This window comes from Gopherus flavomarginatus, chromosome 1 (assembly GCF_025201925.1).
Source record: "Gopherus flavomarginatus isolate rGopFla2 chromosome 1, rGopFla2.mat.asm, whole genome shotgun sequence".
NCBI lineage: Eukaryota > Metazoa > Chordata > Testudines > Testudinidae > Gopherus > Gopherus flavomarginatus.
The window spans coordinates 51,490,498-51,634,676 of NC_066617.1; the positions used below are offsets into that span (position 1 = coordinate 51,490,498).

At 41.5% G+C, this 144,179-nt stretch overlaps 1 protein-coding gene and 1 long non-coding RNA gene across 7 annotated transcripts; one reads left to right on the forward strand and one right to left on the reverse strand.

Moving 5' to 3' along the window:
- Positions 1-19,646: 19,646 nt before the first annotated feature.
- On the reverse strand, positions 19,647-99,262 carry MDFIC (MyoD family inhibitor domain containing). 6 transcript variants are annotated; one of them, XM_050936356.1, is made up of 5 exons: positions 99,062-99,262; positions 98,562-98,716; positions 88,117-88,248; positions 45,899-46,174; positions 19,647-23,403 (listed from the first exon to the last, which is right to left on the reverse strand). In XM_050936356.1, exons 2-5 carry the CDS (start codon positions 98,653-98,655, stop codon positions 23,156-23,158), a joined length of 750 nt encoding a protein of 249 aa, XP_050792313.1. In that variant the 5' UTR covers positions 98,656-98,716; positions 99,062-99,262; the 3' UTR covers positions 19,647-23,155. The 6 variants fall into 6 exon arrangements, with proteins under 6 accessions (XP_050792313.1, XP_050792314.1, XP_050792316.1 ...); XM_050936359.1 differs by lacking the exon at positions 19,647-23,403 and adding an exon at positions 31,900-32,352 and having other exon boundaries at positions 99,062-99,259; XM_050936361.1 differs by lacking the exon at positions 19,647-23,403 and adding an exon at positions 32,462-33,165 and having other exon boundaries at positions 99,062-99,254.
- On the forward strand, positions 72,102-73,001 carry LOC127042915 (uncharacterized). The gene is made up of 3 exons (XR_007772102.1): positions 72,102-72,172; positions 72,229-72,384; positions 72,541-73,001. It is a non-coding gene; the product is annotated as an uncharacterized LOC127042915 (long non-coding RNA).
- Positions 99,263-144,179: the final 44,917 nt, after the last annotated feature.

The following is a 144,179-nucleotide window of genomic DNA, read 5'->3' on the forward strand; positions in this document are numbered from 1 at the left end:
GCAGCATACGTGGTGCTGGCGGCACTGGTAGAGGTCTCTGATTTCTAGACACTGGGAAAGCCTGGGAAGGCATTGGCCCTGCCACAAGTCTGAGTCCCCTAGTGCTTCCGGGAGTGGGTGGCAGATCCCTTGGGGATTAGAGGCCCGGACTGGGGACACAGGTCCATGTGGCTCTGGTGGTGGAGGGGGTGGCCTGAACTGGGTCCTTTGCCTGAAACCTCATGGCCTTTCTTCCATGGTGCCAGGGAGCCATGCTTCTTGGCCTTCTTTTTGGGCACCAGTGACAGAGAGCGGTGCTGGGCAGAGCCCAGTAGCAGGGTTGCGCTACGCACTGAGGCTGAGGTACTAGGTAGAGTCCAGCCGGGAAAGCTTGGAAACCGGGTGGAGAGCAGCCTCCATGAGGAGGGCCCTCAGATGGATGTCATGCTCTTTCTACGTTCCGAGTTGAAAGTTTTTGCAAATGCAAAACTTCTCCTTCACATGTGACTCCTCCAAGCACTTCAGGCAGCTGCTATGGGGGTCACTAACAGGTATAGCCCTATTTTAGTCAGAGCAGGGCTTAAACCCTGGAGAAAAGGGCATGCCCCGCCTGGGGCAAAGTCCCCGTTGGGATTCTAACTTCTAACTATACTTAACAACACCAATTACTAACTACTGTAAACAAACTATTCACAAGGCTCCAAGGCTCAAAGTCAGAAGAGACAAAAACTGCTAGTAAGGAAAAGCACTTGACTAACCACCACGGGCGGTAAGAAGGAACTGAGAGGGCATAGGGCTGGAGGTGCCTAATATACCAACACATGAGCGCGGCATTCCAGAGGGTATCGCAGCCAACTCTATGGATACTGGTAAGGAAAAAATCTCCAACAGCCACACAAGTGAGCACACAACCACCTAGAATGGAATCGACATGAGCAAGCACTTGAAGAAGAACTCATATTCCCTGTGCCCTTATCATTTACTGTTAGAATGGAAACAGGAAAGTACAAAGACATTGTAGAAACCATTAGAGTAAATCAGGTAAGAAATAATTCACATTTTGGACATAATCTATCTCTAGACCTTGATATTGTAGCACCCTTGTATTCAGCCCAATAACTTGTGTTTCACTAAAGCAGGGGTAGACAACTTGCGGCACGCGAGATGATTTTCAGTGGCACTCACACTGCCCGGGTCCTGGCCACCAGTCTGGGGGGCTCTGCGTTTTAATTAAATTTTAAATGAAGCTTCTTAAACATTTTAAAAACCTTATTTACTTTACATACAACAATAGTTTAATTATATATTATAGACTTATAGAAAGAGATCTTCTAAAAACGTTAAAATGTATTACTGGATGCAAAACCTTAAATTAGAGGGAATAAATGAAGACTTGGCACACCACTTCTGAAAGGTTGCCGACCCCTGCACTAAAGCATAATGTGTGTATGGCGAAAACATGGGAGAAACATACTTCCTTTGAATGAGCCCAGCTTAACTGACCTCCCTCATAATAAATTATCAGTGTTCCAATCTTTTTGTCATCCACAGATTTTTATCACATCTTTAATAATGATCTAGATCAGGGGTCGGCAACCTTTCAGCAGTGGTGTGCCGAGTCTTCATTTATACACTCTAATTTAAGACTTCGTGTGCCAGTAATACATTTTAATGTTTTTTAGAAGGTCTCTCTATGTCTATATTATATAACCAAACTACTATTATATGTAAAGTAAACAAGGTTTTCAAAATATTTCAGAAGCTTTATTTAAAATTAAATTAAAATGCAGATCTTATCAGTTTAGTGTGATCCTTGCCCTTTTCCTTGCTGAGTTTTCCAATGTCTGGCAAGTATTTGGATACTTTAAGCTGCACACAGGCTTCTGAGTGATCAGTTATTAACCGGCTCCAAGAGGGACAGAGGACAGATTTCACACGTGAAAATACCTGTTCACACAGGTATGTAGATCCAAACGCTGAAAGCATTGCAAATGCAATTTTCTTTAAAACAGTTAAATTTCACTGGCAGGGACATTCAGCAGATCAGAATAAAGGCCCCATGATCTCTCTTGGTAGCTTCAAGTGCGCTCCACAGATCCACAAACTTTGAGGTCCACAATTCTGAACTTTTTAACTGAATGAGTTGCATTTCAAAATCTTCAATACCCATCCACTGAAATACAGACAAATCCAAGTCGCTTTCATTGAACTTTTCAGGTTTAATTAGAAAAGAAAAAGCATTGGGCCAAATTGCTGGAAATCTTGAAATCTGTCAGAAAATTCTGATTCCTGTTCTTGCATGTACTTTCCAATCTCATCGACATTGACAGTGCAACGTGTCAATAGCTCTTTCATGAGTTGGAAGTAGCGGAAAGTAGAAGTCTGAATATCCCTGGAAAAAACTGCTAATTTCACAACAAATGCTTTCCAGGCTTCATAAAGATCCAGAACTGTTTGCCCTGCACCCTGGAGACAGAGGTTGAGTTCATTTAGGTGAGCGGTGATATCAGATAGAAACACGAGCTTACACAGCCATTTGTCATCATCCAGTTCGGGGTAGTTTTGTTCTTTTTCTGACAAAAAGGCCTTGATTGCATCAAAACAGTTTACAAAGCGCACCAAAACCTTGCCACGACTTAGCCACCGAATGTTACTGTGAAGTGAGATGTCATTATAAGCACTGTCCATCTCTTCTAGCAATGCTTGAAATTGTCTGTGAGTCAAAGCAGATCGAGCAACAAGGACATTCACAATTTGCACCACTGTATTCATCATATTATTAAGCTCTGCATTAGAAATTTTGGCAAACAAGTTTTCTTGTTGGATGATACAGTGAAATTTGACTGTCAGATGGCCAATTTGATCTTCAAGTAATTTTACAAATCCCTTCTGTTTTCTGACCATGGCAGGAGCACCATCTGTTGCAGCACAAAATATTTTTCTGATGTCAACTCCTCGTTCTTCAAAATGGTTTACAAAACTTTCCAGTATATATTCCCCCTTTGTTGTGCCATGCAGGGGTTTTAAGCAATAAAGTTCCTCTTGGATTTCATCGGAAGCACAATATCTTGCAACAACTGCCAAACGTGGAACATTGTTTATATCTATGCTCTAATCAACTGCAACACTAAACACTGCTGTGTCTTTCAATGCAGTCATCTGCTTTTCCTTAATGTTTTCTGCCATTTCACTTATGCGTCTCTCAACTGTTCTGGCAGCGATGGGCAGTTCTTTTATTCTAGATATGATTGTATCTTTATTTGGCAAATCATTGAACAAAATTTCCGAACTGCTCAGAAAAACTTCTTTTATATATTCCCCATCTGTAAACGGTTTTCCGGTTTTTACATTGCACAGTGCAATCTTGTAACTTCCTTCTGTAACTTGATTTTTACTTACTCTTAAGCTTTTTAAAAACACTGCTTTGCTTCTCATAGGCTGCTACTGCCTTTTTGATTGATTCAGTCTTGTCTCCTTCATCAAGAAAGGTTTTCTCGTGCTTCATTTCAAAATGTCGAACACTTGGTGTGCGACAAACAACACTTTCATAACAGAAAGCACAACTTCTTTTCAATAACTCCAAGTGCATCTGTCCAAGCAGGCTGAAATGATTGGACATCTAGCTTCACTTTCTTAGGAACTGCCATTTTGTCAAATGTTCCCTTCAACTCTCAGTGGGAAAAAAAAACGGCGATAGAAGGCAGGCACAAAGTCAAACGCAATGTGGTCTGATATAAGCAATTTTAAGATGGGGGTGCTGAGCTGCACCCCCTCTTGCCTTGTGTGCAACTCTCACTGTCCCAGGCTCGGAACAGTGGGCCACAGCAGGGAGGCTGCAAAGCGGTGATCCAAGGCCAGGAGCAGAGCCCAGGGTGGCCTGCTGAGACTTCAGGCCAGAAAGCAGACTGAGCAAGGCCAGAGATCCAGACTGCAGCTGGCAGGAGGTCAGCGACTGGAACCCCAGATCAGAAGCTGAGGTGAGTGGAGCTGGCGGCTGGTAGGGCTGAGAAGGGCTGGAGGCCTGGACCCTGTCTGGCAGGGGCCCTGCGCAAGGTGAGTGGGGCTGTTGTGGGGGGGGACCCCAGCTGGCAAGGGGCCAGCAGCCGGAACCCCAGAGCAGCAACTGAGCAGCTCACCCTGCCCCGCTCTGGGGTTTTGGCCACTGGCTCCTGCCAGCCAGGGTCTCAGCCCCATGCCAGCCTGGGGTTCCTTCACCCAGGCCGACAGTGGGTGCTGAGTGGGACTGACGGTGGGACCCCGGCTGGCAGGAGCTGGCGGCGGAAAGCCCCAGAGTGATGGGGGGCTGAGCGGCTCAGCCTGCCCCATGTGCCATCAAAAAATTGGCTCACGTGTCACCTTTGGCATGCATGCCATAGATTGCTGACCCCTAATCTAGATGATGGCATGGATTACACCCTCAGCAAGTTCACGGATGACACTAAGCTAGAGGGAGAGGTAGATATGCTGGAGGATAGGGACAGGATCCAGAGTGACCTAGACAAATTGGAGGATTGGGCCCAAAAAATCTGATGAGGTTCAATAAAGAGAAGTGCAGAGTCCTGCTCTTAGGACCAAAGAATTGCATGCACCACTACAGTTTGGGGACTGACTGGCTAAGCAGCAGTTCTGCAGAAAAGGACCTGGAGTTTACAGTGGATGAGAAGCTGGATATGAGTCAGCAGTGTGCCCTTGTTGCCAAGAAGGCTAATGGGATTTTGGGCTGCATTAGTAGGAGCACTGCCAGCAGACTGAGGGAAGTGATTATTCCCCTCTATTCAGCACTGGTGAGGCCAAATCTGGAGTACTGCGTCCAGTTTTGGGCCCCCCACTACAGAAAGGATGTGGACAAATTGGAGAGAGTCCAGCGGAGGGCAACAAAGATGATTAGGGGTCTGGGGCACATGACTTACAAAAAGAGGCTAAGGGAACTGGGTTTGTTTAATCTGCAGAAGAAGAGTGAAGGTGGATTTGATAGTAGCCTTCAACTACCTGAAGGGGGGTTCCAAAGAGGATGGAGCTAGGCTGTTCTCAGTGGTGGCAGATGACAGAAGAAGCAGCAACGGTTTCAAGTTGCAGTGGGGGAAGTCTAGGTTGGATATTAGGAAACACTATTTCATTAGGAGGGTGGTGAAGCACTGGAATGGGTTACCTAGGGAAGTGGTGGAATCTCCATCCTTAGAAGTTTTTAATGCCCAACTTGGCAAAGCCCTGGCTGGGATGATTTAGATGGTGTTGGTCCTGCTTTGAACAGAGAGTTGGACTAGATGACCTCCTGAGGTCTTGTCCAACCCTAATCTTCTATGATTCTATGATCAACAGTGATTTCATATTTGCTTCCAGATCTGTCATGAATATATATGTTGACTAGCAAACAGCTTAAAACGATGCCTGCAGAACCCCACTAGAAACACACCTTGCCATGATGATTCTCCATTGACAGCTACTTTTTGAGATCTGTGAATTATCCAGTAACTTAATCCATTTAATGTGTGCTTAATTGATATTATATAGTGCTAACATATTAATCTGAAAGTCATGCAGAAAGTCATGCACTAAGTCAAATGCCTTACAAAAGTCTAAGAATATATCATCTGCAGTTACCTTTATCAACCAAATTTGTAGTCTCACCAAAGAATGGAATCAAGTTTGTTTGACAAGACCTATTGTTTATAAAACCATAATGATTTTTAAAATTAATTACATTCCTATCCTTTAATTCTTCATCAATCTCATATCAGATTTTCCATTATTTCGCCCAAAATTGATGTCAGGCTCACCTGAAGCATTCCACTTGCCCTTTTTGAATATTGGCACAATACTGGCACTCTAATCTTTTTGGAACATTAAGTTCTACAATAGAAACATACCTCACAATCGTAAATTTAATTATCAAATTGGCCAAACTGTTGCAGCCACATCATAAGGCTGAAATTTATACTGGCACACTTACTTAGCAATTATATTTATGCACAAATGGGTATAAGGCAGTAGAAAACAATGCAATAAAAAAAAGGGTAAAGACATTTGGAGAATAGGTGAAGGTTGGTCTGTAAGGAAGAAAATATAGAAGAGGTAAAAACAGTGAGAAGCTTAAGGGCTGGGCAGGAATAGAAAAACGGGAATGGGCCAAAAAAAATGTTGTGTACATACACTTTCTGTCCCTACTCCCATTAGATAATATAGGTCTCCACCCGCAGAAAGCCTGCAGTGTGATTCGTGTTTGAGAGCTGTATACATAAATCAGTAATAAGGTGGAGTCTTCGGACTACTTCCAGCCCTTTCAAAAGTAAGAGTGCAACAGAATTACTGTTTTAGTTTCATTGCAATAAAGGCCTATTCAGTTTTCCAAATGAGTGTTCCTGTACCTGTATACTTTGCCCTGCCCTCTCTTCCATTCAAAATGCAACAGTTCCAAATCCCAACACCAAGCATGTCCTCTCCACGAGGTCTATTTACTTCAGCTTTGTTCCAATAGACCAAGTTTTGACACTTAGGATGGTGGAACATTTATGACTCACGGTACGTTACATCTACGGTATGTGTTTATTTTCATACCATTGTATATTATTTTTACAGTATTTGGGGATTTAATCTTTTCTATTCTAACCTCATTTAAGCTTACTCTTCTGCTCCATATAGTAATAAAAGTAATAAATAATGCTACTTAGAAATGTAGCATGTTTAAGCACGTACCAAACAATTTGTGTAATGTTTTGATACATACCCGATAGTACAATTTGTCCTTATTTTTATGTTTCTATTTTAGAAACTTGAGTAGTTCTGGTTTTACATACTGTATTAAAAAAATTGATACAACTCTTAAAGGATAGTAAAATAAAAACATTATTTCAACAAACAAAAAAATACATATTTACCAAAGGCCTCGTCTAACAAGTCTTGAAATTTAAAAATCATGTTGATGCATTATAAATCACCTGTAAATAAATAAATAAATAAGTGAAGACATTCTAGATTTTAGTAAATATTTATAGAGCCAAACAATATGAAGTATACGTAACAATCACATTTCTAGTGAAAATGTGTGCAAGTGGGTTTATTTTGAAAGGAAAATTCCTACTCCCAGTGTCATACCCAATTAAATTCTCCAGGTAATGACCCCATTTGCATAGAGAGCTGAACCCACAAGTGGGAATTTTAATGGGCACACCACCTGAGTACATTAATTGAGAGTGACACTACTTGAACTAGTTTTGTGCTTACCCCACTGAAAATTCTACTCATATTATTTTTAATGTCAAGCTACAAGTCAAATTTCAAGATGATGGATTTGTTCTTTTTTAAGCATTGAATTTGAATAAAAGAATGCTTTAAATCTGTTATGTATTGCATAGCTTTGCTTTAACTAATCTGTAGTTCTGATTCTCACAATTGCTTCACTTTTTCAGTGATTGGAATTTAATTTTCTTCATTAATTTGTGAATAATTAGATACAAAATAATGCCTTCAGCAGCTAAATTGCTTTTGGATTGCTGTTTAATGTACTTTTACTGGAATATGTGCTACAGTTAAGCTGGCATAATAGTTTACTAAAATGTAATTGGGTAAATATGTCTAATTATTCTTTCTGATGTAACAAGATTGAATATAAAAATTTCAGTCAGAGATGACGTCCCTTTTCTCAAACGTAACTTCACCAAAGCATAGCTGCCAAAAAGTGATCACTGATGCAAAGATATTAGTTGTCATTTATGGTGGTTTCTTTGCATGGTGGTTCTCTTTATCCTTCAGACAATGTTCATAATGACCTTGAAGTTATTGTGGATTCTAAGCCATCACTTAAAGCCTTCATTAATTATGTAATCAAGGTGTCTTACCACCACATCAAGAAACAGACAAATGGAGAGTTATGTTTTCTAGGCAGGCTAGCAAAACCTTGTCGTTTAACCATATCTCACCTCTTACAGTTCTGCTTGCAGGTCTTCCACTTACCAGTCCTAAACAGTTGTAATCGTTACAGAATTCAGCAGCTAGACTACATCATTCCACTGTATTATCTACCAAGTTTAGAAAAATGTGCAGGCCATACAGTAGAAACAACTGTTTCAAGACTGTCAACTTTATATTATAAATTATATAAAAATTATATAGAGCTTGGCTCAGATTATGAGATCTGTTGGTTCTTTAAGTGAAAATATATTGATCAAGCAGAGATTAACCAGGATTTTTATAAAGTACTATTTATTATTTGGCACTTATGTGAAGTAATTTATATGAAAAATATCAATGATAATGATGGAATAGCATATTTTGAATTCAAATACACTATTACAGTTGAAACCTCTTAAATGAAGTAATTTTTTCCCTTCCATGTGACAACTTCACTATGGCCCAGATTCAGGAAGCAGTAGTCCATTATTCCATGGTTAATCCCACTGATTTCAAAGAAACCACTCATGCAGTGGGATACTACTCAGCAGGAGTAAGAGAGGCCAAATGCGGTCGTAGAAAGAACTCCATTACAGATCCAATGCTGCAATTCTACTCAAGTGAGTGTAGTTATTCAAGTGCATATATTTTTAGAGTCCTATGCATTGGTAGCATTATCTATTACTGTATATGGGTGATACATTTTCTCCTTTACATGTTCTACATGTAAAAATAGCTGAGTTACAGTTGCTGTAGGAAACCCAATAATAACTGGAGATCTCCAAATATATTACCTTCAGAAGTCTATTTTCTTGTAATTGGATATAGTACAAATATGGACAATATAAGAATGTAATCTACCATAGGACAAATACCTTGACATGTCAAAAGGGTCCAAGACATCTACAAAGGAAGAATGTGTCCTTACCTGTTCTCTTCTTTGGAATAAAAATATTTAAAATAGACGGAGATCAGGTTAAACAAACAAAGGCAGGCATTGGGGAATATTTGATGTATGAAATCATGCTATTTTTGTTTCGTTTTGTGTATGGTTGATTACAGCATTTTTAAATATAGTTTTAATATGCAGTGAAACACTTTATAATTAGGTAGTGTCAAAAGTTTGCTAAACATTTGAAAAAGACCCACAGAAGGAACTGTGCACTGCATTTATCATTTAAATAGAATACATACGGATGAAGAATGGGAAATATCAAAACCCAGGAAGATGAGTTGGAATGTTTAGCACATATTTTGTTCTATGTATTTAAGCTTGCTTTTGTTTTGTTATATTTAAAGTTGCATTGGTTTGCTTTAACTAAAGTTGCATATATATTTTCATTTTTATCCACTGTTTTTAATCATTTTACTCTGAAAATTTGATCATTTGGACTACAATTTTACAGACTTGGTCTCTGCTCAAAGGTAAGTTTCTTTGGAAAGTTTAATCTTTCTTTGGAAAGTTCAGACATTTTGGAGTACACACAAGTTCCTTTTTTTTTTTTTTTTTTAAATCCAGTTCTAACACCAAAACACACAAGGGTACAAAGTTGAAATGTGGCCTTCCTTAATGAGTTTTCTGGTGGAAACTCCTTAATGAATTTGTCTAAGTTAGTAGGTGTTGAAAATTACACTCTCTGCAACCTCAGTACATTTTGCCCAGTCTCTCATTTGGGGCCTGATCTAAAACTCAATGAAGTAAAGAAAAATCTTTGGATCAGGTCATAAATTCTCTAACGGTGCAACTGAAAAGACCATAGTGTATTTGAATGCATGGCTGATAGAGCATGGCTAACTTAGCTACACAATGAAAACTTTAATGGAGGTGCATAACGAGGGAGTCAAAGACTTCACAGAAATGCCATACACTCTGAAGTAGTGCAGGAGAGGGGCTCTAAAAAGATTTGCTAAGGTTAATAGGATGCTCCTGGAAACCTAATAAGATGCCTGGGCATCTATTTTCTATATTTTCTTTTGAAAAAAGAAGGGTGGAATGAGAATGGTAAAGTTGCATGGTTAAGCACTCAAAAGTCAGAAAATGCCAAAGTCTGGCTGCACAATAAAACTTCACTCTGCTTCTTTCTACATATAAATATAATCTCATTACGTGATCACATGCTATTTCTCAACTAATATACATTTTTCCTCAATAATTTAAGTTCCAATCTGAACGTTTATTCTGCCTATGCTGGACAAACAGTCCATTAAATTGTTTTTTTCACTCAGCATACTACAGACTAAATAATCACATACAGAAAAGAAACGGTTACCTACCTTATGTAACTGTTGTTGTTCGAGATGTATTGCTCAGGTCCATTCCATTCTAGGTATGCGCGCGCCCATATGCACAGTGAGAGATTTTTGCCTTAGCAGTATCTGTAGGGTCAGCTGAGGCGCTCCCTTGAGTGCCGTGCCCATGCACTGGTATGTTAGACGCAGCTGACCCTATACCCTCTCAGTTCCTTTTTGCCAGCAACTTGGACAGAGGGGTAATGGAATGGACATGAGCAACACATCTCAAAGAACAAGTTACGAAAGGTAGGTAACTGTTTTCTTCTTCGAGTGCTTCCTCATGTTGACTTCATTCTAGGTGACTCACAAGCAGTATCCTCGGAGATGGGCTCAAAAGTTCAGAATCTAGAGACTTGCAGTTTTGCTCTACCGAAGCCAGCATCATCCAGATCCTTCTGGGTAAGTGCGTAATGGAATGTGAACGTATTGACGGACAACCAGGTGGCCACCCTACAGATATCCTGGATAGGCACTTAGGCTAGGAAAGCTGCCGAAGTGGCTTGCACCTGGTTGAGTGGGCGGTGACAATCGCTGGAGGTGGCATCTTCGCTTGATCACAGCAGCAGCAGATGCAAGCAGTGATCCAAGAAAAGTTATTTGAGCGGACATTGGATGACCTTTCATCCTATCAGCCATTGCAATGAACAATTGTGTCGACTTGTGAAATGACTTGGTCCTTTCAATGTAGAAGTCTAGCACCCTCCTGACATCTACGAAATGCAACCTACACTCCTTCTCTGACTTATGCGGCTTTGAAAAAAAGACAGGTAAGTACACGTCCTGGCCCATATGAAACTGTGAGACTACCTTGGGTAGGAAAGCTGGGTGAGGCCGCAGCTGGACCTTGTCTTTGTATATGGACCATATAGGGTGGTTCCGCAGTAAGCACCCTAATCTCAGAGATACGGCGAGATGTTGTTATTGCAACCAAGAATGTGACCTTCCAGGAAAGAAGAAGGAGAGAGCAGGAAACCAGAGGCTTGAAGCGGGGCCCTGTGAGCTGTGACAGCACAAGACTCCCATGGAGGGACAAGTTCCCTGATGTGTGGGTAGAGGTGCTCGAGGTCCTTGAGGAACCTGGCAGTCATGTCCTGGGTGAACACCGACCTACCCTTGAGCGGCAGATGGAAGGCCAAGATCGTGGCCAAGTAGATCTTGGTAGATGAAAGGGATAGGCCTTAGAGCTTGAGATGCAGAAGGTAGTTCAGGATTAACTGCAGCGAGGCCCACTCAGGTCGAATGCCTTTATCCGGGGTCCAACAAGCAAACCATTTCAATTTGGCCAGGTAGGTCACTCTGGTGGGCAGCAGAAAGCCTCCCAACAGGACCTGTTGGACACTAACTGAGCACTCCTGCTTCTCTGCATTTAACTATGCAGCAGCCAAGCAGCTAGGTGCAGCACCACCAGATTCGGATGCAGAAGACTGCTGTGGTTTGGGGGCAGCAGGTCTGGCCTGAGTGGTAGCTGTAATGCAGCAGACACCGAGAGGTCCAGCAGCATGCTGAACCAGTGCTGGTGCAGCCAAACTGGCACTATGAGGATCACCTTCACCTGTCCTGCTTGATCTTCATGAGGACCCTGTGAATTAACGGCACTGGGGGGGGAGGCGTAAAACAGAGCCCCTAACCACAGGAGTAGAAAAGCATCCAACAGGGAGCCTCTGTCGATCCCCTGAATCGAGCAGAAAATGTGGCATTTCCTGTTCTGCCTGGGTGTGAACAGGTCCACCTGGGGAGTCTCTCACCTCTGGAAGATGATGCTGATCACTTCCAGATGAAGAGACCACTCATGGAGAGATGAGAAGGTCCTGCTGAGGCGATCTGCTAAAGCGTTCCTGGCCCCAGTGGGTGGCTACGAGATGAATGTCATGTTGTACACAGAAGTCCCAGAGCCTGATGGCTTCTTGGCAAAGGGCAGACGATCTGGCTCTGCCTTGCTTGTTGATATAGAATATAGCTGCTGTATTGTCTGTCAGGACCTGGACCACCCTGCTTTCTATGTGAGGTAGGAAGGCTTGGCAGGCCAGGTGAACTGCTCTGAGCTTCCTGACGTTGATGTATAGGAAGCGATTGTGACATAACCAACGGCCTTGCATGCTGAGATCGCCCAGGTGTGCTTCCCACTCCGGGTCTGCGGCATTGGCGACAAGGGTCACCTACGGAGACGGAGCCGCGAAGGAACTCCCTCCAACACCAACGCAGGATTCTACCATCAGGTGAGTGATGATAGTATGTGGTTCAGAACCCTGACCATCTGGTCCATGCTGTGTCTGTGGGGGATGTAGACTGGCGCCAGCCACACCTGCAGGGGTTTGAGACAGAGCTGTGTGTGTCAGACCATTGGGCTGCCATGAGGCCCAATAATCACAGGCACATGTGAGCGGTGGTGAGAAAGTGATCTTGTATGCATGAGATGAGGTCCATCATGGTTTGGAACTGAGCCTCTGGGAGAGGCTCTGGCCTGAGTAGAGTCAAGGATCACTCCAATGAACTCTGTGTTGCATTGGACTTAAGGTCGACTTTTTCTTATTTGTTAATAGCTCCAAGTCGCAACAGGTGGAGCAAACTCTTGGGGCTAACAAGAGACCAAATGGCAGTTCTATGAATTGGAAGTGGTGCTGGCCCAGCACAAAACGGAGGAAGCTCCTATGCCCTGGGAAAATTGAAATATGGAAGTATGTGTCCTTCAAGTTGTAGCTGTATCGGCTCAAGAGGTCCTGTTGGTTCGCCACACGGAGCTGAAGGCCTCCCGCAGAGTAAATCTTGTGGCCCAGCAAGTCCATGCGCCTGGCTTCTCTGGATTTTGGCGCCGGAGCTTGCTGGCCGTGGTGCTCCCGTTAGTTGACTGATTGTACCACCAACGAGCAGGGGACGGGGTGTACGTAGAGGTACTCATACCCCTTGGATGGCACCATATATTTTCTTTCCACTCCACGGGCTGTGGGTGGGATGGAGGATGGGGACTGCCATATGGTGTCTGCCTTTGCCTGGATGGATTTGATGAAGGGGAGGGCCACCTTGGTCGGTGCTTCTGCAGAGAGTATGCTGACCACTGGGTCCTCCACTTCAGGAACTTCCTCTACAGGAAGGTTTATATTTTGGGCAATGCGCCGCAGAAGGTCCTGATGTGCCCGGAGATCAATCGGCGGGGGCCCCGATGATGATGTGCCCGCTACCGCCTCATCTGGGTAAGAGGAAGAAGATAACCCAGGGAGGAGTGGTTCTTGTACGGAAGCCTCGTCCTGAGGGACCTCTGTCTCTGGGACATCCTGCTGTGCCAGGGGATGTGCAGGGTCTTCCTCCGTACCTGAGGGGGAAGGCCGGCTGACTGTGGCCTCTGGTGCACGGTGCTCCGAACGGTTGGAGCGTGCTGGGCCCAATGGCTTGCCCTGGGCTTGGTGGTAGGCCCAAGGCGTCCAAAAGGACCATTGCAGTGGTCCATGGTCCAGGTGGGTCTGTGCATCAGAACCCCCGTAGGAGGCGCTGTCCGCGTGTGGAGAGGCAGACGAGTGACGTGAAGGCCATGGAGGAGTTGACGATGACTGTGCCAGGCCTCTGCGCCCATAGATCTCACCTCTGCGCGGTGCCGGTGAGCGGTACCGGGAGTCGTGGTGGTATTTCGATCGGGACCGGGACCTGCTACCAGCTCGGTGCTGGGAGATCGACCGGTGCCATGTGCTGTCGTGCTGGGAACGGCTGCGGTAGGAGCGTCGGTGCCGCGATCTGAACCGGTGCCGAGAGTAGCACGATGGCGACCAGGTTCTTGAGCAGTGCCGCGAGTACGACCGGTGCCGGGGGGAACGGTACCGGGACTGCGAGCGGTGCCGGGATCTTGAGCGACGACGCTGAGAGTAGTCTCTAGATCTGGAGCGAGACCAACGGTGCTCGGTAGTGCCAGGCGAACGCAGTCGCACCATGGTGGGCTTGCCCATCGACTGAATAACCCGCACTGGCGGTGCCGGGGGTTGGGGCAATTCGGGCTCTGTGAGAGCGATGAGGTCGTGTGCCACGGAGAAGGTCTCCGGTGTAGAGGGCGCGACGAGCTCAACCGCAGGTCGTGCTGGGGAGCTGAGAGGCACTGGACTCAACGGCTCCTGAGGAGCTGGAATCGACGGTGCGGAGATACTTGGTGCCGCAGCAGATGACAGTGCCAGGCGGTCCGGTTTCGAAGTATGCTCCAACTGTGGTGCAGTTGCAGGTGCCGCAGGAGCCTTGCGCTTCTTGCTCCTTAAGGAGGAGGAGCGGTGCTGGCTGGGGTGTTGGGCCGGTGAAGGGCGGGGAAGCAAAGCCCTTGTCGGTGCCGGGCGGTCCGGAGCAGAGGAAACGCTTGGTCCCAGTGCCGGAGTCGGTGCCGACGATGGAGGAGTCAGCGCTGCCTCCATCAAGAGCTGCTTTAAGCGACTGTCCCGCTCTTTCTTTGTCCGGGGTTTAAACGCCTTGCAGATCCGGCACTTGTCTGCAAGGTGGGACTCGCCTAGACACGTCAGACAGGAGTCGTGCGGATCTCCTGTGGGCATCGGCCGATGACAGGCCACACAAGGTTTGAAGCCCGGTGAACCGGGCATGGGCCCCAGTACCGGGGGGAGGAAAAGGGGCGAACCCCCGATCCTCTATAACTATATACAGAACTATAAATTACTAATTTTAAACACTAACTAAAACTACAATAAAAGAACTATATACACGATACTACACAGGAGTAAAACGCTAGGGAAGTGGAGAACAGTTAGCCGTGCTCCACAGTTCCAACAACCGACACAGGCGGTAAGAAGGAACTGAGGAGTGGGCGGGCCAGCAGGGGTATATATCAGGCGCCATACCGGCGCCACTCCAGGGGGCGACCTGCCGGCCCACCGAGTGTTGCTAGGGTAAAAAGTCTCCGACGAACGTGCATGTGGCGCGCCCACACCTAATTGGAATGGATATGAGCAAGCACTCGAAGAAGAACATAGTACTTCTTTTTCGTTGTCTTAGAAATAGGCAGCATAGAAGAGGGGGTCTTAGCGATTTGCCAATCTTAAGGACCTCTGGGTGGATGGGCACTAGAGGAGGATATAATATTAGAGAGATTGTTGGATTCCTCCACGAACTCTTCAATTTTTAAGTTAAAATTGGAAGCCACCCTTTAAAGGAGGGCCTGGTGCTCCTGGAAGTTGTCTGGGGGTACTCCCACCGCTTCGTCTGAAGGTGATGATGATTGCACCGCTGCAGAAGGAGCAGGTTCACCTTGCCTCTCTGGGGATGGCTCCTTGGGTGTTGGAGCCTGCTGTGCTGTCCCCGCATTGTATTTGGTGCCATGATCTGACAGTGGTGCCAGAGGCAGTTTGTTCGAGGCAGCCAAGGAGGAATGGTGGGAATATGGGACTAGCATTATGGGCACACCCCACAGGATCCAGCATGGCCATTGAGTGGGCCACTGTCCCTGCTGACATGCTGCAGCTGCAGATGCTGCACTGGTCTCGCGGATCGGCAGTGAATCACCCCTCCTCAGTGAGGGGCTGAACTCTGGGTCCGACTTCAACCACTGCCGTTCCAGTGACCAGGGTGGGGCTATCAAGACCTCAGATTGCCAGCTGACCCTGGTCGGCGATCAGTGAGATGAGGGCAAGGATCGGTGCCTACCAGGGAGGGGAGACTGGTGTCGTGATGGGGAGCAATCCTGCCCCGGTGCGGGACTGATTTCTGAGAGACCGTCTAGGCGAACATGACCGGCACCGCAGCAATCTTTGGTGTACTATGGGTACCGCATGGGCAGTTGGCTTCCCCTGCTGCTGCCGTGGCCATCAGACCCCCAATTGTGGGGTTTTGAGGGGAAGTTTTTGCTTTATTATGCCCCATGCAGGATCTGGGGCAGCTGAGGAGACAGTATGTGCTATCGCCTCCTCAGCCGCCCCGGAACCTGCATGGGACATAGCAAAAGCTTTGTCTGGAGAAGAGAAACACATGCTTTTCTCCAGGCGGCTTGGGGTCTGTGGAGGTGATAGGAGTGAAGTGGAGATGAAGCTGCAGCTGGCCCTGGAGGATTCCTCCAGGCAGGTGGGTGCAGAGGTGCCCGTCAGCTTACTTGTTCCTTAGCTGCTGGGTCCACTTCAGGCAACAAGTGCCCTAGGAGAAGCCAGGATCCCCTGCTGCTCCCAGGAGTTGGAGCTGAATCCCTGGCCAGGCTGGGGGGGTCTAACCACATCAGCACCCCCAGGAAGCCCTGAGGCAGGCCACATAGCTTAACATAGGTCCTTTGCCTGAAGCCCTTTTCTCCTCTGGTGCTGGAGGGCTCTTCTTCTTGTGCTGCTTCTTAGACACTGGCAAGGAGGAACGGTGCTGAGAAGAGCATGCCACACTGATGCTGAGGTACTCGGTATGGGGTACGAGTGGGAGGGCTCTAACACAGGACGAAGTGCAGCCTCCATGTGGAGGGCCCTCAAGAGGATGTCCTGCTCCTTTTGGGGTCTACGGCAAAATTTTTTGCAGATTCAGCACTTGTCCTTTCTATGGGACTCTCCCAAGCACTTCAAAAAGCTGTCGTGGGGGTCACTAATAGACATCAGCCTGTTGCACGATGATCATGGTTTGAAGCTGGGGTAACAGGGCATGCCCCACTCTGAGGTGAAGTCCCAGCAGGGACCCAACTATCAAAACAAATCTGACCCTTAACTTAATGGCTAAGTACCTACAAACTATATACAAAGAAGAGAGACAATGGGCTAAAGAACCACTAATGCGCTCGCAATGCAAGACGAGGCGCTCCGACCAACCGTCACAGGCGGTAATAAGAAACTGAGAGGGCACAGGGTCAGCGGTACCTAATATACCAGGGCGTGGACTCAAGGGGGTGCCACAGCTGACTCTATGGATATTGCTAAGGTAAAAATATCTGACGACTGTGAACGTGGATGTGCACACACCTAGAATGGAATCTACATGACTCAAAGAATAATGATATTTGCTAACATATATAGGCCACCTGAGGTCTAGACTTTTCAAACATTTAAGCAGGTGTGCAACACCACTGATATCAGAAGGCAGAGCCTCAACTGTATAAATGGTCATAGTTCCAGTGCTATAACAATTTACGCCAGCCTGTTCCCAGAAGTCTATGCAGTAACTATCCTATCTTCTGCAATGTACCTCCATTAGGTATGTAACTTAGATATGCTGTCTGTTTAGTGCACATAAAGTAGCTTTTTAGTTAGGTGAAACTCAAGGATGAAGTAGCTGAGGAAGACTGCATTGTTGGTTGAAAACAAATTGTAATAGTATTTGGCTGCTGACTACACGCTTCAGAGGGTCATGTAAAAAAGATGCCCAATTATCCCAGACTATTACAGTAATGAAATCAGTGAATGCATTCCAGAATAAAAATAAATAAAATGCTACATGTGTACTAAAAGTTATAGAAAAATATTGTGTACTATTTTGTATTTCAGTAAAGCGATAATTAATTTTAGACTGTACTGTAATGCATAGGCACAAGGGGACAAAATTAGTTTGCCTGCAGATAATTTAAACACAAAGGTAATCATCATACTAAAAAGACAGCCCATATACAGGCTCTGATCCTGTAATCAAATCCTACATCTGCCCCTATCTTGCAGAGCGGAGATGGTACTCCTCTCAAACTGTGGTGGAAATAGTTCACCATGGCAAAATCTCTCAGCTAGTCAGTGCCAAATATCACTGTCAAAGATTTGGTGAATGCTCATGACAAAGCTCCTAGATGAATGGGTAGATCTCTGTAGTCAACTTCATCTTCTAGAAAGCTGAGTGCTCTGAACAAGTCCAAGTTGGTGCAGGAGAACTTCTATGGCTACTTTAAGGAAACTTTTCCATTTCCTAATGTCCAGATTGGGCCAAAATCATCCTGCTACCTTTGGAATTGGAAAGTATTTGCAGCATACAAATACCAGGCGGCTTAGTTAGGAGGGGATAATGATTACTCTCTACATAGTGAATCCTCATTTTTTTTGTAGGGCCCCTCAGGTCACTATTTTCTTGAGTCAAGCTGAACTCAGCTGCTCTGAAGAGTATTCCAAATGCCTGTGTCACTGTTGGTTCGGAGATAGAATTCTCTGATTTGCCTTCTCTCACTCCTAACAAGAACATATGATGACAATTTTGACAGGGTTTTCCAAATGTCTAAACAAGTTCTAAGCACAGGCAGAGAGCTCTTTGCCATCTTTGGGACTGAGAGAAGCAAGAAATTTCAGATTAATAGAAGTTTTGCAGAAAGTTGTAAGGTATCTGATAAGAGCTTGTAATGGATTTGCCTCAGTGTAACCATAGTGTTCGTCTCCGAACACACACACACACAATCTCTCTCTCTCTCTATTGTTGTGAATATTATTTGGGCAACACATAATAAAATAGTTAGATCTACAATGAAAAAGCTTTTCCCTTTAGAAATGTATTCTTTTCTTAAAAGATGGCTATTCCCTTTGAGTTTAACTAACCGTTCTTACTATAAATTACTAGTGTTAAAATACAGTTATTATGCACACTGAAGTTCTTAAATGTGCATCAGGTCTCCTCTTGACTGAAGAAATTGTTCTCTAGATGTTATTGTTTATAGCCATCTACTATTATATATGAATAGCTGGAGTAAACCTCAAGCAGCTGCTATTTGTAAAGGTTTTTATTAGTGTTTTTATATGAACAACTATTTTCTACTAGAAATTTAGCTATTGTCCCAAATGCAAAATTTCATTCATTGCAACTAAAATATTAGTAACATTTGGTAGAGAGTCTTTAGAATTATTTTTGATTTTCTAAGGCCTCATGTATACAGGAGGTTGTATCACTTTTAAAAAAATGATTTAGTAAAACCATTGTAAAAGGCCATGTGTACACTCTTCATTCAGTTTGAGAGGCTTATTTAGCTTAACCCTGTTCCACTCAATTTGAGCGAAACTGAAATAACCTTAGTTTAAACCACAGTAGGTGCCACGCAGCCTTTCACACTGGTTTAGTTAAACTGGTTTAAAAAAAAATCACACCTTAAATTAAAGCGATGCTTCTTTCTTGAGTGGATGAACCCTAAGCTTTTGCACTCTTGTGAGTCCATTAATCTTACTGCCACTTAAATAATATTGTGAACCAACTACTCCATGTTTAGTGTAGCTTTTTCGTAATTTGAAAGGGATATGTCAGTGAATATATTAAAAATACAATAAGTCATCCTTAGTGTAATCAATGGAGTTACACCAGGGATAAATTTGTCCCACTAGAGTTTAACTTACACAAAATGTATTTTAAATATATTCCATATTACGAAGTCCCAAGTTATTTCTTCGGAAATTTTAAAGTCTAAATCTGCTATGTTGTGCAAAACTGAACATAGTGATACAGGTTCACTCACACTGAGAGTCACCCAAAGATCACAAGCTGTAGCAGGAACTCTGGCATAAAGCAATGTCTGTATGCAGAAACTTCCACATGATGTTAAAATGCAAAACAGTAATATGACAGTAACATAATAACAAAGTAGTCCAAAGTTTTAAAATAAAGTTCTTTTATTTCAAAATAGTGTTTCACAATTACACAGATCCAGTTAATATAAAATACAAATAGTAACTTACCAATTTGTAAAAAACAGGGCCAGTTTGCAGAATTATAAACTATAAAACTGAAACACTGTGAATGTCCACCAGAAATTTTACAAACTTGACAAGTACTGATTTTTTATTTAAACTACATTTTCACATTGTCTACTTTTAGTTCTGCTTGTTTTTATTACACAAGATGCTCATAAGAATGCCTACAGAGCGGACATAACAAAAGAGAATTTTAAGAATATAAATATAAAAAAGAAGTTATTTAAACTACTCACTAATATTCTCTGCTGCAGAGATAAATATTACAAAAGTGCTAATATTTCTATGACAGAGTAGCAGAATAGATTTAAATGTTAAATCATACAGTTAAAATTTTCAGAATTAAATCTGCAATAATCTGATGATAGTTCCAAGTCATTGGCAGGCTTTATATGTCCTATAACCTGCCAGTATTTCCACTTCCCAATATTTCACAAATCAAGTGGGCACAAGAGAAGTATTAAAATTAGGTATATATAAATATCCAGATTCTGATTATATATAAATTATAAACAGAGCTCTTCTTGGTTTTGGTTTAACAATATGGGAACTATACTCTTCAGAAAAAAGAATGAAAAGTAAAGTATCCTACAAGCAGAAACATTTGTGTGTATAACAATTTAAGTGAACAAACAAACCTTAAACTATGAAAAAGTAGTTTGCATAGACCATAATTGTTTGCCCATCTATAGCAGCCTGTGGCATAGTAATTTATTTTCAAGAGCAATACTAAACAATTCTTAAAATTTAATATTTACTAAAAGCTTAATAATGCAGATGTTCAGTTTTCCAGAAACCTATAAACCAAAATGTGACTCCTCTGGCACAAGGAGAAGACATAGGAAGCCCTTCTCCCCTGACTCACAAGCGCATTCAAAACAAGGGACAGCCATAGCTTATTTGGCTCTGCTAAGCAACACGGGACGGGACAGCTAACACAGTCTTCAGTGGAATGTGGTCCCAGAGAACATTTCCCCAACACCACTGTGGTGACATCCACCAACGTTGTGCTGGGGGAAGGTGCAGCAAGTCCCACTGCTCACTGTGATGCCCCCAGTTTCCCCAGAGGCGTTATATCTTACAAAGGCAAAACACCTCCAGGCACTGCCACTCAGCCAGCATGCCTCTTCCCCCCGTCCCAGTGTGGTTCACACTCTAAGGAGTCATAAATAAGCCCCATAGGCCTGATTCTAAGCTCAGTGATTTTATCAATTTAACTATATAGTTTTTTAGTATAGTGTCCATTACCATAATAGCTGAGCACTTCCTTAATGAAGTTACACCACTGGAAAATGCTGACAGTGGAGAAACACCTGGTTCACCTTAATGTGAGATCAGAATCTGGATTTATCTATGCAGCAAAAACAGATGGGAATAGTTACTGTAGTTACTGTCAAAAATGGATAAAGATACCTGCTGAATAAATTTGCATTGAACTGGAATATACCACAATCCTGGAGAGGTCAAGGCAGAAGGAAACACCTCCCTGGTTCAACAGAATTGTGAAAGATACAGCTATTTTAAGGTTATCATTTTCCATAGAATCATAGATTATTAGGGTTGGAAGGGACCTCAGAAGATCATCTAGTCCAACCCCCTCTTCAAAGCAGGACCAATTCCCAATTAAATCCCCAAATGGCCCCCTGAAGGACTGAACTCACAACCCTGGGTTTAGCAGGCCAATGCTCAAACCACTGAGCTCTCTCTCCCTACCCCCTGTGGGGAGAACTCACAATAGTAAGCACTACTAGTCAGTGTTCGCAGAACCAGGCCCTAGGTAAGAACAATGTGTTGACAGCGAATTTCACATTTCCATGCTCTTTCAGGTTTGTCACATTTGCATAAATTGAAAAGAACTGTTTTAGGGTCAATTCACTTTAAGGAAATGTGATATTACCCATCAAGGACTGTTGTAGTGAGACCTAAATCAACTAGGACCAACAAACTACAAACAGGAAATATGGAGTCTAGATAGCAAAGTTAAACATGTGAGATCAAGACGTACAGGTAGTTTACATAACAGAACAAATGAGGCAGAGGTATTGAGGGGAGGAACTAGCAGATGGTAAGGTAAATGGGCACCATTATTTCCCAAAATCTGGAAATTGTGTAATCAAATTGGGCCAGAATCTGTTCTCAATTATACTGAGAAAATCTAGATTTACATGGTGTAATTAAGAGAAAAATTTGGCCCATTGAATCCTATGTGTTTTTAAAAGCCATTACTATAGTTCCTTCTGTTTTAAAGAGACACTGTTAGCTTAAAAGTAACTATTTGAAAATTCTTTACATACTGTTTATAAGTAACACTTAAAAGAACCAATATTTGAGAATAAGATATTTCATAAGTTTACTTTCTGCAAATGATAGTACTTCCCGCCTAGTTGGTTTCACTATTTTCTCTGACTGCTCATTCCCCCTATTTGTGTGGTCTTTCCTACAGCAGAGGAAGTGGGTGGCAGAGGAGGGGGGAGAAAATTAAATTAGGAAATATGGTTGTAAAGCCACAAAAACTGGTTGGTTTAGAATCTGAAATTATTTTTGATGATATTCCTTTAAAAAACTAGAGTGATTTTGACTATCTAGTCCAACTGAGAAATGGTATGTTTCATGTTTACCTAGGCTTTCAAAACCTTGTTCTAAAATTGATCATTTCAAGTAACATTAATACTGAAGGGAACTACAGGTCCCATATAAAAAGTTTCTTCTGGTTTGGAAGACAGTGGGTGAAATCCTGACCCTTTTAAAGTCAATGACAAAACTCTCACTGACTTAATATGCCTGGAATTTCACCTATTACCAGTATTCACCCTTATAAGTACAGGGAATCTCTCTCAAACCAATGGAATATTTCAAAAGAGAAGAAACATTTCAATGTGACCACTGCACCAAGACCAATTGTAGATTCCCATTGCATATTTTAAATTCACTTTAAAATATAATAGGCCAGGGTTACTTCAAACCATAAAAGGTTGAAATAAAGACATTTTGCTTTCAAGACTTCCTGCAAAAGTGTGTTAGGAATGGAAGACAATTAAAGCATTTAAGCATTAAAGTAGGTGAGGGGGAAATATTTAGGCTACTTTGCAGTCTTTTCTCTGGCCAAAACCTTTGCTATTTTAACCAAGAAAGGCCTGTTGCATCAGGCCTTTAAGTTGATTGCAGCCAACTGTCCCATTTGCAAAGCCAAAAGAGGGTTGGAAAGTAACCAGAATTTCACATACTAAACCATGAAACATTTGTTAGCGTACAGGTTTTTTGTTTTCTCTAAAGAATCTTTAAACACAGCAAGTTAACAGTGCAAATACTAGGTTACTGTGTGAGACTCTTACCTTATTTATCTTCAAAAGTATTTTAAAAAGCTCTCCAGTTTTTAAACAGAATTTAAAAAAAAAAGAGATACAAATATTTCATGTTGGGAAACAAATCCCACAGCATTCCATACAGATTTCCAAGCAGTCTGATGATTCGCAACAAGTGTCCATTATGCCACAATCCATGTCACATGGGCAGTTACAGTCATCCCCCATTTCATCCCCACAGCAACAACAGCAGGTCTCCGATGTACAGATGCCACAGGAAGCTTGTCCCAGAACAATATTACAGAGGGTGAGAAACTCACAAAACAAGCAAGCCAGGATACAGTGAACACAGCAATCTTCGGAAGTACCAGTTTTGTAGTGCGCCGCATATTAAAAAAAAAAAAAAAAAAAAAAAAAAAAAAAAAGGACAAATCAGTATTACATTTTATGTGCAAATATGTCACATAATAATTACTAGCACTGCTTTAAAATCGGCAAAGCTTCCCCTCCCTTACAACATAAAGTTCAAATTTTGTGTCCTCCTCTTCAAGGTCACAATACAGCCAGCTTAAATCTTGGATCTCATCTTCTACGTCTCCCTCCATTAGTCAATTATGCTAGCCTCAATGCCAGACTGCAAGTCCTTTCTCTACTCTTGATTTCACATTACCCTCTGCATCTCTCTATCATCTCCTCATTCAAATTTGTCTTCAGACTCACTTCTTCCACAACACCCATAAATTACCAGATTATGAAAGAAATATCCAGGTTATCTAAAGTGACTGCTTCCTTTTGGTCCACCTTTGCACCTGTCTTCTAGATTGTAAACTCACCATATTTTATATCTGTGCCCGATGTGGTACCAACCATAGAGCTGGCATATGAACATGTTAGTTTCTTGTTGCAGGATCAGTTTGTGTGGCAAAGGTACAATACAATTTCTGCATTGTTTACTTTTACTGTTCATACTATATTGGGAACCTTTGTTACTTGTAATTTATAGTTGTGTGACTAAGGACGGGAGAACTGGTGCTGGGGGAAAGAATGGAATTAAGAACCATACCTCAACCCACATTTCAAGTCAAATCAAACCCACCTATTTTGAGAATTACCTTCATGAGACATAATTCATAAGAGAAACAAAATCTCAGGAGACAAAATAAAAAACAGAACACTGAGACTTTATGAATTGAAAGTTGGTCACAGCTGCCTATAATTTATGCATAAATTATGTGCTTGCTTGTTTTGTTGATATTTATGGAAAAAAGTAGTTATAGCAAAGGAGATGCCATCACAGCATGAAGATCTTGTTTTCTCTGTGATATCAGGCTAATCTCAAAAACAGCCATATCAACATGCCATATATACATCTACATTTTCAACAATGAAAAAGAAATCTGTTCTGATCCCACATTTTAAATTATCCCTCTGCACAATTCTCTTATTAGTCTTAGATTTAATTAATTTTTAAAGCTAACTGGAAATTAGAACTAAACCTGAACTGAAATATCCTGCTGTCATAGGCACTGGTAACTCACACATGGTAAATGAGAAAGTGCACTCGAGTAGTACCCCACACATTATCAGTTGGAGAGATGGCACCCAAACAATGAATACATGAAATCACATCAAATAATTGTCATTGATATTTTGCTCTAATTCTATGATAAAGGATAGGGAAACACACAAAGATTGGAAGAATAGCAAAGCATTGAGCAATGAGAATAAAATTATAGTATTGAGGCATACATTTATCAGATTTTCATCAAAAACAATGCAAAGGAAACCCAGTTACATACAGTATGTTCTGAAATGCTCAGCAGAACCCCCTCCCCAGATATAGCTGCATATATCATGCACACAAGTTTAATTTTGTGTTCCTCATTCAGCAACAGATATTATTTGGGGAGGAGGATATTTAAATTGTGAGAGACAGGAATACTTAGAACACAAATGAAAATTTTAAAGTTGCAAGACTTTTTCCAGCAAAAGGTCACTATAGGGTAACATCTTTAAAGCTGTGGAATATTTGTTGTAAGGAACGAATGGTTCACTTGGACACAAAACAAATCTGATCAGAGTGGGTAATCAGTTTTGAAAATTAGACAGACTAAAATCTAAATTAGATTAACAATATTTATAACTCAATCGAGAAAATATAGTCCAAGTGGTTTTTCTACTGGTACACTTGTAAGTTAGTTTGTCCTTTCAAAAACATTTGATGCCAAACTGCTTAGCTACTGATAAATAGTTATTGCAAGGTGATTTTCATGCTAACCTACAAATGTAACCAGAGGCAATAGTGATGACAATATAGTGCTCAAGAATACAGTTACAATTTTAGATGCTTGCTTATAGGCCATGTCACATTTTTGAAAGGCTTTATGTAAAAACTTGACCAAACTATATCTGTGAAGTCCAGATGTGGTAAAATAAATGAGCTTACTAACTTATTTATAGTAGGCAACGTCCATACCGATGTACTAACTTTGGACGAAATCTTAAGTCAGTGTACGTACTAAAGATACATCTACACTGTAAGTAAAGGTGTGATTGTAAGCACATCCATGCTATCTTTAATTTAGCCCAACTCAGAAACCTGAGTACCTACTCAGAGTTCCTGGCGAGCTTGTACTGGCGCAGCTAACCCATGCCAAAGCCCATACTGCCAATCACATCTTCATTTGCAGCATAGATATACCCTGAGTGATTGTGATCAAGCAAGACTTATGGGTCTTTACACACATTTAATATCTGAGAAACTAAAATGATAAATGTATATTTTTGAAATTAAAGGCCAATCAGAATTTTTGGTAGGAAACAGCAAAGCTGCAGTTCTCATGTTTAAAAAATAAATGAATGAGGTGATTTTCATTGAGCCAGCTGACCCAGGAAAGCCAGGAAAGTGTTGACAAGAGGATTATCAGTTGCAGTAGGCAAGAACATTGTCATCTGCATACATAAATATCTTAGGTTAGGTGCAGTACTTAAGCCAAGAAATGAATTTATATAAATAATGAATAGAAGTGGCCCAGAATAAACCCTCAAGATGCAGTAAAGCCAGAGAGCAAGCGAGAAAAACAAAACAACTTTCTCAGAAATTCCTTATCATTGTGTGGGAAGGAGAACTGGAAGAGGCAAATGATGATAAGCTTCAGCAGTTTTTTTTTTTTAAACCAACAACAATGCTTATGTCTGTTAAAGTGGCTTCTTTATAAGAAAAAAACCCTATACCTATATCAGTGACCTTTCTCCAAAACTCAGCAGATATGTGAAATGAAGTTGGGAAATATTAGCTGAGTGAAGATGACCCAAAGCCACACTGATGGTGATTAATTAGCTTGTTGTCATGGAGATGTTAGATTTGTTCAGGTACAATTTCCTCTCTGATTTTTGATGTAAAGGAACTAGAGGTAGAAGACAACAGTCACAGGAGTCTAAGGAGTGTCCACATTTGAGAAACTGGAGTTATTTTTTACTATTCTCTACCCTCAAGACAGGCAGATAGACAGAGGTTAATAATGCAAGAAAACTGGTGTGTAGAACACAGAATTTGTTAACAAAGCATCAACAAAATCAAAATCTAATGATTTTGAGTAACTGCAGGACATTTCACAATTGTCACACAGAGAGATAAAGACCAAAATAAAGAAACACATACACTGATCTTCATCACTGCCTCCTTTTCCGACGATGTGTAAATCAGAGACAGAAGCAGGCAGACACACAAACTCATGATATAGCACAACATTGATATACTGGCTTTTAAAGCAAGAGGCAAAACTCACTAGAGTCTACTTTTCAGTTCTCAGTGTAGTGAAAGACAGTCCGTGGAATCTGCGAAGCTTTCCATTATGTAGATATTTACTGAAGCAGACCAATTGCGTTGGTCTAAATAAAGCTACTTCACTCTTGGCTAATTATCAAAGGCCAAAGCTATCCATGTATGCTCAATTACACAAAGAAATGATGCACTACTAATTTTGGCTGATGGTTCTATTATGGGTGTCACTATGGATGTTTTTTCTTTCATCTCTTCTTCACAGGAGTGAAGCAGAAACTTATGCACATACTGTTTATTCTGATTTACGCTGCCCTGATAGCAAACTCACACATTCTCCACTCAGAAGATATTTTGTTTCCTATGGGGTTTATTTAGCCTACATAAATTTCAGAGAATGAAAAGAAAAAAGGCATAACATCTGTGTTACTTTCCTTATCCTTTCAGTGACCAGTGACTCATCTGTATGATGAACAAAAATTTTGGGCCATGTTTCAAGGGCAAAGTTGAAACATTAATGAAACTTTTTTCCCTCTGTGCTACTGATTTTACATCTGGACTCTGAACAGCTGTTGGACTAGAAGATTACACAATATGTTGTGATGGGCAAGTTATCGTCACCACATCCACCCAACGTCAGATTTTGGGTGACTCTCAGTAGTTTCTCCAAAATCCCTACACTTTGGTTGGTGCCAAAGGTACTACAGACCTGGAGGTTATGTTGAACAGAACACACTAATAAGAGTGGGGTTCCAGTTGTATTAATTTAGATGGAATATATGGATCAGAGGTATTAACATAACCAAGTCACTGTCCAACATTAAACAACTTTAAACAAGGTTCAGGATTTGGTACACAGAGACCTCAGCCTGCTTAGTACCATGGCAAGCAAAGTATTAGAAATCCTTTCAACCTTTTATGAAAGATACAAAAAAGGAAGGAAAAGCAGTTAAAGCATTTGAATGTAAAGCATTGAATAAAGTTTTCATTTTAGCAACTTTCTTTGCTCCCTCTCCCTTTAGCTGGGGAGCATTTTTAGAAGGGAAAATTCTCTTGTCAGTCTCTTAGATGGCATTAAAGATAACCATACTTTGGGGGAAAAGAGAAGTTTGTAGAGATAGTTTGTAGCGAGCTGTTGTTAAAGTCTGATCTGTTTCATAGAAGACAAAAGACAAACACTTGCAAAAGGAGAGAGAAAAAACCCGGAAAGATAGAAATGCAGCTTCTGTCTCTGGTGTTGTCTCCCACGTGCAACCTCACTGTTGGAAAAAAGAGACAGATTGGAAAGAGAAGAAATAAAGTAGGGAATTAAAAAGGGGAGGCACAAGAAAGAGACAAGTCTCACATTCAAAGTGATATCTGGGATTTAGCCAAAGCCATTGGAGGCAGTGATGTCGCCTGGCTCCCCACTCTCTGGCCCAGTTTGGCAGGACAATTTTCAGAATCAGGATGACAAAGATTTGGGGCCCCAGAGACAGTAGAGTAGCAGCCATGATGGCGAAGCTCATTCCAATAGCCACATTTTTCCACCCAGTCTCTTTCTTTAAGGACCCACAATTTTGGTTCACTGATGTGACTCACACACAGTTCTTGTTTACCAGGCATGATCTTAACACAGTCCTTCAGTTATATCAGTAGGACTTTTTGTTGGGACTAATTCAGTCTGTCTCGCTTTTGTAGTTTTCTCATCAATGTTTGTTGTTATAGATTATTGTGACATCTTATGAATTTACATTCACTTCTTACAGCTGAGCTCATAATTAGGGTAAATTTGTAGGCACAATTATTGCGACATCCCATCTAAGCATGTCATTAGACAGTATTTCTTAGCTTCTTTAAAATGGAGACCGACAGAGAAGTAGAGGAGACATTTCATGTTGTATTTTCTAATGGCAATAAGAAACCTTGGGTTTATAAGCACGTGCAACAGATCAATGTGGTGCAGAAACCACACACATGCCCGACTGTGGTATTAGCAGATGTAGCCTAGTTTTTCATCTCCAAAACTATAAAGTATCTCTGTCACTTGGCCTAGATGAACTCTCTCTTAGCAGATAGTAGAGGGTCCCTTATCTTCTTTGGAAGCCAGTTACTTAAAGGCAACAGGAAACACACCACAGTATATTGCACAGGATTCAGTCATAAAGGTAATTTCAGGTTTTCCAATATCCCTTTGCAGACAGTTATGTTCCCACTCCTTTCATAAGATTCAGAAACTTTTTCCCAGGCTCCAAAACCAAGTCCTTATAGATTACTTAACTAGAACATCTTGGATAAGCACAAATATTTTTGATATTACTTGTATGAAAGATTGTTTCCAATGGAGTTTATTTCCACTTACATAAAAAAACACAGCAGGTGCTTCAGATGAGTCAGAAGTGGAACACATTAAGCCAACATCTGGAACATGAGTTTCATTTTATATTCCCAAAGATGAGTGAAGATTATGGAAAAAGAATAAAGTCACCCTCCACCTCCAGGTTGCTATCTTTTTGCAACTTTTTAAACACCTATTCTTTTCTGTTGCAGAGACAGACAGTCTTCTTCATACTGTAATACAAAGTAGGGCTGCTGGACCTAAAACTGTCTCCTAATAATCCACAGAAGCCAAAGGTTTGAACTAAAGCCACTGTTCACCTCAGTGACATGCTAACTTCAACAATCTATTTCTTTGGGCAGAAAAACTCTCCCTTCATTCATCCATTTTTAAAAATCGGACATTTCCTAACATAGTGTAGGCTGGAGAAACTGGGGTCTGCACTGTCACAATAGCATTACTTAGTTCTTCATCTTCCAGTTTCCCATCCCACATACCAGTGACCCTTTCCCATAAACCAAGATATATTTGCCTTAAAGTTAATAGTGAAGGATTTTTGGTAAAGGATTTTCCTCTATTTTTGATCAGGGTAGAAATTGCTCTATAACAGACTGTCAGAGAGCTGGGCAACAGCAACTCTACAGCACTCTGATCACTGTATCACCAATTAAATCACCCATAGTAAGCTGGGCAGGCAAAGATAGATTGGAATGGCCTGGAGAGAGTTAAAGTGCTTAAATTATCCCATTAGCCCAGGGAGTAGAAGAAGAAACAGAAAAGAAGTAGAAAGAGGGAGGGCAGGGCAGGCAACTTTGAGAGCCAGGGCCAAGACAGATCTCAGAGGGAGAGACTTCTCTCTCCTCTCTTCTCCTCAGGCTAAATGGCTGAGGAATTATATACTATTCTATATAAGGTGCTGCACAACATTGTAAAGTTGGGAGGGGGGGAGGATTGTAAATACTGCACGTGTTGCTTACTAGCGGAGAGTCTCCAAGTGGTTTGGGTGCACAGAGGCAGACAGGAGCAAAGAGAGAGCCTTGTTACATAGACCTTTTCTCTTTCACTTTCCTACCCACGAATCTAAAACAATTTCTAATGTCTCAACATCCTTTTTAAAAGTGTGGACACCAGAACTGGACAAAGTATTTCAGTAAAGATCTCATTAATGCAATATGCAGAAGAAACACCACCTCCTTCCTCTTACTCAATATTACCCTGATCATACATCCTAGGATTGCATTTACTTTCTTTGCCTCTGCACTGGACTGGGGGCTCTTGTTCTGTTGGTTACGCACTACAACTCTTAAGCCCTTTTGAGATTCATTATTTGCCAAGATACTGTCCCCATCCTGTAAGTGTGACCTACATTCATTGTCCCTAGATGTATGAACTTGCTTCTGGCTGTATTAAAACTTCCATTACTCAAATCAACCCAGTTCACGAAGTGATCCAGATTGCTTTGTGGAAGTGACCTGTCCTTACCATTATTTACTACATCTCTATCTCGATATAACGCTGCCCTCGGGAGCCAAAAAAATCTTACCGCATTATAGGCGAAACCGCATTATAGCGAACTTGATTTGATACGCCGGAGCGTGCATCCCCCCCTCTCCCCCCGGAGCGCTGCTTTACCATGTTATATCCGAATTTGTGCTATATCAGGGTAGAAGTGTACTTCATCAATGTTACTGTCTCTTGCAAACTAGCAATGATTTTGTGTTTTCCTCCATATTGTTGAAAAGAATATTGAAGAACATTGGGCCATCCAGTGGGATGCCACAACAAACACTGCTGCTGGACAACAATTCCTCATTTATAGTTACTTTTTGAGACATATCAGTTAGTCATGTGCTACATTGATTCTGAATAGTGCTGTTTTCGTAATCAGATTATTGTGTAGTGCAAAATCTTACAGAAGACTAAGAATGATGTAGTTCCTTTATGAACCAAACTTGTAATCTTATCAAAACACAATATCAAGTTCAACCAGACCTATTTTCTAAAGCCATGTCAATTGGCATTAATTATTATACCATTCTTTAATTATTTACTAATTACATCCCGAATTAGCCTTTCCATGATTTTGCCTGGTATCAACATTAGGCTAACCAGCCTGAAGTTACCCAGATCATTCCACTGAGCTTTTGTTAACTATTAGGACACTAGAAACTTTTTTTTCCCCTCAGTCCTCTGGAACATCCTCCTGTATTTTAAGATTTCTTGGACAGCGTTCTAAAAAATCCTTGTCAGTGTCAGAGCAAATAGGTAATAAATACCATAAGCTAGTCAAGGTTCTGCAGCTCAGACAGTGCATATGCACAAAAGTTACTTTCGGTAGATTTGGCAAGAGAAGGTTAACATATAAACGTTGTACCCAACCAATACATATTTTGTAGTAGCTTAATTTGCTTATAAATGATACCTTAGGCAAATGATACAGGTTTTAAGTGCCATAATCTGTTTAACAGCTGTTTCCTTGAGAGATTTAAGGCCCAAACGGCTTCTTCCTCCCTCCCTCCCAATTATAATATTTATGCTCATTTAGTCTGGGAACAGAAACAACAATAGCTTGAATTTTCTAGAGTAAAATTTTCACAGCAAACTATTCTAAAGCAAGTCACACTGTTAAAAAAATTGCAAAATGTTGCTGAAAACTTTTGAAAAATTAATGCATTTGAGGAAATCATGATCTCCTTATGGAACCCACTATAACACCTGATCTATAACACCACTCCCCTGTCCTTATGGAACCTGTGTAAGCAAAAGAAATTCCAAATTTGTGGAGAACATTATTCATGGGAAATTATTCATAAACTTCTATCATTCTTCCAGATGAGGATGTAGAAGACTTTCTTCAAAGCTCATCAATGCTTCTTAACTTGATTGAAAGAGTGTACGGTTGAATGGCAAAGATCCAAGCTAGGTTTGGATCTGGCAGTCTTAATTTCTTATTATTCTTTTTTTTCCCAAATGAGAGGTTCATCGCTCACAATTTAGGGAGCAAAAGACCCAAAAATGAATAAAACTCAACCAGGGCTCCCACAAAAATTATATTTAACAGCAAACTTTGGTTTAAAAACAACTCTTTCTCAATTTGAACTATACTTTCTGAAGACAAATGGTCCCTTTATCAATATTTCTTTTAAGAAAGTGTTCAGTATCTTAGTGGTTGCATACATGCAGCACATTGCTGCAACTGGGTAACTCCTTAAAAAAAAAAAAAGAAAAGTAACTTTAGCTACATACAAACAGCAAGGATCTAAGTTAGGGTAAAGCCTTGCAGCCTGAACTTAACTTTCCGTAACCAAAGTTTGTCAAATCATTCCTCATTTTTAGTTATATATTTTAATGTCATTTTGTTTTTAAAGGTCACAATAATTATTATAAATAGTAGTATTAGCACAACATTTTTCATCTTCCTTATACCCATTACTCCTTCCTTATACCCAATTACTCAGTATCCAAGTTAAATATTAAAGTTTGAAACAAGCATTTATTCAGGTTGGCTTCCCTTCTGCTATCTCCACCCACTTCTTTTATTTAAACTGGGTAGATCTGTATAACAAATAGATTTTAAGAGATCCATTACATGACCATCTAAATGGCACAAGATCAGCCAAAGTTAAATTGCAGCACGTAAAGAAAAAACACACATGAAGGCTGATCTTTGCTTCTTTTGTAATACTTGACACTAACCTGTCACAAACTGACCCAATAAGCTTTCATACCAAGCAGGCAGGTCACATATGATAGAAGGTTTTCATGTCTGTAATGGTAAATAAGCTCACTTACAGAATGCTGACCTTGGTCAGCTTTTTAGCTAACTATATTCAGAGTTCAGACAACTCAAAACAAATCTCCCAAGCACTCTGCTGTCTCGCAGCAAGAATCAAAAAGGGCAAAACCGCAATCAAAGTGGCAGTTGAGGTCCTCAGCAGGGGTTTGCTCAAGGCCCATACAGAGAGATGAACAGAAGTCTCAGCAGGTGTTACAGGTCTCATGCAGATAGGAGGAGCAGACCTGGGGAAAGCCAAGGATAAACACTAAGCACTGTCAGAAAAGACAGGCCACAACCAAAGCAGCACAGCAGTCTGAGACAAACAAGAGACAAGCTGAAGAGAAGCCAGCTGAGCAAAAGTAAAATAATGATGATAATAATAATTAAATTAAATAGAGATATGGTGTACGTTTACAGAGCAGTGTACAAGAGGTAACAGCATAAACCCTGTTATCTATGTGAACAAACTCCTCTGCAGCTGCTGTGCAAACCACCTTGAAAATATTCAATATTCCTAAGCAAAATACTGAACTAAAATTTTAAAAATACAAATGGGCCACATACACAGCACAGTTCTCCCTAGTTTGGGGAAAAAATATAAAAATGCAAAACATGAGAAGACACATGATAATATAAGCATTTTAAAGCTAACAAAAGTCATTTCTCTTCTTCAGGAAAATTAAAAAGCTACCTGAAACAAACAGGCATATAACCTTGCGCAACAAAAGAAAGCTTTCACGAGGGCCCAGAATATGAGCTCTTGAAACACATAATCTGATAAGGAAAATGATCCAATTTTTAAATATTGCCAGTTTAAAGTAGATAAGGATACCTTGGAATCTGCAGTATGCCCTCCCTCTGTTTATCCTACTACCAGTACTTAGAGCTACCAAAGCTACTGCAATTGGTAGGCCCTTATCTGTAATAGGTTAGTCTGAGCCAGCTGGCCTAGCAATGGCTCCAGAATTTTCCTCTGTCATAGGATATCATGATTGGAAGAGACTTCAGGAAGCCATCTAGTCCAACTCCCTGCTCAAAGCAGGACTAATTCCCAGACAGATTTTTGCCCCAGGTCCCTAAATGGCCCCCTTTAAGGATTGAATTTACAACCCTGGGTTTAGCAGGCCAATACGCAAACCATTGAGCTATCCCTCCCCTCCTCATTCTAGAATCTAGATCAGTGTTTCTCAAACTGAAGGCACCGCTGGTGTAGGGAAAACCCCTGGCGGGCCGGGCGGGTTTTTTTTACCTGCGCGTCTGCAGGTCCAGCTGATCACGGCTCTCACTGACTGCGATTCGCCGCTGCAGGCCAATGGGAGCTGCTGGAAGCGGCAAACTGTGGCCAATAGGAACCACGATTGGCCGGACCTGCGGACAGGGTAGCCCAGCCCACCAGGGGTTTTCCCTACACAAGCAGCGACCTCAGTTTGAGAAACATTGATCTAGAGGGAGTCCTGCCGGGTTGTATACAGCACACCTCTCCCTCCAGCGTATCCTCTCTCCTCCCCTTGGTATTCTGTCATGAATAGAGGGGGACCTGGGTCCCAACCCAGGGTCCTGAAGGGGAGTTCCAGTGTCCACACCACTTGTTGGTCCACCCCAAATTGCACACCCCTGTAGATCACTTCCTAATGGGCTGTGGCTCTTCTGTTTGGGGCACAGTCACAGGCTCAGCAATATCAGTGTAGTCTGCTGGGGGACAATGTCCTCTGCTTCAGGGCCTCTCTTGGGTTCCCAGGTCAAAAGGTGTATGTTAGAGTTACCACTTTTGAAAGGAAAAAAAAAAAAAAAAAGACACCCCTCCCCCCACAAGGCAAGCCTGCTGCAACTTAACCACAAGTCAACTCCACAACTCCCCTGCCCCCTCAACAGCCAGTTATAGTATCTAGAGAGAGAACACATCTAGATAAGACTGATAACTCTATTTTTTATTTTTACACTGTGATCCCATTAATCCAAACTGTCTTGTTTGTGTGCATCATCATTGAGATTATTTTTCCCAAACTGCATTGAGTTTATATTTTACCTATACACCTGAATGTGAACGTTCTGGAACTTTATACATAAAACAAATCCATTGAATTATTTCTTGAATTTGTATTTACCATTTCATTTTGCCATTTCCAGCCATTTCTTATTTTTAATGGCAGCATCGTAGAATTCCAGACAGAAATAGCAGAGGTTGCGTCTAATGCAAAGCTCACTTTTAACTACTTCAACACTGAGGTGATTCCACTCATCAGTCCAAAGGCTTGGTAGTGGGCAGACAGCTACTGTATTTTCAACAGTTTTGATCTGTCATCACTTAAACTGAGGAAGTGGGAACACTGCAGCATCTGTAGCTGGATACTAACTTTTAACATTAGATATCCCAGTGTATTGTGCTGATAATGCAAATCTTTGGACCCAGGTAAAAATAAAAACCTGGCAGATTAAATTATTTTTCTGACAACTGGCAAATCCATATAAAAAAAACCAGTCTGGTCAAATACCAGCCAGGTGGTAACCCTAGTGTGTGCGAGGTGGGAGAGAATATGGATCACAGTTTCCAGAGTGGCTGTGCCAATGCTGTATTCACTTTTCCCACTATAACACCTGATCTATAACACCACTCCCCTGTCCCTGGGCTACCAAAACCATTTTAAAAACCATTCCTCCACCTGCTGAGGGGCAGGCCTCCCTTGCTTAGTACTGTTCCCCATGCCTTGCTGTGATTTAGCATAATGTCTGTAAACCCCTTCATACACTCTTCCACTCAGCTCTGGATCCGCCAGGTGGACTTCTGTTGACAGACCACCATATCCTGTGAAAAGAGATCTCTGCCAACTCCAGGTAGCACTTTAAAGCAGTACATTTGCAGAGATGTACACCACCATAGGATTTCTGAGTTGTGGTTCTTCATAGACTGTTGCCATTGTAGGGGTGTACGATCGATCACCAGCTGGAATGGGTGACCCCACAGGCATACCTACAATCCACTTTAGCACAAGGTCCTCCTTCTCCATCACCAAATAGGCAACTTCCTGGAGAGGAGAGGGGAAAGACAACTTCCTGCTAAGATAAAGGATAGGATGTTCCACCTTTTCCCCCACTCCTTGTGACAGTAAGGCTCCAAGGGCAACGTCAGATGTATTTGCAAAATGCAAGGTTTTGAGAACTTGTGGTGAAACCAGACAGGTTCCTGGGTCAGTCATTTTAATACCTGGAAGGCTTTGCCGTTGCTTGAGTTCAGTAGATTTTTCTTAGTGAGGTAATCTTCCTTGGAGATTGTTAAGGGGGCCTAAACTGTGGCAAAGTAGGAGATGAACTACCTATGGTATTCCGCTAGCCTCAGGAAGCGACATACTTGTTTCTTTCTAAAAGGGATTGGGTATTCTGACAAGGCCTTCACCTTTCCCAATGGGAGTAACCACCTCCCACCTTCACCACCAATAGGAGTAACACCCTCTGCCCACAATATATCCCAGGAAGTTTAATCTATGGTTGGCCAATTGACATTTAGTGGCTGTCAGACTGGCTTCCTGGAGCGCCTGTAACATAAGTGTGAGGTGCTTCCTGTGATCGTTCCAGGTCTTGCTATAAATGGGTCTCTTCCCATTGTGTCCACAGACTCCCCACTTTCTTCCTCCAGGGCCTTCCTGGGGCCTACTTCTATCAATTCCCCAAAACTGTCAGTCCTGACTAATTATAACAGGGCAGGCTAGATTCGTGGTCACCCCCACACGGGCCATGTCTGTGTGGTTCTGAATTGTTAACTATACCCACCTTGTGGGATATGAGGCATATATCCCCCAGAATGCACAGTGGAAATGTGGCATCTAATGGTTCTCCCTTGATGCCAGCCTGGTATCCTCTTGACCATCATCTGATTACACTCAGTCTATTAAGCCTTGGAACTGATCTCATTAACTTGCACTGGACCACCATTTTTTCTGTTCTCTTCTTACAGGCGCTAGATTCTACCACACAGACCTACCCATATTTGCAATCCATATTTGGGAAAACCTGTCAGAAACTGCCTAGCTGCCCACACACAAAGCAGTTACCTGAGAGTGGAAGGGTCTCGGCTGCTTATGCTCTCAGATTCAACAGTGTTCCTGTGAAGGAGCCTCTTACCAGGCTGGAACCTCCTTCCTTACTCATCTCTCCAGGAGCATTAACTCCTGAAGGCGCTCTGCTCAGTTGGTCTTCCTCCCCTTGGATAGGGAGGTTTCTTTCACATCACCCCTCCTTGCCCTTCCTCCAGTCACCTGAGTTGCTTGTGGCTGGGCTGTGTACCCCTCCCCGCAGTGTTTCTTGGACAGGCCCAATGATCAGTATATAGCTCTTAATCAGTGTCACTGCTTCTCACAGTCTCTGATCAGTGTCTGGATACTCATTCATACACTCCGAGCAGGATAACGTAGAGGAACTGTTCTAACATGATCTTCTCAGCCACTTGTACTCCCATTCTTTCATCAGACCAGAGCCACCACCAACAGTGATCCTTTAAAGTCTGGGCTACCACCGTGGGTCAAGCTCCACCCACAAATTTCTCTGCCTGCAACCCTCCTATAACATCACTACTGTGACTATAACAATTGCTTCGACTGAAAAGCAATAGAAAATATTTTTAGTTATTGTCAGTATAATAAATGTCTTGCATCCTATCTATTCCATTTCTTTTTTCCCTTCACTCTTCTGCACATGGTTCTCTGCTGCCTGGTTGCCTGACATCACCCTACATATCCTTTCTTGCTACTTGATTCTCTTCTCCCTTGCTCCCCTGTACATGCTGATCTGCTCTCTGTTCCTCTTCACCACCTATTGCCTGGCAATGATGCAGCTGGGCAGTAATTCCAAGCTCTCCTGGACACTGTTCCTTCCTAGTCTACTCAGTGAATACTGATGTCTCCTTTACCTATGTAGCGAAAGGCCTTTAGAGGCACTGGCTATACTCCCACCTAGTTACTCATTTCAAGTTGTTTATACAGGCCTCAAAGTGTGTGTTTGTAAAGAAGAACCTATCCACATATAGTAGTAGCTGAAAACAATTAAGAGAGTCAGCGCTCCCAAGCAAGAGTTCTGCACAGCTCAATCTGGGAATATCAGTATACAGAACACTAAATACAATGTTAAATGCAGTACTACTCATCCACAAAAAGATTAGCAGAGGACCATACAGAATGGGCTACAACTGAGATGCTACTTTAAGAAGAAGAAATACAATGCTGCCAACAATCTGCACAAAAGACTATTTCTTTGAATCAACATAACAAAAGTTAACAGAGAAGTTACCATTTTTAGTTCCAATGTGGCTATTTCAATTAGTAAAAGCAAGTGTGTATTCATGCTTTTGGAAAAAATGAGCCAATCTAGCATGCAATGGTCACCACTGTGACATCCCACCTAATCATCACCCTCTTCAGCTAGGTAAGTTACTATATTTCCAACAAAAAAGCTTTCGTTCTGACCTGTAGCTCAAAAATTACATTTTCAAGAGATACAAAGTATTGTCTTACCCTTTGAGAGTTTCTACTGCATTTGCAGCGGATGCAGGGGTGGCTCCAGGCCCCAGCATGCCAAGTGCGTGCTTGGGGCGCTAAGCCGCGGGAGGCGCTCTGCCGGTCGCCAGTTGGGCAGCAGGCAGGGTGCCTTCGACGGCATGCCTGCGGAGGGTCTGCTGGTCCCACAGCTCCAGTGGACCTCCCGCAAGCACGCCTGCAGGAGGTCCACTGGATCCGCAAGACCGGCAGAGCGCCCCCACACAGCATGCTGCTGTGCTTGGGGCGGCGAAATGTCTAGAGCAGCCCCTGAGGGGATGGTATGGAGTAAAGCATGGTTGCTTCAGGGACAGCATGAATTAATAATGGATGCAAAGTAAGTACAGGAATAGTGAGTACATTTATGCCCTTATAAGTCTGGATGTGAAAGTATTTCTAAATTGCATATTCTAACAAGCTGTCCCAAAGATACGTTATCTAATTCTTTAAAATAGCAGAATTTAAAGGTTTCTACAATTTCTACTGAACTGCATGGTCACATTGTGTTGAGCAGGCTGAATAGCAACTCCTAAAATCACAGGGACAGACTCTGGCCTATTGCAGTATCAGTGCATTCAGAGGTGGAATGGTTAGTGAAAAGGACTATGAGATGTTTTCCCCTTTGCTGGCACCAGGGCAGGATCTCAATTTAGCACTTCAGAGAGCGCCAGCAGCAGTGTCAAACTTCTTTATGAGAAGATGTGGTCTGTTGGGTAGAGTGAGGTGCGGGAAGGTGTTGGCTTTAGCTTTCTACTGGATATACTGAGGTCTGGAGCACATGCTAGCAGGTGCTGCATGCTGCTTCTTTTCTAGTGATCAGTGAAGTATGCCCTGTAGTGGACACCTCCATCCCCTTCTTCCCTGACTGATGGACCTTGTTCTGGGTGAGTGGTCAATATGGGTCTTCACCCTTCTGTGCTGCTCCAAAGCACCATCATGTAAGTGTAAGGTTTTGTCCACAGATATTAGATTTGGTAGTGAACTGATGGACTACCTGGCATGAACAAATTAATGTACTCTGAAAGACATATTCAGCACATCATAAACCCATTAGCCCAGCTATAATTGTCTCCTGCCTTTATAGAAAAAGAATTCTTAAATAACACGGAGTGAGGGGAGAGTATACCACACCATCCAATTCCTTTCATCCTGTTGCTGTGGAAATATGGAATTTTACAAGGCTCAATCTATTGCGCTGTGATTTCTGTAAAACAATACTTTCCTCTTCCCCATGGCCCACGCCAATACCTTAAGATTTAAAATCTCCACTTAACTCCCACAAGAGAAACCCTGTCTCCAGTTCACTTCCTCCTTGGAAGTTGTACACCTTGTGAAAACTATTACTGTACTTTCATTAACAACTCATTTTCTGTATTACTATTATTTAAATTATCTTTGCATTCTTCCCAGTGCATGGTTCATTCGGAGTTTTATCTTCCTAAAGCTCACCGGGGCCTCTTCCTCTGCTCTTGGGGTTCCCTGGGCTCGTCTCTCTGACTCATTTTTACTCCCTTTCAACGAACTCCAACCTTGATCCCTTTTTGAGTTTCCTCCATTTATCCTTGCTAATGTGATATTTTCCCCCCTTTACATGAGCCCTTCTTATCAGCCACATCTGTCCTCTTCCCCCTGCCATTTCCACTGCTGCACATTATACCACTCCTGTGCCATCCCTGTCACTCATGCACACACTCTTTCTGCAGGCTAAGTAACTACAATTGATTAAACCAACATTTCCTGTATTAATGGTGTTGGCAAAGCCATCTCTGATAGATAGTTTTAGTGATATGATACGTTCTGATGCTGCAAGGGCACATTTGACTGTGGGTTCTAATGAGTTTTTGACTGCAACACCCATTCCATGTTCACAGTGATCTTGTTTGCTTTTTCCATGCCAGAAAAAGGTGTCATGCATCTTGTGTTAGCTAGTCTGATTTCAGAGAAAGCAGCTATGTTGATTCCAAGCTTCTCCAGCTCTCTGTCACAGCCCACGTCCAGACTAACCCGCGGCATCGGCGGGTTAAAATCGATTGCTCAGGGATCGATATATCGCGTCTAGTCTGGACGCGATGTATCGATCCCAGAGCGTGCTTACATCGATTTCGGAACTCCATCAACCCGAACGGAGTTCCGGAATCGACACGGAGAGCCGTGGACATCGATGCCGCGCCGTCTGGACGGGTGAGTATCTCGATCTTAGAAATTCGACTTCAGCTACGTTATTCACGTAGCTGAAGTTGCGTATCTAAAATCGATTTTAATACCCTAGTCTGGACGTGGCCAAAGACAGCATAATTTCCTAGAGTCAATAACCTCCTCTAGATTGTCTGATATGCCCATGCACATTGTCCTCACATTCCAACAAGCAAGTTTGAAGAGGGCATCCATTGAACCTTCAGTGTGTATGCCTAGGCAGAAATAAAATAAAGAAGACGACTAACACTTGGAACCAGAGCTCTCCTCTCCATAGTACTGACTAGGCCCAAGATGTTTCGAAGGCAGCACAGTTGCAGGAGATGCCAGAGGGCATGGCTGAGTACCAGCCTCTTGATGTTTTCTCCATAAGGGATTTGGTTCAGGCTTTGTTCAACCAAGAACTAGCTGCAAGACAGCAGCACTAGATGGACGTTTTTGGACATTGCTTTTCATTCCAATAGGTAGCTGGCATACTCCCACGCATCGCCAAGCACTCAAATGCATGGCAGGTTGTACTGGATATGTGATACCAGTAGCCGGGCCTTATATGCTTGACCTGACAAACATTTCCTAACGTTACTTTTCTATGTAAACGATTGCTATCATTGTGACATGATTGTCAACTGAGCAGAAGAGAGAAGGGGGTGTTCACAAGACAATATCTTTGTTAGGAAAGATATGGTTCACAATATGAAAAGGTTTTAGAAACTATGCTCAAAATTTGTGCACACCACTGCTAGGTGTATAAATGTACAATGTTAGTTACAGCACTGAGGAATGTGAACCTATATAATTGTATGTTTAACTATATTTGTTACTTTGAATATAGTTAAAGTAGATTGAACATGCATTTGATTAATCATAAGCAAACTAGCCTTCTATAAGAAGTTACGAAAGAGTAACATTTTCATAACTGCCTTCAGAGCTGGGCAGCTCAAAAGCAGCGGCTGCTGGATGGGCACCCAGCTCTGAAGGCACAGCAGAGGCTGTTGGCCTGGTGCTCAGCTCTGAAGGCAGTGCCACTGCCAGCCGCAGTGCTGAAATTGCTTTCCTTGCTACCCTTGCTTCTCCACTGCTGCTGGCTGGGGTGCTGCTTTCAGAGTTGAGTGCCCGGCCAGCAGCCACCACTCTCAGCTCTGCCTTCACACAGCAGGGGAGCATGATCAAATAAAGTTGAGAACCACTGCTCTCGATAAATGTTCTTTTCTGAAGTGGTGATTTATTCCCTGTGCATTATTTCAGATGACCAGTACCAGTGTGTCCACTTGCGGGTTTAATCAACAAAATGAGTGATGAGAGGGCAAGATGAATATTTCCTGCATAATAAGGACTTAATACAAACATCATCAACAGTGTCCAGAACTCCACCTCTACTTCCATCAGAATAAACTATTCAAGTGCTGAAAAAGTTGCCAGCAGGTTTATCCTATTTTTTGACACAGATGCAGAAGTGTCCACTATAGGATCACAATGCAGAATAAACCAAGTTATGGAAGAGAAAAGAAACATTTTTCACAGATGTGTATTCACCACCTGATACCTCCATACAGTTTAATTACAACACAATAAAGCTACGCTGCACTCAAACTGAAAACAGGTGAACCTGAGCAACAATTTCAGCAGCTGTCTTAGATCATACTATACAGAGCCAATACAAATGTTCCCACCTCCAAAAACCATAGTATTAAGCACCAAATTAAACATGTCTAATTTTAGCTGTTGGATAATTCTGTATCTAGAGATTATACATGATAGTATTATAAGTGACTATATAGGGAGTGTACTGTATTTTTAATTTACAGGACTTGAGTAAGAAATTACCTCAATTTATAAATGGTGACATGAAGTGAAGCAACAACTGTATCAAGCAGAATGACTCAAACAATGAAAACAGTAAAGTACCTGCTAACAGTTCCGCAGTAATTTTTATATATCATATAGATACATGTTTTCACATATGAACAATTACTTTATATTTTAAGCCCTGTCAGGTAGGGCTTAGCTCATTAGTTTAAGCCCAAAGTAACTTGGGAGATCCCTACAACTAAGAGGAGTAATAAATTAGCCCTCTCTGCCCCCCTTCTTTTTTTAAAGAACACTCGAAGTCCACCGAATGGATCATACAGAAGGGTCCTCCTGCTTGCCCCCTGCTCCCTCTGGGGAGTAAACAATAGAGGAAGCAAAGGGCAAGCGGGAGGACACTTCTATTTGATCTGTTCAGTTGACTTTGGGGTGTTTAGGGGAAAAAAAAAAAAAAAAAAAAAAAGGCTGACAGGACTTCCTTTACTCCTGATTTCCCCGGGACAGACTGTACATAGCTGAGGCAGGATCTCTTTGGTGCCCTAACTATACAGTGTCATTTCTAAGCATACACAGAACAGTATGTGTCATTATTGAAACTTTCCATGCTCTATGTGTTTACAGTGTATTCAGGGTCTATGTTGAACTATAAAGCAGCAAATCTACAGGGAATCCCCTGAAGTTTCATTTGGGCCAGGAAATGGGAGCACAATGACTGGAGGGAAAATAGGACTCAATTTAAACACACATCTGAAGGGTTTATTTTGCTTTGTAATTGATTTTGAAAAGAGAATTAAGTTACTGAGAAGTTGTGTCTGCACATAGGACTCTTGTTACAAGACAATGCTTCAAAAGAGATTTCAGGGCCTGAATTGCTGTTGTTTAGTGTTAAATTAAAAAAAAAGTAATACTTCTGCCCATTTTATTTTGAAGATTTACAATTAGCTGTTGAAGACAGAATTGAGAGAAAGGATTTCCTGGTTATGTTCTCAGCTATGCCAATGACTTCCTGCAAACGTGGGCAGTTAAAAGAACAACTGGATGCACGTTTTTATTTTTTTGCATATTAAATATCTACTAATTTGAGTGCCCAATTTAAGACACATTGAACCTGGTTTTCAGAGAGGATAAGTGCATTCACAATCTTAAATAGGTAAGTGGAGACTCAGGTCCGGTCCACACTACAGTGTTAAATCGATTTAAACAGCGTTAAATCGATTTAACGCTGTACCCGTCCACACTACAAGGCACTTAAAATCGATTTTAAGGGGTCTTAAAATCGATTTCTGTACTCCTGCTCAACGAGAGGAGTAACCCTAAAATCGATATTACTATATCGATTTAGGGTTAGTGTGGACGGAAATCGAAGTTATTGGTCCCATTCTTTTACTGAGCTACCCAGAGTGCACCGCTCTGGAAATCGATGGTAGCCTGGGACCATGGACGCACACCACCGAAGTAATGTGCCCTAGTGTGGACGCGTAAAATCGATTTTATAAAACCTTTTTTATAAAATCGATTTTATTAATTTCGATTTTACTCTGTAGTGTGGACGTGGCCTCAGGTGTTTAGCATCTCTGAAAAGCAACCTGGAGGTGTCAAACTGAACAAAAAATTGACACCCTCTATGTTTATAAGTGGTGAGTCAGTTTCTTCACTTGTATCAATGTGTTGACTTTCAAATAGTAGTAATTCTGGAATTATACAGCATAGGCAGAAGTAGAGCAAACTTCCTCATGTGCACTGTGAATGTGCCTCAACCTTGACTCAGGGTTACCACCGCCAGGGATAAGAGAATCTAACCTCATTCCATCTTTGCTGAGGTTGTCAATAAAGGGTACTTGTTATTGTGCTAATATGACTGTGGCTTTTAGTCCCACGATTGACATTAAATCTTGAATTGGAATTTTAGTTCTACCTGCCTCTCTTAGCAGTCAGTTTTCCCCTGAACACCAGTCATGATTCATTTTTTGCCAATAACGTGATTTACTTAAGTAGCAGTTACAGTCTTACAAATTCACACTGTACACTTTTCCCTACCCACCAACAGGAGCACCAGTTTTTAGGAATACTAAAACATCCTTTTAAGAGTCTGAATTTTCTAAACTCGGCAATGTTCAGTCCATGTGAGCCACACACAAAGACAATATGAAAAATGAGTATGAGGAAAATATTGGGTAGAGAGGTGAAGTGGATTTAAAATGAAATAAAGCAGTAGAGGAGTCTAGCAAAGCAAAAGACGGTGCATTTGGCAGTAAATTTGAAAAGAATGAGAGGGTAACCAGAGAATAGCAGCAGGTAGTTGAAAATATCATATGAAAATAAATTCACAGTAACCAGAATGAGCCCCACAGTACCAGTATAAGTGACTCTACCCCTGAAGTAATTACACATTTTCACTCAAAAGGAAAGGCCACTGAAGTCAAAGGGAATCATTCCACAGCTGTAACAGGCTTTGGTTTAGGCCTGATATGTACATATTTTCTGATCCTCTTCTCCTTAATCCTCCTTATGCCTCCTCTCCTCCCATCCAGAATGAGAGTCGCCATGTCTCTGAACAAAATTACCCCTCAGTTCCTGTCCCCTACGATTCTGTGTTTTTACCTGTGTTCCCAGACTGCTTAAGCCTGTTCCACCTTCCTCCCACAACAGTGCATGAAAGCCTGTTTCAACATCAATAAAACTAAGAGCTTTTAGCGTAGCTCCTGCTGTAACAGGCAGAAAAGCTTTGAGTATATTAATACTAATGGAAAGGCAGTGAATTGAAAATGGGCTCAGGAACTCTGGGGCCATTAGAGTAATTGTGAGCAGTGAAAAATAAACACAGCTAAACATAAGGAAAAAATTTACTTTTATTTATTTAAGCTGTGCATAGGGAAGAGAGGGTAAGAAGCAATTGTTCCATGCAAATTATTTACAGACAAAATATAGTGTGATGCATGATAAATAAATAAGTAAATCAAAATAAAACACTGGTCCAATTTTAACTTCTGATGTTCAGATCACACAGGAACTCAGGAAATCTGCTAACAGCACATTTTCAGCAACAAATCTTGCCCTGGGAAAATCTGCCATTACAGGAATTAAATGTTTACTAATCTCCCAAACCAATGCTTGTACACCATTTGTGGTGTATTTGTGAGGACATTGCCAATTTAGAATTGCAACTATTCAGTCTGAAATTATCATCCAGGTATGGTAGAGAAATGTTTGAAAGCAGGAAATCAACTATTACTTCAATTTCCTTCAAATACTTAATATTTTCGTTTGGGGAAGTAACTTCTGCTTTATCATAATTTTTTCTATTTGCTTCTCAAGCATGAGCCATGCTCTTCAATTATTTTTAGTTGATTGTGTAATTATGAGAGAAAATGGGTTTTGGTTAGTCTGTGTTTGATCTGGTCTGGGGTTTTTTTGTTTTTGTTTGTTTATTTTTATAATAAGAATTTCATCTTACCTTCAGGAGAAGAGCCAGGTTTTTGAGAATATGCAGAGCTTATTTTACTTTTCTTGCTGCTATCACTGTTGACGGACAAGCTGGACTGAATTTTTCTGTGCATTTTTTGTGAAACAGGAACTGAACATTTTCTGTTATCTGTAGCTACATGTTTGACCCCGTTGTGAATTCCATTTCCATTACTCAGACCTGCATGACCATTCTGTATCTTGCCAGTTTCTTCCTCGCTCTTTTCCAATGCTGAAGTATTTGGCTGAGGAAAGCGTTGAGGTTGTGCTTAAAACCAAAAAGAGAAAGAGTTAATACAATTGTCAACTGGTATCTGAAAAGACTGAGACCTGACTGGGGACATAGCTATTTATTGCCTTTATTCAGTGACCAGAGAGAAAGTGGAAAAGTAAGTTAATGAAAAAAAAATTTCTAGACTAAAAATTATGGAGATTAGTGCAATTTAAACATTCATATAATGCCATAAATATATGACACTTACAAAGTCAAAAATAAGACATGGTCCTTACCCTGAACAGTTTACAACTCAGCATGCGTTAGAGGGAAACAGCAGGAAGAACAGAGAAGAAAGGAGAGAAGACCTGGGCAGATGGAAAGAAATGGGAAGAGAGGGAGAACAGGAAGCTGAAAAAAGGGAAGGAAGATACAGGAATGGAGAGAAAAGGTGTTAAAATGTGGTAACAGTAAAAAGGATATTGGAAGATAATGGGGCAAATGAGACAGAAGAGGAAAGGAAGGAGAGCAGGGGAATGAATGAGAGTATACAAGCATGACAGTACAGAAGTGAAATAGGAGGAAGGCAGCTAGGCGGTCGAAATATCCCAGATGACAAGGAAAGGGAGGATAGATAGACAGCAAAATTCTGAGCTGAAACCCGTGAAGGCCAATGTTTCTTGGGAAGGACTAAAGCACAGACTTTGGGGAGTGGGGCAGTTGGTTCAACTTACAGGCGCAGCATTTTCAAAAGCAATATGCCAACTGATCTGTCTGACAATCAACAACCCATGCTAAAAACCAGATCCTCCCAATTCAAAGTCACAATTTAAAAAATGTTTGTAATGGATCAATTCAAATTCTAACTGATACAAATTTAAACCTTCAAAAGAACAGTTGCCTAAACTGTGTCTAGGACAAACTAACACAAATTCACAATGCTCTGGTTAAGATTATTCAAATACTTGTTATAAAGTCCTACTAATAGGATGTCTATCACCGATTAAAAATTCTCTCTGGTCTAAAACTTGACATACAATATCTCAAAGAAGCAGAAAATATTTGTGGACAATATCTATGCCATGGATTTTTAAGTTTATATGTAAGGAAAAGAGCAGTTAGGGTTTTTAAATATGCTTTTTATGCTCCTAATTTTAAAAATGTTTGTGTTTTTAAATAGAAATATTAGTCCCTAGTGTGGACTAGTCACATTACCTTAAAAAATTGATACCTATGGAGTTTTAAAATGGGTGAAGTAACATTACAGTGACATAATGAGGTTTGATCATGTACAAAGCACCAGCTCGAGGCCACAAATGCACATACATGAGCACTGCAGAATCTAAAAACACTTCTAAATTCCAATCTTGCATAACAAAGAGTGGGCAGGTTCCTTTTATCTAGTATAGGTCTTCTAGGTGCTTCCCCTATACTGACACTGACTCAGTCTTTTCCAGATTAAATCTCACTCAGGCACCAAATCAGCCATTTTGCATTTAATGAATCACAATATCAGATTTCTTATTAACAACATTTCATCTAATTGAAATTAGATTATACTAAAACATACAGATTGAGATCAGGGAATAATTTTAATGTGCCCCTGAACCAGATGTTGTTTTCTTCCATAGTAATCCCAAATGAAGCTACTATAGCTAAGTGAACATTGCTAGGGCGATTTAAAAAAAAAAAAAAAAAAAAGGAGGGGTAGTGGTTTACTTTCTCCCTTCTCTTTACAAATACATTTCCCATTTTTCAGAATGTTTCTGCCTATCTCCGACACATGCCTGCCTCACTATGCTGACTCAAGATCAAAGCTTCAATGATAGAAAACAGTGGAATTGTTCCTATTACTTAACTACCTCCCCTTTCTTGGTCCTTCAGATCATGACTTAAAAAATTTACCAGACACTAAAATACTACCTGGAGGTCTAACCCTACTAAGACTGAGCAGACCAAAAATTCAGAGGGTGACAGGTTCACATGCACACAGTGGAGAGCTCCAGGGACACTGCCAGGTGAGAAGATCAGCTCCCTGTCCTCTTTTCATTCAGGAGAGGAGCCACAAGGTTTTGTCCCCAGCTTGGAGTCTCCACTTTGTATCAGCCTTCATTTAGTATATCTAATACATCTGAGGCCCAATCACCCACACTGCTGTAAGGGAAAAGGTCTGCAGTGTTGTAGCCATGTTGGTTCAAGAATATTAGAAAGACAAGATGAGGTAGTACCTTTTTTCTGGACTAACTTCTGCTGGTGAGAGAGATAAGCTTTTGAGCTTACACAGAGCTCTTCTCCAGATAAGAGACAAGGAGCTTCTCTCTCTCTTTTCCCCCTCATCTCCAGAATCTGCCTGATGGTCGAGTTGGCAGGCCTTCATTACTCTACATGTTGCCTGCTTCCTGGTCGGTGCAGCAATGGAGAGAGAGTGGGGGTGGAGGCAAGGAAGGCTCTATTATTCTACCAATCACCCTGCCTTTGTTTATTGTTACTTCTTCCTCTAATAGCTTTGCCAAGTGCAGCAGCTTGAAACGGTCCTCATTCCTGACCATTTCACTGTTGCCTGCAGGTTTGGAATAAAAATACTGAAATTGACTCATGTTTTGAAACTTGGAAGATCTAGGAACAACAGCACAAGCACTTAGGCTGTCTTCTCTACAGACTCAGGAGAGTCTTGTTATACATTCTGTTAACACTGAAAACTTGTCTCCATAACCATAAAAAGGTCTAGAAACAATTTTTGGGGAAAGGAAAACTTGGAAAGAACCCATCTGAAACAGGATTAGACAGGGAATTACAAATATACTTTAGGGAACAATCTACATAAATTTCACCTACATAATAGTAAAACTGTACACATATATGGTTAAGTTCATCCAATGGTCTCAAACCACTATCCAATTATATTAGTTCTATTTTGAAAATGGGGAAACGGAAACACATGTTAAATGGCTTGCTCCTGGTCCCACAGCAAACTATTAGCAAAGTAAGAAATAGAATTCCTACTTCTCAATTTCTAGTTGCTCTAACTAGAAGCATTATGTCCCAATAGTTCTTTTCCATCTCTAATGTATATAATTAGGAAAACTGAAGTGATCCTTTCCAGATCTCAGAGGAAACTAAACTTGCTTTGCCCACTCAGATTTCTGCTGGCATTTTGCTTAGAATGCAATGCTACCAAGTATTACAGCAGCACACCAATAGCCTAAGGTTGCTGAGGGAGTAGGCAACCTTCCTCAATAGATGAAAACAAGAGAAGAGGGTAAGAATTCTGTGTGTCTAGACACAAAATTACTAAAATTGACAGTTATGACCTTTTCCAAGCCAGCTAAATTGGTGGTGGCTTACAATTGTTTGTGCATATTTGGAGCTTTAGTACAATACAATAACTTGACAAATTATCCAATCTTCAAAATTATGTCTGTTTCTGTCAATTTCTGGGTGAATGGGAAGTCTTGAGGTAACTAAGCTATACTCAGTTATTTGTTTTAGCTTTATTTTATTATTATTTTCACTAAGGTTTTTTTTAATAATTCTGTTCTCGAAGTACCCTTACTTCGGCCTTTTAACATTAACATACAATTTTTTAGCTGACTGGCTTTACAGTATTCACATATGATATGTAGGTCAAATCTGAATAAAACCCCCAAATGTATTAGTTATCTCAATTTAAATTTATTTTAACTTTATTGATAATTTTTCACCAGGGAGACTTGAATCTTATGGTTAAAATACACTTGAAACCAATTAGGAACCATAGGACTGCATTCCAGCATAAAGAACAAAAGCACTTGACAGTTCTAAGATTAAGCCACAATCATTTGGTTTAAAACAGAAATATTTTACCTTTTTTAAAAAAAAGATTGTGTATATCTTAAAAAAAAAAAAGTAATATGGGAAATGACACAATGCTTCTTAAAACACAGTGATACCCAGGGACCCTCACTCTCCCTTTAATGATCCACTGCTCTCATTCAGCTGTCTTTCTTTTTTCAAATCTTTACATATGTGACAGCTCTCAAAAGTAGACCATAGACCATCTGGCACTTTCAGAGGTGTAACTTGTGCAAATTCAGCTCTACTGGGAACACAATGCTATCTTCTGCCTGCGTTATAAAAGATACAATAGAATATAGAACTCATGAGTTGTTTTGAATTATTCATTTTTTGCCTGTATATTCAAGAAATTTTACAAACTCTGCATTTTGTACTACATAATCACATGCGTTAAAGGTACAAAGAAACTTTTTGACACCTCTTTTCTACAGAAAGATGGCATTTTGTTTGATATGTGAACATTCAGCGTCTGTTATATCATTCTAAACAGGCCGCATGCTGCTACAAAAGACCTCATTTTACACTCTATGTATGAGCAAAAATTTTATTCTTGATATTCAGTAACTAATGCAATACACATTAAAATTTCAAATACCAGGTGTATGAACATTCAGTATCTTAAAATCAGAATGGCACTGCACTGGTCACCTACTATATGTTAAAGGCATTGGGGCGGGGCGGGGGGGAGGGAAGAGAGGAAAAAACATTTCCTTGCACAACACAGAAATATTGTAATTTTAATTATCCACAATGAATAGTTTCAAATGTCCTAAGAAATACTATGCTTTTTAGGTTAAAATGTTTTCAATGTATAGCAAAACCAGTAAATTTAGATCAATATTTTATACAGTGCTAACGCTAGTGAATTTTCAATAAGAATGATAAATACTGGATTAATGATTCAATAGAGTGAATCTCTTGATAGAAAACTTGTAGATAATGTAGCTAGGAATAACTGTACATGAATCTGCTGTCTGTGGAAAAGCAATAAAAAAGGCAATATATTGCTATAACATATAATCTATTAGCGTGTTTCACTGCTGCCCTGTCAGGAGTCTCTTTACAAAGTGGGCCTTAATACAGTAACTGTGTTATTTAACCAACTTTATATAATAATTTAATTGTAAAGTGAGTAAATGGTAACAAAGTATTCCAGTATTTGACCATTTACTATGCTTTTGATAATTTTGAAGTGATTATTTGCGTTCTTATTCAGATTTTGAATGCAAGCCAGTTGTCAAGGTCACAAAAAAGGCTTACTTGAATATACCTATAAACACTTACCCCTATACACAAAGAATATGACTTTTGTAATGATTTGGATAGATTTAGAAAACTACAATATACATTTATTATACCTGTGACTAAACCTTTGTTCATCTAAAGAGAAAATATATGCAAACATGGTGAAATTCCCTTTTTTAGCATAAAAAGATCGTGTAAAGACATTTGGGATTCTACACAAACTTTTTTACTAATATATACGTAGATTACACAAAATTCCTCAGAGCTGACGGGAGTCAAATGACGACAAACATCAAGGGAAAGAAAACCTGAGACCATGCATTAGCAGCCTAATTACGTTTCAAAACAACTCCAAGGCTGGCAACACAATGTGGAGTTTACCAAGCAGCCCATCTAAGGAAAAGTGTCCTCCAATTTCTTAACTGAGTCATTGGATTATTATCCAGAAAGAAGATTCAACACTATGTGGTGGTTCAGGACATGGCATCACAATACTCATTAGAGCAACATTTTTTAAATACACCTCTACCCTGATATAACGCTGTCCTCGGGAGCCAAAAAAATCTTACCGCACTATAGGGGAAACTGCATTATATTGAACTTGCTTTGATCTGCCAGAGTGCGCAGCCCTGCCCCCCGGAGCGCTGCTTTACCGCGTTATATCCGAATTCGTGTTATATTAGGTCACGTTATATCGGGTATAGATGTACTGTAAAAAAAAGTAATGGGGATACACTAAGAGATCTGATTTCTGCAATGTATTCTTTAATGAAGAAAAAATGATATCTTCTGGAGGGTACTGAGAAAATATGAAGGACTATTGCAATTCAAAAATGTACTTGTCACTTGTTTTTCTCCCTACTTTAAATGCAGCAAGTGGGGAAATCATCTTTTTGGAGATAGGAAGGGCCTGCTTTGGTCCACTGGCTCTCCATTGCTTTGTATGGTAACTGTATACACCCACTGTGCACAGGCTGAAATGACAAGACAAACAGCAAAGCAGTGAAAAGTCAGACCCCTAGTTTCTAGCCTACTCATCTTCATGACACAAATCTGGTCTTGAGAAAAAACACATTGCAACTAACCATGGGTTATTAAAAAAAAAATCCCACAACTGTAATTGTCTCTATTTAAAGTAAAACTAAGATGACTGTACAACTGCTTCTAAGAAAATCTTGATGTAAAAGGCAACATTCCAAATGACTGTTGCACAAAAGCTTATATTTTAAAAATTACAAATTGACTGTGTTCATACCTTCCATGAGCATATCATTTTAGTAAAGCTTGTAGGACTCAAAGACCTCAGTAGTTTCCCCTCCTTCTCCCTTCAAACTAAAATCCGTACTAGCCTCTACATGAATCTTCAAACTACATCAATAGGTAGCTCTGCATAGCTATCTAGAATATTAATATTCAGATTACAAGATGAACCCTTTGAGTCAACCTGTGAAGTGGCTTTTGTCAGCAATTATTTTTGAATATTTTCTAGGAAATAAATAGCATATACTGCACCTTCTGTATCAAAGAAAGCATACGTTAACTAAATAATAAGGTACCATCAAGGTACAATCTATCTTTTAAAATCAATTTTTCACACTGAATTTTTTATACCATGCTGACTTTAGAAGGAAAACAAAGTACCAACTAACAGCATCAACCATTTTTTTTTTTTAGAAATGTCTTCATGTTTTACAAGAAGCATCTTCAAAATGAATACAATATATTACTATGAAACAGGATTTCTTTGTAAAGAAAATACTTTAGTGAAATTGCTGGTAGAAGTTTTACAAGACCCACATTGAGAACAGTTTGTTAGAATGTGTCAGAAAACACATCCACAGAACACCAAACATAATAGGAGTGGAAAAATAAATTTTATAAACATCAGTTTTCAACCTGGGGAGAGAGAGACCAGCCTTTGGCAGTTGTGTGCAAATCTGAGAGGTGAAAAGGAGTCACAAAGCTGTTCCCATCAGGCTGGATAAAATATTTTAAAAAATTATTTAAAAATCAAATTTTATTTACATTAAATACATTTTTCTTTTTAAAAATAAACCCACTTACAATTAAATCTGAAATTGACAACCTATGTTAAGACCTAAGCTCCTTATAATCTATTACAATAATTTAAAGTAAATATAAAAAACAATATCAAGCAGTACAAGTACTCGCTGGGTATTTGAAATTTTAAAGAATTTTAAAGAAAGTCAAACCATTGAACTGGTGGAAGTCACTGGCTAACCATCTGGAATCAGAGTCTGTTGAAGTGCTAAACTAGCTTTTGACAGAAGTATTCTCTTCTGTAGGTGCAGGGAGAACATTAACTGCAGTTCAGTTCATTCAGCTAGTCCAGTTCAATGACTAGCTCATTCAAAGTTGAGAAATCAACAGAGTTGGGGGGAAAGGGGGCGGGGAAAAGGCAGGAAATCTTGCTTTCCTCTTCCAATCTATGAATCAAAACTACGTGTGAGAGGATGAGATCTACTAAGTCTAAAGTCTGAATGGTCACCATGTCCATTAAATTCACTAACTAGAGATAATGTTTCCTTTGTTTAATAAATCAGGTTGTTTTATATGTAAAACATGTCTTCATAAAAACTTGATTTTCCCCTTATATATCTGGCACATTTAAAGGTAGTTTCATTTCGCTTATACAAACAAATTTAAAATACTGTTTTGCGTATTTTAATCGAATTCAAAATTTCTATCCAAATGCAGTCTGACCCAAATCATGAGTAAAAAACAAAAAAATCTAGTAAATAAGAAATGTGCTAGTCACCATTTCCTAACAATAAAAACCATAAAATTAAGAATCTGAATGTGTGTTAAGATATCGAATTTATTTAATCAATGTGTATTGATACAGGACAATACCAGATTATACCAATCATTATCTTTCTTAAGAGCTATAACTAAAAAGTACAAATGTAAAACAGGACTAAAATTGACACTTTAAATCTAGGTTTCCTGGTTAACGATTTAAATCATGATTAAAATCAGTTATTTAAATTACTTTTATTTAAATCCATCCACCCTGGTTCCCATTCCATTTTGAACCTTTTGTGGAACTTCATTTCCTCACTCACTTGGAACCAGTTCTTCAGATGCCAGAGGTATTCTCAAATATGTGTACGCATGCCTATAGCACTTCCTCTGGAAGTACTGCAGGATCCTGCACCTCCTTTGAAGGGTAGCAGGAACTTGTTCAAATGATTCTTTGATATATCCAAAAGAAAGCAGTTATAAGTTCCATGGAAAAGGTTGAGAATTACAAATTCATACAGCTGACCAGTATTCCCACTGAAATAATGTTAAATATTCCATTTATGAATCCTCTTTCTTCAAATGGAGTTTCAAATGTTGACGGAGTCACCATCTAAGAAATGCCTATTCAATTTTTTCATTAAAAACAGCAAGTTATGAACTTTTGCTGAATTATTCTATTCATTTTAATTGTCCATATCTTAATATTCTAACATTAGGATATTTTCCTGCCCTTTCCTTACCTTCAACTGTCCAAGAGGTTTTTCGTTCCTTCTCAAATGCTAATCATGCCACCATCATCCACATTTGTGTGTGTTTAGGCTAAATCACACTATGCTGCTACCTGGGATTAACTTTAAAGGCAACTTGGAAGCTCTCAACAGAGCACAAAGTAGCTAGCAACCTCCAGAGCAGGGAAGACCTTTGAAGACATAGTGAATCTCTGGTTTGCACACTGCAGCAACTGTCAATCCATTTATAGACACACACACACACACACACACACACACACACACACACACGGTTGCTACAAGGCCCTAAATGGCCAGGCCTCAAGTTACTTAGAGGGAAAGCCAGTTTCTTACTGTCTGAGCCACAATATGATAGCTTGTCAGGAAAATCAGACAAAGCAAGAACAGTCTAGATAGAAAGTGCTCACTTCTGGAATTTGCACTGAACCCCCTCCCGCCCTCTGATCCCCTCGATCCCAGCCCAGAATCCCCTTTTGATTCTCAAGCCCTTCATTCCCAGCCTGAGCCCGCACTTCCAGCCAAAGCCCTCATCCACCTCCCATGCCCCAACAGCCTGCCCCATCCATGATCCCTTCCACCCTTCGAACTCATTGGTCCCAGCCTGGAGTACCCTCCTGCACCCCAAACCCTTCATCCCCAGCCCAACTCCAGAGCCCTCACCCCCTGCACCCCAACCCAGAGCCCCCTCCTGCACCCTGAACTAATTTCTGGCCCCAACCCAGAGCCCACACCCCTTCCCACTCCTACCCCCAATTTTGTGAGCATTCATGGCCGGCCATACAATTTCTGTACCCCAATGTGGCCCTCAAGCCAAAAAGTTTGCCCGTCCCTGCGCTTGAGAGTACACAAATGATGGATCAAAATAATGCACTAATTAGAGGTCACAGAAATTAAGCTCTTCTTTGTGTTTTTGCACCACTGAAAATTCTCTACTACACTTACAGTTGTACAGCGCTGGGAGTTACAGCTGTCTTCGTACAGCTGTGTAGGGAAAGCGCTGCAGTGTGGCCACACTGACAGCTACCAGCGCTGCAGTGTGGCCACATTTGCAGCATTTGCAGCACTGTTGGGAGTGGTGCATTGTGGGCAGCTATCCCAGCATTCAAGTGGCTGCAACGTGCTTTTCAAATGAGGGGGGTGGCGTGGAGCATGACAGGGAGCGTGGGGAAGACAGAGAGAGTGGATTTTTGGAGGTAACACTGTGTCAGTTCCCTGTCTTGCAAGTTCTAAGGACAGGAAGATACACAGCACCAACCTGCAATCAATTTAAAAGTTTCGAGCCCTTCCCCCACCCCTCTTATTCACTAAATGCAAATTATGCACTCCTAAATAGCCTTCAGACCACATAAGCAGCTGCTCAACACAGACTCTCTCCGCCCCCTCTGCCATATGACCAGGACCGGTGCTAGGGTTTTGCGCGCCCTAGGCGGACGGCAATTTCGCCGCCCTGCGCGCTGATCCAGCGGCTCCGGTGGAGCTGCCGCAGTGGTGTCTGCGGGAGGTTCACTAGAGCCACGTGAGCAGCCGACCGTCTGCTGGCATGATGGTGGCAGCTCCATGGGAGCTGCCTGCCGCCCCCTCCGGACCCCCTGGGCTGCCAGCTGCCGCGGCGGCACCCTGACTCAGGGGACCCCCTGGGCTGCAGGATGCTGCCGGCAGCTGACTCCCTCTCCATCCCAGCAGCAGCGGCTGCTCAACCATTTTAAAAAAAATTGGGGGGCGCTTTTTGGCACCCTCAAATCTCGGCGCCCTAGGCAACCGCCTAGTCCGCCTAAATGGTTGCACCGGCCCTGTGTGTGACTTTTCTCTTCAAGCAAACAGCTGTGAACCTTCCAAAGCAATTCCCCTGCCTGCCTCTGCTGGATAGAGCAAACAGGAGCTGTGTTTGTTTTTTTAGATAAGCAACTCGGGGGAGCTCGGAATTCAGCCGTTCTTCCGGTTTGTTGTGAGCAGGCATTCTGGGATACCTCCTAATACCCTGGAGGCCAATAACAGCGCTTTTGGTGGCCACACTTGATGAGCAGCGCTGCATCACCAGCACTGCAATCGTTACACCCCAAGCAGACCAGGTGTACAGCCAGCGCTGCAGCCAGGGAGTTGCAGCGCTGGATGTGCCTTGCAGTTGTGGACAGTTACTAAGTTGCAGTGCTGTAAACCCACCATCAGTGCTGCAACTCTCCAGTGTAGCCAAGCCCTTAGTCAAGGGTTGTCAACCTTTTTCTTTCTGAGGCCTCCACAACATACTATAAAAACTCCATGGCCCACTTGTGCCACAACAACTAGTTTTCTGCTTATAAAACCCAGGGATGGCATTAAGAGGTAACAAGCAGGACAAGTGCCCAGGGCCCCATGCCACAGGGCCTCCCTTGAAGCTAAGTTGCTCAGGCTTCAGCTTCAGCCCCAGCCACGGGTGGCAGGGCTTAGGGACCTGGGCTTCAGCCCAGTGCGGTGGGGCTTTGGCTTTCTGCCCGGGACCCCAGCGAGTCTAATGCTGCCCCTGCTTGGCAGACTCCCTGCAACCTGCTCGCCCTCCCCTCCCCCAGGGGGCCTCAGACCCCTGGTTGAGAACCACTGCTCTAAGTCAAATATCGAGACTATATTTGTAATAGATTAAAAGAGACTTACCCAAAAAGTATACAGGAAAATTCTTGAATTTATGCTTAATAGAAGATCCTAACACACCAATATGATCAACTGTTTCACTGAGAAACAGAGCTTGCTTCTAGATTTATACTTTTATAAAGAAGACAAGCTAGGCACCAAAAAGTAAACTGCGCAATTGGAATGACAATTACAGCAATCATGTAATTAGTACATATTACAACACATGGTCATATCACTACAAAAACACACACTGGTGTCCAATGAGACTTAGATATACTAAACCAAGTAGTTAGAACAATGTTGATGCTGCCCACTATTCTACCTGGAGGCTCTCAAAGAGTGTTTAAACAGAGGACACCAAAGACAGGATACTGGCTGCTGGTTGTCACCTACTAAGAAGCACTACAGAATTGTACAAAACAGGACTAATTACCCTACCCAAAGAGAGAGTGGAGTTTCTCATTCTCATCAGTAATTCCATCAGCTAGACCCTGTGTGAAAGCCACCCTACACACAAACCAAACAAACAAAAAAATAAAAATAAATAAATACCACAGTTGAAAAATTAGTTGGAAAATAGCCATTTCCATCCTCTGTCAGGACTGACTGCGGAGACAGTAAAGGCAGGCTAATGCCATTCCATAGGGTTGTCAGTATTCTCCCCACTCTTGCCATTCACACCCCTCACCCCACAGAAATGATCATCAGGATTATTCACAGTGTGACTTGTGTATTTAACTTTCATACGACTGGGGCTTCACAAACACATACATGCACACACACGTTCAAAAAACAGTCAACAAAGCAAAAATTCAGGAGCTTCTTTAAAATTTATATCTCCCTTGATTGCTAGGATTCAATTGCCATTGCTACTCATACTAGACTTAGACCCCTAAAGTTGTTTCTCATGTCAGTAGTGGACTTCAACAGAGTCACACTTTGGGGGTGAATTTGGCCCCGTTTCCAATTTTAGTTTTCCTCATTTCGATCATGCTATATATTAACCAACACTGAATGTCTCAGAGCTAACAATAAGATTCAGAAAGAGCTAAGTAGTGCAAAAATAGAAAGAGTAAAGGCAGAGAAAAGGAAATATCTTCAAGAGCAGGGGAAATGGAAACAGAACATCAGTGAAAATTTTAAAAATGGGGAGGGGGTGCAGTAGATCCTCTGATGTGTGTTTCTGACACCTTTGCTGCACCAATTTTCTCCTTTTTTGTCTGTTATGTATCAGCGGACAGAGAAAGATGCAGCAAAATGTACAGTAGAAATGAAAATGAAACAAGAGGAAAGCAAAGGGGTCAGGAACCACAAGCAGCAGAAAGAGACTTGATTTTTTCATTATTCAAACAAGATACCGGAGTTGTGGAGGAGACAAGATAATGTGAGAAAATAGTGGCAGCCATCTGACAATTCAGGAGAAGACAGTATCAGAAGAGGAAGCGGGTAGAACGATTTTCTGGGTTTTTCTGGGGTAAAAAGAAGCACAACAATTGTAAGAAGCCCCTCAAAAGCAAAACAAAAATCCAAAAGATGTAAAAAGCTATATGGAGACAGCTAAACAATTTCCTGGAATTTTTAAATGCAATGGAAATACCAAAGATAAGTCAGCAGTCATCTTAACACTGTGAGAAACACAGATGATAATAAATAGGCATTACTTGTGTCATAACATATTCCCAGATTTGGACCTTAGCGTCCAAAATATGGGTGTTAGCATGAAAACCTCCAAGCTTAGTTACCAGCTTGGACCTGGTAAAGCTGCCACCACCCAAAAAATTAGAGTGTTTTGGGGCACTCTGGTCCCCCCGAAAACCTTCCCTGGGGACCCCAAAGACCCAAATTCCTTGAGTCTCACAACAAAGGGGAATAAACCATTTCCCTTCCCCCCTCCAGGTGTTCCCTCCCTGGGTTCCTGGAGAGATATACAGAAGCAAGCTCCGTGAACCTAAACAGAGGGATTCCACCCTCCCTATTTTCAGTCCTGGAAACACAAGTACTTCCCTCTTCACCCAGAGGGTATGCAAAGTCAGGCTTGTAAATCTAACACACCCAGATTTCCCCCTGACTTCCTCCTCCCACCAATTCCCTGGTGAGCTACAGACTCAATTCCCTGGAGTTCCCCACTAAAGAAAAACTCCAACAGGTCTTAAAAAGAAAGCTTTATGTAAAAAGAAAGAAAAATACATAAAAATGGTCTCTCTGTATTAAGGTGACAAATACAGGGTCAATTGCTTAAAAGAAATATGAATAAACAGCCTTATTCAAAAAGAACACACTTCAAAACACTCCAGCAAGTACACACATGTAAATACAAAATAAAAACCATATAAATCACTATCTTATCTTTTGTACTTACAACTGGGAAACAGAAGATTAGAAAAACAGGAGGCAGAAAAATCCTCTCATAGCCGAGAGAGTACAGGCAGAAGACCAAGAACAAAGGACTCACACACAAACTTCCCTCCACCCAGATTTGAAAAAGTCTTGTTTCCTGATTGGTCCTCTGGTCAGGTGTTTCAGGTTACTCCTTTCCAGGTAAAAGAACATTAACCCTTAGCTATCTGTTTATGACAACTTGGAACAGCACAGTGATCTAATAGCAGCACAACGCTTTCCTCTTATGCAGGGCCAGTGTTTAATTCCAGATCGTCAGGCTGGAAGTCAGCCACACTGTGTTCCAGTGGGGAGACATAAAATGGAGACCTGGGGAAGAGATACGAAAAGGAGGAGAGGGGGATACAAGGTGCAATTCATGATGCTTTAACATCCAGTCTTCCTCTTCTAGAGGACTAGCTCCAATTTTGAGAGATGGGAGGGGGTGACAGGGGAGGGACAGGGGAGGGAGGAGGAGGAGAACACTGGAAGGGGGAGGTGTCCTTAAGACTCCCAACTAGAGCATTTCCTAAGGTGAAGGATCAAGAGATGGGGAGGTAGAGAAGCAGCATGTTCTTGAACTTATTATGCTGACATATTGGAAGGAATTCTCCTCCATGACAGCCCCTGTACATTACTAGAGTCCCTTCACCAGGAACATTCCCCAGCGCAGGTACTGGATAAGGGACCTGGATTGCCCCCCTCAAGCTCCATTGCAGCAGATATGCCTGGGGCCACAGCAGGCGTAGGAGGGAGATCTCCATGGCAAAGAGCACTCTGGGGACTCCAGGGAACCTTTGGGTTTTGGAACTATGCACAGCAAGTCCAGGTAGGGATGTCATAATGCTGAGCAGCTCCCTCGGCTGTGTTATGTCAAGGGCTGCACCAGCTCGGCATCAGAATGGTAAAAAGGTGGCGGTCCCTGCTGCCCTTGGGCTGCAGCTGTTCGTGTGGTATGTTCTCGAGTTGCAGCACTGAAACTCACCCACTATATTTACTTTGTGTGCAAAAAGCACAAGTACGTGGGGGAAGATGAAAAATAGATAGAATCTTTGATCTTGTGTCCACACAGTTTTTGTACTGACTTAAACAACTGTTTCTAAACTGATGCAATTAAAATGAGTGCAAAAAATGCATGTAGATAAACTCTTGTTTCATGATGAGTTTCAAATGCTTTAAAATGTTATTTTTCAGCACTGAAAACAAACAGGAAAAATAAATTATCTGCCATGTCTCTGGACATTTAACTGCAGATACAAGTTTGATTTGATCAATCTGATATTCAGCACATCTGAAAGCAGGTTTTCTTACTTTTGATTTACTGTACTCTACCAGAGAAAAATATAATGATCTAGAAAGAATTCTTATTTGACTGCACTATTACAGTGCTCATCCATCCTGGCAATCCTTTCATACATGAGATTCATTGCATGGAAATGAAAGACAAAAACTGTTTTACTAATAAGTTAACATTAGTTTTTTGTCTATCAGCTGTAAACTGCCCTCTGTAAGACTGCAGAAAGTGGGATGACTGATCAGGTCCTGTGAAGACTGAACTTCCTGTAAAAGTGACGCACTCAGTTTCCTGAGAGGAAGTAAAGCACAAGATGCTAGAAACCAGTGCCAAACAATTTGGGAGCAGCACTGATATATGAATCAAATAACTGGCAGCAAGGATACAGTACCGGTTAAGATGTCACATCAGCGACGAGCAGAGGCAGCAAGGCACAAGAACTGGAGAGAAACAAAAATACAAATTCACAGGACAAGATGAGTAATAGAACATTCACTGAGGAGGTAGGGCAGACTGCCGTAATGGGATGAAATTACCAATACAACTTTTTTTTTCCAGCGAGTTAAAATTCTGATCCTCCTTGCAGTTCATGGAACAAGATATAAATCTCTATGAAATCATTATGCTCACACATTTTCAATACAGCTGAGGCCAGTAGCACTCACATGTCTTTATCTTGTGGAATTAACTGAGTGGCAGCAGAATACTGTTTTTTTATCTTTAACGTACTAACAGACTACAGTAGTCTTATTATAACATTATAAAAAGCATTTAGCAATAAAAATGAGAGTTTATTGTCATTATAAATTGAAGATTTTTCCATTAATTTGTAAAACTAATTTGGCCCTGCTTCAGCTTATTTAGTGGACCTCATGTTTAAAAATATTCCTAGCTAATGTTTGAAATCTGCTAATGTTCAGCTTTTGAATGATTCTCATTCAAGGGCTTCTTGTAACATGGATCTTTTTCTGAAAAATACCTCAGCTGGAGTGTGTTTAGAAGGCAGAAGCTGTAAGATTTGTACGAACTCTTTCCCATTTTCAAAAAACATCTGGTTTTCTTCTCTTCAACAGTGATTATTCTCTTAACACAAAGTGCAGACACATTAGTGAAACCTTTATTATAGTAGCATTATTTGTGATACTGTGGTAAGCATGTCAGAATTTCCATTACAAAACCCTTGCTTACAGGATTTTATAACTCAGCTGTAAGATTTCACAGCCAAGGAACACTGTTTTAAGTTGAAGTGCTAAACTCTCTAGTCAAACTCCTTTTTCTGTACCTGTCCAGTTCTGGAGCTAAAAAGACAGTTAAAAACACTGCCTCTGACTTACCTACCAGGACCAAGCTCCAGTGCAGACCCCTCTACCCACAGCAGAGAAAGCAGCTGCCTCCCATGCAGACAGCCTTCCTCCCTACAGAGGTTATAAAAGCCCCCACAATCTCCACAAAAACACTCTGATCATCACCAATAATAGTTGCTCAATCAGGCTCCTATTTAATAATTCAAATCTGGTGCCCTCCTTCCCATTGTCTCCAAAGGACTAAGCAGCTGCACCAGACATCTCAGCCCTCCTCTTTGCACTTCTTGGCCCCAATTATAAAAGCCCACAGCCCTGTACTGCAACTACTGCCAGAGGGACAGAGCTCCAGCTTCTTGCCACTTTCTCATCTGCAGCACTCAAGGTTCATATACTCTGCTATTTCGTTTACACTGCTGCCTTGTCAAGCCAGTTTTAATTAATTCCACCATCCTTTATTTTGCATTAAGCTATTTCATAGTAGCCAGTCCTCTGATTCTACCATACTGCCCCATGTCATCTCCCTTTGCCGCTGGAATCCTGTCATTTTACCAACCTTTGTTTTCTACCATGTCTTTGCTAACAAGTATCTTTTACCTTCACTTTTCCTACAACAACCTTCTGCAGGTCTCGCTTGAATTTTCACTTCCATCTGCTTTTCCATATCCATGCATCTGTCCCTGCTCTTCTTTCTTTCACCATTGTTCACTGTCCTCTCTTCTGTCTATCCCATGAGCTCCATTTTCAATTTCCCCCTTTAATGCCTTCTCTCACCACTCCATGCTGGCTAGACAGAGTTAGTGGGATGTATGAACTCCTATTCTCATTTATTTGCTCTTTTATTCACTCTATCCCCCCATCCCAACATCTATTCCATTTCAGGCCCAGAAGCACACCCTATCTTAAATTTCTACTCCTTCAACCTCTTCTCCTTCCAACTCACTATTATTGTTGCTTCCCCACCAATCTCTCTCTTCTTTAGCCTCATTCACTAAACCTTCACACATGCTCTCCAGTATCTCCTCTCCTAAACCCTCCCTCCTCTCCTTTCTAGATAGATTCTTATAACCAGGACTCCATGTGTTCTGTGGCCATGGATTTTGCCAGAGAATTGTACTGCATAATTTCAGCTTTTGTTTTTTTAACAAAGGATTGAGTTTCTAGTCCTTAACGTTTGCAGAGAAAACCTCAAAAATATGAACCAAATGTAAACAGATGTAGTGTCACAACCTGAATCTGCAGAGAGCCTGAATCTACAGCTATCAAAGGTGTGACTTGCTCCATTCACCTCACTCAGAGCCTCCTGGACTTCACAATTCTGCAGCTGCATAATTTGGCATTTTTCCAAGATGACAGAATTAATTTTGCTGAAGCCAGACATTCGACATTTTGTTTTCTGCCTCTTTCTTATGCCATGACCTACCTAAACTGCCTCTTGCTCAGCAGATTTCCCCACAGAAGAAGTTAATAGGATTATAATGCATACTCCCTGCACTGAACCACAGAAGTAGGCAGAAGAGGGTCAAGGAGCAACAACGGGAGTCCAGCTACCAGCCAAGGAGAGGGAGACACAAATGGCGTCTGGCAACTTAGGAGAACAGTGCAGCAGTTGAGGCCTGCGAGCTGGGGAATTAAGCAGTTGAAGTCTGCTACCGTTTCCCTCCTACCCTGGCACACATGAGGACAATGAAGTTCTAAGCTGGGCTGCCTGGACAACATAAAGGGAGCCAACCCCTGGGGAGTGGAGCCAACTGCCTGGGGACCATAATTAATCACCCATTCTTGAAAATCATCATCATCATAAACAGAATTTACATCAATGAACATTTTAAATTGTAAACTACCGCTGGGCATATTTTCATGGGGATTGAGGGATGGGAATGAAGGTTATTCTATAGCAAGAGAATAACGTAATGCTGCTGCAGAATTTCAGAGCTATTGCCACAATATCTGGTCCCACTATGCTGTGGCGTGCACAGGGCCCTGATTATAAACAGAATGAATAATCTTAGTACTAGAACAACTCCTTAGAAATAATTACCAAAATCTTTTGCTTCCAAGTTCCCCCAGGCATGCATTCTGCTCCTGCTGTATTAAATTTTCCAACACCAATTGGCCTCCACCCAGTATTTAGTCAGTGTTATACTAATTTCAACTGTGACTTTTCTGTGGACCAAGAACTGTTGCCATTTGCTATACTCTGCAGTATTACAAACCCCAAGCATAAAAAAAAAAAAAAAAAGAGTCAGTCCCATCCCCCACAAAATTACAAGACTGGCATAAAAAACAGTGGATTTAAAAAATAGATTTTTTTTCCCTTATTGTCTCGGTTTTGAGCCTTTAGGGTTCATGTTTTCAAGTTTTCTCAGCAACCATGGAGGACTAGAAATTTTTTTTCTAAATGAAAATTGAAATTCTCACGTAATTGATCACCTGATTCTGGGTAGGGATGCCAGGCATCTGGTTTTCGACCGGAATGCCCAGTCGAAAAGGGACCCTAATAGCTCCAGTCAGTACAGCTGACCAGACTGCTAAAAGTCCAGTTAGCCACAACTGGTCAGGCAGTCTCCATGTCCGGCTTCACAGGGTTCCCGGGAAATAGCTGGCATGTCCCTCTGGTTCCTAGGTGGAAGGGCGGCCGGGGGGCTCCGCGCACTGCCCCTGCCCACAGGCACCACCCTAAGCACCAGCTCCAAGAATCGTGGCCAAACAAGCTGCAGGGGCAGCACCAGCAGGCTGCGGGTGGCACACAGAGCCCCCTGGCTGCTCCTCCACCTAGGAGCCAGAAGGACATGTTGCCACTTCCTAGGAGCTGCCTGTGGTCAGTGTCGCCCAGAGCCTGCCCCCCAAACCCTTCCTGTGCCCCAACCCCCGCCCCCTCTCTGAGCTCCTCCCACACTCCAAACTCCTTGGCCCCACATCTCAGCCAGAAGCCCCTCCTGCACCCCAAGACCCTCATCTCCAGCCCCATCCCAGAGTCCACACCTGAACCCCCTGTCCCAGTCCCGGAGCCCCCTCCCATACTCTGAACCCCTCAGCCCATACCCCCAGCTGGAGTCCTCACCCCTTCCTGTACCCCAATCCCCTACCCCAGTCTGGTGAAAATGCACAAGTGAGGGAGGATGGGAAAAGGTGCAAGGGAGGGAGGGGGGATGGAGTGAGCAGGGGCAGGGCGTCAACAATAGAGAAGGGGATGAGGAAGAGAGGCAGAGGGAGGCACAAAAACTTTCCAGTGATCAACGGAGAGAGACCAGCAGGAGATAGTAGGGAGGAAACAAAAAGAAGTGTCCAGAAAAACTGAAGAAAAAAAAAAAAAGCTAGCAAATGAGGGGAAAGACGAAAGACTGGATGCAGTAATCGTAACAGTGCTGGAACCATGGCTAACCATGACTAAAGGAAACAAACTACTAAGAAAGATCAGTGAGATGACTGTGTGTACGGTGTGTGTGTCATGTATATGTGATTTTAAATTATCTATATCCACATGCGCGCGCACACCCACAAGGCTAAGTTGAGAGTAAAATAAAGGGGGAGCAAGAAGAATGCACTCATAGAAAAGGATTAAACACAAGCAGCTAGTTAAGGTATTTTTATAAAATAATTTACTGTGCATTTACGAATCATCAGCTATTTGGTATCAAGTATCAGAGGGGAAGCCGTGTTAGTCTGGATCTGTAAAAGCAGCAAAGAATCCTGTGGCACCTTATAGACTAACAGACGTTTTGGAGCATGAGCTTTCGTGGGTGAATACCCACTTCATCAGATGCATGTAGTGGAAATTTCCAGGGGCAGGTATATATATTGTGACAAAGTTCCTCCTTTACCTTGGTGGGTCCTGCGCTTATTGGAGGATTTGCTCACCTCAGTGATCTTCCCCTCTGATGGAACCCACAGTCTGGGTCAACTCCTCCTGTGTCTGATCAGGAGTTGCGAGGTTTGGGGGGAACCCGGGACAGCCCTCTACTCTGGGTTCCAGCCCAGGGCCCTGTGGATTGCAGCTGTCTATATTGCCTCCTGTAACAGCTGCATGACAGCTACAACTCCCTGGGCTACTTCCCCATGGCCTCCTCCAAACACCTTCTTTATCCTCACGACAGGACCTTCCTCCTAGTGTCTGATAATGCTTGATTGTCTGATAATTCCTCAGTCCTTCAGTAGCACACCCTCTCAGTCTCAGCTCCTTGCGCCTCTTGCTCCCAGCTCTCGCACGCACTTCCTCTCCTCTGGCTCCTCCCCACCTGACTGGAGTGAGCTCCTTTTTAAACCCAGGTGCCCTGATTAGCCTGCCTTGATTGGCTGCAGGTGTTCTAATCAATGTAGCTATCTCCACTGCCTTCTAGACAGATCTTAATTGGCCCCAGGTGCCTTGATTAACCTGGAGCAACTGCCATTTGGTTACCATGCTACTAGGGATTTGTTTAGCCTGGGGCTAACATACCTGTTCCTCAGTACTTTACTGTAGCCATCTGGCCTTGCCCCATCACAATATTCAAGAAAGCTAGAGATAACGAGGTTAGGGTCTCATCCTCCCAGATTGAACTGTTCTGGTAGTTGAGATGTGAAAACCAAGGGAGGAGAAACTGGTTTTGTAATTGGCAAGCCATGCACAATCTTTGTTTAATCCTGAGCTGATGGTGTCAAATTTGGAGATGAACTGAAGCTCAGCAGTTTCTCTTTGAAGTCTGGTCCTGAAGTTTTTTTGCTGCAGGGTGGCCACCTTAAGGTCGGCTATAGTGTGGCCAGGGAGGTTGAAGTGTTCTCCTACAGGTTTTTGTATATTGCCATTCCTGATATCTGATTTGTGTCCATTTATCCTTTTCCGTAGAGACTGTCCGGTTTGGCCGATGTACATAGCAGAGGGGCATTGCTGGCATATAATGGTGTATATTACATTGGTGGACGTGCAGGTGAATGAACCGGTGATGGTGTGGCTGATCTGTTTAAGTCCTGTGATGGTGTCGCTGGTGTAGATATGTGGGCAGAGTTGGCATCGAGGTCTGTTGCATGGATTGGTTCCTGAGCTAGAGTTACTATGGTGCGGTGTGCAGTTGCTGGTGAGAATATGTTTCAGGTTGGCAGGTTGTCTGTGGGCGAGGACTGGCCTGCCACCCAAGGCCTGTGAAAGTGTGGGATCATTGTCCAAGATGGGTTGTAGATCCCTGATGATGCGTTGGAGGAGTTTTAGCTGGGGACTGTATGTGATGGCCAGTGGAGTCCTGTTGGTTTCTTTCTTGGGTTTGTCTTGCAGTAGGAGGCTTCTGGGTACACGTCTGGCTCTGTTGATCTGTTTCCTTATTTCCTCGTGCGGGTATTGTAGTTTTGAGAATGCTTGGTGGAGATTTTGTAGGTGTTGGTCTCTGTCTGAGGGGTTAGAACAGATGCGGTTGTACCTCAGTGCTTGGCTGTAGACAATGGATCCTGTGATGTGCCTGGCATGGAAGCTGGAGGCATGAAGGTAGGCATAGCGGTTGGTAGGTTTTCGGTATAGGGTGGTGTTAATGTGACCATCACTTATTTGCACCGTGGTGTCTAGGAAGTGGACCTCCCATGTAGATTGGTCCACGCTGAGGTTGATAGTGGGGTGGAAGCTGTTGAAACCGTGGTGGAATTTTTCCAGAGTCTCCTTCCCATGGGTCCAGATGATGAAGATGATATAAATGTAGCGTAGGTAGAGAAGGGGCGTGAGTAGACGAGAGCTGAGGAAGCGTTGTTCCAGGTCAGCCATAAAAATATTGGCATATTGTGGGGCCATGTGGGTGCCCATAGAGGTGCCACTGATCTGGAGATAACTATTGCCATCAAATTTGAAAAGTTGTGCATCCACCAATGTAATATACACCATCATATGCCAGCAATGCCCCTCTGCTATGTACGTCGGCCAAACTGGACAGTCTCTGCGGAAAAGGATAAATGGACACAAATCAGATATCAGGAATGGCAATATACAAAAATCTGTAGGAGAACACTTCAACCTCCCTGGCCACACTATAGCCGACCTTAAGGTGGCCATCCTGCAGCAAAAAAACTTCAGGACCAGACTTCAAAGTGAAACTGCTGAGCTTCAGTTCATCTGCAAATTTGACACCATCAGCTCAGGATTAAACAAAGACTGTGCATGGCTTGCCAACTACAAAACCAGTTTCTCCTCCCTTGGTTTTCACACCTCAACTGCTAGAACAGGGTCTCATCCTCCCTGATTGAACTGACCTCGTTATCTCTAGCTTGCTTGCTAGCATATATATACCTGCCCCTGGAAAATTTCAACTACATGCATCTGAGGAAGTGGGTATTCACCCATGAAAGCTCATCGTCCAAAACGTCTGTTAGTCTATAAGGTGCCACAGGATTCTTTTTGCTGCTTTTACAGCTATTTGGTAGCATAGCTTCTATACCATTTCTTCATATGACAAATGTATCTGATTAATTTTAAATGGCAGAATATTACCAAAAATAAATAAATGAATAAATAAATAAGCTTAAAAACCATTTTAAAGCAATGTGATTGGTATAGAGTATTATTTCAGTTTCAAAATGCTGGAGGACCCAAATAAAGTGAGCTGTGGGAAGTAGAGGAAGGCTGGGATTGGGCATATAGCAAATGGAAGGATTGTAATTATGGAGAGAACTCTCTCTCCCCTCCACCCCCTCTTGCAACTATGGTAACCATTATTCTGCAACTACCTTGTTTATGCTCCGTATCCTATCCCCTATTTCTTCCAAAATTTGCATAAATGCTTTTTAAAGAAAATTATCTGTATAATCAAAACATTCAAATGCTGTTTTATATTACCAAGAATTTAGTTCTGACTCCTGGTCTGCATTTTATGAGGCAGAGCAGACTACTGTATTGGACCTTTGCCCATGTTATTGGAAGGGCTGTCCAAGCAACAGCTCCACCTTTTCAACATGTCTGATCTGTTCTATGACCATCTATCAGAGGATCAGGGAACAGAGCACCAATAATAAGGGCTGTAGATAAACAAACTGCAATGCTGGGCAACTCAGGTCTACAAGACTACTTTAGAATCACTCATAAAGCCTAAAACCTGCACCCCTGTCATCACCATCCAGTATATCTAACACATAATGAAACTTCTATGAGAGACTCAGTCTTACCATTCAGACCCACAATCCATAGCAAACTGGCCCCAAATCCTCTACTATCACTAACGACGTTCTTTGGAAATTCAAGCAAAATGAACATTGTCCATTAATTCAGACTACTAATATACATTATATATTTACAATATTTTCACGCATCACATTCTGGGTTTAAAATGTATTTAATGACAAATCATGCTTGACCTAAGGCTATTTTATATAGTTCAACTAGAAAAACATGGATTTTATTGATTAGAATTTACAGGTGACAGAATGCAGTAAAAAAGTTGGTAGGATCTGTAATTTTTTCCACTCACATTATCTTCTCTTGCTCCCAATAAGGTGGGGGAAGAGGGATTTTTAGTGGGTTATGTCAAGGATTTTTCATAGACATATATAAAACTATGTTATGCAACTTATCCCAGCAAAATCTGAGCAGAGAAAATATACATGTATGCTACAAATTGGGTAAAGATCATTAGGTTCCAGAAATTTTTTTAGCTATATCTTCAATATCTAAAGTCCATTATGATGTTAACCAAGACTGAGAAGCGATTTTACAGTCACGTATCAAAATCTAGACAATTCCTATCTCTCCTACCAAACTTGGTCAGAAACATATGAATGAAAATTTCGAAGGTCAGCCAATCTGAGTCATTTTTGTGAACAAATGATAATTTATTTTAAATATTGGAAGTATTTTGTCAGCCTCAAATAATTTAGAAATCACTCAGATTTTACTCTAACTTCCTAAAAAATTAACACTCACCCACTGAAGAGACACCCCCCACACATACATACACCCTTCCACAGGGACCAAGCATGGACATTTTTAAGATCCAATGGAGAATATTAAGGGATAACAAAAAAGTTTAGTTTAGACTAAGGGTCTCAAACTCAGTTGGCCTTAGGGCCAGTGCCAGTCCTCAAATCCTCCCAGTAGACCAATAATGTCACTGAAGATGGTGTTCAGAAAATAAAATGTTTATACTGTATTTTTTTTCCAAATTTCTTAAAGATAATAAAACTGTCATACAACTTTATACAATTCTTCACTTGCCAGACATCTGGCAATGCTTCATTTCTGTCAGTTTGTTGATGTTTGGCCTCAGTGACTGAGCAGTTGAAACCTTCAGGATTGCAGCAAGGTGTGCATCAGATAGTTGTGTTCGGTATTTTGACTTGTTTATATTCATTGTGAAAAAAAGTGATGCTGCCTCATGGCTGACTCTGCCCAGCAACTAATGATGCTTCCTCCATGGCTGCCTGGCAACTAGTGATGATATCTCTGTCCCTCTCCCCCAGCCAATGGGAGCTGCAGGGGGTGGTGCCTGCAGCAAACATTGCAGGCAGCAAGTCTGCATGCATCTCTCCTCTGCAGGCACAGTGGAGAGGTTCTCAGGCTGCAGCTGGCCCACGGGCTGGGACTTTGAGACCCCTGGTTTAGACTGTTTTGCAACCTGACGTATAGTGCCTATTATCAAGCAAACAATGAAATACTGCCACATACAGTCCTCCCAGAGAGTAATTTAGCAGCTTATGTGGAATGCCACATCTAACATATTTGCAAGTTGAGTAACACGTCAGGGAGAACAGCTCAAATTTTTCTGTTGTAGTAATGCACATTCTGAGTTAAAAGTAGTCCCAATGTTGGTTAACAGGCAAGCTGGAGTTAAAGCCCTATTCAAATATTATAGCTTTTTAATTTTTTTTTTAAATCTCATTATAGTCTTAACACCTTTTAAGGCTATATTTTCCTGAACGTGAAAATAACTTCTCATTTTTTTTAGTAATTATATTGATACTAATTTTAAAGAGAGATACGTTAACAGGTTAAGAATTATTCTTTAAAACTAAATTCTCTACTAATATTTTTTGAAGCAAATTCACTTATTAACCCTGAAAGAGCCTTTAATATCTAATTCACTTTTCACAATTTATGTTGAATACTTTTTGTAACTCAGTTGCCTTAGAAAATTAAAATGGAATAGTCAGTTTCCCTTTTGAGTATAGGCTGTTTCCAATCAATTTTACATTTGACTTCTCATGTATTAGCACAGTGCTGCAATGTCTGGGTTGCAAACACTGGAGAGGAATCGTAATTTGTTTTTGTTTTTTTTTAATTTATTAGATTTTATTATTTTATGCAAGCATTTTTATGGGACTTGGCCTTTAAAAAAGTTTATTTTTACAATAGGCTAAAGTTTGAGCTAAATTTGATATGAGAGTGTATCTCTAATGACAGTCAGATTTTATTTTAAATGTATTACTTGCACTGCAGATGACTACAGACATCATCACACTTTTACAAGCAAATAGATTAGTTGTCTATGGTCTGAGACAAATAGATATTTCAAGTCCGGTAGATATCTGAAAATACAAAAACAACAGCCTGCTCCTACTTGCCTACATATATCCACATAAATAGTGATCAACATTGGGCTACACCTCATATTTTGCTACTCTAAGCAGGCTGTTTCTAAAGTTAGTTTTATATAACTAAGACAACCTGCATCTTAATTGGAAATCACAAAAAACACACCACACCAGTACAGCCTTAATGAACATGAGCAATAATAACTGAGCGTATGTCTACATCTACAATTTTGCAGCACTGGTTGTTACAGCTGTATTAGTACAGCTGTATAGGGCCAGCGCTGCAGAGTGCTCACACTTACAGCAACCAGCGCTGCAAGTGGCTGTAGATGTGGCCACACTGCAGCGCTGTTGGGCGGCTTCAAGGGGGGTTAGGGGAACGCGAGAGCAAACCGCGGGGAAGCAGGTCTCCTTCCCCGCGGTTTGCTCCAGTGTTCCCCGAACACCCCTCCCCCCAAGCAGGTCTCCTTCCCCGCGGTGTGCTGTCGCGTTCCCCGAACCCCCGTGCAAGCAGGTCTCCTTCCCAGCGGTTTGCTCCGGTGTTCCCCGAACCCCCCTGCAAGTAGGTCTCCTTCCCAGCGGTTTGCTCCGGTGTTCCCCGAACCCCCGTGCAAGCAGGTCTCCTTCCCTGCGGTTTGCTCCGGTGTTTTTTGACCCCCCCTGCAAGCAGGTCTCCTTCCCAGCGGTTTGCTCTGGTGTTTTTTGAACCCCCGTGCAAGCAGATCTCCCTCCCCGCGGTGTGCTGTCGCGTTCCCCGAACCCCCGTGCAAGCAGGTCTCCTTCCCCGCGGTGTGCTGTCGCGTTCCCCGAACCCCCCTGCAAACCGCGGGGAAGGAGATCTGCTTGCACGGAGGTTAGGGGAACGCGAGAGCAAACCGCGGGGAAGGAGACCTGCTTCCCCGCGGTTTGCTCTCGCGTTCCCCGAACCCCCCTGCAAACCGCGGGGAAGGAGACCTGCTTGATTACCAGAGAGGCTTCCTCTGGTATGCTGGGATACCTGTTTATTCCACGGAGGTCAAGAAAAACGCTGGTGAGTGTTTACACCTGATGACCAGCGCTGGATCACCAGCGCTGGATCCTCTACACCCGAGTTTCAACGGGTGTACGGCCAGCGCTGCAAACAGGGAGTTGCAGCGCTGGTGATGCCCTGCAGATGTGTACACCTCCTAAGTTGCAGCGCTATAACTCCCTCACCAGCGCTGCAACTTTGTGGTGTAGACAAGGCCTGAGTAGTCAAAGACACAAAGGGGACCTGGGCACCCACAGACTTTCCTAGAAGACCAGAGGACATCCAGTCTTCATAGATCGCAAGCTCTTCAGGGTAGGCACCTTGTCTTCCTGCATGTGTAGGCAGTGCATCAGATATTGCGGACACTACCAGAATACAAAATAAATAATGTTCAGAGACCTTCTTTCCTCTGGACAGTTAGAATACAGATTAATATAATCACTCATTGACTTGCAGTGTGAGCTTGCAGTCAAAGCTGTATATAGCCCTACTCAATCTGCCTTGATACCACTAATAGAATCATAGAATATCAGGGTTGGAAGGGACCTCAGGAGGTCATCTAGTGCAACTCCCTGCTCAAAGCAGGACCAACACCAACTAAATCATCCCAGACAGGGTTTTGTCAAGCCTGACCTTATAAACCTCTAAGGAAGGAGATTCCACCACCTCCCTAGGTAACCCATTCCAGTGCTTCGCCACCCTTCTAATGAAAAAGTTTTTCCTAATATCCAGCCTAAATCTCCTCCACTGCAACTTGAGGCCATTACTGCTTGTTCTGTCATCTGCTATCACTGAGAACAGTCTAGATTCATTCTCTTTGGAACCCCCTTTCAGGTAGTGGAAAGCACGTATCATGCTTCTCTTCTGCAGACTAAATAAGCCCAGTTCCCTCAGCCTCTCCTCATAAGTCATGTGCTCCAGACCCCTAATCATTTTTGTTGCCCTCCCCTGGACTCTTTCCAATTTTTCCACATCCTTCTTGTAGTGGAGGGGGGGGGGCCCAAAACTGGACACAGTACTCCAGATGAGGCCTCACCAATGTCGAATAGAGGGGAATGATCAAGTCCCTTGATCTGCTGGCAATGATCCTACTTGTACAGCCCAAAATGCTGTTAACCTTCTTGGCAACAAGGGCACACTGTTGACTCATATCCAGCTTCTCATCCGCTGTAACCTCTAGGCCCTTTTCTGCAGAACTGCTGCCTAGCCATTCGGTCCCTAATCTGTAAGAGTGAATGGGATTCTTCCGTTCTAAGTGCAGAACTCTGCACTTGTCCTTGTTGAATCTCATCAGATTTCTTTTGGCCCAATCCTCCAATTTGTCTAGGTCCCTTTGTATCCTATCCCTACTCTCCAGCGTATCTCCAGTTCCTCTCAGTTTAGTGTCATCTGCAAACTCGCTGAGGGTGCAGTCCACACCATCCTCTAGATCATTAATGAAGATATTGAACAAAACCAGGACTGAACACATAACCAGGCACTCCACTTGATACCGGCTGCCAACTAGACCTGGAGCCATTGATCACTACCCGACAATCTAGCCAGCTTTCTATCCACCTTTAAGTCCATTTATCCAGCCCACACTTCTTTAACTTGCCGGCAAGAATACTGTGGGAGACCATATCAAAAGCTTTGCTAAAGTCAAGGAATAACACGTCCACTACTTTCCCCTTATCCACAGAGCCACTTATCTCCTCATAGAAGGAAACTGGGTTAGTCAGGCATGACTTGCCCTTGGTGAATCCATGCTGACTGTTCCTGATCACTTTCTTCTCCTCTAAGTGCTTCAGAATTGATTCCTTGAGGACCTGCTCCATGATTTTTCCAGGCATTGAGCTGAGGCTGACTGGCCTGTAGTTCCCTGGATCCTCCTCCTTCCCTTTTATAAAGATGGGCACTACATTAGCCTTTTTCCAGTCATTCGGGACCTTCCCTGATCGCCATACGTTTTCAAAGATAATGACCAATGGCTTTGCAATCACATCCACCAACTCCTTTAGCACCCTCGGATGCAGCGCATCCGGCCCCATGGACTTGTGCTCGTCCAGCTTTTCTAAATAGTCCTGAACCACTTCTTTCTCCACAGAGGGAGAGTCACCTCCTCTCCATGCTTTGCTGCCCAGTGCAGCAGTCTGGGAGCTGACCTTGCTCGTGAAGACAGAGGCAAAAAAAGCATTGGGTAAATTAGCTTTTTCCACATCCTCTGTCACTAGGTTGCCTCCCTCATTCAGTAAAGGGCCCACACTTTCCTTGACTTTCTTCTTGTTGCTAATATACTTGAAGAAACCTTTCTTGTTACTCTTAACATCTCTTGTTAGCTGCAACTCCAACTGTAATTTGGCCTTCCTGATTTCACTCCTGCATGCCTGAGCAATATTTTCATATTCCTCCCTGGTCATTTGTCTAAGCTTCCACTTCTTGTAAGCTTCTTTTTTGTGTTTAAGATCAGCAAGGATTTCACTGTTAAGCCAAGCTGGTTGCCTGCCATATTTACTATTCTTTCCACATATCTAATGCGTTTGCCAATCCATCCCCATGAGCTGAGGTGCTGAAGGCTGTCCAAGCAATTGAAAAACAGCAAATTTGTTCCTAATGCCATTCCAGCTGAAGTTTTCAAACATGGAAGAAATCTTCACATTGACAAACTTCACACATATCTAGCCTCAAGAAATCATACCATGACAACTGAAAAATGCCAACATTGTCATATCTATAAGCGCAAAGGCTTAAAGAGCAACTGTGATAACTATCATGGCATCTCCTTGCTCTCCATAGCGAGTAAGATTCTTGCATGAATCCTCTTTAACTAGCTCCTGGACCAAATTACCGATAAAATTCTATCTGAGTCACAGTGTAACTTTCATGTTCAGTAGTACTATTGACATGATTTGCATAATCCAACAATTACAGGAAAAATCTTTCAAACAGTATCAACCTTTGCACATTGTGTTTCTTGATCTAACCAAAGCTTTCAATATGGTCAAATACACAGTCCTCTGGCAACTGCTCTCTAAATCTGGATGTCCAGATAAAATTTTATGATCATTTGGCAATGTCACAAGCCACATTTAGAAGAGTTAATGTTGATAGTGATCTAACAAACCCATTTCCAATCACAAATGGGGCAAAGCAAGGATGTATCCTTGCTCCTAGTTTTTTGGTTTATTCTTCACTGTAATGCTAGAGGAACTCTCCAAGACTCTTCAAATGGAGTCTTTATCTACTTTCACACTGGCAAACTCTTTAATCTCTATCGTCTACATGTGAATACCAAGGTGAGAGAAGCATTGATCCAGAAACTACTCTACCCCAATAACTGACTTCGTAGCACATTCTGAAGCAGCACTACAAGACCTTACAAGCTGCTTTGCTGTGGCAGCTCAGAACTCTGGCCTTACCATCACTCAAATAAAAACTATGTACTAGCCAGCTCCTCAACGACCTTGTCAAGATCCACATACAAGTCTGGAAGGTACCATGCTCCAAGTCGTCAGACAGTTTAGTAATCTCAGCAGCATGTTAATCATTGATATGACGATCAATCACAAAGTGGATACACAAATACAGAAAGCCAGTGCCGCAATATGGTTTCCTTTGTCACTGAATCAGAAAGCAACATGGAATCTCTGTAAAAAAGACAAAAATCTTAACGTATAATGCTGTTGTCCTAATGACACTGCTCTACGGGATGAAACATGGATCTGTTATTAATGGCACATTAAAAATTTTGACAGTTTCCATTTACAACACTTATGATGACTGCTGGGCATCAAATGGTAGGACCAGCTGTCCAACAGGGAAGTCTTGGCAAAAGATAGTTTGGTTGGTACTGAGGCTCATTTGATTTGCACCCAACTCAGATGAAATAGTCATGTAATTTGTATGCCTGAGAATCATCTAGCAAAACAAATTTTACATTCTGAATTATGCTCCAGCAACCGTAACTATGAAGAGCAGATGAAACACTTCAAAGATACTTAGTCAAAATCTGCACAAGATGAATATTTCTGATTCGACCGTTGATAAACTGGCATCTGACCACATCAGATGGCACCACACTGTGTGAGTGTCCACAATGTTGAGGAGAACCACTTGGTGCAGCTAGAAGCATAGGGCCAGGCATGGAAACAACGTGCAACTCAATTAACCCTGGCAACCAAATGGTTCTGTGGTCAGTCCAGCAAATGTTGTTCTTCCCAAATTGGTTTACTGAGCCGTGCAAAGCCCCATTAGTACAAACTGATTGTTGATGTCACCCTTGAAATTGGGGTGACCAGTATTATTAAGTAGGCAGTGCCTCACACACTGCAGGGACTACCAGAATGCAAATAAATTAATAATGTTCAGAGATCCTTCTGTCCTCTGGACAGTTAGAATTCAGCTTCACATAATCACTCATTGACTTGCAGTGGGAATTGGGTACCTAAGTCCCCTTAGACGATTGCTAGTTTGTCACTCAGGACAGGTCACAAACACAGAAGTGTTTATAAAAGACTAGGGAGTAAACTACTATTCTGGCTCTCTCATTTTAAGAATTAAGAACATAAGATTGGACATACGAGGTCAGACCAATGGTCCATTTAGCTCAGAATGCTGCCTAGCAGATGGTGTGATATGCTTCATGGGAATGAACAGAATAGGGCAATTATCGAGTGATCCATCTCCTGATCATCCAGTCCTACCTTCTGGCAGTCAGAGGTTTAGGGACACACAGAGCATGGGGTTGGCTAATAGCCTTTGGGGGGATCTACTCTTCAGGGACTAATCTAATTCTTTTTCGACCCCAGTTATACTTTTGACCTTTGCAAAATCCCTTGGCAATGAGTTCCACAGGTTGACTGTGTGTGTTGTATGAAGCAGTACTTCCTTATATATGTTTTAAGCTTGCTGCCTACTAACTTCATTGGGTGACCCAGTTTCTCACTCCATGCCATCGTGATTGTATAGACCTCTATCATATCACCCTTTAGTTGACTCTTTTCTGAGCTGAACAGTCCCACTCATTTTAATCTCTCCTCACATGGAAGCTGTTCCATACCACTAATAACATTTGTTGCCTTTCATTGTACCTTTTCCAATTCAAATATATCTTTTTTGAGATGGGGCAACCAGAACTGCATGCAGTATTCAAGGTATGGGCATATCTCAGATTTACATAGTGACATATAATAAGACAGAAAATATCACTCTCTTACGTAATGGTTCCTAGCACTGTTTACTCAATGTTCAGCAAGAGTCTAAAAAGCTGATTTTTCAGAGAACTGTTCACAATGACTCCAAGGTCTCATTCTTGAATAGCAACAGCTAGTTTAGATCCCATCATTTTGTATGTATAGTTGAGATTATGTTTTCCAGAGTGCATTACTTTGCATTTATCAACACTTACTTTCATCTGCTATTTTGTTGCGTAGTCACCCAGTTTTCTGAGATCCTTTTTTTACTCTTCGCAATCAGCTTTGGATTTCATAAGAAATTCTGTATCGGCTGCGATCTCTGCCACCTCACTATTTACCCCCTTTTGCAGATCATTTATGAATATGCTGAACAGCACTGGTCCCAACACAGGTCCTGGGGAAACCCCAAAATTTATCTCTCCCCATTCTAAAAAAATGACCATTTATTCCTAACCTTTGTTTTCTATGTTTTAACCAGTTACTAATCCATGATCCCTCTTATCCCATGACTGCTCCCTCTGTTTAAGAGACTTTGTCAGACGCTTTCTGAAAATCCAAGTACACTATAAAACTGGATCATCATTGTTCATGTGCTTGTTGAGTCAACTCAAATAATTCTAATAGATTGGTGAGGCATTATTTCCTCTTGTCCAACATATCATGTTCATCTACATGTCTAATAATCCTGTTCTTTACTATAGTTTCAACCAATTTGCCTGGTAGTGAAGTTGGCTTGCCAGGCTATAATTGCTAGAATCGCCTTTGGAGGCTTTTTAAAAAAAAAATTGGCATTACATTTAGCTATCTGCCAGTCATCTGTATAGAGGCTGATTTAAGTGATAGAGAAAATTCACTGTGATATGTAACCTACATGTACATGCATGCACACACATATTATATGGAAGACGCATTAATACTCTTCAGCCATGCAGCCTACACCAAGTTGTGCTATAAAACACACCAAAAATACATAGAAATTAAAATGAGAAATGCTAACCATTTCTGCAATGGTTCACGTTCATGGGGGGGACGGGGTTGCGGGGGTGAAGGGGTTGGCAAAAATGTATTCTAAAGAAGTACAAACCATGTATGATCATGTTTTTGTACTGTATGTAATTTGTTGTTGCAATGCTAAATATGGCTAACTGAAACCAGTATTACTGAAAATAGCAGGGTGAAGCCACACTTACTCAGGGACTCCATAATATTTCACACTGAATTTGGTCACACTTATTCCTCTTTCACTTTAAAAGCACAACACAAATATACATGATATTTTCTAATTAAGAGAAGTAATAACAATTATAGTGAACTATTTTTAAAACCAATTCAGCATATAACAGTTTTGGATTAAGTTTATCTGACATGGTATCAACAACAACAGACACTATTCTGAAATGTAGCTAGAATTTATTTTATATTCAAAACATGGCTTCTTTAAATTTATCTGGAAATCACAAACTATATACAGAATTTATGATTGTCATCCTAGTAACCAAGTAAAGTGCTGTTGAGGCGGGAATGCAAATATACAGAAACAAAAGACCTCAAATAATCTTGGCCATTAGTATACGTAACATACGTGCATCAACACTGTGATCACCCAGCACAGCATCTAAGGTTCCTGTTGGAATCATGACTGCTGCTACATATGCAAGTAGTGGCCATAGCAAAAAACAAAAAAACACCTTCTTCCACATTCAGTCACCCGGGATGTTACACACTATGAAAAAGTAGCCATGGTGGTTAAACCACTGCAACTCATTCTATCTGGGGTTGTGGATTAAAAACCAAGACATTTTCAATTTATACAGAATGCAGCAGGCCCCCCCCCTTTTTTTTTTTAAGCAAAAAAGGCTACAAAGTGCACATCACTGGGACACCTAAGCTTCTAATATCAGGTTCAGTTCAAAGTCCTGGTTCTAACCTTCAAGGACCTTGACTGATAAGGGCCTGGTTATCTCAGATTCTGTCTTACCGAGTAAGGAGCAGAACATGCTCAGCTGAGGGACCTTGGAATATCTGACAGCAAAAAATAAGAATGATCCCCAAATGGACCCTTTCCAGGGACAATCTAAATCCTACCTTTTTGCAAAAGCACTCCTCCCAGTAGGAAAGACCAACTCATCCACATTTCTCATTAGAAGAATGGGGGATGGGGGAGAGAATCTAAACAATCAGAGCTCAATCATCAGGGAGTAGTGGTGAATAGTATCCATTATGGAGAAATATAACATGATTCGATTGGTTGTGCTACCTCAGAACTGTGATGAGCATATTAGGAATAGTCAAGATTGTTATTCTGTCTGTGTACTGCTAGTAATGGCTTACAGATTTCTCACTTGCATTTACCAGTTTACAGCAACTGCACATGTATTCAAATCTTCTAAATTCTCCTCCTCTAGGCTTGATGCACCTGAATCAGGACTAAACTCAAGTGCTATAGAAAGGACCAGTTAAGAACCCACTCTAGAATACAAGCAGCACATAATGCAGTGACCTGCCCCAAACTGACTAAGCCCTTAAACTTCTCATTCAAGATTAGAATTCCCACAACTAGCATACAATCTAAGACCAAGCTTATCAGAATAACTGTACATAGTACAAGATGCATAACTTGTCCTGTGTTGTCTTTTTAAAATAAGTTAAATAATCAAAATTAATGTTTTGGTACCTACTGGCTGAAAACTGTCACAACAGGTCACATTATTTATCCTTATTTAGTGCTGAAAGGATTAGCTTATGCTCAACATTTTGAAATACTTTTGAAATCACTGTATGCACTTTGTGAGCAATCTTAATATTTGGTAGGTTATCAGCCTTTTGGGTGCCAAACTCTTTTCTCCACTTCACTGTAATAGTTCACTTGAATAAACAATATACTAGATTTAGTTTCAGATAAGGAATTAAACAACCGGCTAGGAAGAACAAGTTAAAATACACATGGCATTAGGCCAGTCAGTATATACTGGAGGAGATCTGAGAGTTGAGAAAAAGGAAGCATATTAGAGGGAAAAGCAGAAGTTAGTAAAGGAGGCATATAGTAGATGGGTGAGAGGTTAGGGTGATCTGGCTGAAGGAGAAATTGCTTAGGTGTCCCAAAATGTGGCTACACATAAAGGTGCTCCTAGACACAACTACTAAATCTATTGTCTGGACACACTTCCTCTGAAAATGTGTTAAACGTCTCGAAGAGGATCAAACATTCAAGATCATATCCTAGATGCCTTTGTTTGAATGTCAGGGCATCGAAACAAACAAAGCTGCGCTGTTTATTTAGACACGCTTCTGGTCACATGTGTGCTTGTGCACTGCATTTATCCCATTTGGAATATTATGCAATTACGTCTTTAAAGGATGAGGATGGCCTATTTAGGATTAGTATGCTATTTTCATTCATTTCTATTAATCGAATTTTTAAAGCATTTTAGACTTACAAAGTAACTAGCCATCATAGAGGCTTTGCCAACTCTGAAGTTTGAAAACAGCCATTTGAGTTACTTCAAGCACTAAGACATTTTTTTAAACAGAAAAAATTTTTCATTCTCATAACTTTAAGACAGTTTAATACACTATACGATTTCTATGAAAAATTCATCCTTGGACTGAAATCAAGCAGAAGGGATCATTCTAAAATCAGATACTATAACAAGCTATAAAAATAACTTACCAAAAAACAAAAATACTGCAAATACCAAAACAGACCTTTTCCTATAGCAGTTGTTTTCATTAACTGTAGAAAATAAAATCTGTGTACACTTGAGTAACAGAGAAGATCATAAATCTCCTACAGTAATATAATCACAGCACCTTCTTTACCTCCTTTTCTTTAATTAAGATAGTGGGCACAATGTAAATGGTAGTTTATCCCCCCAGAGATGGATGAAGTATCCCTTTCCCAAGAGAAGAACCCTTATGCAGGATGCTGTTTAGTAGAGGAGAAAGAGGCAATTGAAGCAGAGAAATGATGGATAGCAATGACCTTTCTATCTGTAAAACATGGGCATATTTTAGGCTATTTAATTCTCAGAATTGGATTATTATTAATCAATTATTCATGACAATTTGAATCTATGGGAGATGATTTTTGTTTTCTTAAATATCACAAAGCTAAGGTCCTTCTTCAGAACGAGAACGGATATTAAATCCTCACAAGTAAATAGCGCTCAAGTCACTGAAACTCTCCCCCCATCACACACACACATTCTTTTTCCTACATAAAACATACATTAATGATGACTTTTCACTTTCTGTAAGACTTGTGTCTAAAATCTACCTACTTAATCCTTTTGAATGTTGTTTTGACTATAAAAAAAGGACGTTTTCTGTGCCAGTATAGTTCAAGTATTAAACTGCAGAAGCCACTGTAGTTTGGGATCGGTAAAAGAATGTACACCCCATCTCCAACTGGGGGAGAGAAGCACTGCTACAAGGAGTGGTGTTGCATCATAGCCTTTTCCACAGACACTAGTTAAAGCAAATGCGGTTAAACTTAAGCACCTTCTTTAATTTCAGCTTAACAGGGGAAAAAACATACAGAGCCTTTGAAAGGTGTGGTGCACAGCAACAGGCAAGGACAGAATGGGATTAATGGGCTCAGCATATACAGCTATGGGGTGGATGTGAAGGGGCGAGAGTGCTTGTGAAGGTGTCTTTTTTCCTGCCTGGCCCAGGCTATTTTCTGCATACCTGGATAGCGGAATTTCTGTTTCCAGAGCTCTCATGTTCCATCAGGCACCCTTCCCCCACGTATCAAAGAAGGCTTGCAGCAGAAGTAGAGTCTCCATACAGGATGCCTGACTGTACTAGGATGAGGGGGGAAAGAGCTATTTGCTGGTATTTAAACTCACAGCTAAGGAAGAAGGCAAACCCGGTAAGAGGCTGGCTTTAGAACAGCTTCATTAGAGGAATAGTATCCTGAATGCTTGCAGAATCCTGAAATAAGAAGGCCGAGGGTGATTCTCTGTGGAAGGAAAAAGGTTTATAATAGTTTCTGGGATTTTTGAAAGCTATAAAATCCTGGCTGATCAAAAACTTTAGTTGCTGCTAGTGCAGAGAGAATTGTCTTACAACAGGAGCCATACACAGCTACCAAATTGAAGGCTGGAGCAGGCTGATTACAGGAGATTACCATCTGAAGGATGAAGTCCAGAGAAGGGCCTCAAAACCAAACACTTGGTGTGAGAGGGTTGCAATATGGTAATACGGAGTCCTTGGCCTGCCTCAGAACAAGACAATGGTTCTTCCAGGTTCTGAGGCTAGGTTCAAACATTCTGATATCTGCCTAGCTAATTGTACTAGAAGAACTATAGCTATGTTTTGACCTACTGGGCAATGTGTTGCAGATGCAAATACTAACTATTGGGTGACTAACTACTTGATAAGCACCACATACTTGTGAGAACACACAACATGTGCGTGCAAAAAATGCACTCACAACAGAAATGGTGGGCTGATACTCTCTTCCAGACCACTCATGCTTGGATGCTTTCCTTCCCGCTACTGTTTGTATGTTTGTCTTCACAGAGACATTGAGCTTCTTCTGCAAGCTCTTTGGACCGGACCCTTTGGCCTCCTGCACACATGGGCAGTACCTAGCACACTATTGGCAGTATGGAATGCAAAAACAAACAAACAAGGTTGGGCTCCTTCCTTCCTCCAGGCAATTAAAGAATTCACACTAATCTCTCACTGCCTCTAATGATTACCAGTTAGATTAATTTGTATTATTCTCTTCCAGTGAGAATGAAACTGAAGAAACTAAAGAAAGAAAAAAAGTATGTCACAGCATACATTTCATAACCTTTCAGTGTTAGATAGCTAACTTCACACATAAGTGTTAATAGATTATGTAGCCAGAAGTGACCACTGTGATCATCTAGTTTGACATCCTGTACTACACAGGCCATAAAACTTCACTGAATTGATTCCTGTTGGAACTACAGCATATCTTTAAGGAAAGCATCCAAGCTTGATTTAAAAATTTCCAGTGATTGAGAATCCACCACAACCTTTGGTAAACTGTTCCTATGGTTAATTACTCTCACTCATAAAAAATATATGCCTTTCTTCTAATGTGAATTTGTCTAGCTTCAATTTTCATCCACTGGATCTTATTATACCTTCATCTGCCAGCTTGAAGAGCCCTCCATTACCAAATTTCTATTTCCCATGTAGGTATTTATAAACTGTGATCACATCACCCTTAACATTATCTTTGTTAAGATATATAGATTGAGCCCCTGGAGTTTCTCACTATAAGGCATATTTTCCAATCCTTTAATCTTTCTCATGGCTTTCCCCTGAACCCTCTCTAATTTATTAACATAACCTTGTGTGGACACCAAAACTGGACACAGTATGCAAGTACTGCCAAATACAGATGTAATAGGACCTCCCAACTCCTACCTAAGATTCTCCCACTCATGAATCCAAGGATTGCAATAACCCTTTTGGCCACAGCAGTGCAGTGGGAACTCATGGTCACCTGATTATCCATCATGACATCCAGGTCCTTTTAAGAGTCACTGCTTTCCACAATATAGTTCATTTTGTAAGTATGCCTACACTACGCCCTGAATGATCATCAACTGGGAGAAAGATGCATGCTGGGGGTAGGCCACTTGTCAGGGGTAGTATGATTGTGTTCATTACTGGTTTCTGAGACTTGGGTTTGAGGATTCTGGGGTGGGGGGGGCGGTCACAGAGGGATGTGTGGGAGTCCAAGCATGTAAAGGTGCAGCAAAACCAGTTAGGCAGCTGGTTTGGGGAACGGGCTGCAAGCTAAGGGATGTGAAGGGATTTGTATGAGACAGTGAGTGGATGAGATATTTCAACTATACATATAATATGATGGGGGCTAATTTAGCTACAACTACTCAGGAAAGAGATCTTGGAGTCATCGTGGATAGTTCTCTGAAGACGGCCACACGTGCAGCGGCAGTTAAAAAAGCAAACAGGATGTTAGGAATCATTCAAAAAGGGATAGAGAATAAGACAGAGAATGTCTTATTGCCCTTATATAAATCCATGGTATGCCCACATCTTGAATATTGCATACAGATGTGGTCTCCTCATCTCAAAAGAGATATACTGGCATTAGAAAAGGTACAGAGAAGGGCAACTAAAATGATTAGGGGTCTGGAACGGGTCCCATATGAGGAGAGATTAAAGAGGCTTGGAAAAGAGGAGACTAAGGGGGGATACGATAGAGGTGTATAAAAATCATGAGTGGTGCGGAGAAATTGAATAAGGAAAAGATATTTACTTGTTTCTATAATATAAGAAATAGGGGCCACCAAATTAAATTAATGGGCAGCAGGTTTAAAACAAATAAAAGGAAGTTCTTGTTCACACAGCGCACAGTCAACCTGTGGAACTTCTTGCCTGAGGAAGTGGCGAAGGCTAGGACTATAACAGGGTTTAAAAGAGAATTAAATAAATTCATGGAGGTTAAGTCCATTAATGGCTATTAGCCAGGATGGGTAAGGAATGGTGTCCCTAGCCTCTGTTTGTCAGAGGGTGGCGATGTATGGCAGAAGAGAGATCACTTGATCATTACCTGTTAGGTTCACTCCCTCTGGGGCACTTGGCATTGGTCACTGTCAATAGACAGGATACCGTGCTGGATGGACCTTTGGTCTGACCTAGTATGGCCATTCTTCTGTTCAGTTTATTAATTCTGCCAGGTAACGTGAATTTACAAATGCAAATGAACAATGATAAAAATAGTGAACTCGTTACACAGAGTCCCTAAAATTCGAATCTATTGTACTATATGTGGATCAGTAAAACTGACGGATGAATTTAGTTACATACAGCAGGATAACAAACATCTGTAAAAAAGAAAAACTTGGAAAATTAACAGATGGAAACATTTATAATATGAAAACTAAAAGGTTCTTATTACAAAAGGAGACACGTATCAACTGTGTGGGTGGACAAAACAATCCATATGGAAAAAGAGAAACTGAATCATTAGGACAGTGGTAAATAGATGGCAAGACTCTTGAACAAAAATTACAATGTGTCCTTTGTTTAAAATTAAATTAAAACACAAAAAGCTAATCATTTGACTAGGCAGTATAATGTAAATTTTCTTATTTAAAATATAACCATATGCCAAAACACTGTTTACTTCTAGTCCCAGACTTATTTTTATATACAATATTTCTTGAATTTACTTGAATACTACAGTATACTTGGCTGAATCATTGTTATGCTTAGCTGAAGTGCTTATTATTCAGATGATAAACAATGTTTTAGACACACAAGGTTCTCTTTATTGTACTTGGTCTGTTATTCAAGCTTCAGTTATCAAGAAGACCAATGTGTAAAACTTCTACAAATAGCACTTGCGGTATGTAATTGAGTCAAATACTGTTCATGCGATGTAAAAGCTACGTCTCTCCTCATGCCCACAACTGATGAACAGTGAGAAAATCTGCTTCAGTATTATGATTTTTACTACTTTTTCTTGGAGGATCACTTTGCTCTGCATTAAGAAAATTAAAGGAGAAAAACAATGGTGAAATAGAAAATGAGCATTCATTATCTCACAACAGTTATTCACACATGCTTCATCATAAGGCAGCACTTTACCGCTATATGAAACTCAAATAGAAAGGATGGGAGTTTTAGAGGTGTTCAACACTGACCTAACTCTGCTGTCACTGAAGTCAATGGTAAAACTGATATTGACTTCAATGGGAGCAATTAGGCCAATGCCAAACCCCTTTTGAAAATCCTAATAAATATTTTGGTGGATGTTTATCCTATTCCAGTCTCATCAATGATGAGATGATCCCTCCCATTACTCAGGCTTTCAATCATGGTGTCATTTTAGACTCCTTACTTCCACGCACTTGCTAATTCCTGCTGCTTCTTACTATACCATATCTAGAAAAAAAAAATCATCCTTCTGTCTCCAATCCAACTGCCAAGAACAGAATTCATGCACTAGTTTTTATATCTTGACTACTGCAACCTTCTGCTATACCATTCTCTCTCCACTGCAGTTCAGTCCATCTAAAATATTGCTACCAAGTGATTTTACTTTCCCAGAACTCTATGCCTTCCTCCCCAACCTCTTTTCTAATCCCACATAAAATTCAAACTACTTCTCTTAACCTACAAGGATCCTCATACCCCTCCTTCTGTGCACAATTCTACTCTCATCTCCTCCACTATACCCATCTCTCTCTTTGCTCACTCTCAACTCTGCATCTTCTTGCCTGTAGCCATTACATTTAGAACATCGCTTTCTTCCTTTCCAAAATCTTTTAACATCCACTTTTTCCAAAGAACTTTTTTCCAGTTATGGTTACCAGCTACTCTGCTTTTCTAAGGCCTCAAACTTAGGTCTACACCTAAAACTTAGGTCGACCTAGCTACATCACTGAAAGACGGAATTATGACGACCTCAGCCCCAATTTTCAGGATACATTGGGCAATGCATAAACACTGATTGATAAGAGAAAATGGAAATAGCCTTACGTTCTTTATTTAAAATAAATTATAGACTGGGGTGCACCTTGTAAAAGCTATCTAGTGTTAATCCCTTACCAATCATGCTTTAAGATATGTTTTACAACATTCTTTTAGTTCTGGGTCTGCCAAGGCTACATTTTGTTATGCAAGACCTTTCTGCAAGTGTGCTACTTTAGGACTTGAAATTTCTTATAAACTTGTAGAATGCTGTTGCTCAGTGTATCTGAATGGAAGCTCTAGCTTTACAGAAAGCTGCGCTGAGCCTAGTTTACTCTGCCACTTAAACATGTGGCTTGATAAACCTACGGTGATAGTACCTAGTAAAGTTGCACACTGCAACTAGTTTGTCTGCTACATAAACTCATCTTGTCATGAACTTATAGGCAAAGTACATCACATCACATAATATTATGTCTTAAAGAGGTAAACTGTACAGGAGTTTCTTATTATACTGTTATGCAGCAACACTCAAATCACCAAAACATCTTGTTTATGTCTTGGTTTCAACCTCTTGCTGATAATGCTGACAGGAATCATTTCAGGGAAGAAATTCTGTTGACATACATTATGGTTGCAACATAATTGATTTGACACACATTTAACTGAGTCAACAGTCAGTACCGCATTACACTAGTAAAGCAAGCCTAAACGACAGCAATTTGTTCTGGAAATACTTACTTCTGATGAGGTCACCATCAGTGCGATTTCCCCAGACGGACTGGTCTTGTATCTCTGGTTGTATGCTTTGGTTATTGGAAGGTGGTGTTATGTCTCTCTCTCCTGCAGCTGTATTCACTTTGTCACATTTTTCTAAATCAAAGAAAAACATATTGTAATTTCAAATCACTGATAACAATACTGTCTACTGTTATTTCCCCCTTTCAAATAATGCAAAATAATGTTAGTTTTCAACTAGTTTTCCCATCATTTTTGCTCATCTAATCAGATTAGTTCTTTAACAAAAGTCTTTCAGTGGGCTTGTAAAAGCAGCAAAGCAAAGCAGCATGCATCTGAGGAAGTGGGTATTCACCCACGAAAGCTCATGCTCCAAAACGTCTGTTAGTCTATAAGGTGCCACAGGATTCTTTGCTGCTTTTAAAGATCCAGACTAACACGGCTACCCCTCTGACACTTTCAGTGGGCTTGCATTTTACATGTTCACATGCAAACATTCCTTAAGAGGACAGTTTAACGGCAAACTGTGTTTTGAGTTTAACAAAATTTATTTACCTTCCAAAACAACATTTTCAGACAAAACCTCTAAATGACATGCAAAATCTGGTATTTTTGCCCATGCAGACATGCATCTCGTGTACAAACTACTTGCTACTTGGGAATTTCATAAAAGCTATAGGAACTGTGTCAAAGGTCTGAGATTCAACATATGACTAAGGACTTTTATTGACTAATAGCCAAAACTGATGGAGACAAAAATCCCATGGTAACAGAACTTTCAGTTGTTGTTTTTTTAAAGATATGAAAAGTCATTGTTGCATTAAAATGAATTCCTAATCAAATTTACAAAATGCTTTTCTTTTTGTAATAAACATACTCCAAACGTAAGGAAGCTTACTTCACAGTGTTGGCCAAGAGACTTTTAAGCCTTCTTTACAAGTACTGTGGAATTCAACATAATATGTTCACATGTAGTTTCCCATATAAAGTTTCTTCCTGCTGACAAGCACTGACCCATATTTTCACTCTCCAAAATAAATGAAAGCTTTCATAAGTATCTACCATAGGCAATTATTTTATTTACAACACGTCACTGACAGATCACCAGTTTAAAAATCTATACTCCATGTTAAAATAGTACATAAAATACTGCACTTGGATTTCAAGTTGAAATAATATTTCAAACTACATAACATTTTTAAATGAGTTTTATAATGTGTGCTATTTAAAGCTATTTTAAAATAAAGTGAACTACCACTTGTTGAATAGTGGGGGGGAAAGGGCATGAAATTCTTAATGTTACCTTTATTAATTTACTGTATCTCTAGCACACAGATAACAATTTAAATCATTTTAAAAGATTTTGCTCTTAAACTAATCAGAAGAACAAAATTAAGAAGATTATCATACCAATCCTAAATTGCTGGAAAACAATTGATGTTCCACTGTGCAGCGGTAACTCTTTTGTATAAGATGTGATGGTGCACAACCCTATTTAGAATCTTGATGTAGTAGATGATATTAAACAACAGTCCTAGTGAAAGAATAACTGTATTTTGGGGCAGTCAAAATTCCAAATTAAATTTTAATCAAGTGAACTAGAATTCTGAGTGTAGAAGCAACCATAAGAGTCAAATTTCCTTAGATGTCACCACACCAGAGCAGTTATCATTCGGTCTTAAGTAGACATCTTCCCAATATCTAAAGTCTGCTATAGTCAGTGAAATAGTTCATAATTCATAACCTTTAATTTTACTTTTCTATTAGTTTTATACTCATTTCCCAACTTCTTTTCATTACTGAGGATTAAACCATACTTGAATTCTCTCATTTTTGTTTCCTCTGTTTGAAAAACTATGACTGTATATACAGTACGCTGCTAGCCAGCACTACTTAATTGGCTATTCTGTGAACCAATCCTGAAATTGTGATAAAACTGTTAACATCAGGAGAATAAAGGTGCAACATTTAAGAAAGGAGTGTGGCAATTAACCATAATATAACTCTTGATTTGAGGATTATCCAAAAATGAATATCTTAAATTGCTGAAGGGATATCAAAGGACAGATGTGCAGCATAACACCATTAACTTCCAAGCAAGGATCTGCCCCCAAATGTCCATAGACAAAAGTCCATCTCAACATTTTTTCAGATTTTACAGTGAAAATAATAACCATTGACTTACCCTCTCATTTCCCTCTCCTTCCTACCCCATCCCCACTCCAGCAGAATATCTAAATTTATTTTTTTTAAATGGGAATTTTCCCCATAATTGACATTTTAGGCTTCTTGGATTTCATTATTAGACTTCAAATAATGGAGAAAAATTTTGGATTCTATATTAGACTAACACCTGTCAGGAATGGTCTAGATAATACTTAGTCCTATCATGAGTGCAGGGGACATGATTAGATCTCTCAAGGTCCCTTCCAGTCCTATGATTCTATGATTATTTTCTTGATTCCAGAAGTGCTGACACAATGTGCTAGTTGCTGTCCAAGCACCCATGAAGACGAACATTGCCTCCATTTGTAGGGGTTAAAAAAAATTGTATTTGTAGGTATTTTGTTATGAAACATGCCTGAAAGCAAGGTCAATAAATTAAAGCATTACAATGACTATTAACAACAATCCAAGCAATGCTTGAACCTTGGCTGATGTGTCATACCTGCTCAGAAAGTTTTCCCAACAGAGCCTAAAGATGATATGAGAGCAATGACATGCTCAGGCAGTAAACTCTTTTTCATGGGTTTTCTGTAGGAACATATAACACTTTTCTTGTTCAAAGAAGTTTGGTCTTTAGATATCTCTCTCTGTGTACTAGCTTTCTCTTCTCCATTACATCTTTCTGCCTATATGAAATTAACCCTCAAAATTGACAGTGAGTAGGAAAAAGAGACACAGTTCAACTCAGATTATTTCCAAACTCTGACATCCTAGATATTTTGTTTGATATTCATTAGAATGTGTTCATCCAAAAAACCAATCTCTCTTCAAAACTTCCATACGTTTTTTCAAATGATACAATAAAAGCATCATACCCTTTCCTTGGTTATTACTGTTATTCAATTGTATTACAGTACTGACTCAGGATCAAGTCCTTCTTGTACTAGGAACTGCTGCTCTTAAAAAAAACCAGTCCCTAGGAGCTCAGAACTAGACCCACAAAAGTACTTATCCATTACAACTTTTAGCTGACCCGCTTCTCAGTTGAATCCTTGGATTTAGGCAGTAAAACTGGCGTTCAGGTGCCTAAATCCCCTTGTTGATCTATCAGCTAACTACAGTCTAAGGCCCTGACAGAAGCATAGAAACAAAGGACTAGAAGGGATCTCGAGGTGTCATCTAGTCCAGTCTCCTGCACTCATGGCAGGACTAAGTATTATCTAGATCAGTGTTTCCCAAACTTGGGACGCCGCTTGTGTAGCAAAAGTCCCTGGAGGGCCAGGCCGGTTTGTTTATCTGCCCCGTCCATAGGTCCAGCTGATCGCAGCTCCCAGTGGCCGCAGTTCGCTGCTCGAGGCCAGTGGGAGCTGCTGGAAGTGACAGCCAGTACATCCCTCAGCCTACGCTGCTTCCAGCGGCTCCCATTGGCCTGCAGCAGTGAACCGTGGCCAGTGGGAGCCGCAATCGGCCAGACCTGCGGACGGGGCAGGTAAACAAACCGGCCTAGCCCGCCAGGGGCTTTCCCTACACAAGTGGCAACCCAAGTTTGGGAAATACTGATCTAGACCATCCCTGACAGATGTTTGTCTAACCTGCTCTTAAAAATCTCCAGTGATGGAGATTCCACAACCTCCCTAGGCAATTTATTTGAGTTTTTAACCACCCTGACAGTTAGGAGTTTTCTTCTAATGTCCCGCCCAAACCACCCTTGCTGCAATTTAAGCCCATTGCTTCTTGTTCTATCCTCAGAGGTTAAGGAGAACAATTTTTTCTCCCTCCTCCTTGTAACAACCTTTTATGTACTTGAAAACTATTAGCATGTCCCCTCTCAGTCTTCTCTTGTCCAGAGTAAACAAGCACATTTTTTTCAATCTTCCCTAACAGGTCATGTTTGCTAGACCTTTAATCATTTTTGTTGCTCTTCTCTTGACTTTTTCCCAATTTGTCCACATCTTTCCTGATTGTTCCTTCCTAAGTGGAGTACTTTGCATTTGTCCTTATTGAATTTCATCCTATTTACTTCAGACCATTTTCCAGTTTGTCCAGATCATTTTGAATTTTAATCTTATCTCTCATAAGCACTTGCAACCCCTCCCAGCTTGGTATCATCCGCAAAGCTTTATAAATGTATCCCAGCCCTGTGAGCATGAATCATTTCACTGGTACTATGCATACGAAACTGAAAGCTGAAGTAGGTTTACAGGAAAAGCTACAGTTAGGCATTTATGAATTTCTGCTTTTCATTTGGTGTTACTTTAGAACCAACGCTGACAACTATGAAGTAAACCAATTTCACAAAAATAATAAGCCAGATAATTTTATATCTGGAAACACAAAGTAAGTACTTAACTAGTTTGGGAAAAAATAACTAAAATTGCCCAACAGTTGAAAAAAAAAATCCCCATTACTCATAACATTCAGAAACTGCTGGTAAAGTGTAACTATTACGGCAACTGGAGCAGCTAGCTGTAAACCTTAAGAAATTCTAGGAGTACCAGTGAAGCAGGATTACTACAGTCCAAGTCCAATCTGGATGCAGTATTCTTTTATGGCCCCAGGATAGCATCCCTATTCACATTAAGGACTAAAGCATGCAAAGTCAATGGGACTTTGAGCACATGCTTGAAGTTGAGAATGTGCTTAAGTGCTTTCCCGAGGCACTGAACATTAATTCTTTTTTCAAATCCTAAATTAATTTCATACTTTGAATTTGGATGGAAGTATATTTTGCAGGGAAAGAGGAGGCTGCTGGATGTCATTTTCTGAATTTTTCTCTTTATTTCTTCTGTTTTTTTTTCAGCCGAAGTGTTTGAATCGGTTTCAACACTCTAAATCTTCTTTAGATATCTGTTACTCTCTGAAGTGCAGTTATTATTCTTCCTTTCATACTAACACTGGTTGTTTCTCTATTTTGCAAACATTTAGGCAATGTTCACTAATTGTTATTCTAGATTATTTTTAGTTAACAACAGGTCAAGGCAAAAGCTTATTCAGTACTCTTAGATGATACTCCAAAACAGTCGAAGACATGGCCTGATTATTCAGCTGGAATTCTGTGCAAGATCAACCTTTTAATAGTGTATAGTTTATTTAAATGCACAGGATTTAATATAAAAAGTCTATCCATGGGTAAACAGCACCAGGTCAGTGCTAACATTTTTAGACATTTTACTTCAAAGGGAGCTACTGGTGGTCAGAAATGCTGAGAGTCAGACTTCTTATTTAGGTGCATTAGGTGTCCTTCACAGTCCAATCTACATCCCACAGAACACAAATACAGGGGGCAGTCAGGCAGCTGGGGAGCACAGGAGGTGAGAGATGCTAATACTGCTCGTTCAACAATTACAAGGGACCTGTCCAGACAGGATCATGGCCCCACCCAAGCAGACCTAATCTTTATTGGGGGAGGAAATGCACAAGCACCTTCAAAGGTATATCAAAGGTGCATTCTTAGGGCTCTCCTCAGAGCCAGGTATACCTCATTGGTACCGATGAGGTACCTCACTGATGCCGATGAGGCTCTCAGGATTCAAAACTAAGCATTAAAATGACTCCATTTCAAAAGGGACGACACTACTAATTCATTTGCTACTGATGGTAAGTCCAGCAATATGAAGACCCAAATTCCAATTACCTTAATCACATAAATATTTACCAAATTAATTTTAAAATGGTCTAATAAGAAAGGTGATTGGAGAGATGCTCCGATGCCATGTTGGTGAGCATGGTGAAATTAATAAATAATATATGTGGTTCAGTATATACTTCACAACTTTTGCTGCCATCATCATCTTTCCTTCCCACAATTTGCATGGGTGTACCCAACTAGTTGCTGAAGCTATTTTCTTCCACTTGTTTTTTTATAGTCACATAACTGTGGCATTTTTCAGACATTTAAACCTTAAATAGTTCTTCCTTATAAAGAGTCTTGTTTTAACAGGGAAAGCACATTTAGTCTTCAGCTCTCTATCTAACAGTGCAACTGGAAATATAAGTAGTTGAGTGAGGAGAACACCATTGGAGAGTCTGTTTTCCTTGCAATGCATTGCAGAATTATGGAAGAGAAGAAGAAATGGACGTCCTCAAGAAGTGAGAGTCTCTGCAAATAGTTGGAAAACATTTTTGAAGGTTGTATTATAGATTTTCTGACTGAAGTGTACTTAATATTTTCTATTCTACACAAGCAGCCAGCTATATCTAATTGATGAAACTTTGTCAGTTTTCCCAGGCAAACAGAGATTCAGTTAATGCTCTTTATTGCAAATTTATGGAGTCCTATTTCAAAAATGAAGAAATTTCAACAAAATAGCTAGAACTGTGTAATTAATTACTCAAATTATCTCCATGAACCCCCTGACCTACCCCAAAAAACATTTTGATCTTTCAGTACACTAAACAAAAGCTTTTCAAGAAACCTACAACTTCCAGCAAAATCAGTGGACTCATAGGTGTTCAGCAGCACCTAACAGGGTCAGGCCACAAGGAAATCACTCTACAGAATATTGCACATATTCATTGCTATTTCCCCGCAAGTCTTGTTGCTCAAAATAAAATTCATACAAATTGATTTGCTAATATTCAGAGTTATTGGGAAAACTAGCACTCCACTTCCATGCATTCCTCTGTTTCCTAACAAAGCAAACAGTATTTTAGAGGTATTTCTTCTTAAGTACTGATTTAAAAAGCAACAACTTCCTCTATTTAAAACAAATGCTGTAAATATTTCACAAAGGTCTTGATCTGAACGTGAGGTGGATACTGTTTTCTTTACATTATATACAATATACCTTTAGACATCATAGAACTAATCTCTTTAATGAATCTACAAGATATACTTCCGCTGCTAGTTTGTAGACTTCATTTTTCTTCAGTTTTTAAATATTTACTACAGCACACACTGTACTGGGATCACATTTATAAAAGGCATAACATTAGTTTATGTACGCTTCCCCCAAAACAATGTTATTCATCTAAAAACAGCAGTTTTAACCTTTTTTTCATTTGCAGACCACGAAAAAAATTTAAATGGAGGTACAGACTCTTTTGGAAATCTTAGACATAGGCTGTGGACCACCAGGGGTTTGCAGACCACAGGTTGAAAACCACTGATCTAAAACCTAACAGTGAGTAAGAACTTACTAAGCAACAGGAGATTAATATGTGAAAGGCCTAAATATTTTCCTAAACTTTCAATTCTCTAATTCCTGAATTACCCTGGCTTTGTAACCATATACTGCTAAACTGACTGAAGCGCCGGAATAATGATTAACAATGATACAAACTCACCTCTTTCCTTTTCCCCTCCCCTCCAAAACAGATTTAGGCTAAAAGAAAGTAATAAATATCCACAAATACTACACAAGTTTAGGTTCATTATCAAAATAAATCACGTTTTAAAGTTGTAGCAAATAAGACCCCAATCCATCAATGGAACTTCTTACATGCTTAAAGTTGAGCATGTCCTTAAGAGTTTGCAGGGGCTGTAACACTGTTCTTGACAAGGTGTAGGTGTCAGCTGAGAATTGACAAATTCATAGCTGAAAACCAGACCACCTCACCTGTATGTTAGTATTGTTTAAGATAGATGTAAAACTTGTAAGGATGTGTTTAGACTCTATAAATTGGTTATAAATTGCCACATGCATTAATCTCATTGTAATCTCTGTATCTCATGCTATAAGGTCATCTTTTACCTTATAACTGTAAAAATGCCTGCTCTGAACTTGAGAACTCAGACAAGAGGAGTGGTTCCCCCACCCACCAAGGAGGACTATGAGACTAAATGTGCCATACAAAGACTTTGCTAATTACGCCAACAAAGGCTACATGCAGAAGGCCTTGTCCCATCACTTTGAATTTTGAAAGAGGGAAATAAAGATAGCTAACATGAAAATTTTTCATCTCTGGAGTCTGGACTCTCTCGGGGCCATAGATACTAAACTGAAGCAGAGATCTCCAGGGTTACCACTGGGTCCACCTTGAAAGACATTTTGAATTGACAGATTACAATAGGTCTGTCACTTTTTTGAAACCATAGATTCATTTTTGTATATGTCTGCTTGTTTTAACCTGTAAATAACTCTCTCATTTCTTTTCTTAGTTAATATAGCCTGAGTTATATCGGAGAGTGGTGAAGCACTGGAATGGGTTACCTAGGGAGGTGGTGGAATCTCTCTTCCTTAGAGGTTTTTAAGGTCAGACTTGACAAAGCCCTGGCTGGGATGATTTAGTTGGAATTGGTCCTGCTTTGAGCAGGGGGTTGGACTAGATGACCTCCTGAGGTCCCTTCCAACCCTGATATTCTATGAGTTAGTTCACTGTATGATTGGTTACCAGCATTGTCTTTGGTGTGAGATCTAAGGTATAAACTGATCTGGGGTGAGTGACTGGTCTCTTGGGACTGGGAACAACCTGAATATTTTGTGATCTTTGGTGTAAGTGACCATTTATCACTAAATCCAGCTCGCCTAGATGGCACGATAGACTGCAGTGCCCAAGGGGACTGTCTGGGAATTCTTGGTAAGACTGGTATAATGCTTCAGGACTGGGTTGGTGAAATCTAATTATAGAACATACAACCAGTTACAGGTGTCTGCCCTGAGGCTGGTATTTACAGTTGTGAACCACTTCAAAGTGTATGGCAGACCCCAACCAGGGAACAAATCTAAATCAAAGTACTTACAATGCTTGTGATTCATTGGCTCTTCAGAATACGAACATATAATCCTTTAAAATGATAGTTACACATGTAATAGATGTCATTCAAATTTCTTCCTACACATAGTTTGCCCATGGCAAAATTAGTGTCATATTTTGTCCCAGGTCATTAAATAAATAGCCTAATATTTTGGAAGCTAAATGATTTTATTTCATATTAATAAAATACAAAAACCCAATTCAAAGCCTCAAATCTTAAAAATAAAGTCATGTTCCTAAATCAATTACTTCACTGACCAAACTTCAATAATTTCTACATATGGCCTACATGTAAAGTTTAACCAGTATGGACATTTGATTACGAGACACAATAAAGGTGACACCTAATGCTCAAAAAAGTATGTTGACAATAAATAGGTATTACAGACATTGGTTCTTCTGGCAAAAACATGGTTCTAACAGTTCAGTTCTGCATTGTTGATCTTCTGTATCTAATTTAAAAAAAAAAAAAAGTTTGCTGTTTAGCAGTTATGAGTCACTCTCTAGGACAAGAAAACAATAAGATCAGTATAAGCCAATTTAACATTTCTACATGCCAGAACATTTTTATTTAGCTTTGGATACTTTCTGGTTTCTCAAATGAGACTTCAACTTCGATTCCATGTAGCTATTGATTTAAAGATGTTGCCAAAGAAGAGAGTGTGGCTTTATTATACACTTGTACAACTGTGTTATCATGCTGTGTAACTTTATACATAGCTGGTAAAGTGAAGCAATTTTAAATTAGATTCTTCCTTTCTATTCTTCAGAGACTTATTTTATATCACTATCAGAATTCTTTAAATCAAAACTGCCAGCTGTAAAAGAAAAAGATAAAGCCTGATTGCCACAGACCAAAAGTATGTACAGTAAATGACCACATCCTCCTGTATGTTATCTTCAGAAGATAAGTTGTCAAACTAATTTACATGCAGGTTTTCCAGAAATCAACTCATTTGGCTGCCAAACTAAAAATAAAAATCAGATTTAATTCTGAGAGTGTGCACTAAGATGAAAACGAATGATATGCATCCCTTTGAATAGTGGATTAAAAATAAGTTAATAAAGCACAGTATCTCAGGGTAGCCTCAAAGGGAAAACAAAGTGACCTCCAACCTGAGCAAGTCATGGTCACAGACCTGCTGCCTATCTCAGTTTGCTCGGAGCACACCTTGGGAATTTGAGAGGCATTATAGAGAAGAGTTTACAAACAAAACCACAAGACTGAGAAGTGAAAGAAAGGGAACGTTTAGGAACTTGGGTGGTGGGGGGTGAGACCCACCCACTTTTTTTCTGTTGGCTGCAAAGAGACTAGGATGACCAGACAGCAAATATGAAAAATCGGGACCGGGGTGCGGGAGGAGAGAGGAATAGGAGCCTATATAAGAAAAAGATGCAAACATCAGGACTGTCCCTATAAAATCGGGACATCTGGTCACCCTAACAGAGACACATTTTAAGTAACAAGCGGCGTCCAGAGGAACAGCAGAGATCAGGGCTGAGTACCCCAATCCCTACACACACCGAGTGAACCAGGGAACCTACCAGAGGCGCAACAATTGGAGAGAAACTTGAAAGCAACTCACCGCGAGGCAGCGAGACCAGAAGGCTGCGTTCAGTCGGAGCTGCAGGCGCCGGCCCGTCAGGCCCCGGGGGAAGAGGTTCCCTCGCTTGGGACATCTGCCAGCTCTCTCCTCCCGTCCTAGGAGCTTGCACCCCCCGACCAGCCTAAACCGTCACCCTGAAGGGACGAACACACGAGAGGCCTTTTGAGTGCATTGCTCCGCCGCACACACTGCTCCGGGGCGAGGGCTTGGGGAGGGGCCTGCCCCAAAGAAGCAACAACTTTGCAACTCCGCGGCAGACGCGTCCCTCCGCCCCTGCCCTCCCCGCTGCATGCGGAGGGCGCCTTTGAGTGCACGGGTACGGAGTGCTTGGAGCGGAGCCCCCGGGGCTCAACGCCCCATAGCCAGCAGAAGCCACCCGCCATACCTCGGCTTTGCCTTCTGCTCGGCTCTGCACGCGCCCCTCCGCCACCTCCTGTGGCGGGATGTCCCTTTCCTCCCCCCGGGCAGAGGAAACTTACCGGGGCTCCCAAAGCAGCAGCAGCAGCATCTCCCCGGCCGGTGCGGCCGTCTCTTCGCCTCCCCTCTCCAGCTGCGGCTGCTGCCTCCTCTCGCCTGTGCAGCCCCTAGCACCCCGCCCCGCCACCGCGCGGGCTCTCGCCCTCTCCAGCCAGCGCGTTGCACACACCAAACGGGGACTTATTTCGTCCTTCTCCCGCCCCCCAACGCTTCTTCTTTTTCATCATTTCCGGAGACTGAACACATCCAGCCATGGCAGCGATCGAGGCTCGGGGGCGGTGGCTCCCCAGGTCCCGCTGCCCGACCGGTTCTCCAGAGGCTGGGGCAGGGACGGTGGACCAGAAGGAGGCATGGGCCTCATGCCCAACCTGGGAGCATCCTCTTACCCATGTGGCTGCGACTGGGTATGGGCCATGCTGGGGTTGTAACCCTGCAAGTGCCCTGATTAAACCAGGTGGCAGCAGAGGGGGAGGGAGAGACCCCACTTCCAAAGAGGAGGCTTTCATACCTGAGCTGTGTTTGCAGCTGTAGCATAGGGCTGAGGAGAATAGCACTTTAACAGGGCTAACCTCTGACTTGGGCATTAGTCACTTTGGTTTGAAAAATTTAGGCTACTTTTCAGGTTCAACCAGTTTGCAAGTAGCAAGGTGGCTGAGGTGACTAATCTGCAAACTCAGAGACACAGTAGGCCCTAAAGCCCAAAGTCTTCCATCAACAGCAGAGATTTACTTTAAAAAAGGCACTGCAACATTTACATATTATTGCAAAGGTAAGATACGTATTATCTTTAGTGATTTTAAACACTTATACAAAACTATTCAAAAGGTCTGCACACAAGAAGAAACAAGCAAAAAATTTACAGAGCAGATACCTAGAAAGCTAAACCACTTCCTTCCACCCGCACCTCTTTAATAATCTAATGCACTTCTCACATGCAGGTCTATTTTCATCCATATAGAAAAGAAATTCTTGTCAGTCTTAGGGCTTGTACACACCAGCACTTACTTTGGTATAAGTCGCTCAGGGAAAAGTGGAAAAGCACGATCCTGGTGTGGATAGCACTATGTCAGCAGGAGAAGCAATCCCACCAATGTAGCTACCACTGCTTGGGCAGGTGGAGTAATTATTGCTGACACAAGAGCTCTCTCCCATTGGCACAGAGCATCTGCACTCAGGGCCAGCTCTAGGCACCACGGGGCTCGATTCGAAGGAGCTGCCGCCAAAGTCCCACCACTGTCTTCGGCGGCAGCTCAATCACTGCCACACAGGAAGGTCCCTCCACCGAAATGCCGCCGAAGACAGTGGCAACGATTGAGCTGCTGCTGCCAACAGTGACGGGACTTCGGCGGCAGCTCCTTTGGGACGTTGTGGGGCCCGATTCCAGGGAATCAGCTGAATCGCCCTAAAGCCGGCCCTGTCTGCAGTAGCAGCGCTACAGTGGTGCAGCTACATCAGTACAGCTGCCCCACAGTAGCATTTCTATAGCCCTTAGGCCCTGATTCTGCATGTGCTTAGCTTTATTACCATAAGCGTTCCATTGACTGCATTGGGACTGTACTTGATAGTAAAATGAAGCACATGTATTAAGTGCTTGCAGGATTGAGGGCCTTAATATGCTCCTAGAAAGCAATTCAAACTTCTAAAACAGAAGCAATTTGTATGATTTAAAAGAAATTACAATAAACTCACTAGCAGATCTTAAACCGTGGTTCAGTCCCCATATTTGAACTTTATCTTTCATCAAAGCATATTTTCACCTCTGTCTCTGAGAAACTGAAAAAGCACAAGTAAGTAGGAAATATGTAACGAAGGACAAAATAATCTAGTTAATAAAATTTTGAGAGCAGGTGAGAGGTGGATGCTAGTTTTGATACTGTAAGCACTAAAAGATGTGGCTCAAGTGTTCTAGACAGAAGTTTCATTTTAAGGAAACATTTCTCTGCAGTGTTTGCAAACCAACCATTATAGATTGTAAATTCCTGGGGTTAGAAGCCATCCTTATGTGCCTGCAAAGCACCATGCAGCTTTGGTGCCCAACCTTATTCCAACAGACATAAATGGAAGTTTTGCATTTGATTTCAATTAGAACAAAGTTGCAATCCTGTAATGCTATTGTATAATCATTCTCATCAATGAAAAGATTGCACATGCTATCAGTTGCCTCACACTGGTATCCAAGACATCACAGTTTCTCTCTGTCTTTGAATAGGAAATAACTTAATTGTAGTGTCTCCTGGAAAATACAGACGTAATGACAACTACTATAAGTAATAATTAATAGTGCTGGTGCATGAGAATTTGAAAGTGAAACTTACTAAAGAGAAATTGATCACTCTATTGTTTATTGACAAGATGAGGAATAAAAAGGAAAAAAAATACAGCTAGTGAAATTTAAATTCAATTTTATACAATTTTCTTTCAATTTTAATAATTTAAAGTAGATTTAACAACCCAACAATACATGTTTAAAGCTTTTCATAACAAAATGACTGAACTGAAAAGTATGAAGTATGTTGCCAGAAGCTCAGAATGAGCGACAGGGAATGGATCACTTGCTGATTACTTGTTCGTTCCCTCTGGGGCACCTGGCAGTGGCCACTGTCGGAAGACAGGATACTGGGCTAGATGGACCTTTGGTCTGACCCAGTAGGGCCATTTTTATGGTTTTTCTTTGTTTTTCTACAAAGATGTTATTTATATTTGCATTCTATTATTTGTATAACTTTATTAAATCAATCCAGATAATATTTTACATTTATTTGGAAAAATGTTTTATCCTGAATCATCCCAGAGCACTTCAGAAACTATATGTATAAAGTCACCTTTGGGATGGCGGGTGTGATGGGGTTCCCAGGGTGCAACCTTGACTGTGCCCTGGGAACCCCATCTAAACATGCCAACCTGGGCTGCCTCTCACGCTGTGATGCTAATGTCAAGCTTCAAGCCTCTGACTGGCACTCCACTTAAACAGCCATCCACAGGCAGGGACACGGCCAGTTGAGTTGATCTCTTGGCCACTCATGAACCATCAATAGAGAGGATTCAGCCAATTCCCCCTAGCTTCCCAATCTTGCACCCGAGAACTGTAGCATCTTGCACTGGTCAGAGGTGTGGCCCGTGTAAACTCATTACCTAGTTTGCCACTTATTCATAGGAAAGTGGATATTCACCAGCCTTTGTAATCTGAGCTGAGATTTCCCAAGATCGTTCACCAAAACACACAGTTTCAGATAAAATATGAAACAGATTTATTAACTACAGAAAGATAGATTTTAAGTGATTATAAGGAACAGGCATAGATCAAAGTTGGTTCCCCACGAAACTAAAATAGAGATGCAGCCTAAATTCTTACTTAAACAGACTAAGCAAGATTTGAATCAAGAAATGTCTCACCCTAACAGATAATACAAGCAGGTTCCAGTTCCTCAGTACACAGACTGGACCACTTTCCAGCCTGGGACCAAACTTCCCCAGTTCAAAACCTTTTTCTTACAGATGTTTTTCCAGGTAAGATGTGGAGGGGAGGGAGGTGTCCAAATGATGATGTCACTTCCCTCTTCTATACTTTTTTCCAGCTGCTAGAAAGTGGATACCAGCCAACTGGTGCATAGCATATAAAACTTCATCTCTATACAGCATCATGTAGAAATATTACTCAGAACACTCCTGTGAAGTAGATGTGAAAGTATCATTATCCTCATTTCACAGACAAGGAAATTGAGACAGAGAAGTAAAATAATTTAGCTAAGGCTATAAAGCAAATCAGTGGCAAAGCAGGGGTTAGAACTCAAAGCTTCTTGTCTCCTAGTTTATGCTAATTCTTCCAGTAGACACACTGCAAAATTTTAGCCAAGTACACTGTGACAAACTCCTACTTCTTCAAAACATGCCATTGGCTCATAAATGTCAATGTGGAGCAGACATATCAATTTTTCAAGTCTTACAATAAACTTGATGGATGACAGTACGAGTTTACTCTGCCAACTTTCAAGTTGCAGGGAGTCTACATGTTTTAGATTGAATCCATTACAACAGTTTGAAACAAATGAATAAAAGCAAGAAATATTCTCAGTTGAGACTGGCATATTGTAATTAATTGAGCTGTGATATAGCTTTAAGAAATTTGCCCGCTGAGAAAGATAACTTAAATTCAAGGGTGCAAAAAGTTCCTATTCAGCTCAGTGAGGTATTTACTAGAATGTGCATACCACGCTTCACATATGGTATGGGACACAGAGATATGACAAAGTCCTCCATCCCACTCCTGTTACCACAGCAACCTTAGCTCTGGGCTGTTGCACATATATATTTGAATGTGTTCTTTCATTATATGATAATAAAATCTCTGCATACTCTTGCAGGCCATAATGACAGTCTATGACATGGGTAGGAAGGGGAGTTTAAAATGTTCAAGAGATTAGATGGAAGGTGGGCATGATCATTGTTCAGATCTAGACAGCTGCTGGAGGGTGGGGATGGGGGGGACACTATTACAAGGATAGTGGTCTGTGTTTCATACAGAGCTGGTGTAAAAGATGTAGTCTACAACTGATATCAAGATGATGAATTTGGGAAATAAGGCAATTTTTCTGAGGCATTATATGAGTTTCATCAGTTTCCTTTTTCTGCAAAAACTGTAAAAAATACAAAATTCCTTTTTGTTATTCAACGACTTTAAAGCTAGAGTAGACTAATGATAATCAAGTCAGTCTCTCTTCCACAGGAAGTCAATCGAATCACCATTGAATCGAGCCCAAAAACATGTGGTCGTACTGGAGCATATCTTTTAGAAAGACATCCTGTGTTGATTTGAAGATTTCAGGCAAATCCACCATATCTCATATTAAGTTGTTCAAATAGTTGATCGCCCACACTGTTAAAAATTTTGCTTTATTCCTAGTTAGACTCTGTCAAGCTTCAGCTTCTAGCCACTGAACCTTATTGGATATTGGTTTGTTTGTTTTTTGAAAGGTAGATTTAGGTAGCAGTGAAACCATTTACTGCAGTGCTCTTAAGATGTTTATGCATAATCGTACCCTGGTTGGTTTCAAATTAGGGCTTTCAAGCGATTAAAAAATTGCTATTAATTGTACGATAAAAAGATGTGAATAATTGCACTGTTAAACAACAATAGAATACCATTTATATAAATATTTTTGGAAGTTTCCTACATTTTAAAATTTATTGATTTCAATTACAACACAAAATACAAAGTCTTTATATTTGTTTATTATAAATATTTGCACTGTAAAAACACAAATTGTATTTTTCAATTCACTTAATACAAGTACTGTAGTGCAATCCTTTATCGCGAAAGTAGAGCTTACAAATGTAGAATTATGTAAAAAAAAAGTGGCATTCAAAAATAAAACAACGTAAAACTTTAGGAGTTTACAAGTCCACTCAGTCCTATTTCCTGTTCAGGCAATCACTCAGACAAACAAGTTTGTTTACATTTGCAGAAAATAATGCTGTTCACAATGTTCCTCTTGTTCACACTGTCACCTGAAAGTGAGAACAGGCATTCTCATGACACTGTTGCAGCCAGCATCGCAAGATATTTACATGCCAGATGCACTTCATGCTTCATCCACCATTCAAGAGTATATGCATCCATGCTGATGACAGGTTCTGCTCAATAACGATTCAAAGCAGTATGGACCGACACATGTTCATTTTTATAATCTGACCCAGATGCCACCAGCAGAAGGTTGATTTTCTTTTTTGGTGGTTTGAGTTTTGTATTTTCTGCATCGGAGTGTTGCTCCTTTAAGACTTCTGAAAAGATGCTCCATGCCTCATCCCACTCAGATTTTGGAAGGCACTTCAGATTCTTAAACCTTGGGTCAACTGCTGTAGCTATCTTTAGAAATCTCATATTGGCACCTTCTTTGTGTTTTGTCAAATCTGCAGCAAAAGTGTTCTTAAAATGAACAACATATGCTGAGCCATCATCCAAGACTACTGTAAAGTAAAATATATGGCAGAATGCAGGTAAAACAGAGCCAGAGACATACAGTTCTCTCCCAAGGAGTTCGATCACAAATTAACACATTTTTTTAATGAGCACCCTCAGCATGGAAGCATGTCCTCTGGAATGGTGGCCAAAGCATGAAGGGGCATATGAATGTTTAGCATATCTGGCATGTAAATACCTTGCACTGCCAGCTACAAAAGTCCCAGGAGAACGCCTGTTCTCACTTTCTGGTGACATCGCAAATAAGAAGTAGGCAGCATTATCTCCCATAAATGTAAACAAACTTGTTTGTCTTAGCGATTGGCTAAACAAGCAGGAGGACTAAGTGGACTTGTATGGTCTAAAGTTTTGCATTGTTTTGTTTTTGACTACAGTTGTATAACAAAAAAAATCTACAGTTGTAAGTTGCACTTTCAGGATAAAGAGATTGCATTACAGTACTTGTATGAGGTGAATTGACAAATACTATTTATTTTGTGTATCATTTTTGCAGTGCAAATATTAGTAATAAAAATAATATAAAATGAGTAGTGTACACTTTGTGTTGTAATTGAAATCAATATTTGAAAATGTAGAAAAACATCCAAATATATTTAATACATTTAAAACAGTATTCTGTTGCTTAACAGTGCAATGAAAACTGATTAATCACAATTAATTTTTGAGTTAATTGCGTGAGTTAGCTGTAATTAATTGACAGCCCTATTTCAAACATAAGAAAACAAAATGTAAACAGAATAATGATGTAGTCTTCACCTTGGGAACTTTATAATGTACCAACAGCCAAATGTAGAAAAAGAACATCACAGATAAAAAAGGGGAGGTAAGGAAGAGAGAGACAGATGAAAGTTAAAGCAAAAACTGTTATTCTGTAAAAGAATATGAGGTTGCAAGTGAAGTTTACAATTTCTGATGTTGTATTCTTTTAAATTTAATATGAGATAGGGAGTATACAGCATATAAGTGGAGATCAGCAGTGAAAAAGCAAGGTAAAAAGTGAGTATTGAAAAGGAATTTGAAGGAGAATAAGGGTGCTTGGTACAGTGGGAGTGGATGCCATTGGCTCTTGGAATTCAAGGCCTACTTTCCACAACATAGCTTTTTGTTTTGGATTGTTTTTTTTTCCCCCCAAATGATCTGAAATTCTTGTAGGGCTTTTTTAAAAGGCTCCTTGCCCTAAATTGCCATACTTTAGAGTGAATCAAAATACAGCAAAGCCAGTTAACCCATATATTCCTGAAATTAAGTTTTACTGCTATAAGTTCAGTGCAATCATGTTCCATTTAAGTGAGGCAATTGATCTCTGCTGTACTCTTAATAAGGTCATGAGAATGTGTAGGCCTACTTGTGGTGGTACCCACATTTTTACTCAATTATGCCATCCACTAGACTTGACCAAGACAAATTAGTGTTGCCCTGTGGTTTCAGTTCCCCAATCTTCACCGCCATTGAGTTATTCAATGAGTTCATTCCTCACCAGCATTGAAATTACAATTGGTGCAGCTGTGAAGAATGGTGCAGGCCCTAAACTATCTTTCCTAGGCCTCTATACAGTTGAAATAACCAGGTGTGACCTAAGGCAGCATAAGGGCTGCTCTAAGTTATATTAGCTGAAATAGTCTCACAAAGGCCTACTGTACTGACTAATACTAGGCACCACGTGCCACCTTTCCCTGTCCCCATCATGGCCCCTTTGAGGGGAGGAGCAGGTAACATAGAGCAGACTATGATGGCTCTATGCCACCGGAGGATTGGTCTCTGAAGGAGGATTCCTTGGCTACCCATTTAAGGCAGTTTTCTGTATCCTTTTTGGTGTCTCAGGTCAGTAGTGGAGGATTGAACTCAATGTAAACAGCAATGGAAATCTGGGCCTTTTCAATAAGTTTTATTGAAAAGTAATTTTTTATCATTTCCTTTCCTGCATTTAATAAAATTATCTTTGTGTCTTCAGCGAAGATTAGTAATACTTTTAACATGTTCAGCAACATTATAATGTAATGAATGTAACTTACACTGTAAAGCAACATAAAATGAGACAAATTCATTCCAGATGCAATTCAAATGAAATCGAAGAATTTACACCAGAGATGAATTTGGCTCAAAAAACTTTATCCCACTTCTAGCAAAGTAGATCATATGGCATTGTTTGTGGTAGTTTCAGTTATTTCTGAGCAAGCTCAAGCAGGTAGTTCACTCGAGGTAATAGATCTCATGTAAAAAAGGAATAAATCATGTACTGAAGCATGCAAACTGACATTTCACCACAACAAATTGTCAACTAGCAATTCATTATATTCCCACAAATAAGTCAGAAGAATTATTCAAGAATCAAGCAAAAGTAAGGGAGCTGGGTTGCAGCAATTAATTTATTTGCAGCATATACTCAGCACTCAACTTTCCACACTATAATAAAACCTTAAAGAGAGCCTATCAATAAGGATTTTTAATTTCAATAAACATTCCGGTTTTTGAAAGAGCACCTTTCCCATACTGTATAATGATTTTTTATTAAATCCCTTAAGAACATTTTTAGAGGTTTTTCTGCTCCCCTGATGTTTATAAGGATCTTCTCAGAAAGAAGAGCAAATGGGCAACAACACAAAATTGCTAGTGAATGGGACAGGAAGTTCATAACAGTGCAGCTGACTGTACACAAAGCACCAAGTAAATAAACAATAAACAATTTTTTCCTCACATCTTCCAGTTATAGTAATCTTTGATGTTACTTTTATCTATAACATGTAAAAGAAAGTTGAGACAAATGTTTCTCAAGTTGACTGTAATCCTTTCTCTTTTGTAACTCATTAAATATTTGGATGCAGTGTCACTCACGATTTATATTTTACACACATACAATTGTAATTTTAATAAGTACTTATATTACAGTTTCGCAACAGTATCATACTAATAATTTGTCACCATCAAGTAAAGCTAGTGAAAATACAATACACAGAATTACACACACACCTCCAAACACAAAAAGATTTCCATGTAAAAAAGGCTCTAACCCTTTCAAAATATTAAAATGAAAAATATCAAAAATATGCCTATTATATAAATAGAATGAATAATGCATTGGAACAGAATATTGTACATTTTATTACTATGTTACATCAGGATATCACATCAAGGGATCCATAAAGATTTAGCCAAGTTTTTTGTGTGTAATTCTTAATATGCATTCATAACATACACCATAATGTCTCCTTCTGAGCTGTTATAGTGCATGGTATAAATGGATATTAACAATACTATGCATTCAGTATTATGGATTCATAATATAGAATAATCTTAGTTACATATTGTGTATTATTCCTAATACATATTCAGAGCATATCTTGTAACAGCTCCTTTGGAACTATTAATGTGTATGCTGTGAATACGTATTAACAGTAGAATGTATTTGCATATTATGAGTCCATAATATTGAATGCATAGTAAAATCTTTTATAAAAAGTAGTTACTATACATACACACAGAAGCTGTTCACTCATGTTTCTCACTCAGACACCTCTGCCATTTTGTAGAGTTGTTTCTCGCTTATGTCTGTGCAACTGTTGAGGAAAACCAGTTCTGAATTGTAAGAATTCAATGAACTATTTTCTTACTGCAAGATATTTCAGAAAGTCATTTCTCTCTCTCTCTCTCACCCTGGGATAACTATGACCAAGATTTAAAAAATGGGTGCCTCAATTGTGTTCCTGAATTTGTATTTCAGCACCTAAGTGTTCTGATTCTCAAAAGTGCAGAGCAGCCAGAAGCTCACATTAATTATATATAATTAATAATGAGGTCTCTCATTATATATATATATATATATATATATATATATATATATATATATATATATGAATGAGAGAGACCTCATCAAAATATTTTTGTCAAAAATAAAACAAACAAAAAAAACCAACTAACCAACAAAACCACCCAGATTTTCAACAGAATAAAAAAATTCTGGGGAAAATTTTGAATGTAATGATTGTTTATTTCAAAATTATTTGCAAAAACATACTGAACATTTTCCCACCCTCTCTCTCTGTACGCACACACTTACGCACACACACTCCCTCTCTTCTGGCATTCTTACCCCAGCTCTGCCATTGGGGTGAAATTCATCTCTTACAACACAAAACTATATGACACTAATACAATATTTTGGTCGATAAAGTGACAGTATTACTATACTGATAAAGAGCATGATGAACTTGTGCAAACAATGCATGATATTTGCATCACTGTCTCCATAAAAAATTTGGTATTAGATTGTGCCTTCATCTTACTTGCCCAAGCAGAGGAATAAAGGAGAATTATGTTCTGCCTAATTCACTTGCTCAGCTAAGACCTACCTGGATCTTGGGTCCAGATCTGGTGTAAAGCACAGCCCATGCTCTCTGGATACTCTCCCCAATTTTGCAAGTGGATAGGACAGGTAGCCTTGGTTCTTCATGCCAATGACTGGCCAGAGTAACAAGCCAGATATGACAGGGGAAATAAGCTGCACTCTTTCAAAGACAGCAGTCACTCACTGCCCCTCCAATCCCCAGAAACAAGAGAGGAGCAGGTGAGGAATTGTTGCTTGCTGAGCCTCAGTTCCTTCCCAGCATGGCTATGCACCACCCCTTACTCAGGGTTGAGCCTAAATGCTCAACCTAACTCCCATAAATGTGTCTATGTAATTAGAGAGAAAACTCACAAAATCTTTAGCTTCTTGTAGAGATAAGAGCAGTGTATATACTTAATGCCAGAATATGAACTCCTTTTCCCATTGTTGAGCATTTACTTGAACAAGAAGAGTCACCGGAACCAGTTAGAGTGGTGTGAGTGACACTTCTCTTGGGGTACTCAGAATTGTGAGTCACTGTTTCCCCTCTCAGCTTCAGCAAGTGAGAGCTTTGCTGCTGCTGGACTATGTGTCAGCTCTTCGACACACCAGCTTGTCTGCCTTGCCAGCAAACTACTGCCAGTCCAAACCTTGCCTTGCAGGTAATAACCAGTGAACCCCAATTCCCCAGAGATATGTCTCCACAGTGTCCTGTAATTCTCACTGCACAGTCACAGAAGTGATTATGTTCACTGCCTCCAGAGAGACAGTATATACATTTAGCAGAGAACTCACTTTCCACTTTAATATACAGAACTGAGATGGTTTTGTAATAAAACAAGAATAAGTTTATTAACAAAGAACAGAGATTTAAGTGATAATAAATAAGAATGAAACAGGTATAGTTACAAGTAAAATAAAACAAAATGCTTTCTAGCAACTAAAACTTAATTTCAGCAAGTTACAATCTTTGTCTAAGCAGATTTCTTGCTTGTAGTTGGTTTCCAGCTACTGACTCCATGAACTCAGAGGGTGCTGCTCCTCATTGTCCCTAGGTGATAGATGATGCAAATTTCTCTTTGCCCCCTTTACATTTCCCCAAAGTTAATTGTGTCTGTTTCAAGAGCTAGGAAAACTTCCTGGAGATGCAGACTCTATCGTCCCATTGTGATCATTAGCGGTCATCTCTCCCAATTGCTAGCTTGATGGCTTTATTTACCTAATATGTAAATATCCTTTTCACTGTGCACTGCAATGAAGCTGGTCAGAGAGGTAAATACACATTCCTTTGTCTAAGGCAGGCTCAGCTTTAGGCGCTGCCTGCCAAAAACATTTTAGAACATATTTTCAGCATACATTTTTATCTCTTTTTATACACTCTACATTCATCAGACAGTGTAACAAAGTGCTGTTTCTATATAATAATTTACACAACACCTTTACAATACAGACTGTGACAACAGTGAATTAGGGCAATGAATATGTCAGGCCTGATGTGAGTTGTAGTATGCTATGCCCTCTGCCAGTTGGCATTGAGGGATTCCAGGGTCACAAGTGTTCATGTGAGTAACTAGTCATGGGAGTAAAGGGTACCAGACCTGCTCTTAAAGCAATAAGACATAGAATATAGAGTTTTATTCTACCACCCTTACTACTGTACTACTTAAGCAGTCCCATTGAGTACACCAAGGATTGGGATGTGATGGCATGAATTGGATTCCCAGGAATTTCCCCATGCAAAAAGAATCCTCAGCTGTTCTATTAGGTTTATGCTGGTTTGCACTGCAGGAAGGCTGAGGAACTGGATGCTTTTACTCCAACTGTTTGATTTCAGAGGGATCAAGGAAAATACTCCTCAAGATAACTAAGGGTGACAGTATCTAGTCTTGAGTGACTCTGAGCAGCTGATATGTGCAATAATCATCAGAAATATATGGACTAGATTATCCTATTTCCATTCAACTGGGAATCACTTTACAGAATACCTTGCTAGGAACGCTTATAAGATTTAGTCATTTGTCGGATCACCTTTCTTAAAGAGTGGCAGCATTGCCATTCTCCACGTACTTCATCCTTCATCTAAATGAGATTAAATAGTTTGCAAAGGAGCATAACCATTCCTCTTCCACCATGTTTTAACACTTCAGGCAGTATGCTATCTGGACCAAGTGCATTGTTGTTTTTCAGGGACTTGATTGCAGTTTCAATTCCTACTTCTAGTATGTGTTGTTGTTCTTCATTGTTGCCTTTGCAGTTGATGGCCTCAAGGACAGCTGAGTTAAATTGACTATGCACGTTCAATAGCCAAGGAAACTATTCTTTCCATCTTTTGAACTTCTGATCCTTTTTCTGCTATATTATTCCCCTGAGTGTCTCATAGCTGACTTGATACAGGTGTTAATTTATTTGATAGTAATGAAGCTTTCTGAAAAAGCCTTCTGCACTGCTTTTTGGAAATTGTCTTTCAAACTTTTTGCCTTCTCTTTGAAGACAGTCTTTCTTAGCCTTTTTGACTCTTCATTTTAGTTCTTGAGCTGTATTTATTTGTTTTTCACCTCAGGACAGTCTTCGACTTTTCACGTGTTCTTGATACGCTTCCTTTTTTTCTTCTTAACAGATTTTCAATCTCTGGTGTCACCTAGTATCTCATTTTTGGATTCAACTCTATCATTAAAACCTCCTTACTCAGGATATGCACGATGCCTCTCTCCTCTGCCCAGAATTGTTCTACTATTGTGCCCTATAGGTCTAAAGAGGAGCAAAGTGTCCACCGATTGTATTCTAAAAAATCACCACAATGTCTGTATTTTTCAAAACTTCAAACTATAAAATCTCATGTTTTTATTGTTGTTTTTTAGCAAATGTTGAAGTATTAAGAGCAGAGGAAATCCTTTCTGAGTCACAAACTGGCTTTAGACCTGGATGTTCCACCATAGATCAGAAATATGCTTTTTGTCAAATCTTATTGTGACACAGAATTCAACAAACCCGTTTTGTAGATTCATTCACTTGAGGAAAGCATTTGACTCTATCAGCAGAGAAAATCTGTGGCAAGTCATCGAGTGGTATGGTTTTAGCAGCAAACTGATTCAAATACTGCGGTCTGTGTAGCAGTGTGGCATACAGTAAGAATCAATGGACAGATGACAGAGTGATTTGAAGTGAAAATTGGAGTCAAACAGGGATACATACTCAGTTCAGTACTTTTTGCTCTATATTTAGAAAACATCTTGTCCACCTTCCTTAGGAATATTGATGAAGACTGCATGATATCAGAGCAAATTATCAGTCACCTTGACTTTTCAGATCATATCCTAATGATAATGCCTATGGAGCGCTACAACCAAAAAGCAGCAATTAACCTGTACACTACAGCCAGAGAATGGGATTAAAATTGAATGAAAGAAACCACCAAACTAATAGTAACATCAAATATCAAGAAAGAGCAGGAGTGGCGCCAGGGTTTTTGGAGCTCTAGGCAGGGGTCCTTCTGCGCTCCTGGTCGTTGGTGGCAATTCTGTGGTGGGGGGGGTCCTTCCGCGCTCCCGGACTTTGGGGCACGTCGGCAGCGGGTCCCGGAGTGAGTGAAGGACTCGCCGCAGAATTGCCGACGATGACCCAGAGCGCGGAAGGACCCCCTGCCACCGAATTGCCGCCCTCCCAAATCCTGGTGCCCTAGCGGTCACCTAAATGGAAGTGCTGGCCCTGAGAAAGAGGCTAAAGTAGTCATGACCTGTATAGATATTGAACAAGCAGACAGCTTCTGCTACTTGGGCTCCATCATAACACATGGCAACTGCTATGAAGGTGACATTGGCAAGCAGATACTTGCTGCCAGCAGAACATTCCTGTACCCGAAGAAAAACATTTGGAACCTTAAACCAGATTGTATACAATGCAAAACATGCATTCTGACAAAGTGTGTGGAGCAAAAGGAGCATTTGAAATGAGGTGTTTGCATCATATCCTAAATTTCAGAAGGCTAAACAAACTAAGAAATGATGACATCCATGGAAGACTGAAAGTGCAGTGAATGCCTTCAGTCATCAAAAGGCACTACCTACAATGGTTCAACCACATAGCCAGACTGTCCCCACACCAACTGCCTAAAACTGTTCTCTGTGGAAGAGTGCATGGTGAGGCCATGAATGTCCAAGAAAACAGTGGTAGAATACAGTATACAAAACCATCTGGGCAACCCCTGCCCCAACAATTTCAACAGATGGATGAAAACAGATGTGAATGGAATCTGCCCAGCCCAACCCTAGTGTTGGAAAAAGGAAATGATTATGATGATTGCCCTATTAGTATTATTATTAGGCAATGCAATTTAATAATAAGGTAACAAACAATAACAATCAATCAATTAGAACTGTACATTTACTGAGCATGTTAACATGAGTGTGACCTCACTGACAGCCGGAAGTTTCAAAGTATGTTCTGATGTATTACTTTAATAAGCATTATTATTAACAAGTATTTCATACATAGTCTATAAGCTATTATAATCTTAATATTACTTTGGAGACAAGTATCAGAGGGGTAGCCGTGTTAGTCTGAATCTGTAAAAGCAGCAAAGAATCCTGTGGCACCTTATAGACTAACAGACATTTTGGAGCATGAGCTTTCGTGGGTGAATACCCACTTCGTCAGATAGTGGGTATTCACCCACGAAAGCTCATGCTCCAAAACGTCTGTTAGTCTATAAGGTGCCACAGGATTCTTTGCTGCTTTTACTTTGGAGACAGTATCTCCAATATGTTTTAATATTCTCTCAGGTAATTGATAGCAAGCATCAAATATCAACAACACAAGATGTTTATAAAACCACACATAAATGTAATAGTGCCTCAGCTGGAAAACTAAGAGCTCATAACATGGAAACTAGAACCAAGAAAGCCCCCAAATACAGCAGGAACAGTAAAATTAAGTTAATGTGGGGGAGGGTAATCCTGCATAGTAGAATGATCAAGTAAATGTCATGACATTATTATTTATCAAAGTTACAGCAGAGAAAAAAAACCCACTGAAATTTTAGTGTTTTCTAGTTTACAAAGTAAATGGTTACAATTATAGTTTAGTGAGTAAGGTTATTACTTTGTACAAATTCATTCATTTCTCTCTTCCTCTATATCTAATATATTTTATTCTTACCATTTTTGAAGTATTAATGAAAATGCTGTAAAAGTTGTAATGTTAAAGTATCATTTTATTTAACTTTATGTTATCAAGCCTTATAAAACAGCTTTATGTAAACTTACAAGCAGCTGCTTGGGGGTTTGAGGTGCGCTTTTTTTAAACGGGCAATACACTACAAATAAAAAAAGATAGTATATGAATACTTAGTAACAATCCAACACCACAGCTGTTGTGTCTCATTTTCTTGAAGAACATATATGCCTAGAATTCCAATAGTTTTCAAATTACCCTAATTATCAGCAATCAACAAAATAAAACACTCCCCTGTGGCCTTCCAGGATTGATCTAGCAGGGTTGGTCTTTAAAAATACATGCAAATTTATGCAAGATTATTTTGATTTTGAATTATTATTGATTATTTGATGTTAATAAAAATAAACGTAAGCTACATCCAAGAACAGAGCAGACAACTACAGTGCAACCTGATTATGCCAGTGGAAATGGCCTGGCCCCCAAAATGCTGTCATATATTGTCTATGGTCTGGTCTCCACTACTAAAAAAGGCCCTGACTTTGTGCACAGCCTACCTGACTGTATAGCTATGGGGGCAAAAAGTTTTAAAAGATCACTTGACCCAAAAAGCAGGTGGCTGAAAATCCCCTGACTCATGCTTCAGGCAATTCAGAAATTGGGGTTACAACAGGATTCCTATAGACAGACAGTCTTTTGGTTTAACTTCCTAACCTTGGCAGGTGCTCAGATAGCAGGTATGGAGTCAGACTAGAATAGATTTTGATACATTTAATTAGTTTACATAATAGAAAGGAAATCAATTGTAGATTTTTCTGTATAAGAGCTACAGGATTATATAGTCTACATTTTGTTAAAACCATTTGTGGCTCAATCCTACTCCCACTGGAATCAGGGAGACCAGCCTTTGGACTAAAAGTTGGGAAAGGATGATGGAGGTCCTCTCAAAAAGCAGAGCATGCTGGGATTGTATGTTCTGCAACAAAAGAGCCCATTTGTATCTAGAAACTTCACTCCAGGTGAAGCAGGTGTACCAATAAGAAATCTATGAATTGTGTCTTCCAGCAGTAGTGTTTCCATAGCTATTCAAAAGTCTGGGGTTCCAGGGTACTGTCAGAGTTCAGGCCAGAAATAAATGCATGATCTTCTTCCCACTGAAGCCAATGGGAGTTTAACCATTGACTTAAATGGGAGCAAAACTGGGCTCTAATTATGTAGGATAGGAGAGATACACTTTGACCCAAGAATGTGGTAACTACTGTGTTTTAACCAGCAGTAACCACTATTAATCAATTCACAGAGAAAAAACAGACTCACATAAAATAGCTTCTGTTTTCAACCTTCTGGTCCTAAAGAATTTGGGAAACTATCAGAAACTACTTGGAGGAAAAGTAGAGTACATTGATCACAAAATGTTGGTCACAGTGAGTGGTAGGTAGCAACCATTATGATGGCTCATTCCCCAATCTGTGATTTATCATGTATTTTCTATGTGAGCAATAAAAATAATACCAAGTATTTAAATAGTGTTTAAATTTTTAATGCACTGTACAAACATGGACTAATTAATCAACATCCTGTGCTTCACCACAAATATTCATAGTATATGTCCTTAATCAACAGCAAAGAAAAAACTGCCCTAAGAAACTGGGGAAAGGGGATAAAGAAACATGGGGTAAATCCATCGAGACAGTCTCTAAAAGCTATAATGTTTTTTGGTTGTTTTTTTTTTCATTTTATTTATATTTTCAGAATGCACATCAGTTTAAAATAAAAAATGAGTAATTGATACAAAACATCCACACAAAAATCAGACAATGATAAAATGAAACAAATTTAAATATTGTCTTAAGGAATGCAAAATTATCGCAGATAGGTTATAAAAAAAGTCAATGAAATTTAGGAAGAATTAGCACAAAAATCAAATCTTCAGAAATATCTAAATTATCATCCATCAGATTTTCCTTTTATACCTCTGTTGTTAAAAAGAAAAAGAATGAGCATATTATTTGTCCACATTAACTGAAAAACATTTTGATTGTACATCTGTCGAAAGTTTCTTTCTGTACAGATTTTGTAAGCATGAAAATTGTGAATTTCTGTATCAAAATATCTAAAGTCTCTTTCATGACTCCAGGTTACCTTTATTATATTTTCTTATCAATCACACAACCAAAGGAAATAAGAAGAGTCCTAAAAAGATGGAGAGAGTTAACTGAAGTGGTCTGAGTCAGTGATTTAAAAATTGTTCTAAAACACTTGAGAGCTCTTAAGGACTGTTCAAACTTCTGAACCAATATTTTTACAGACTAAAGAAAAAACTTTACACAAGTCAAGTTCTTTAGCATTTTCTGGAAATAATATTATCACATTATAAGACAATTTATATTGTAAAGGATTTTTATTTTACAATGATGTACGGTGGTGGCCCAGATTCTGTCCTGCATCACTCTCTCTCTCCTCTCCATAAAAATTCCAAAAATATGGCTTCCCCCAGGAAAGCAATGGCTTAAATTCCTCTTTCCTGTGACATCCGCTGATGCGTATCTGAACAATGGTCATCTGCAGAAGGTAGCAGCAGCAGCGGATGCTGTTTATTATTTTTTTAAATTATAGTAGAACAAATTCTGATCTCATTTATACCAGTCCTGAAATCAGAGTTATTTGGCTTTACAATGGAATAAATGAGATCAGAATCTTGAAGCATGTCCATAGCACTATTTGAAATGTTGTATTCCTTTGTACTGCAGTTTTGCAAAATTTTATATATGTGCATCCACACGCTCACAGAGTAATTTCTTGGAATCTGATACATTAAAGCAAAGGTTTTAGAAATATTCTATAGACTACCATACATGTACATAAATGTTTATCTAAGTATCTGTCTAGACATCCATTTTTAGATATACTCATACTCTGCAGTGTGAAGGATATGTTACAGAAGACCACGAGATTATACATTTATCCTCATTTTTGAAGGTGAATGCCTAGAACTCATGTGTGGCAAAGGATAATGTATTTTATCCTCATCAATATGAAGGGAGACAGGGTAGCAGTACTGACAGTACTAAAAAAGGGAAAGGCCTTTGAAAGGAAAAAAGTAAAGCTGAAGAGCTGAAGTTCTTATTACACAATAGTTGAGTTCTGTGAGAGGGGTACTTATTTCAACCCCAATGTAGCATCAAAGTATCAAAGAACTATAATTGTCATCTAACTTTACCAATGTGACAGATGACAGTTCTGATGATAGAAGCTAGAACCACTGTAAACATGTGAAAATGGCAAGCTAAGGTTGACAGAATGAAAATAATATGGTGGCACTATACACAGAGAATTGTTGATTGTTATTCAGTGCTGCAAAAAAAAATATTATTGATGAGGTAGAAAATAATGAAAGTAAATAATTTGTCACCACATTTTTTTCACTCTACTAATTAGAAAAAGTTGACTTATCCCTTCTTTGTTTTTTGGATACAGTTTAAAAATTTGCATATTATTTATATCTTCCAATATAAACTGATATAAAATTACTAATGTTTTTAACCATTGTTTTTTTGTGGGGCATGTGTGGCTTAGGGGATTGATAATCGGGAGGATTCAGGTAAAGGAACTTTGGTCATGTAGTAATGGTTGCATTGCTGCTGCTTCTGTTATATTCTGTGCAAAAACAGAAGACTTCAGTTCCCAGACAGTCTCTCCAGCACCTTTCACAAACACTGAATACACTTACAGAAAAAAGCTTTTAGTTTTCTGTTTGTAAGCAGTGTTGCACCAGTCATCAGTGTAAATTGGTATGACATGAGCCATACTGACACAGCTGTGATCAGCAGAAGCCCTTGATATACCTGGGTGCATATATAAGAGAAAGAGTCTCATAGGACATCTTCTCTTTGGGCTCATCAGCTTTGGAATTCAAATCCTGTTCCCCATCCATGTTGTTTCTGAATTGCCAAAGTCTGTGACCTTGCAGGCACACGTAGAACTTGTCTGCTCAGCAGGCATTTGGGGATGGCTCAGACAGTTAGGGTGGTGTACTTTGGAGAAGGTGAGGGTGGGTAATTTTGATTTGTAATACATTTCAGGACTGGTGCTATGCTGTATGGCAGGGAAGTGGGGAGAGGCTTGTGCTCCTGTTTGAGTTGTAATGATTTTTGTATTTAATTTGTTTTAATTAATAGCAAGGGCACCTACAGCCCAGTATAGGCATCTATTTGTGTTAGTTTATTTACACGAATAAATAAAATACACTGACAAAATTAATAGATTCATAAATGTGAAGGCCCAAAGGAACCACATGATCACGTAGTTGAACAACTGTATAACACAGATCATAGCATTTCACCACTGACTCCTACATTAAACCTATAACTTTTGGTCAGTCTAAATACTATTTTTGATAGACATCACAACTTGATGTAAAGTATAGATAACTATGATACAGTATCAAGAAAGTCCAAATTTAAAAACACTCAATTTTTCCACAGCTATTATTTGGGGCAAGAAATAACCTTAACTCTTGAATCAGAATAAATATATGGGGCCAAATTTAAATGGTGGTATAAGGTAAACATAGCTTGAACAATCTTGTTAATAGTTTTTCCTTCTACAGACATGTCTGTCTTTCCTCTCAGCATTCATAAGAGTTACAGCAACTTAACTGATGTCTAACTTATGCCACAATTTACATCACCACTACATCTGGCTCATCTCTCTCATGACCCACCAATGTTCATATGTAAATGTGTAACTTATTAATCCAGTTTGATTAAGGGATAACATTCATGGTGGTGGTGTATATGAGGCAATTTATGGAGTTTGAGGATGATTAAATACTGAAGTAGAGCTGAGGCATTGGTAAGTGCAAGAGCTATTTATTGCTAGAATATTTCAACCCCTTAAACATTATTCCTATGAACCAATAAGGCAGAAGTAGATTTAACAAACAACATAATGGAGGGAAAAGAATATTTTTCTAGCTATGTGAACATCTGAAAGTTTTGTGATGCAGTTGCTGCCTAAGATATGACACAGAGAGCAAGGTTTAAGTGAAGTACATGTGGTAATTCAAAAAGTGAATGCCATTCTCTTCAAGGCTTAGGCTAAAAAACAAATAATCATGGGGGGATTACCTGTGTAGAATTGGAGTGATGAGACTGAAGAGTGAACACACATACTGCAGCATATAATGTATGGTTTATATTCCTATTGCCATTGTAATTGGATAGCAGGGATCTTCTGTCAGCCCATCCTGTTAGGTGTTAAAAGCCTGTATAAAGTTGTTGAAATTCTGCTGTCTCATTGCGGCAAATGTAGCTCTTCAATTTCTTCAGGAATATAAAGGAGGTAGGGAGCTGACTTGTAGGAAAAGGAAATTGAGGAGTTAGGAGAAGGGAGGTCCTGGTGGGAAACCCCAGTAAAAGCCCAAAGAGGAAGCTTAGGCTAAGAGATATGTGTATATATATACTCTCTGTTATTGCTTTTGCGATACCAATATAGCCAAATACCAGGGACGCTACTCAGAGCCTATCTGCTCTGTGACTGCCAAAAAGGAACTCATCCCACTCACTGACCATACACTGTAACTTACGAAATAGAGAATATTCATATTTATTGCATAAAATACAAGATCTTGGTACAACTGTGAGAGCAATCCTGGTTGACATCTTGCAGTTGTGTGGCACACTCCTCTCTCCTCCATGATTGCACCACTTAGCACTGGTATATTGGTGTTCCTTTGTGCAAGACTGTACTGTGGTACGGGCTCTGTAATACCAGCACAGTTATGCCCAGCTGTTTAATGTGCCCTCCTCCATTATGATACATTGTTATCACACTGTTATTCAAGTCATTCTATATTACCTCCACTGGTGAAAAACTCCCATCATTCAGTCTACAATGTAAGGAATTAGCATAGAAGCACTTTAAATAAGGTTCTGTCAAGACTCAAATTTTGTTCCCATCAGCCTTGCAATCATTCTAGGGTATGTTTCAGCTCAGAAGTGCAAATCAAAACTCGCACAAGGTAACCAATTTATATGCCAGCCGCAAAGTAGTGGAGTCATTGGAACTGATTCTCCATGGGTTGTATCTTGTGCACTCGTTTACATCAGTGCAAATTCTGATTTGGTGTAAACAAAAATGCAAGTGCAAGCCAGGGGAAAAGCAACTGTGACTCCATCCACACAGTGACATTATGGAAAGCACTCAGCAACATCCTAGTGACAGGATAGTACTTCCCCAAATACCTGTCAGCCACCTGGAACAAAGATTTAAAAAAAGACTGGTTTCTGGTTAGAGACCTTCTCCCAGATGACAGCTGTGTTTTCCTGGCAGCTTAGGAGAAGAGGGGGGAAAAGGCCTCAGTCCTCATTTGCCCCAATATTTTTAATTCTTTGTACCCACAAATGGTGATCAGAGGAGAGGGAAGGGAAGAGACACAACATTTAGCTTTGCCTTTTTACCACAGTGATTTGGAATGCAAGCTGTCACCACTTCATAAACAGCTTATCATTGGTAGTAGCTGTCTCAACAGCTCCTTACCAGAGATGAGAATCAAACACCGCAACCCACCCTACAAACTGAATATTTTTATTTATGGTTTCTACAGCTCTAGGACTGTAGTTATTCCTACTCCCAAGATGGGTGAGGGAAAGGGGAAGGAATAGTAAGTAGTGCTGTTTAGCATACAGGGAGCTGATTGACGGGCATTTCTCATTATCTGTAGTTGTTCTGCTGTTCCAGTTTGCAGAGTGGGTGAAACATAGGAATTGCCAGACTAGATCAGGCCCAAAGGTCCATCTAGTTCAATATCCCATTTTAGACAGAAGCCAACACCAGGGGAAAGTCTGAGAACCTCACAGTAGGCAGATGTGGGATAATCTGCCCCTTGCATTTGGTCACACCCTAATCTGAAATAGTGAGTGTCTCTTTCTTTGCCTCGGACACCATGACTTTAGGCTCCCTGGTGCAAAAACGGCTTACATACCTCAGTCACTATATCTCATATAAAAATCTCTCTCACACCCTCAATCCTCAACCCAAGTGTAAATTCAGCAGAGCTGAGGATTGATTTCCAAGTATGCTTTTCTTTTTAAGGCAAATCTTCTATGTATCTCCATTGAGGTTTTTTTTTTTTAATTTTTTTTCTTCCAGGAAGCCTCTGTTCTGTTCTTGACTGTATCACAAGCTTCCTGAATAACTTTAAGTAATTCACTTAATTATGTGCCTCCTTTATCTAATATATAAAAGAGTGATAATATCTACCCCTCAGGAATGTCCTGTGCACTTCTATTTACAATATGCTCTGAGACCTTTGGACAGCAGGCACTACTGAACGGCAATGTATAATTATTTGTTAAAAATCCAAAGACGATAATTCAGGAAATTTGCTAATGCAATTCTCAGCCATCTCCAATGGGAAGAAGTTAGAAGACTCTGTCACTAGAATGGGCAGTCAAAAAAGAAAATGAAAACAATGTTAAAGTTTAGTCCACTCACCTGAGGTCAGACTTTAGATGCTCACCTGTCACAAAGAGTAAGGGAAGATGCATTAACTAAATAAGAGCTACCACTTGTCATGACTGAGATGAGGGCAGTCAGATCTAGTGGCTGGAGCAGGAGTCGGCAGTCAGGCCAAATCAAGTACCAGGAGGTCAGCGTCTGAGATAGGTCTGAAGTCAAACTGAGTGTCAAGCAAAAGGAGGTCAGGCACAGTCAGGTTACTAGGAGATCAGAGTTGGGAACCAGGTTACAGATAACTATCAAAGAGCAAAGTCAAGGACAAACCAGCACTGGAAGCCAGAGTCTAAGGTCTACTGCAAGCAGGGTCTGGTGCAGAGACAGGCAGGCAGTCTGTGTTGTTGCTCTGACAACTCCCCTTCCTAGCTTTTTGGTTTAAGTACTATACTAGTACCGAGCAATCAGTGGGCTGTGAGGGGCTGCCACTCAGGTCCTGTTGGGCAATACCTTCTGCTGAGCCTAGCTCCAAGGGCCCTCCTGCAGGAGACTTTCCTAAGCTTGAAGTGGGTGATGGAGAGGTGTCAGCTTCCTATGGTTTAAGGTTCCAGATAATGAACTGAGAGGGCAGGATAATTATCTCTGAAAGTATACTGGACCATATTTAAAGAACGAACACTCCTACAATATTATTTAGAAATCAACTGGCTTCTTGTTAATGACATGGGAAACCAGTTTGTCCCTTCTTTGGAAAGTATTGCCATTTCACAGATGTAAAAGGAACTGTGTTGTATGTTTTCTGTGTGCCACATAAATATACATAGCAGTGCTGTTGCACCTTCTGAAACAAATAACCGTTGAAGCAATAAACTTGTTAAAGGAAAAATGGTTTCAGAGCTCCAAGGCTATGTAGTTAAATAGTTGAACTTACTTATAGCCTAAAATCTGAAAAAAGTAAAAAAAAATAACACTCAATTAGAAAGATATGGAATTGCCCTGACAAGGGGAGGAAGGAGAGACCAAGGCCAATAACAAAAGATCTATTCATTTATGGAAGATCATCCATGGAACCATTCCAGCATCCTTAAAAATAAATTGTGTCTAATATTGTATCTATTGTATCATCTAGCCAGGAACTATTTTCTAAACCTGCTGCCCACATTTGACCATGGCCAGCTCCCTTTTCATACTGTTCATGTCAGTTTGTGTGGTCAAAAGCAGCTCACTGCCCCATGTGGAGGAAATGCAAGAGCATTGAAATATTAAGTAGAGGTGCTAAAATGTCTGACCTCCAGCATAGATAGAGGAGAATCAGAAGATTGGTCAGTTCGTCCCAAGAGGGAAAGGGGACAAATGAATAAAATATTTAGTCAGAGTTCCTGTCAAATGCAAAAGAGAAAAAACATTTTAGGTAACTCAAATATATTATTATAAAATAAGGTCATTTAATGGCCTCAATATTTTAAGCTCAGCAATAATATAACAACCCTTTGCATTTATAATTCAACGGCTTTATTTTAGTCTATGATAACACACCTGTAGGAAATTCACAATTATAAGACATGCAGGACAACAATGTTCTTGCATATGCGCGAACAGATAAACATTTTAATTAAAAATATTGCTATAATGAGTGGATACAGTCAGGCATGTTTTTATAAAATGATCATCTTTTTCCAAGAATGGTATTTGTCTCAGCAATAGCATGATGTAGTTGGTGCTATTAATATTTATGCTAGCGTCAGTGGATACAACCTCATAGAAGAGTCTCCTTTATCTAAAATGTAACTGTTACAAAGTTTGCTGTCATACTTTTTTCCCAGTATTTTGTTGAATGTGTTTTCAGTATTTAGAGTATTGATAAAATGCATGTCTGGTTTACTGAGTGTTTATTCCTCTTGACATACATTGCTTCTTTGAGGCATTACATGTTCGTTTGCATTAAGACTCTTGAGAAGAATGCTGCAAGTGTATTATGTGGTTGATTTTCTTCACATCAAAGTATCAGCTTTTCTAAATATGTATCAGGCTGCTTCGTCATAAAATACACTATCTCATTCATCTTCTAACGGGCAACTAACATCTACTCACATAGTAATAAGACCAGATGCTATAAAAATGTATAAGGATTTTATTTGTATCTACAATACTTTCATAAAGTAATAATTTAATGAGCATGTGTTAAGAAGTATTAAAACAAAATCTATATTTTTCATTTGGCTTAGATTTTAGCACCTGGCAGGACTATGCCATTTTTCTCTTTCTTCGTTCTTCTATTATTTATTTTAGTTTATTTTCAAGTTAAGTCAAAAAATGGGAAAGGAAAGGGATAGTATAAGTTAGAAACTTACATATGCACTGAACATGATTATATTGTACATTCCAGTGGGTAGACAGCCACCTTTTTAGTTTCCTCAGATATGATAGCCATTAACCCAGGTCTGCAGACACCTTGAAACATTTATGAATTATACAATGCAGATTTTAAAACATAATCTCCTTTTATGAATCTTGGCAAAAGATATAAGAAAAATGGCCGGGCAAGATCAAACATTTGTTTACATCTCATCTCCAGCAAAATATAATTTCATTTTTTGACTGATCTTTAAGTAGATGCAATAATTATGTAACTAAGTAAACTGAAAGATAAACAGAAAAGGACAGACAAGAGATTACAAAAACACAGAATGAACTAGAAACAAACCTACTGACCAACCTATGACTTTTACCACATTTAAGGGACCTTGTCAAAGATTTTATGCTTAGCACTGGACTCGCCTTAGATGTTCGTAATCTAGTGGGGAAGTTTGTGTAGGTTTTAAGTAATTAATAGCTCATTTCATACACTGAATCAGAGAGAGGGGTGACCTACACAAAAGACTGGGACCCAGTCTTCTACTTCCTCCTGTGACACCACCTCAATTAAATCACTCATTCACTTCTATCTCTGAACTGTTTTTAAAAAATGGAGATAATAACACTTACCTACATCACGGGAAAGTTGTGAAAAGTAACTAGCTTGCAAAGCATTTAAAGCATGACGAGGTGACTGCTAGGAACCATGTTTTCACCCCAGAAGCACAACAAACAGTGAAGCAGTTAGGATCTTACTGTATATTAGAGAGTGAAAAATGAAGAATTCTAAGAAGGAAAAGTAACAGAGTAGAGGTCTGAGCCTGTTAGTTGCTAGAGCACTCTCAACTCTATTGACTTAAATAGGAACGAAAGGCTCTCTGAACCTCACATCTCTTGCTTCACATTACCAGAGAGAAATAAGGTACAGAATGCACACAGAACAAGATACAGAACATCACCAGCAATGAAGTAGGATGGGACATTAAAGAGAGAGTTGGAACAACACTATGGGACAACATTATGATAAATAGGATAGCAGATATTCAGAAAGCTGTTAAGTATAATGATAAAAGAGGGGAAATACAACACTATAGTATGTTCAATAGTGGGGAATACGGTTGTATCCAAATATAGTAGTAACACTGTGTAGAGGTAGAGACACACAGGTATATATTTAATTGGGTAACACAAAGTCTGAAAGCGGAAGTTTGGATAATACCATGGCTTTAAGCACTCTCAGGAGTAATGGATCTTCATACTTAGGAGTACTGCCAGAGAGCAATTTAGTGTTAAGTCAGTCATTTAGAGTGTGTTTAACATTTGGCTTAGAATCTGAAGGATCCTAGCCAGACTTGCAATAGGATATTCTCAGTGGCTGATCCATGCTTCTGTAACCTGCAGCATTTGTAGTCTCAGTCAGCTACTTGTGCTTCTCTTGTAGGATTCCAAAAGAATTGTAACTACCCCAGACTACAAGGCACAAATGTCACTTAAACTTCACTGCCATTTCAAATGCTTTTCAGTGTCCCTGGGTATGTCTACACAAACCCCTACACCGGCACAGCTGCAGCGCTGCTGATGTAAGTTTCCAGCCCCCTTTGTAGAAACCAGATGATTGTCTTTGAACACCAGAACTCATCAAACAATTAGGATCCTCTGATTAATGTTATTTTATTATTCCTTATTTATTTAATAGCTCTCATCTCCCATCAAAGACAGTCATTGATATTCAAACAGTCAGAGGTCAGTAGCAATGCATATAGATGTGGTATTTCCTTGCCATGATTTCACAGAAAAAGAAAAAAAGCCTTTGAGAGTTCTCATAAGACATCAGTAATAGCTAGAGTATAGGCGACAGGAGTCTCTTGTAGTTAATGTGCTGGACTGGGCTTGGAGAGATCTGGGTTCAAGTCTCAGCTCTGTTTTAGGCCTATTGCGTGATCTTGGGCAAGTTTTTTATCCTCTCTGTGCCTCAGATCCACATTTGTGAACTGGGATGATCTACCTCTTTTCTCTCCAGTTACTATGTGCTTATGCAGCGCCTAGCACAGCAGTCTTCAATCTATGAGCTACTGTAACAAAATAAACAACAAACAGAAGACAGACACACCAAAACAACATACTATTGGCTTTGAAAGTTATTTGACTAATAAACAAGTCATTGAAGACCCACTGATTGTAAGCATACAAATACTGGATCCTGGATGGTACCTTTTTCATTTAGTCCCTAAAGATGCAAGACTGGCATAGACAGACCTGTAAATCTCTATGCTGAATAAAAATATATGCCCTTTTGTAGGAGATGACTAGTCCTGGGAGTTATAAAACAGGACGGGGAGTCAGGAGATCTGGGTTATATTCCTTGTTTGTTGTGATCTTGGGCAAAGTATTTAGCCTCTTTGCATACATCTACACTGGAATGTAAGCCTGGGTTCAGACTTAGATTTGAGCCCAAATCTGTCAAAACACAAGTTTGTCAGACTCAGGCCTTTAAGCCCTCAGAACTGGGCCCCTAGAATCTGGCCAAGAGTATACATCTGAAGCTGAGTGCCTCTGGGATTTGGATCCAAATTCCATCATTTTTCAGTGTGGACACAGCTTAGACCTGGGTCCCCAGACCTGGGTCCTAAAAGTCTGCCAACACTATCCCACAATCCCTGTGTTCCTTGGCCTTTCTGTCCCAAGACTAGCCAGTCAACTCCTAGGAAACACAAGCAACCCCTTGTTCATGTACAGCTGCTTGACATTAAACCCTTGCATTTTATTCTGACCCCAGAACTGCAGACAGAGTGAGACGTCTGCTGCATTAGCCGTGGCCAGCAACAAGAAGTCATCCTTTGCCAAGCACATTGCTACCTGGTCACAGGGCCACAGTCAGGTTCTGGTAAATCTCTGGTGCAAGGTGGGCAAGATGTTTGACTTTGGTGAGAGAACCAGAAATGACAGCATGTACTGAGAAATAGCAGAGAAGCTGTCCGTGTTGAGGATTCAACAGACTGGCAACCAATGCAGGTAGCAGCTCAAGAGCAAGTATCAGAAAGCTAGGGATGAGAACCACACCTCAGGGGACTCCCCATCATCTGGCCTCTTTTACAAGGATTTTGACAGTGTGCTGGGAATTGTGCAGAGTACTGAGCCCCCAGCTGTTCAGAATAACCTGATCAGCCAGGATAACGACTTTCTGAGCCCCAAATCTAATACAGCACCAGAGGGGAGCGGGCAGCAGCAGGATCAGAGTAGTGAAATGACTCTGGAGCTCATGCCAATCTCTGAAGAGGCATTGTCACCATAGCAGCTACAGGACATCTTGGATTCATAGTCAGAGGAGCTGTTTGATGACCCCACAGAGCAGCAGCCAGCCGCAGAACTGGCAGCAGAAACAGAGAAGCCAGAAGTAGTCCTGGAGCCTGGTAAGTTTCTGGCTCCATATTTGTTGTTATTACTATATGAATGGGAGGGATTTCTGGGTTATGACCCAATGTGATTATTATTACAAGCCCCAGCCAGCAGCGTCTCTCCACTAATGGTGGAATGCATGCCAGCACCTTGGCCTCTCTAACTTACCACCACCATCACCATGACGTGGAATTCAAAATGAATTCAGGGAAATGCAAAACACAGTTATAATGAATTTTTTACCAGATACTCTCACATAGGTACAAAGATATGCTTGGGTGTTGAAAGTAAGAGCTTTATATTGCCTTCCCTTGCAATGCACCACTCTGTACAAATCAGCCACACTAGAGTCTACTAAGCCTCCTGTAAACAGTGCTGAGAGGTGGGGGGAATGTAATGCACAGGTGACAAATTAACTCTCCAAAATACACCATGGGTTGTATGCAGTCCACAAATATGCCAGGGATGAGTGGGGCTTTGCAGTTCTTTGTTACCAACATATGCTGGGGGTCGGGTTGGGGGTTGGCAATGCATTCCCTATGATGGATCCCAGCAGTCCCTGTGGTAAGTATATAGCCCATGCTTACAGTATTAAGTGTGTGCAATGTTGGGTGTGTTTGCATGTAGTCCATGGATAGATATAGTTCAAACAGACTTTATTGTAAGCTGTAGCTGCACCGGGGTAACTGCACAAATGCAAAGAGCTTTCAGTAGCTTATAAGTAGGCAGTAATCTACATGGAAGCTAGTGGCACATGTTGATTCCCCCATGAATTTTGATTCAATTCTGGGTGCTGATAGCTGCAAACTTTTCCTGGAGTAGGAACTCCAGATAGGTAGTCACATTTCAGGTAAAGATGTACTTTCTGGGCCCTTTAGCAGACACGGCTTGCTTGCCCCTGATAGCTTCGAATAAAATATCTCTTTGCCATTTAGGAATGTCCAGAATTGTTAAGTCCTCCAGCCTGTTGAATGCCTGAAAGGATTGAGAAGCCATAGGTTGTAAACCACAGCAAGTGTCACCATCCTCCTTCCAACCCACCCACCCCAGGCAGGCTAAAATGGCCTGCAATTTTTAAATCTGTAAATTTCACCTTAACATTATGTGTGAAGGCATTACACACTTCTTAACACTCAGTTGTGTCCACAGACGTTCTGGGAACTTTACATCTCAGGTTCCTTGTCCATAAGATACGGTAATAATGACTCTCTCATACGGATATGCTAGGATTTTATATTCAATAAATATTTTGTAAAGTACTCAGATCCCTAGATGGAGGGTGGTATGGAAGTGTAAATTATTTATTATTTACATAATCAATACAAGAGGAAATATGGCTAACAGAATGTATTCTGTTGATCAACATTAACATTCTTTCACATTCCTGGAATGCCTGAATAAGATCTAAGGTGAATAATAGAAAAAACAGTCCTGATTTCAAATGTAGATAATATACCATGTTCCATAGCATAGCTAGAATAGATAGCAAGTGGAAGCTCCAGTTTTCTGTCTGTTTATTCACATGCAAAAATAGTAATAATAATAATCTTGACCATCTGAAAGAGTATTTACTGCTTGAAGAATTTTTGTATCTATAATCTGACATTGATAAAAATCTCTGGAAGAAATATATTTATTGTAACTAGGGACTAGGATAGAAAATCTATCCCTTATCCATAGTAATGATGAATGCCAAAAGGGAGGGAGTAGTGTCCATTAAAAATTGTACATAGCTGACACCATGTTCCAACCCATAATCTTTGCCACATACATACATGGTAATCAAAAGATTATAGAATGTAAGAGTGTTAATCAAAAATATAATAGCTCATGAGAAATGAATAAAATTTGTTAGGGATACAGAATTTTTTAAACACACGAATATGAGCTTCAAAAATGGACAATATCATGAACTTGTTAAGTCAAGGAGAACTGTGGAGTCATATTTAAATGCTTAAAAGACAGTCACATCCTTTGGCATTTCCACTGCTGTTGGCATTGGAATTTAAATAAAGTTCAAAGTGAAAGTGTACAAAAAATTGCTATTACAGAGCATGTTTGATTAAGTCAAAAGGTGAAACTGTAACCTCTAATATTTATTTGTTTATGGAATCAGTACTTTTCTGATATCTTAAAGAAAGGAGTTAACAGTCTAAAGGTGAAATCCTGACCCCACTGATGTGAATATGAGTTTTGCCAGTGACTTCAATGGGTTAGGATTTCACCCCAGGAATTTATCTGTACAAGTATAGTGATCATGAAAATGTTTACAGGGCGAAAGCCTTTGCAATAAATAAATGTAACCATGGAATTAGTTGGTGTTTTCTATTCTTAGTATGTGAAATACATCAGAAATAAATAGTATTAATTACTGATAAAAGCACTGGTAGATTGTAATGTTTGTGCCAGCAATTATTGTTACTGCTGGATTTGTCTTAGACACATTCTAAATGTCAGAGATTTTGCCGAAGGTACTTGACAATATTACCTAGATATGTAAAATGTAAGCACAGTCTATCACATCTGCAAAAGATATATCAGACAACAGTTATTTATTCTTTTAAAAATCCAAGTACCTTTGTTATAAAATAGATGATTACAATCCCAAAATAGTTACAAAAACAGAACTTCATCTCACAATGAAGACCCAGAGAAATTGTGTCAGTTATTATGACAGGCCTCTAAGAAGAAACACTTGACTAGAGATGAAAGAAACATAAATTGTGAAATCCATCCATGATTATGTCCAATGAGCATAGCAAATGTTTTTGAGGAAATCACCAAATCAAAATTAATAAGTTGGTTTTTTTAGTCTAAGAATCTCTATCGTATTACTGGATTCCTCAGAACTGATGCTGTCAAAACAGCAGTCTAAGGTTAAAGTAATTGGAACTGCTAGGTGAAAAGAGAACCTCAGTACACGTATTCCTGCCACTACAGTGTTTATGACAGAAAAGGTCTGGGAACTGCTGGTAGAGATTTAGAATGATGACTAGGGGCTACGTAGTCAGTGAGAAACCTTGGAAACTTACTTTTGTTTTATTTTCGGGAAAAAGAGGTAAAATATTATCAAAGAAAGTTTGGAGTATGTCCCCAGAAGTGACCCCTGTCAAACAATACATTTAGGATTTGGAGGGCTTACTTTGTTGCTTTTTGAAGAATTTGCATATATGTGGCGAGCCTAATGTGATGGTCTTATCTTTCAAAATTAAATTACATACTGCCCAGTGTTTCTCAATTGATTGTCACTTACATGTTTACAGGTCAATTCCCTTACTATATGTCCTTCTGTTTTACCTGATACTGAAGTAAATATTGATTAGTGTTTCTTGGGATTGTTCCTTTCACCCTTTTAATAAATATTGCCATATTCACTTTTCTCTGGTCTTCAAGTAATCTCCTGACCTTAATGAGAAGCTGTAAATAACTTGTCAGATGGCTGTTTCCTCTACTGTGTCATTCAGATTCATAGGATGTTCAGTTGAAGTAAACTGGGCTCTGCATGATTACTTCCATGTGGATCAGATTGCAGCATCAGGACTATAATGATCTTTCTGGAAAAAGTGGGTTCCTCAGACATTAAAACTTAATACTGATGAAAAATTCATTTGTGTTGAAAGAGCATCAGAACATATAGTGTCTGCTAGAAACTCAAATAAAACCCATGCTGCCTATAAGTGCTAAAACAATTTTATTTGATCAAATACTAAGATCACAACAAAACATTGCATGCAGTGATGCAGAACAAAAAATAAAAGCAATAATCTTCAAAGCCTACCTCCACACTGTTTTCTCACCCGATATGAGCCCTAAAATGCAAGGAAAAAGAACTTCATACTGCATAAAACAGCTTTCATAGAGACTGGAGCCAGAGCAGCTCTTATATCCTGCCAAAGGCTTTTTAAGACACAAGGATAGAGAAAATACTTTTTTTGGAGGGGGGTGGTGGAGACAGATGCTCTCCAGAATAGTTAATAAACAAAGCAAACAAAATGCTACAGTAGTAAATATGGAGTTAGTTACATATTTGTAATAGGATCTAGTCTTGAACTTACATTTTTTTCAAAATGCATTTATAAGAATGGAAACTGATTACTTCTTATAATCAAAGCACACTTCAAAGCTGTAAATGCACATACACACTGCTTTTAACATTAACTGAAATATAGACACTCTTATTTTATTTTTTTATTTGTTTGTCATTGAGAGATAATGTGAGGAAATCTCCCTTTTAACCATGTAGAAAGTTACAGTTTCCACATAATTGTTAAGGAGTTTGCAGACTCAAAGTAGTTAAAATATATTCAGTTTTCTCCTGTAATAGAAATCGCTGCTTCCCCGGACAATTGAAAAAATAGTATTTTTCCCTACAACGCCTGATCTGATATGTTTTGTACACTAACTTTTTGAAACTTTGGCCTCTAGTCAATAAGGCTCCTCCAAGCAGCACCAGGGTCTGCTCACACAGATCCAGTTGCAGGACTGAAACCTTTATATAGCTGTGTATTAGATGATCATATAGATATAGACATATGGATTGCATTTTACAGTCCAGACTGGGAACATCTCATATCACTGTACCTTCTATCTCTACATTTTGAAAAAAAAAAATCAATAAGGACCTGATCCAGACCCCACTGAATGTAGCGGAAAGACTCCCATTGATTTCAGTGTGCTTTGTATCAAATTCTAAAGAAATATTAAATACAAACATGTCTTTTAAATGCACTGTGTCTAAAAATCATTAGACACTGCAGTAGTGTAATGAATGCTGGGTGTTTCCTTTTGACTTGATAATAACTGTATCCTGGCCTACTTCCACCTCAGAAGTTTTCTACCTAGGCCAAAGTATGACCTCCAACAAAAAATGCCCTAAAATTATCTAATTTAACCTAATGTATTTATATTTCTTATAACTACAGTAGGTGCTTCATTGCACAATACTCTAAATATAGCCACATGCCAATGGTGCAAACTCTTGCTCATTATTAAAGCCGCACCTTATCCAAAACACCTAAACAAATGAATGCAAGAAGCTCCAGCCCCATGGCAAAGTTCAACCCCACCAGAAGCCAGAAGTCTCTCTCCCTTCCATTTGCCATTCTAAAGGGGGGAGGCAGGGTGGGCAGCTCTGTGAGAAAAATATAGGACAGTGCCTGTGTTCCTCCTCCCCACCTCACTGCACACCTGTCCTGAGAAGGGACACGGGGTGAAGAGTTCATGAAGCTGCCCCTCCTCAAGCATGGGAAGGAGAAGGGATCTATTGCAGCCCCCTAGCCCTGAGAGAGAGGAGGGAAGAACCCCAGGAGGAACAGAGGTGAGGCTAATGGGAGTTGGGGGGGGTGCAGAGCTGAGGGGGGTAGGGATTGAACTGCTGGGGTCCTAGGGGACAGGGCAGGTGATGGGCAGATGTAGGGGTGAGAGCTCCTGCAGCAGTGGCCAAAAATCACTTTTATCCACTATATTTGGAAGAGTGGGCAACACTAATTCTCTCTCACACACACACACACACACACAATGGACATGGGAAGTTCAAAAATCAAAAAGCCTAAAAAAAAAAAATTTTTTTTTGGCCAATCTCATGATTTTTGTGGGGTCCAACTCATGATTTTTGATGTCTTGAGGTTGGCAGTACTGCTGCAAGAGGCCAGGGTCAATTTTCTGGTACCTGGTTCCTGGTTCCTGCTTCCCTCTCTTTTCAGCAACTGTAAGTCTTTAACACTGGAGTGAAGCAATCCAGTCTCCCAATTAGTGCCAATTTAAGAGGGGCCCATACATAACGGCTTTCAAAGAAATACATTCAAATAATATTAACATTGCAAAGGCAAGTCCTCAAAAACTAGGACCTGCCAGAATTAAGACTAGCTAGCTAGCCTTTTTGCCTTTGGGTGTATGCATGTGTAGTCCTTAATTACTAGATCACATCCTAATTTTTCACCCCATGGGTCATCAACAGTGTTTTCATCCAGGGCCTTTCAGACACAGCAGCAAATGTCTTCAACTTGAGCTTAAGGGGTAAATGTTAGCAGAGGAAAGCTGCAGAGCAATCCCTAGAAGGGGCCATGCCACATATTTTGCCATTGGGTTACAAAAATATGCTGCTTGTATTCATTTTCAAGGCCCTTCACAGTCAATCCCCATACTATCCATCCTCTCTCATTCACTGTCAACACCCACCTCCAATCAGCCAGTGAGGCCAGCTTCCGTTGTCCACTTCTCAAAGTTTCAAACAAGCACCTTTGTGCTTTCTGCCAGGCTGCCCTTCCACGCTTGGGAGGAGCTCCCTGTAAATAGCCATAAAGCCACTCCATGGTTCTCCTTCAAATCCTTCATCAAAACTCTTGTTTGCCATGGTGCCTACGAAAAACTTGACAACAGCTAGGATGCTGATGTGCTGCTGAGAGCACTGACTATCCAATATTGTCTCATTGTTTGTAACTCCCCCATTCATCTTTATGCTTCTGTCTTTTGTCTTATATTGAAAGCTCCTTGAAACAGGGACCATATTTTTATTCTATTCGTACAGCACCTAGTACTATGATTTCCTGGGTAGGGCTTCTAGGCACAAGGGTAATACAAATAATAATATTTATGGGACAGCAGTGAAATGTTGGGGATCAGGAATTCTAAGTTCAGTTCCATGCTCTGAGAAGGGAATGTGTCTAGTGGTTACAGACAGAGCAGCCAAGTACGTAGATTTAGCACATTCACTTTGAAAGGCAGACTAGCTAAGTTTATGAGACTTGGCTCTGTCATATTAAAAACCTGGGTTCTATTTCCAGCTCTTTTTGAAGTGAGTTTTTGCTAGTTCTTAGTCACCTCATTTGTGAAATGGGTCAATGACACTGCCTGGTTGAGCAAGTATAATAAGGTTATGAATTGCACAGAAACATTAACAGCAGACAGTAAAGGCGATGAAACCAGAACCCTTGGTTTCCTGGCTCCCATTCCACAGTTCCTTATCCTAGGCCAAATGGTATTTGGAGTCTCTCACATATTTTCATATTCATATTTTTTTTAGATTTTTTTTTTACCTATGATGTGAGCAGGTGTGACAGGGCTGCCAAGCATATGAGAGTCATGTGAGATCTTCTGTCTCTTGGCAGGTCTCCACTCACTCCTCCCCTTACTTGCTCTTTGTACACACGGACCCTGGACTCCTCAGAAATCTCCCCCTATGATCCAGGGTGGTTGCAAGGAGACAGAGTGCCCCAGATGAACCTGAGCCACCTTTCAGTATGAAGGACTGGAGATCTACATGTAGAGAACCCCCTAGCTTGTGGACCACTCAAGGAAGAGATCTTGGAGTCATTGTAGATAGTTCTCTGAAAACATCCACTCAATGTGCAGCAGCAGTCAAAAAAGCGAACAGAATGTTGGGAATCATTAAGAAAGGGATAGATAATAGGACAGAAAATATCATATTGCCTCTATATAAATCTATGGTACACCCACATCTTGAATACTGTGTGCGGATGTGGTCGCCTCATCTCAAAAAAGCTATATTGGACTTGGAAAAGTTTCAGAAAAGGGCAACAAAAATGATTAGGGGTATGGAATGACTGCTGTATGAGAAGAGATTAATAAAACTGGGACTTTTCAGTTTGGAAAAGAGACAACTAAGGGTGGGGATATGATAGAGGTCTATAAAATCATGACTGGTGTGGAGAAAGTAAATAAGGAAGTGTTATTGAAATTAATAGGCAGCAGGTTTAAAACAAACAAAAGGAAGTATTTCTTCACACAATGCACAGTCAACATGTGAAATTCTTTCCCAGAGGATGTTGTGAAGCCCAAGAGTGTAACAGCATTCAGAAAAGAACTAGATAAATTAATGGAGGATAGATAGGTCCATTAATGGCTATTAGCCAGGATGGGCAGGGGTGATGTGCCTAGCCTCAGTTTGCCAGAAGCTGGGAATGGGTGACAAGGCATGGATCACTTGATGATTACATGTTCTGTTCATTCCCTCTGGGGCATCTGGCATTGGCCATTATCAGAAGATAGGATACTGGGCTAGATGGACCTTTGGTCTGACCCAGTATGGCCATTCTGATGTTCTTATGAGGGGTATAATCAGGTCCAAAAAAGCAGATGAGATTTTATATCATACCAGCACCACCATTTTTCACATACCAGTTATTAAACAGAATTTTATTACTCTTTTCCCCAAATCATCCTTGGACTGAGAACGGACTGAAATGTGGCAGCCAAAAGACAATATTTACAGAAGGATATAAGTGTCTTTCAGTTTTAATGAATGTGAATAATCAGATATAATTATCACCAATCATCACACTGTGGTGCTAGAATTCACCCACCATGGAATCCTTATTAAGCTGAGTGACTTGATCTACACCCAGGACATTTCTGTGAGTAGAGACCATGGATCTATACATGACTGCATAGAGCATATAATGCAAAAATGAAGAGAACCATTAAAAATATCACATACTGCATATGTTGTTCAGTTTTACACAGTTAAATGGAAGGAAATGAAATATTCATATGGCACGAAGGTTCTCAGCCTGGAAATTGGGTTTTTCTAGCCAAAGGAAGCAAGCAACATCTATAGAATATTTTGCTTGCCAGAAATATGGAATAAGCATTACCTGACTTTTAAAATCACTCTTTTATTTGATTTCTTACCAGGCTGGAGTGAAATGTGAACTGTAGCTTTAAGGCCTCTCCAGAATTAATAAGCTCCAGGTGTATTGCAACCAGTTAATTGCTTCTGAAGGGAGCTAAGGGAACACCGTTCCAAGAGACTGCAATTTCTAAGATACTAAGTTGAGATTTAGCTGCTTCAGTGAGTTCCTATGGTGAAAGCTATTCATGTTGTACTTTAACTATCAAGCTTGAAAGAAACAGCTTTTATGAAGAACTTTGTTGTGCAAGGATAAATGCACTAAAGATCCTCTAAAGAAAGCTGTTTGAATTACAAGCATCTTAAAACAGTGTACGTACAACTGCATTCAGAGATGGGCCCAAAGTGTGAAGTTGGGCTCAGGATACCAATTTCCTCCAAGCTGTGGAGGTTCAGATCCTGTTTTCTAACCTCAGGCCCATCTCCAATTTTATGCAGAGTAAAATCTAAATGGATCTTGAAAAATGAACTATAGTATCTTACTGTAACTTATTCTTCACAAAAATAAGAGCCTGATGATTATACAGCTCTGTTATGCACTAACAGCCTCTTTTTCTCCACCCCTGTATCATTAAAATGCAACTTATTTATGATTAGTTATAATAATGAAATAAGTGCAAAGAAATAAGTTATACAAACTCTCCTACATTACTTAACAGGATACAAATGACCAACTCTTGATGACGTGTGTGATGTAACCAGACCAGTGGGATACAGGAGTCTGGTCCTATTGGCATCCAGGAGGTGGGTGGGCAAAGCCCATCCACTTCTAAAGGACCTCCCCCCAGCCTAAGGGGAGGATCCACAGGTCTGTGACACCAAATGATTTTGTGGGACAACTAATGAAAAAACAGGATCGGGAGTGAGGTCATAGGGCTAAACAAAGGGAACCTAATGGGGACACCGAGCAGAGAACCCCAGACAACGCCCACTGCCCCTCGAAGGCATCAAGGGAGCCAGTGGACGCTGCCCAGAGGAACTCTGCCCGGATGCGTGAACAGACGGAGGAGCAGAAATAGGCCCCACAGTCGCAGGAAACCCCGTCGGCCAACCTCCTCTCCCTGGTGTTGTAGATGGCTAGTTTGGCCAGGGCCAAGAGGAGGTTGATAAGGAGATCCCGCGACTTTGTGGGGCCACGGATGGGGAGTGCATAGATAAAGAGGCGAGGGAAAAAGTGTAATCAAAAACACAATAAGATAGTCAAGAGGAGCCAGAAAAGGGGCTGCAATCTGGTGGACTCTAAATAAATGTGCACCAGGGTCTCCGTCATGCCGCAAAAGGGGCAGGTGTTGGGGACAGAGGTGAACCGCACCAAGTACACGCCTGTGCTCACGGCCCCGTGAAGGAGCCGCCAACTGACAGCCCCAGCAGGCCTCGGGACCAGGGCAGAGTATAAGCTGGCCCACCGGGGCTTCTCACCCTTGAGAGGTGACAGGAGGTCCTGCCATTTGGTATCGGGGCTGGACACGATGGTGAGGTAGTGAAGAGTGTGGAGCACGAACGTGTAGAGATGTTTCTGTGACGCGGTCTGGAACAGAACCGGCTGCAGATCGTGCAACCGGCTTGCAGTGAAAGGGCGGGGGGGCCAATTGGGTCCACAGGTCAGGGGCCTGATATAAATGTCCACGGGGCCAGGGGTGGAGGGTGGGCAGCGCATGCCCTCTCACAGGACCTGGTCGAGGTAGGCCTGAGCAGCGGGCTCTAAAGCGGCCTTCACCGCCTGAAGTATACGCCAGAGAGTACGAGGGCTGGAGAGCCCCATGCGCTAAGCAAGTGTCAGGGGATCCAGCCAGTCTCCCCGATCGTAGTCCAGGAGGTCTCCGACCCTGGTGACTCCTGCTAAGATCAGCCTCTGGCGCACCGCGGGCGACTCCGCCACCTGCACACGAAGCTGGAGGCTGTGTAGCAGGGGCTTCGCGAGGAGATCAACCCCCACAGTGGCCACCACGGATCTGGTCGTTGAAAAGAGCTTCTAGGTCCAGAGGAGGTCTTGGTAGAAGACCGGCAGCCCAGAGAGGTCTCACAGAAGACCTCTAGGATGGAGGTAAAAGAGCTGCCGGTCGTATCGGAGCCCTTGGAAGCGGCGGAGGAAGGCGTGCGCCAATACGCTCCACCATACAGGAGCCTCTGCAGGGCCTGGAGGCGGAAGACATGGACCTGAGTGCATAGGCACTTCAGGACCTGCCCCCTCTCCTCCAGGGGCAGGTGGAGGACCCCTGCGGAGACCAGTGCATTCCTGGCCAAAAGAACTCCAGAATCGCTGTCCGGAGGTTGGCCAGGAAATCCGGGGCCAGGACCAGGGTGTTGAGCCGGTACCAGAGCATGGACAGGACCAGTTGATTAAGCACCAGTGCCTTCCCCCAAAGGGAGAGGCATTGGAGTAGTCCTGTCCATTTCTGGAGCCGCTCTGTCACCCTGCCCTCCAAACCGTGCCAGTTATCTGGCGGAGACGGATGTGTGGCAGAAAGGTAAACGCCGAGATAGAGCAGTGGACCCAAGCTCCACCGGATGGCCTGAAGCGTGGGTGGGAGGGAGCTCGCCTTCCATCTGTCCCTGACCAGCAGGCCACAGCTCTTGACCCAGTTGACCCGGGCGGAGGAGGCCGCCAAGTACACAGCCTGGCAAGCCTCCACCTGCGCCAAGTCGCCCGGGTCCTGGACCACTAGGAGCACATCGTCAGTGTACGCCGACAAGACCAGCCGCAGCACCAGCTCCTGAAGCACCAGCCCCGTCAAACTCCTGCGGAGGAGACAGAGGAAGGGCTCGATCGCCAGAGCGTACAGCTGGCCTGAGAGGGGGCACCCCGCCGTACTCCCCGCCCGAAGCTGAGCGGCTCGGTCAGAGTCCAGTTGAGCCTGACCAGACACTCCGCAGAAGTGTACAGCACCTGGAGAAAACCCACAAACTGGGGTCCGAAGCCGAACGCTCGCAGAGTGCTCAGAAGATACCCGTGATCCACCCTGTTGAATGCCTTCTCCTGATCCAGGGACAAGAGGACGAACGATAGACAATCCCTACACCCTAATTCCAGAAGGTCCCGGACCAGATACAAGTTATCAAAGATCGTATGGCCCGGGATGGTGTAGGTCTGGTCTGGATGGACCACGTCTGCCAGCACAGACCCTAACCGCATCGAGATGGCCTTTGTAATGATTTTGTAGTCCGTGCTGAGGAGCGAGACGGGACACCAATTCCGTAAGTCGCGGAGGTCCCCCCTCTTCGGCAATAAGGCGAGCACGGCTCGCCTGCACGAGAGAGGGAGGAACCTGCTCTGCAAAGACTCGGCCCAAACAGTGACCAGGTCTGGGCTGAGGACGTCCCAGAACACGCGGTAGAACTCCGTGGTCAATCCGTCCATGCCCGGAGATTTATTGGTGGGCATGCGACGGAGGGCTTCCGAGAACTCGGCCAGAGAGAGAGGCAACTCTAGCCGGTCCCGGTCACCCATGCTGAACTTCAGGAGTCCGTCTCAACTCTCTGCAAGCGTTAGGATCGGTCGGATCCGGGGAGAAAAGAGTCGCGTAGAAGGCCCTGGCCCTCTCGCACATCTCCGCGAGATCTGTGAGGGGGGTGCCGTCCTCTGCCAGGAGGCAGGTGACATGCTTCTTGGCCCCCCTCCTTTTCTCCAGGGTGTAGAAGACGCAGGAGCCGCGATCCATCTCCCGAAGGAGGTGAATGTGGGATCGAACAAAAGCACCCCGGGCCCGATGGTCTTTGAGGGCCCGGAGCTCCTCCTGCTTCTCCCAGCACGCTCCGCAGAGGGATGGATCCTCGGGGCTGGTGGCCAGATGCCTCTCCAGCGCTAAGACCTCCCGTTCCAACTGCTCTATCGCCGCATCCCTCCATCTGCTGGCGCCCCGGGTGTAGTCACGGCAGAAGAGCCAGGCGTGCACCTTCCCCAGATCCCACAACCACCGCGCCGAGGGAAAGGACACCTCTGCCCTCGTCAGGCCAGCCAGAACTCCCAGAAGGATGCCACGAACCCCGCATCCTCTAGAAAACTATTATTAAAGTGCCAATAGGCCAGCCTCGGCCTCTCCACGCAGAAAGAGGCCGTCAAGGTGGCAAGGTGATGATCTGAAAATGGGGCTGGCCAAACACTGGAGGAGTGGGCTCATGAAAGGTGGAGATGTGACAGGCAAATGTGGTCCAGCCGGGAGTGGTGCGACTGATGGGCCTCCACCCGGATGAAGGTGAACATTGAGATGTTGTCCAGATGGTGGTCACGCCAGACGTCCACCAGAGAGTGGCGTTCGAAGATCTCCTGGAGGACGTCTGCAGCTGCCGGGCACTGCTCGGTCCCCGAGCGGTCCTGTTCCTCGAGGGTGGTGTTAAAGTCCCCGCCCAGGACCAGACACTCACGAGGACCCAGGGAGCCGAGGAAGGTGGACGCCTGCTGATAAAAATGCAACCTCTCCAGGCCTGATGTCAGGGCGTAAACATTGACGAGATTAACCACAAGCCCCTCCATGTGGACCCAGAGGTGCAACAGGCGGTCTGGCACAGCGTCGCGACCCCCAGCACCTCAGGCTGTAGGTCGAGGGAGAACAGGGTCACCACTCCAGCCGGGCGAACCGAGAGGTGGCTAAAGTAGACCCCGTCCCCCTACTCCAGCCACCAGCTAGCTTCAGCGGCCGGATCCGTATGGGTATCCTGCAGGAAAACCACAGAGTACCCCCTCCTGAAGGAAGGAGAGCACCTGGCTCCTGCGGAGACCCATCCTACAGCCCCGGGTGTTTAATGTCGCAAAGATGATCGATGCCATGAGGAGGGCTGGGGAGTATCCTCACCAGCAGACATGTCCACGGCCTCCGTCGGGCCGCGCAGCAATCCATGACCTACCCTGTAGGTGAGTAAGGAGTCGTGGAAGAGGTGGACCCACTGGCAGGCCGCGGCGGCCTGCTTCCCGGTCCTCTTACCCTCCCCCATGAGGCCCCTCGCGGCCCAGATAATCTGATGGAAATCCCCCCACCGCAGGAGCGCAAGCTGGACTTTGTTACGGGAGCCACAGACATCCTCAAGGAACTCCCGCAGCTCCTCCCTCAGCGCATTGGGGGGGCGGGGTCACTGATCTATGACTGTCCCCCAGTGGGGCCCCCATCAGAGCCTCATGGCCCACCAACGTAGGCAGGCAGGAGGCAGACCCCTGACGTGGCGTCCGATGGGCTGACGCCATGCGACCTGCCTCGCTCCCCGGTTCAACAGGGGACAGCGTAAGGAAAACAGCAGCCCCCAATGGGTTGGGATGGGGAAAAAAACTAAAACTGCTCCCTGGGGAGTATCCCCAGGGGCGGCACTGGCAGCAAGGGAGGTGGAGGGGACAAGAACAGGGCTGATATCAGGAATAGTGTAGGAGACAGGAGTAGGGCAGGGATCAGGAAAGGAACCGGGGAGGGGGCCAGACATAGGATCCTGAGCCTCAATAGTCGGGCCACTGGAAGGTGGCCCCTCCTGGTTAGGCTCAGAGATCTGGGGAGTGGGAAGGAGACCCCTAACGATGCCGGGCTCAGCCACTGTGACACGTGCAGCAGCCCCGACATCCAGAAATAGATGTTCGTCAGCGGAGTCCCTGCCTGAGAAGGAGGTCGGGTTCTCCACACCCAAGAAGGACACCCCCTGGGAACCGGGTCACGGCAGTGGGGCACCGGCCGTCGCCTCAATGGGCTCGGCAGCTGTCAGCAGGGTGCCACCCGCAGCCGGGTTGATGGAAGATTCCAGGGGACCCTCAGAGGTGGGAGCAGAAGCAGTGGTCAGGGGAAGGGAACACAGGGACAGGGGGACCAGTGTGAGGTCGCCCAGATCGAGGCCTACCAGTAGAGGATCATCCTCCCCCTGCATGACCGGGGTCAGACCCAGGGTCTCGATCTCCTCATAAATGGACAGGAGAGCATCATCCACCACCCCAGGGCCTTCCCTGCCTGCACCCGAGGCAACGCCCACCTCGGCGCTCGCAGGGGCTTCGGATGGTAAGGGGGCGGTAGGGGCTCCCTCGGGGGCCTCCAAGGGAAGGAACCTTGGAGGAGGGGCAGTGTTACCTTCCGGTGCTGCCACGGTGTCCCCAGCCAGCACCACAGAATGGGAGTCATCAGGGGGCAAGGCGGAAGGCTCGTCATCGGTGCCCCCCTTCCTGCTCTTCCGGGGGGTCTCCAAATCTGAAGGATGTAATGAGGCTCAAGCCTTCCGCTTGCCCCGCTTCCCCTGTACTAAGGACCAGCCCTCCATTGCATCATCCAGGGGCTGGCTAACAGGGGTTGGGTCGAGGGGCAAGGGCAATGGCTCAAGGACTCGGGGAAACAGTGGTGAGGTAGCAGAAACGAGGGAGGATTCCCCCTGGGGTGAGCCCTCTCCCACGTCCGGCGGTATCTCTGCCGCACCCTCTTCCACAGCGGTGGACTGAGAAGGAGGAGGGGCAGCTTCGGGTGCTTGGCAGCCAGGGAGATCGGCGATGACAGGGCCGGCACCTTGCCGGGGCTCAGAGGTACTGGACGCTCCTCCGTGCTGGGCCAAGGGGCAGTTCCTCCGGACGTGCCTCATCACCCGGCAGAGGTAGCACTGGGCCTCCCCCGTCGAGTAGTGCACCCAGTAGCGGGCTCCCAGGTAGGGGACCAGAAAGGACCCCTCGAGTGCCTCTCCACCACGCGCCGCTGGCGGCGGTTGAAGCTGCACTTGCCGGCGGAACGAGAGAACGTGACGGAGGGCGGAGTCCTTGCAGCCCAACGGGAGAGGGCTGATGACGGATATGGGGTGCCCCAGGGCAGAAAGGGCGGGCAGCAGGGCGGCATTGGGCAGGAAGGGAGGGACGGAGGTCAGGGTCAAGCAGACCCCTCAGGTCTTCCAACAGCTCCAGGGAGACAAACATCCCCCCACCGTCAGGCCTGTCTCTACCGCCTCCCGGGCAGCGGCCTCCGATGCCAGGAAGAAGACCACTCCATACATTTTGGAGGCCGCCATGATGGCTGTGGGCCCCACCACCCTTGCCAAAGCCCGCACATAGGTCTCCACATGGGGCAAGACAGGCACCAGGAGGCAATGGATGCCGTGCTTCCTGGTCAAGGTGGGAAAGGGGCCCCAGCTGCTGTAGATGATAGCAGAGGTGGCGGTCGGAGGAGAAGCAGCAGGCGGGGGGGCCGCCACCACCTGGGCGTACGCCCTGGGGGCCGGGGGAGGGACACTTGCGGAGCTGGTGGAGGGAGTAGCGGGGAGGGATGCCATGGCCGGTAGCGCGGCTGCAGCAGCGGGGGCAGTCTCTGCCATGGAAGGCCTGGCCTTTCTAGCAGGGCCCTTACCCTTCTTCCCACCCCGACCTTTCCCTCCGGCCGGCGGGACTCCCCCTGAAGCAGAAGGGGCGAGGGACGTGGCAGCAGCGGAGGTCTCCCCAGTACTCGCCGCCACCGGTGCCCCAGCAGGGGCGGTGGTAGGTGGATCGGCAGTGGCGGTTGAGGTAGAGGCTTGGGAAACGGACATAGTGGCAGGTGGAGGAGGGGCGATGGGAGCATCGCGAGGGGTCTCCCCCGCCGAGTCCCCCGCCATAACGAGAGCGGGAGGGGGACAAACAGCGAGGGGAGGGGAAGGAGAGGATGCGATCAGCCTTCCCCGCTAGGCTGCAGGCAAGGGAGGAGGGTGCCAGAAGGAGGGGGCTAAAGGGGCATGAGGAGCAACCAATGCCTTAGGTGTGGGAGGGTGTCAGGTCACTGACTCAGAGGGGATTCCGGCTCCTCTAGTCGCACTAGCAGATATGGGGGGCCAACGGCATAGGGGAGTGCAGTGAACAAGGGCAAATTCAAATGGGGGAAGGGCATA

Coding starts and splice junctions, on each gene's coding strand:
- MDFIC (XM_050936355.1), bottom strand. CDS start 75,174: ATGACCAGGGAGGAATATGAAAATATTGCTCAGGCATGCAGGAGTGAA.